The sequence below is a fragment of the Anguilla rostrata genome, chromosome 2 (assembly GCF_018555375.3).
Source record: "Anguilla rostrata isolate EN2019 chromosome 2, ASM1855537v3, whole genome shotgun sequence".
In the NCBI taxonomy this organism is placed as follows: Eukaryota; Metazoa; Chordata; class Actinopteri; order Anguilliformes; family Anguillidae; genus Anguilla; species Anguilla rostrata.
This window is the reverse complement of record NC_057934.1, coordinates 9,951,846-10,092,906: the sequence shown is the minus strand read 5'-3', so window position 1 is coordinate 10,092,906 and position 141,061 is coordinate 9,951,846. Positions and strand designations below refer to the sequence as shown.

At 42.9% G+C, this 141,061-nt stretch overlaps 10 protein-coding genes across 20 annotated transcripts; 7 read left to right on the top strand and 3 right to left on the bottom strand.

Annotated features, from left to right (window-relative positions):
* Positions 1–6,140: 6,140 nt before the first annotated feature.
* Positions 6,141–10,304, bottom strand: fbxl15 (F-box and leucine-rich repeat protein 15). Its single transcript, XM_064319070.1, has 5 exons — positions 10,139–10,304; positions 9,347–9,506; positions 8,584–9,086; positions 7,887–8,126; positions 6,141–7,542 (listed from the first exon to the last, which is right to left on the bottom strand). The coding sequence occupies exons 1-4, from the start codon at positions 10,162–10,164 to the stop codon at positions 7,937–7,939; spliced, it is 879 nt and encodes a 292-aa protein (XP_064175140.1). The 5' UTR covers positions 10,165–10,304; the 3' UTR covers positions 6,141–7,542; positions 7,887–7,936.
* Positions 10,305–10,444: 140 nt separating this feature from the next.
* Positions 10,445–13,747, top strand: gpx9 (glutathione peroxidase 9). Its single transcript, XM_064319082.1, has 5 exons — positions 10,445–11,154; positions 11,423–11,516; positions 12,393–12,523; positions 12,910–13,040; positions 13,142–13,747. The coding sequence occupies exons 1-5, from the start codon at positions 10,930–10,932 to the stop codon at positions 13,197–13,199; spliced, it is 639 nt and encodes a 212-aa protein (XP_064175152.1). The 5' UTR covers positions 10,445–10,929; the 3' UTR covers positions 13,200–13,747.
* Positions 13,748–15,206: 1,459 nt separating this feature from the next.
* Positions 15,207–17,818, top strand: ndufb8 (NADH:ubiquinone oxidoreductase subunit B8). The gene is made up of 5 exons (XM_064319059.1): positions 15,207–15,363; positions 15,853–15,979; positions 16,434–16,533; positions 16,963–17,118; positions 17,667–17,818. Exons 1-5 carry the CDS (start codon positions 15,273–15,275, stop codon positions 17,757–17,759), a joined length of 567 nt encoding a protein of 188 aa, XP_064175129.1. The 5' UTR covers positions 15,207–15,272; the 3' UTR covers positions 17,760–17,818.
* Positions 17,819–19,709: 1,891 nt separating this feature from the next.
* On the top strand, positions 19,710–38,613 carry sec31b (SEC31 homolog B, COPII coat complex component). Of its 4 annotated transcripts, none has more exons than XM_064319040.1 (27): positions 19,710–19,878; positions 21,234–21,336; positions 21,442–21,565; positions 22,033–22,228; positions 22,643–22,738; positions 23,701–23,841; positions 24,194–24,336; positions 24,465–24,564; positions 24,911–25,072; positions 25,483–25,635; positions 25,857–26,090; positions 26,461–26,535; positions 26,664–26,756; positions 27,292–27,382; positions 27,892–28,070; positions 28,653–28,779; positions 29,220–29,365; positions 29,499–29,672; positions 30,443–30,604; positions 31,096–31,282; positions 31,389–31,778; positions 32,681–32,719; positions 34,115–34,176; positions 34,951–35,076; positions 35,480–35,599; positions 36,175–36,246; positions 36,360–38,613. In XM_064319040.1, exons 2-27 carry the CDS (start codon positions 21,258–21,260, stop codon positions 36,537–36,539), a joined length of 3,651 nt encoding a protein of 1,216 aa, XP_064175110.1. In that variant the 5' UTR covers positions 19,710–19,878; positions 21,234–21,257; the 3' UTR covers positions 36,540–38,613. The 4 variants fall into 4 exon arrangements, 3 of the variants coding, with proteins under 3 accessions (XP_064175110.1, XP_064175112.1, XP_064175111.1); XM_064319041.1 differs by lacking the exon at positions 19,710–19,878 and adding an exon at positions 20,383–20,401; XM_064319042.1 differs by lacking the exon at positions 32,681–32,719 and having other exon boundaries at positions 19,711–19,878.
* A 2,457-nt stretch (positions 38,614–41,070) lies between these two features.
* LOC135245737 (acyl-CoA desaturase-like) lies at positions 41,071–52,052 on the top strand. Its single transcript, XM_064319039.1, has 6 exons — positions 41,071–41,236; positions 41,451–41,718; positions 42,905–43,035; positions 45,778–45,983; positions 46,510–46,742; positions 48,331–52,052. Exons 2-6 carry the CDS (start codon positions 41,484–41,486, stop codon positions 48,528–48,530), a joined length of 1,005 nt encoding a protein of 334 aa, XP_064175109.1. The 5' UTR covers positions 41,071–41,236; positions 41,451–41,483; the 3' UTR covers positions 48,531–52,052.
* A 5,153-nt stretch (positions 52,053–57,205) lies between these two features.
* LOC135245719 (dnaJ homolog subfamily B member 12-like) lies at positions 57,206–64,424 on the top strand. Of its 2 annotated transcripts, none has more exons than XM_064319022.1 (8): positions 57,206–57,605; positions 58,038–58,194; positions 59,355–59,500; positions 59,748–59,921; positions 60,965–61,044; positions 61,775–61,860; positions 63,024–63,196; positions 63,869–64,424. In XM_064319022.1, the coding sequence occupies exons 1-8, from the start codon at positions 57,473–57,475 to the stop codon at positions 63,988–63,990; spliced, it is 1,071 nt and encodes a 356-aa protein (XP_064175092.1). In that variant the 5' UTR covers positions 57,206–57,472; the 3' UTR covers positions 63,991–64,424. The 2 variants fall into 2 exon arrangements, with proteins under 2 accessions (XP_064175092.1, XP_064175083.1); XM_064319013.1 differs by having other exon boundaries at positions 61,751–61,860.
* Positions 64,425–66,728: 2,304 nt separating this feature from the next.
* On the bottom strand, positions 66,729–68,853 carry ddit4 (DNA-damage-inducible transcript 4). The gene is made up of 3 exons (XM_064319033.1): positions 68,693–68,853; positions 68,215–68,455; positions 66,729–68,055 (listed from the first exon to the last, which is right to left on the bottom strand). The coding sequence occupies exons 2-3, from the start codon at positions 68,402–68,404 to the stop codon at positions 67,562–67,564; spliced, it is 684 nt and encodes a 227-aa protein (XP_064175103.1). The 5' UTR covers positions 68,405–68,455; positions 68,693–68,853; the 3' UTR covers positions 66,729–67,561.
* Positions 68,854–72,605: 3,752 nt separating this feature from the next.
* Positions 72,606–76,173, bottom strand: anapc16 (anaphase promoting complex subunit 16). Its single transcript, XM_064318997.1, has 3 exons — positions 76,032–76,173; positions 74,462–74,536; positions 72,606–73,804 (listed from the first exon to the last, which is right to left on the bottom strand). The coding sequence occupies exons 1-3, from the start codon at positions 76,171–76,173 to the stop codon at positions 73,695–73,697; spliced, it is 327 nt and encodes a 108-aa protein (XP_064175067.1). The 3' UTR covers positions 72,606–73,694.
* On the top strand, positions 76,120–95,296 carry ascc1 (activating signal cointegrator 1 complex subunit 1). Of its 6 annotated transcripts, none has more exons than XM_064318967.1 (11): positions 76,120–76,241; positions 77,493–77,625; positions 77,924–78,023; positions 78,139–78,236; positions 78,517–78,695; positions 78,948–79,081; positions 79,341–79,460; positions 80,136–80,260; positions 81,524–81,597; positions 83,880–84,025; positions 85,481–85,881. In XM_064318967.1, the coding sequence occupies exons 2-10, from the start codon at positions 77,505–77,507 to the stop codon at positions 83,994–83,996; spliced, it is 1,068 nt and encodes a 355-aa protein (XP_064175037.1). In that variant the 5' UTR covers positions 76,120–76,241; positions 77,493–77,504; the 3' UTR covers positions 83,997–84,025; positions 85,481–85,881. The 6 variants fall into 6 exon arrangements, with proteins under 6 accessions (XP_064175037.1, XP_064175018.1, XP_064175026.1 ...); XM_064318948.1 differs by lacking the exons at positions 76,120–76,241; positions 85,481–85,881 and adding exons at positions 76,971–77,101; positions 93,901–95,296; XM_064318956.1 differs by lacking the exons at positions 76,120–76,241; positions 85,481–85,881 and adding exons at positions 76,971–77,101; positions 85,898–86,184.
* Positions 95,297–97,089: 1,793 nt separating this feature from the next.
* Positions 97,090–137,806, top strand: spock2 (SPARC (osteonectin), cwcv and kazal like domains proteoglycan 2). 2 transcript variants are annotated; one of them, XM_064318906.1, is made up of 10 exons: positions 97,090–97,488; positions 118,603–118,648; positions 125,126–125,240; positions 126,583–126,688; positions 127,682–127,800; positions 129,029–129,144; positions 130,566–130,784; positions 131,844–131,906; positions 133,031–133,168; positions 133,739–137,806. In XM_064318906.1, exons 1-10 carry the CDS (start codon positions 97,300–97,302, stop codon positions 133,885–133,887), a joined length of 1,260 nt encoding a protein of 419 aa, XP_064174976.1. In that variant the 5' UTR covers positions 97,090–97,299; the 3' UTR covers positions 133,888–137,806. The 2 variants fall into 2 exon arrangements, with proteins under 2 accessions (XP_064174976.1, XP_064174971.1); XM_064318901.1 differs by having other exon boundaries at positions 97,091–97,488; positions 127,682–127,796; positions 129,025–129,144.
* Positions 137,807–141,061: the final 3,255 nt, after the last annotated feature.

Here is a 141,061-nt window from a genome sequence, read left to right as displayed (position 1 = left end):
CACAGTTCAGACCAAACTAATAATTCCACTTTTAGCTACAGAGTAATTTCATTTGAGATATTAATTACATAAAGCAATTACATTTTGCTGCAAACCACATATTTGATAGGAAAATACAATAGAGCACAAATGAGAAGCCACTATTCCTGAACCGACAAATCAAACATTAATAAAAACTGTTCCACAGACAGCTCATGATATTACTGTCAAAAAGTTGGGTAAGAGGTAATTAAGGCAGCAATAAATAATTCTCATTGTCAAAAGAGAATTTAACAAGGGAGAGGAAATGAGAAATCAAGTCTCGGTCTCTTCCCATTGTCTCTGTTAAAATAGCTAAATCCTTTCAAAAAGTGAGATGTGTTCGTTCTTCTATGATATGCATGACTTCAACTCAAGGTATAAGAGCTCTAAACATACTCTTGAATTTGAGAAATAAGAGTGCTGATTCTTTTCCCACATGCAATATTCTATATACTCTTGGCCTTTTTGAGATAAATGGAACAATGCTTTTTCATGCCTGTTATATGACTTAACAGTGATTATACTTCAAAAATGTATTTACCTTTGCATTGAACCATCACCAAAGCTTAAATGTGTAATTTATAAAAGACATTTGTATCAACCATGTGGAGCAAATTATGCATTATAAGTGATAGAGGACACTTTCCTATACTATAATTTGCTAATATAATGTTTGTATGACCAATGATGAAAGCAATATAAAACTACACAAAGTATGTCAAAATCTTAGAACTATATCATATACTTTACAAATCAACTTTATCATTGAACTGATCAAACATGCTTTTTTCCCAATACAGTAACGCACACTTTCATACTGTTTACTTTACCCCAATACCCAGTTCCTCAAAATAACAGGAATCCAACTTCAATAAAGTCCCATTAGTGCAAAATGCATATACTACTCCAGATACATAATTGTATTGCTTTAGATCAACAAAAAATAAAATATATATGGTGAAAATATGCACACAAAAAAATTTTTTTTCAATTTGCTGAAATGTAAACAGTGCAATATAAATCAGCAACAAAAATGCCTGGCCCCCGTGATGGAACAGTGTAACGAAAACGAACAGATTGAATAAAGAATTGCGCAGAAAGAGACTGCTCCACATCTAGATCCGGGAAAGGTCCCTGCAGCCCTCTTATGAATATCTCTGTTGGTGCACCTTGAGCCCCTGGTCGCCACCGCGGCAGATGGAGCAGACCGTGCCATGAAGTGGAAAATAGATCTGTGTTTGTAATGGCAAGGAAGAGGACTCGAAGCAAGACTCTACAGGCTGCCGGGCTCGCAGACGTGAGTGAAGCCTTGCCTGCCGGTGACACTGTTTAATGTGGGGGAGAACGGCGTGCCGCTCCTCTGGATATGGTAATGCAGGTGCGCGACGGTAAACCCGATGTAGGGCAACGTAAACATCCGGTACGTGACAACCTGGGGGTTTCAGAAACCTGCCCGTTTGGAAAAATGACACTATGCAATAGCCGAAGAAAGGAACTACCTCCGCAAAAGAAAAGCTACAAAAATGCATTACATTCTATGCCAGGTGTAACTTTCTAATACGATGGCCTTTAGGTGAAGAAAGTTTCTCTTTGAAAGTGAAGAATCCATTACAAATATAAAGTAATTTAATGTGTACTTTGCTTTTAGATGTACTCTGGTAAACACAACTAATTCTTTTTTTTATGTGAAAAGACTTTTGAAAACTATCATCTATCTCATACATATTATGCATTGTGAGGGACCGACCTCCCAAATATTTTTTGCATAAATGACACTATAACTCAAGGCTGCCATCTAGTGTTTAGGTCCAGGTCCACAAACACATCATAATTACATTTCATATGAAGTTACATAGGGCCAGGATCGAACTCCTCCTTCGCAATTTTCTGAGAAAAGTCTAAAGTGCTAAAGTATACCAAATAAAATAATGGCATACTCTTTTAAGAACTGAGGATTTCATCCAAGTAATCAACTCAAGTCAAATTTTTTTACAGAAGTTAATAGCTAACTCATTAATCCTGCAATGTGAAATATCCCTGTGCCTTTTTACGCAAATTCACCATACCTGTTTTTTTAGCTGAACGGTACAACAATTTATTTCAGTCTAAAGCAAAGTCAGATTGTTTGTACTGCACTGTAAAGCTTCCATTTTTTTCTGCTGTTAAAATAATGTGTTCTCTCACAATAGATATTGAAAGTTTATTTAATTTTACACTCTCATTTCACTTTTTGGCTTGACATTTTTTTTTATGACAAACTTTTTGCATGGTATATGTAATAACAATTGAAAACTGTAGTGCTTTGTTGGCCTACATTAAATCAAAATGCACTTTTAGTTTGTAGATGCTAGTGGTCTCCTTCCCTCTGTATTAAGTTTGATTTCTATATAATATGATGCTGATTTTCAGAGCAAGATGTTGCTTTTCATGGAGAAAACATATTCAAATGTCATCACAGTTTTTAAAAAATGTTATCTCTTAATTATACCCTGTAAACCTGCAAACTGTGTCTCAAAGGACTTATTTTTACGATAAAATTATTTAAATGACTAACAGCCGAACAAATTACTGACCTTCCTAAAATTATTTTTTGTTTTCCACTCACAGTATCATTGTTCTTGGGTAGGAATCTGTTCTTGTGCACATGTTCAGTTCTAAAATTGTAGATGTAATTTCTTTATTTTCAATGGAATATTTATGCCCATCTTTTCTAGTCAGATTAGGGTATGTGGTGATACAGGAAAAGTAGACACAGGGTTTTCTTAATGAATCAGAGTTTAAACATGTTTTACTTGTCTTGAAGTTACTATCTGGTGAGTCCACACAGGATATTTAGTATATTAAGGTATTTTTGCACACATTAAAAGCACAGCAATGAACATTAGACCAGGCATACTTAATGGATTACGAAGTCAGAAGGTATATCAAATAATGTGAATATTAAAAATGACAATGATTCTTTTAAAATTAAACCAAAATTCACATCACAAAATTGTTTGCCAAATATGGTTTGAAGCACTTGGGACAAAAGCAGCATTTTTACCAATTTAAAGCAGAATATTTGAACAAGCGACTGCATGAAAGGGTCAGAATGATCTACCGGAGACAGAGGATGTTTCAACAGTTTGATTCCGGAAAAGAGAGAGCAGAGAACAGAACAGCACATTGGCAGGTACCCGGCAAGAAAGAAAAATTACTGGTCTAAAGATTTTTTTTTTTTCACCTGACCTACAAAAGCAGCTCCTCTCTTCCCAGGTCTTAGCGGTATTGAGTGTTCTGTCAATGAGCCTGACTAGATGGAAAATTGTGAAAGCTGCCTGGGCAATTCGAGCACGCGCAAACCGTAAGCAGATAGCTGCTGAGCACTGTTTTTTTCTTATTCTCCCTATTATGCCAGTATCATTAAAGATCCATCTTCCCAGAAAATATATAATGCTCTCCCACCACATGTTACATGTGACTAAAGCAACAGTGTTTCTACAATGTCACAACAAGATTGTAAAAATTTTGCTTATTAATTTTACCTGTGAAATCATGAAGTTATGCAACACATGTTAAAATTATCCAGTTACTCTGCTGTTAGGACACACATATACATTTATTTTTTATTTACCTGTCAAAACATATGATCAGCTTGCTTATGAATATTCAAAACGCCACAAAGTCACTTAAGAAAGAAAAAACATAAGTATTCAAAAGATTTTCCATGTATTATTTATTATGTAAGTGCAGATTTAATTCATCTTTTTTAATTGCGCCCATTGCGATTTGCTCACTGGGGAATGACTGGCTTTATACAGTTGGTGCTGAGATATATACGTTTGCAATGTGTCTATTTCCTCTGAAGGTTTGGTGATGCTTGCTGTGCGTGCTTGCAGGGTAGTCATAAGCCTCTTGAGCCAGTCACTAAATATAGCCTGATAAACAAGTACAACATTTTGATGGCTGCATTTCCCTGGACATACTGTGTGTGCTTTATTTTGATTTTGGAAAATCTATAGCATTTAAGGAAGGAGACATATTTTGTCTACACATTGAAAAAATACACAGTATCTAATATTATAGCTATATTAATATTAAAATACATAGACATGGTGCTATGGGAAAATGTCACCACTGAAAGTGTATTTCAGTGCCTTAACAAAATCTCTCTAAAAATATTTTATTTAAATAAGAATATATGAGTTCACAAAACAGGGCCAACAAGTGCATACATCACCATTTAAATGCTTACTTTTTTGTGTATTACTAGTTTTTTAAAATATACATTTGTATCCATAGGGAAACAGGTTCAAAATAAAACTTCAAATGTATTCTCATATGAACCGAAATGATACTTTGTATTTGAATATTATTTTAATAATAATGATAATAATAATTGAACAATTGAAATTATCGTTCGCGCAGAGTCATGCATTTGTATTGACTGGCCAACAGATGGCGACATCTTACCATATGATTGGTGAAATTCCACGATCATGTGTTGTGACAGGTGAAAACAGAGGTCATCTGATTTTATTGGTGAACATAGATAGGTTACGTCCAGGCATTTTGCATATAATACATTGGCTCCAGCATTTTAACCCGGAGGTCTGGTTGGATTTAAATTATTAAACCCATTTGCAAGTAATAAACATTTTTGGCAAATAATGCGCAGATATGTGCTGCGGAAAATTAGTCCAGGTTTTTTTTTGCATACTAAGCTAATGAAAAACTGACTTGAGTTTGTGCCTGTAATTACCATGAATTTACCTGGATCTACATATCTCCTTGACCTTTGCCCTCATGAAGGCTCACAGAATGTTTCTGTCTAGTATCGGTCTGCAGGGAGTCCAGGATCCAGGCAGTGTAGAACTGCTGAATACATCTGTCTCCAGTTTATCACATTGAGGCACCAAAATGTAAAGGTTAGAATGGTACTGAGTACATCCAATGATTTTTTCTTTCATAAACAATGCTCCTGGGTGGCTCATCTTGTTTAGACATTGTTCTAGTTCATGGATAAGCCTCATGGTATGGCATTGCAACAGCACCCAGCAGCCCAGGGAGGGCAAGGTTTCAGTCAGCTGGGATCAGAGCTTCTCATTGCTCACTGGTGACCCCTGCTGGTCACTGCAAGTAAGCTGGTTGAGCTACATGTGAAGAGTGTTCCTCCAACTCATATCCGTGCAAGCCTTACCGAACTGTGCTGCAACATCACATGCTTCCAAGGAGAAAAATGCTCGTCTGACCTCTCCCAAATCAGTAGCAGAGACTGGCAGTCAGTGCTGGTATGTATACAAAACATTACGAAGAAATCATACTGTAATAGGAGTTGCAGCTGAGTAAATGTTATTCTTTATGATCACCTAAGCTTAAACTGTTTGACCTAAATTGACTGTGCTGGAATGTACAGACTAATCCTTGTCTTAGCATTCATATGCCTCAAAAAATCTAGGCAACACATAACTTCAAGGTTGCAACGATACATGAATGAAATTGGACAGGCAGTGATCACATGTGGAATGGGGGGGGGAGGTGGATATTTGTTTTCAGAAAGGCATTAGTAAATTGGGCTGAAGATGTTGATACTTGATGATTCATGTTGCCCGATAATGGCTGACACCAAACGTAGAGATAAAATGGGGTGATAAAATAATGTTCCGGAATAGATATGACGATTGCAAATACCCAGAATGAGAAACTCCGTTCTATAAAAACATGATAGATCTTGAACATACCTTTTTTGTTCAAATTAGAAGGCACTACATTTGGATGAATGAATTGCTGATTAAAAAGTAAACCTTGAATTTTTAAATGTAAAAATCTAAAATTGACTGAATCTTCTAGCACTCCAGTAGGAGCGCTGGGCTATTCAATTAGTCTGTTTTGTACCTTCAGACAAACGTTTCATTATGTGCCAGGTGTGAGTTTTGTAAGGAGATTATCTCACTAGTACAATTTTCTAATGAGAGGGTTTAACCTATTAACAAAGAACATGGAAACAAAGGAATGCTCTGTTCTCTGATACACAGAAGAATACCGTTGCACTGAATCAATGGTTTCCTAAAAAGCCATTCATACTATTGTTTCTACAATGGCATATAAGTAATTTAGAAAAGACACACAAACACAGCATATCGTGGTCATAAATAAGACAGTTTATAATCTCTCATACAGCTCATTGCATATGAAGTATTGCATACGCCGTTACATTTGCTCTCATTCTTCCAATTCTGAAAACCAAAAACAGCAAACAATGTCATGGTTTAAATTACATCAACTTTGTCAATAAAAAAGACAATTCATATAATGCACATCATAATATTTACAATTTTTCCAAGCAAGTATTTAAACTAAGACATTTATTCTGAAGTATGAAACAGTGAATGTGTACAAGGAAAACCGGGTCCTCGTTCAATAAAAGAGAAATAATTTTTGAATAATTTGCTAATTAAATAATGTCTAAACAGGCCATTATCATTTTGTACCACTTCCATAGTCCTGCAGTGTTAATCCCAACTCTTACTTTAAAAAAATATCCATAAATCTCAGTTGACAATAAATTACACCAACGCATTTTCATTTAGGTCCAACAGGTTAGAGTTTTTTCTGAAATTGAACATCAGACATTTTCTTCCAAAAGGAAAAACTGAATTGTAACACCTTTACAAATAAAGCTAACCTATATCAGTTCCGAAACAATGACTAAGGTGATGCTAACAGTCATAAAGAGGACTACAGGGATATAAAGAAATATTAAACAGGCATCAGTCCTCTTGAAGTTTATATTGGTGTGTCTTTTAGAAACGATCGTTTAAGACTGCACAGAGGGATGCTTTCAAACGAAACAAAGAACACTGCACTTAAAAAATGATATACAATACACCTGTCTGGCTTTACACATTGTTCAAAACTACCTCTTGACCTTCACCTCAAACATAAGTCGAGGTGCCCAGGGTTCGGTTTACTTTTCACTCTCAACATACAAAACCCCTAGGGCACAGTTTGAAGTAAAGCCCAAGTGCATCTAAGAACTTAAACCATGTTTCAAGATGCCTCAATTTACAGACGAAAGACTGCTTTCAATGCTATCGTGCTACAGAATACACTTAAGCAAACTAGCACTACAGCATGCTTCTCTATGACTATACAAAACAAATGGACTGTACTTTGGTTGCATTTGCCCTTTTTTAAAAAAAATGTTTAAATTCCTATTTAAAGCCATGGATAATGGTTTGTGTCAATACTGGTGAAACTATCTTCTGCATTGTAATACACAAACTCACATTGGAGTTATTCTGGGAAAGTGATTCTTCGTCGTTAAGTATTAAGTCTGAAAATATATCTAATATGTATCTGTTAATATTACATATTTGATCTAATGCTGCATTTCTACAACAAGAATAAATAATTGACACATTGTACAGTGTGTTTCCTGCACGTGTATTTCCTTATAACATGTATTATAGCATTCCTCTTCTGGTGTGCCAGCACACAGGATGTCTCTGAAGTAGTACCGTCTGCAGTATAGGAGAAAACCTGCAAGTCAATGAAGCAGCGGGGTCAGGAAAAATGCACTGGGGAGCACAAGTGTGTAACACAGGAGTTAAGTGAGGTCAGGGACACTAGCTGGACTCGTTTGTAAAGGGATAGTCTGAACTCGGTCCAAATGTTTTGAACACATGTCAAGTCTTCCTTGAATCCCATGTTGACGACAGTGTCCAATTTCCTCATGACGTAGATGATCATTTGTGCAAGTGTACTACAAAAAAAACGATCCGGTACTGCCAATTGCTTTCAACTGTGAATGTTTGGAGTTGTTAAGACCACCAAAGCTGGCAGGTCACCCAATCTTAAGATTTCCCCGCTACACCCGGACTTACCTGGTCAGTGTTGCTAGGTCCGGTGGGGCAGAGATTCGGCAGGCCTCTGGCTAGATCTGGAGGTTGATGAAGGGGGCGAAGCCCACCACGTCCTGCAGGAGAACCAGCGCCCTCTGTAGGGGCGGCTCCACGTCTATCTCCACGTTGCGTTTGCGCAGGACGCCCAGGCTGGACTCGGTCACGTTGTGGCAGTGGTTGACCTTCAAGGACTGCAGTTTGGGGCAGTACTCCGCCACCGTCCTAACCGAGACAGCAGGGACAGCAGGGACAGAAAACGTGAGGAGTGTCTGCCAAATACAGCCGGTCACATGCAGCACCCCTCCAAAACGTCTTTATCTTTTGCAAAAATAGCAACAAATCTGCAATTGAGTTTTTAAAACTTTTAACATTTTAAAAACTCAACAACTTCAACATTTTAAAAGGGAATACGTTTAATATCAAATCTTACTTATAAATTTAATGTATCTGAAACAGATTAGCAACACAACTGTTGTGACATTCTTGGCACAGTGTCAGCCAAAATCCTAATCAAAATACCACATTTTAGTGATGTGCCCACTGTCCCGCTACTCGAAATGTGATTTCTGAGCAGAAATGACCCATTTTTGCCCAGCGAGACCGAATGAGATTCGCGGGACTAGGATTGGGGGGGCGGGGCCTGCAGATGCGAGGCAATTAGCCAGAGGCGCCGCCGCACCTGATAGACTCGTTGCGGACCCGCAGGCAGCCCGTCAGGTCCAGCTGCTCCAGCTCCCGGCAGTTCTTGGCCACCTCCTCCACGGACGCGTCGGTGATGTTGGCGTTGACCGCCACCGACAGGGACCGGAGTCGGGGGCACTTCTTAGCCAGGTAGCAGATGGCCTCGTCCTTGAGCTGCCGGCAGGCGGTCAGGTCGATGGACTGCAGCCCCCTGCAGTGGTCGGCCAGGCTGCGCAGGGACAGGCTGTCCACCCACTCGCAGTGCGCCAGGCCCAGGTGCCGGAGGTGGGAGCAGCTCAGCGACACCGCCACCAGGGAGTGGCGGCTCAGGCACACGCAGCCCCTCATGTCGATCCGCAGCAGGTGCTGGTTCTGGCCAATCACCGGCAGCAGCTCTTTGTCCGTCAGCCAGTCGGAGCAGTTCTGGAGCGCCAGGTTCTGGAGAACTTTGTTGTCTCGCAGCATGGAGCAGAAGGCCTCCTTGGGTATGCTGTGACCAATCTGAAAACACCGGGAGGCATGCCATAGCAGCCTTTATTTTAACCTTCTCACCCTTTTTACTAATAAATCCGAATGGTTTCAGTCTAACCATCTGCAATAGGTAAGCTGTTTTCAACAGTATAAAGACTGCAACAAAGACAGAACACTTGCTTCGTGCTATGATAGTGTGAGTAATGTAGCCCATGTGTTGGGCTATGTTAGGACTTCATTGATTTACCTAAGTTACAATATTAGTTATGCCACACGGACGCATCCATTACCTGGGTGAAGTCAAACGTACGACAGTTAGCCAGATAGACCTGGATGAGCGCATGGAACTGCTTGCTCACTCTCTGTAGGCTAATCAGGTGGCGTAGTGGAAGGTAGCAGAATATGTGGGTCACCAGCACATCCTCCCATGGTAGATCCAAGAGCTGGTACCTGGAATAAATTGCCAAATGTTAACAATTCTGACACCCCTGATTTCTTGATGAAGCAGTAATATATTTCTCTGTGTATATAATGCATTATGTATCTAGGAGTCTATATCATAGATAGCTTGATAGCTTTAATTGCCGGCTCTTGTCTATGTGTCTGAGAATGTACCCTGAAATACATTATTCATTCAATCAAATGGAATATCAGTTAATTAGATTAGCCTCAGCTATAATGTACAAAGCAACATTCAATGTACAAAGCTAAATATTTTTGGCTCATAGAGGAGTATTGGCAATGTACAGCTTGCATGCATTTCCATTACAGTAGCTAGCCAGCCCAATAGATGCAAAGCTCAGACAGTTGTTTAATTAATATTTAACGTACAAATGTGATCTGATCTACTTTCCCCTTAGAGCGAGACAGCAAAATAGGTAGTTAGTTTGGCCCTTCTCACTTGCTGGCTAGCTTGTTAGTTGCCAATAAGATCAATAATCATTGACAAGCGTGCACCGACTCAGCCCAATTAATGAAAACACTATAACACGGTAAAACACTAGACTAGCAGGCGAAAAAAGAATGCGTATATCACAACTGATCAGTGATAAGCAATGATAATGTTTAGAAAGGCATCGTACTTGCGCCCCCCTATTCCCTCTTCCATTTTTTAACAATATAATTTTCTAGTCCGCAGGAATAAGCTAGCATGCGATCTGACTTGCTAGCAGCAGCGTTCAGCACCGGTAAGATCTTGCCAGCTTGTACTACTGACTCTCTATTAACACAACAATGAGTCACCAAGCACAAGTTTCCGGGTTCATGTGTACCCTTGTTTTGGTTCCGAACTGTGTGTAAGAAACGCGCCCCCTGTTTCCAGTCGTTCCACTTAACGTAAAACGTAAAACAAAATGTTACTCCAAATCTGTGGCACGTAACGAAAATGCAGCGAAACAAAATTACCTCTTGGGGATGGAAAAGCCACTCTTTTTCGACATTATTGTTTGTATTTTGTTTTCGTCCGTGGTATAGTCGTCATCATCGGCAGTGATTAAACCTACATGTTTTATAAAATGGCTTTAAAACATATTCAACTTACTCAGCCTATTTTTTAAAATATTCTACGTTTATTTATTTATTTTACTTTCCACATCATGTAACGTTAGGTATTGCAATCTTTCTAAATATTAATGTTTTCTGCTGCAGTAACAACTTAATTGTTGAACAGCAAGTCTTCGTCTGGGGAAGAAATATTTTAAAACATTAATATTAAATATATTACCTGTTCATTGAAAAGAAGTGAAAACACGAGACCTGTCAGATTTGCATACCCATGCTAATGCTTGAACAAATGGCCATTCAGTTCCAAGTAGAGACACAAAGGAGTAAATCATGCTGAACATTTGCTGACCGAAGAGCTATGGATATCTGAATGAAGAGAGGTGACAGGGTAGTGACTAGACATGTTCTACTGACTAAAATGGCTCTATCTGCTTGTGCTGGACCCCACTCCCAGTGTCCTATAATGGCGGGCACATCCATCTATGATTTCACTGTTGAGACCCTTGAAGGCCAGCCTGTTTCCCTCAGTAAATTCAGAGGCAAGGCGCTGCTCATTGTCAATCTGGCCACCTTCTGAGGATCTACAATAGAAGAGGTAATCATTCTGTGCTGTTTGAGAGTAGTGATTTCTGTTAGATCTAAATGTAGCTTGTGTCAGTGAACACGCTACTGCCTTTTTAGTTGTATAACCATATTCCATTGTCACTAATGCTTTTTTTGTGTTTTTTTTCTCATGGCTAAATGGATTGGTATAACTGCTATGTCAAGCTATGTCTCTTTCTAAAGTTACATTATTTGTATGTTTGTATTTGTATCTCCACACTTAACTGAAATCTGTCCTGCTTTTTTGGCACATTGTCTAGTATCACCGATTGAATGCACTCATGGACATGTATGGTGATCTCAACTTCACTGTGCTTGGATTCCCCTGCAATCAGTTTGGTCTCCAGGCACCTGGTGAGTGCCCGCTGATGGTGAAGACATTTTCACTGTAACAGTCTGTTTGGCTACCTGGGAGTTGATATTCTATCATTCAGTTTTTATGTATCTGTAAAAGAAGAGTAACTTCATTGAACTGTGATTTATGAAAATAGGCAATATACTAACATGTCACTTACTTAGTAACATATTGCTTTTTATATTTGCACTAGTGTGCGGGATGATTATTAAATGTTTAATTCTTAGTTATAACAGATGATCTAACAGTTGGGATAGCAGTACAAGTGGCATAAACTGTAAGATTGACTTTATTCATCTATGAGTTTCTAATTTGGCTTTAGGGTAAGAATTAAATACATAGACATTCTGGCATTCACCTCCAGATTTATTAGATATAGTTTCTGGTTTTCAAAAAAATCTGAATGCAGTCAGCAGTCCAGAAATCAGAAAATGTAATTTTCAGATGAGTTAAAAGTATTAAACTCAGTGGAACAGATAAATCAGTCTTAATTTTTGGACTGAAAATATTAGCCGATTAAAATAAGGAAACCACAAAAAAATATATTATTTTGATAGATTCCAGTATGTCTTGTTGTTGTAGCCATGATTTGTCTATGTTCAGTATAATTTTCTGTGATATTAATCAAATTACATTTTGTCACTAATATCTGCTTTGGTTCTGTTCTGGTGACCAAGGGTAACAATGATAGTAAACAGTGAACCTATTTTCTCAACAAAAAATGACAAACAAAAAGGCAGTCTAAATATATATGTTTAAAAATATCTTCACTTATCAGTCTGTATTTCTGACCCTAAATATCCATTTTACATGGCTGCATAGCATATTTTATATATTGCAATAATATTATTTGTATATTGCCTCCTTTTCCCCAGAGGGAAATCATGAAACCCTCAATGTTCTGAGGTGTGTAAGGCCAGGTGGAGGATTCATCCCAAATTTCCCCATATTTGGCAAGCTTGAAGTCAACGGACAGAATGAAGACCCTCTCTTTACATATCTCAAGGTATTTATTCCATTGTAATTTCACTGTTCCACTCCATGTTACATGTCCTACACATAGTGTGTGTCTTGGACCATACCACCTACAGTTCGGGGTAAAAATATGTCCTTTCCTTTAATTCCAGGAATTATTAATGAGATACATAAACCATCTTTTTTACTTGTCACTTGTCATGTCTTTGGTATCCAATGGTAATGAATTTAGTTCAATGTGCACATATATGATCTGCTGCTAATTATCCTCAGCAGTCAGTTTTACTGTTATGAGCAACAGTAAATCTCAGTGCTGACAGTAATTGGTTATTAGTTGTTACGTTCAAGGTGAACTCACATAGGGTATTACTTTTGCATTCATTTTATACCACGGCCATTTGCATTCTTTCCCTGCAGGAGTCACTACCTTACGTCAACCCACTGATTGGAGACATAAAGAAATTCTATTGGTCGCCAATAAACGTCAACGACATACGCTGGAACTTTGAGAAATTCCTCATCCATCCTGACGGCATACCGTTCAGGAGGTAAGATACATAAAACTGGACAAATAAATAAATGAATTAACATTTTGTTCGCCCCTTGAAATAATGCTTAACTGACGCTGCGGATCTTCTGTTTCTTGTAGATACGAGCTGCACACCCCAATCACGGAGGTGGAGAAAGACATAGCAGAGCTTCTGTAGGGTCCCGCCCTCGCTGAAGAATGTTCCGAAGGTCACCGTCTTCACCCGGGAGAGGCAGTGTGACGATCCCTCAGCAAATGCAGATGTGCACCTGAGCTGGATCAGATGGGATGAGGAAGAGCGCTCAGAGTTTCAGTGCATTCACTCGGAGCACTTGTCCCGCCAGCCTCTCACAGTGATGGGTCACCTTCACATGCTCTTCCTGCTGTTCTTTGGGCATCCATTTTGGATGACTGATTGACAGATCTGAGTAAACCCTTTCTTAACAGGAAAAAATACTGTATCATTCATGTGATTTATTACAAAATGTGCTGTGTTTTTTTACTCCAACTAACTTCATTCATTCATCTAATCATTTTGGACTGTGGTCTCAATCATTTTAGCATGTAAAGGCACATAGGGATTGTGATAAAATAAAGTTTTTAAAAAACCTGTGTGAATAGTCACTATTTTGACATCAGCCTTGTAAACACCTTTGACTTCTTGTGTTCTACAGTAGAAACATCCAGTGAAACCAGAAAGGTCTATGAGTATGAAATTATACTCAGGCATATTTGTTGAATGATCATGGATTGAACGTTTCCGTGTTTCCTTTTTTCATATGTGTTACATTTTTCAAAGGTCTCTTAGGAGTCCAAATTTAAATGTAAGTTACTTTTTGACAGATCATAATATCTCTTCCCTTACCAGACTCATTCTACTGAAGGGCTTTAAGGACTGAATAGACACAAAGAAAGTAGGATTAATTGTATTTCAAAAAGCATGAACAGTTACAAAAAAATATTAAATTATTTATAATTATTTATATAATTTATTAATTATTATGTGCAAAAATGTTAAATATTAAAAAATTAAATGTTGATGTTTATACATCATTTATGCATTCACACACAAATGCTTATTTGATAAATAGAACTGATTTATTTAATAGTTTAGCCTGTAAGAGCATATGCTACTACAATGCATCATAAATGTAGTCAGATATATCTCTAGCAGAAATGCTCATATAACCACTTGGTACATTTCTTTCTGCTTTCTTACTTGTTTTAAACAGCAGCAGTAATTAAGAGATGTAAATGGTTACTACCCTGAAAACTACTGTATAATTTGCCTGTTCTGATAGAGAACTGATAATGGATCTATACAGGATTTAGCCGCAGAGCTATGAAGTGTCTTTAAAAGACCCTGAATTGCATTCATGGATGTAGAACTACAATGCACAAGAGCTGCAACAAAGCCCTTCTCAGGTCACATCTGAGACAGAGAGAGAGAGAGAGAGAGAGAGAGAGAGAGAGCAAGGGAGAGAAGGAGAGACAGAACGGAAATAATCACATGGGCAGCCACAGGGAACAGGACGAAAAACAGCCTCTCAGTGTGAACTCTGTAATATTAAGCAGTTGGTTGGCACCATTTTCCCTCCTACTTGCAGGAGAAGTCAGGAGTCGGCGGTGTGGAAGAAGAGGCAGTCATGGCTGGATCCCTCTGACAGTCCCACAGCCAGATGCTGGGAGAGGCTGACAGTGGGCATGTCTGGGATGTTGTTCCTCTTACAGAGGCCTGTACGGCTTAAAGGCTAAATAAGGTCTACATATTTTGTATAACCGACTTGGGTCTTACACCACTCTCACAGTGTTACCAAGTACAAAATATTGACAATTTTACTTCGTAATTCAGCAAACATTATGGTGCCCTGAAATGGGGGGCTATTCATAAAAAGTCCTGCCATTTGATTTAATTTTAAAAGCTGTGAATCTTCACTTTAACCACATGTGAATTGTTTGATTATAAATCAAAAATTGTGAAGTACAGGATAAAAAATAAAAAATATGTCTTTGTCCCAAACATTTTCAGGGGTGTTGTATGTGTGTGCGTGCGTGCGTGTATTTTTGTATTATTATTATTATTATTATTATTATTATTATTATTATTATTATTATTATTATTATTATTATTATTATTATTATTATTAACAATCAGCCATTCAAGATTCAACCAGTCTCATCTGCCTTGCTTTCCGTAGTCGCTATTTTTGCGCATGCGTCCTTCAGGCTAGTTCAGAACTGTTGTTTCAATATGGCTTCGCTCGGTGTCCGCCGGTGGGCCCGGGCCCTTACCAAGGGGAACCGGCAAAGTATTACAGCTCTTTTAGCTGGGGCAAGGGCAGGTCTGTCAACTTCTTTATGTTACTTCACAAATTAGTTGGTTTCGTTGTTTCATGATAATTCTTCGCTGAGTAAAAAGTCGGTTTGCGCTAACGACCAGGAAGGTTTAACCTTGGTGTGTACTACTAGCTAATGCTAGCTAGTTTGGTGGCTCAGCTGCGTTGGTTGTTATTCTTTATTACATAGCGTTACCTACAGTTATACAGCTGGCAAATGTTACTACAAGAAAACAGCTACCAAGTAGCAAGATGCTAGCGGGCTCGATAGCAGGGAATTGTGCATTTTAAAGAAAAGTGAGGCTCTGCTGTTCATTGACGTCAGATAGCTTGCTACTGTTATACAAACAAATAACCTGTTTTCCTCCGTTAGCTAGGCAGGTGGTTTCATTCTTGCCTTAGACTACCTCTTAGGTTTCTTGAGATGATAGCTGGCAAGCAGGCTAATGATGATACCGATCTAGGGTGTAATATTTTGTTTTAATATCATTGTAGCCTCTGGAATCTCAAAAGACACGCTGCCTGGCCCATACCCCAAGACCCCTGAAGAGACGGCTGCAGCCGCTAAGAAGTACAATATGACAGTTGAGGATTACGAGCCATATCCAGATGAGGGCATGGGGTAAAATATTAATCCTCTTTCCAGGAGCTAGCTGTGTTGGTCTACTGCTGATAGTTGGTTAGTAGGGTGATTATTAGATATGGGGGTATTTTTGTCTCAAAAATAAATAAATGTAGTAAATTCACAAACAAAAGCAACAGATCCACAAATTAATGTAGCTGATCCACAAATAAATGTAACTGATCCCAGAATAAATGTTGGTGATCCACAAATAAGTGTGGCTGGTTCGTATTTGTGCATTGCCTGTCATTTGCATTTATTTGTGAAAGAAAGGCACGATTTGCAAAAAATTCTGTTTTTTCTTCTAGTCCCGCCAATCAGATTTTAAGACATCCTTTCGCTAACACCCACAGTACTCCAAAATTTATTTATTTATTACAGACTACAGTTTTGTAGTCTATTTCACAGGTTGCCTGTCTACTCAAAATCAAATTTTATTCATATTTTTCTATAGTTTTGGGGATTACCCGAAGTTGCCTGCGAGATCCCAACAAGAGAGAGATCCTTGGTACCAATGGGACCACCCTGACCTCAGGAGGAACTGGGGAGAGCCAGTATGTGTGAAGATTTGAAACCATGATATTGCTTGATTCAAAACGTGGGAAATTCAGAGTTGGGAATTTACTTAGACAACTTACGATATGCATAGAGTGCTTCAATTTGTTTTGTTTTCTGTTGGCTTGTGCATTTGATGGAATGTCCTGTGTTTATTGATGTACTTATCCCATACAGTGAAGTCCAGACTTTCAGTGACCAGGTTTCAGTGACTTCAGTGTGTCACTGACAGCATCCGATTTCACAGTTAACCAGTTAGATTTTAATAGTAGAATTTGTTTTAAGTGTATATCCTGTTAACTGTTTGTGTTATCAACTGCATGATAATAAATTACAGATAAGTCCTTGAAAACATTGAAAATTACCCTTAAAATTGTACTTTCCCAGAGTCATCTTGAAATCAATGAATATGCTTTCATTTTCTACAGATACACTGGGATTTTGACATGTTCATAAGGAACCGTGTGGACACCTCCCCCAGCCCCGTTGACTGGCCAACTATGTGCAAACACCTGTTTGGCTTTATTGGGTTGATGTTGTTTCTGTTCTACCTTGGAGAGAAATTTCCTGCCTACCAACCTGTGGTAAGTGTGAAACATCAGTTATGAGGCATTGTATTTAGGTGCATTTGAGGGATTGGTACTTTGTTGGTGCCAAACAAGGCAGTATACCAAAACACAAAATCCCATGAATTACAAGTTAGCCCCACTTAATGTGTGTCTCAACAGATGAGGGGGACAAAATACAGATGTCTTTGCTTACCTGTCAGTGTATTAAATGATGGGCACTCCATCTTAGTTAACATAAGATAATAGAAATGTAGAATAAAATGCTGAATTGCAGATTATTCAATGTTAAGTAAAGTTTTTTTAATGAATTCAGTAAAGAATTTAAACATGCTCACACACTAGTGAAACTAAAAATATTATTTCTTGCATTACAAATCCAGTGTTGAGTATGAATGGCATGTAGTCATCCATTCTTTTTCTGTATGTGTGTAGATTAGAGAACCACAACTAAATCTTTGGTCCTTGGCTGTTTTAGCCTGTGACACAACTGTATGATTTCTGATTTCTTCTTTTTTTAAAAGCTGGAAAATTCACCAATTTAAAAAGTACTTTCTCTATTTCAGGCTCCTAAACAGTATCCCTACAATAACCTGTACCTGGAGAGAGGAGGGGACCCTGAAAAACAGCCAGAAGAAGTGAAACATTATGAAATCTAACAATTCCCATCCCTTTGACTCTGTATATGTGTTACTTTAATAAACAACTTATGACCAAACAGTACCGTTCATTTTTGCTTTCTGACACTGATTCCGGTGATGCACTGTAACCTACATAAGAACTTTGTCATAAAATCAAAATGTAAACATTTGAGTTTAAGTATTCTAAATATCTGTTATAAAGTCCAAGCAAATTATGATGTGCTGTCAGCATTCATGGGGCAAAGTGCCACCAATGTTACAGCATTCCATATTGTTAGTATGCTGGCTTATTTTACCTGTTTTATGCTAATTTGGTCACATAGTTTTCCTGAGGAAATCCATCATGATGACCACATTTGGGGATGTATGTGCCCCTGATTAGGCACTTGGTGGTGCTATAACACTGAGAATAAATGAAGTGTTTATTTAGGCCAGTGGTTCCCAACTTTGGTCCTGGGGACCCCTTTTTTATGCTGCTTTTTGTTTCAGCCACAATTGCAATCCTAGAATTTTAACAAGCTGTTAGTTTTTTCTTAATTAGGTGTTTAGAGGGAATATTTACCCTCCTAAGACACATTGTCAGAAATAGCTATGCATGCCATGTTCACATTGCGTTAAATAATAATAAAACTGATCAAATTAAAGGCTTAGGTGCATTAATAAGCTTCTAATTAGTGAAAGTATGGACACATCCACTAAAACGAACCTTTTGGTAGATAATGAAGAATATAATGACAAAGCAAATGATAATGAGCCAAACCTTCATTGTGGTAATAAATTCAAGATAAAATAATATGAAAGAACTTAAAATGTGCGTTCAACAACCTAATTAAAATCCTGTTGATTCACCTCAGTCTTTAATTTTATAGTTCAAAATGTTTAGCTCTGTAAGAAAAATCCATTACAATGGCCACCTTTGGTATGCTTATATCATTGATCAGGCACATGGTGGTGCTAAAACTGAAAATAATTAAAGTGGTTCAGTGGTTCCCAGTCCTGTTCTTGGAGATCTACTGTCCTGCAGGTTTTCACACCAAATCCTATAGCATTCAGTGACTAGAGATGTTGTTGGGCTGCTGATTAGTATAATCATGTGTGCCAAACAAGGGTTAAACAGGATTGGGAACCACTGATTTAAGTGTTTCTATAGTGTATTTCCCTGTTAGTCAAATCACGGTCCTTGAGGCTGAAAAATTGCTAGTTTTCCACATTCTCTTTACCTGGGAGTCAGGTGTGAAGACAGTCTGGGAAATAAGAAGCACACATTGTTCTGTTAGTGTATTTGGAGTTTATGGCCAGATTTGAGTATCCATGGTGTATTTATTGCATACATGACAAACTGCCTTGCAGAGGTGGAAAATCCATGTACAGAAAGTAAAAGTCATCCCCTGCATTTTGCTCCAATCACATGGGTTTACTAATTAGCACAATTCTTCAGCCATGAGTTTGAACTAAGTAGTGAAATCACCAGGCCGAGTTCATTGCCGGGAGAAACACATGGCAGGGTTTTCCACCTTAACTGCCTTGTAGTTATTATTACCCACGAGTCAACAAAATAACTTAATATTTTAAAAGTAATTTATTGGTTATACAATGTGACCTCGCACCCAAGTGGTGTAGTGACATTAGCCGAGTATTTAGTTTTTCCTAAAGTGAACGATCCCTTTCAGTTCCCATATGAGGTAGGGACCGTGTATTTAGCTTCAGTATAGATCCACCTGTAAAATTTTTACAATGTTCATATGAAAGCTTTGTAAATAGTTCAAGTTAGACTACTCAGTCATAACACATACATTTAAAGTGCGCACAGTTTCTAACACCTAATTGAGGACAGAATAACGCCAAGATACGAAACAATCCCGTTCGTCACTTTGGTCCATGTTTCCTCATTTTGCCACGTCAAGAGAATGGTGTGCATGTTTTTTTTTTTTTTACATCTGTTTCGTTGAGGTGTAACTGGGTGAAACTGACCGGCTTTTGTACGACAGTGCCGTACTAACCGTGCGGCCACCGTAGCGAAAAAAACAACACATCCTATCGACGTTGACGTAGGAACTGCCGGCGTATGCCTTTTTCTCCAGAATACATAGTGACAACGAGCTAGCCATATAGCTGACTACGATCCCCCACCCCAACTGTGAGTATTAATACATATTTTCAGAAACAACTAGATGGCTCATTTGTATTTACGTATATACGCGTACTAAATGTATCATTACATTAGCTACTTCGGTTGCATTTAGTTTGGGTGCGCAGTTTAGCATAGCTAGCCATCTAGGGTGGAGACAGTATCAGAGATCAGATAGATTTGAAGGCCCATATTATTTCCACACATTACTCAGTATTTCTAAAATTGCCTAAGCGACGGATGTACGGTCATCGTGTATAGCTACCTAACTGAAACTTTCTAATATATTCTCGGTTAGCGATAGAGAAAAGCTTACACCTATACCTACTGTTAACAACGCAACGTTGCATAGTGAGCTCTCGCTAGCATTTCAAGTATTGTATGTGTGTAACGCTAGCTGGTTGGCTAGCTAACTGACTAACTTTTCTTGAACCCATCCTATCTACGGTTGTGAGCTAAACTCCACGTAGTCTAGGTCTGCTTGCCAAGTTACACGTTAAACTATAGCAGCTACAGCGTAGCTATCTCGACAGTAAGTTCAGCTGGTGTTTGTAGGTAGCTATTAACCAGACCAAAGCCTGTCGGTAACTATTATTTTAGTTAAGTTCCTGAAATCCGTTGCCAGGTGGGGATTTGCTAGCCACATGGCTGGCTGCATTATGAAGTTATCAAAGTGTTTGTCTACCTGGCAATCTTGTGATCATCTTCGTGAACAACTTAAAAATAAAATGTTCACTGTCACTTGTTTAAATATGGAAAAGTGTTCGAATATGTATCTTACGTAGTGAGAAGTCATATTGTTCTTCCATGCTTTGGTTTATTGCTTGCTAAAGCTAAAAAGGTTAGCTTAACAGACAGCATAGTATTATATTACGTTATCTAAGTTACCTTGATTTGTTCATTATGGCTATGTTTCATGTCATTGGAATGTCAAGTTGCCATGCGAGAAACTTGGCTAACCGTGTTAGCTAATCTGCATATTCCTCGCTACAAAGGGAAAGCAAGGACAACACTGTAGATATATGTTTGTTTATATCAGACTGAAATAATTTGTGAAAACTATCTGCGGAGCCCTTGCCCATTTTCAGATTGCTTACCTCTTGTTGCAGATTTGTGTCAGTGTTTTGAACATTTAATCGTGGTTCAGAGGAAACGCTTTTTCTATATGCTACTAGCCACGGGCAACGTGTCTGTAAAATAGTTATTCAAATCTCATATCGCTATGATTTGCAAAGCTTTGTGCAAATAGTGCTAGTGCTTTCTGCGTTTTGATTTGAAATCCCATGTTCTGACCTCTTTAATTATTTTTACATTGTGTCATGTTTTCTGAGCACACCTGAGTTGTCTTGTGTGGATTTCGCCAGAGGCTCTTTTGCCGACTGAGGAAGATGAGGCTGAAGGAGATCCAGAGGACTGCTCACCAGGCATGGAGCCCTGCCCTACTCCATCCTACGTACCTGGCTACAGGTAACTGTTCTCAGTTTGTTCAGCACCAGTACAGCGGTCAATTCTAACAGCGGTCTGTTGCTTCGTTTGCAACGTTCCTGAATGCTTGTTTATGTCTACGTACAGGTACTTCAGCCCAACAGCTGGATGCGTCGTTTAGCACCAGTGCCGCACTGGAGATTTTTGAAATGGATTTTGCTGATCCTTCGCAGGAGATGAAGCTAAGAGGAACACTGTCCACCACCAACAGGTGAGAAACTGTGACAACAGGCAGGAAATATGCTAACATAAGTTTCTGGCCAAAATACATTCCCAGCAAACTAGGTTGAAATTGCAAAGGATACTGAAAATTAAATCTAACCAGAGTGTATGTTGTTCTTCTTCTTCATTTTTTTCTGAGGGTTTGTTCCACAAAATCTAGATACCTGGCGCTAGTGATCTCGGGCCGTCTTGTAATGTTCTGTTCAATTTTCAATTCAGTTTGTTCCCATTCTGTAGGTTTACTCTGCCTACTAAGCCTGCAACGTGTTAACAGACTGGAAAAGTTAGAGAGAACTGCAGGGCAAATCGTGCATGTGCATCCACTGTCCTGAATTATCTGTAAAGTGGTCCAGTGGCATCAGAGGTGGCATTGTCTCCCTGTCTGGTTGAATAAGCTTGTCCACTTGATTCGATTGAGAAGCCGACATTGATATGGATGAATATCTCTTCTGTCAGGTTTCACAGCCTCATCTGGGTGAATTTCGGAATGGGAGCAGATGGGTCTGCTGGGAGACTCATTGGAGGAAGTGAAAATGGTGTTTTAACGGTTTACAGTCCAGACGAAATATTAGCGTCTGGAGAAGCGGCGATAATCGGGCAGTCTGAGAAGCACACTGGTCCTGTGCGAGCTCTAGACTTCAACCCCTTTCAGGTAATCCAAATTATTCATCAATTATTAATTATTAATTGTTATGATGATTCAAATTGGGCACCTGGAAATATAATGTTGAGCTGCCTGAAATGGATGGATAACCCTATATTAAAACATACTGAATACTGTACTGTGGAAAATAAGTTCCTGAGGCATTCTATGTCTATATATAGGCATGACTTGAATTCTCTACATGGCTTTCTTGTTTAAAATCCGGTTTTGCATATAGGCAGTCAAGTCAGAAAATTGCATGTGATTTGGTCATGTCGATGTGTCATGCATGTCAAGCAAGTTCACGTGTGTAGTAACTTTTTAAAGAAGTTTCCTCTTGATTTTATTTTCACTTGAAGTGGGTGATGGATACCATGCACCCCCCCCCCCCCCCAAAGTACCATGTTATGCTGTCTATTTCAGAGTAATCTTCTGGCATCAGGAGCAAATGATTCTGAGATATATATCTGGGACTTGAATAATTTCAGCAATCCAATGACACCAGGGGCAAAATCTCAGGTAAATATCTGTGTGCTATACACTGTCTACAGCCTCTTGGAATGGGAAAAGGCTGTCATTTTGTTTAGTTATGATCCTTTATAGCAGTTATTGACTTATAGTTCTCCTGTACTACCAGTACTAACAGTATAGTTACTGGTGTAGTTTTAAAAATTTTGTCTGGACTTTTTTTTCATTTGATGTCATTGTTAGTTTCATTGGCTTTCTGTGGCAAACTATTTTGTTGAGCGATCTTTCTTCTCTTTACCATGTAGCTCTGTGAGGTAAGAACGAAGGCTCTTCGGCGCTATGGAGAGCTGTGTGCTGCGTGTGTGTGGTGCACGGTGCATTGTGGCTGTGTGCTTTAATGGAGGCGGAAGCTGTCTCCTCTTCCAGTCGCCTTGTTTTCAGTTAGCATGTTGAGCACACACAATACAAGCCTATGGATCCTGATTTAATAATAAGGTTATGAAATAAGTATCCGTTTAATAATATTACAATTATTACTGATTTGAAGTTGTTAATTAGATAAATATATTTTGTAAAGACTAACTGAGGTGCATATGAAATCTGAGCCGGTGTTTCTCCATGGCCCACAAGAGCATTGTAGTGTGTTGTACATTCAGGTATCCTCTTTGTAGCATGTGCATTTGAAACGGTGCAATAACGGATGGGCTGCCTAAGAAAAGATTCACTAATCTGGTTAATTAGAGAACTTGAAACAAGAGTGCATTGAGGAGTTATTTTACTGCATACAATATGTGCACTGATATTAAAACTGATTCTTTGCAAAGCAACACTGCCACTGAAAAACATTGTTACATAATTTCTGATATCTCTGAAATGCATTAAGCGATTGAGTAATTGCTTTATAACAAGTTCATGCTAAGTAAAATGTAATGTTAAATCCATTGAGCGTAGATCGTTACTGCAGCTTTTAATAACCTGTTAATTTATTCCTGATTTCCTGCATCTAATTCCAGCCTCTGGAGGACGTCAGCGTTGTTGCCTGGAACAGACAGGTCCAGCACATCCTGGCCTCGGCAAATCCGAGCGGAAAAGCCGTTGTCTGGGACCTGAGGAAGAACGAACCCATCATAAAAATCAGTGACCATAGCAACAGGGTGAGTTCGGGAGCTGAAGCGTCACATTAGCGAGGTCTTAGTAGCCTGCTACCAAATACTGTGTGTTCCGTGTGTCTAATTGACAGTAAAAGGGCAGGCATTGTGATTAGGCCCAGCGGGGGTGTCGGTCATCCTTCAGGGATAATGCAGAGGAGCCTGGGAAGCGGATTATTTGAATGCATTAATGAGCGGAACTTTCTAAAGCACTCATCCTTGACCAATTTTGGGTCACTGTTTTTATTTATTTATTTTTTTTTTTTACACAAAGTTCCAGTAAACCAGAGAAAGCACCGCTGTGCGTGTTGTTTTGGTACTGGTTGTAATGCCTGTTCCGGTGTATTCCGGGCTCTAGATGCACTGCTCCGCCATGCTGTGGCACCCAGAGGTGGCCACACAGCTGGTCCTGGCCTCAGAAGATGACCGCTTGCCGGTCATCCAGATGTGGGATCTGCGGTTCGCCACCTCCCCTCTGAAAGTCCTGGAGAACCACACCAGGTGAGGGGACAGCAGTGCGGCTGGGTCAGCTGGCCCTTGTGGTCATACCATGGCGAAGACGATGCTTGGGCACGGCTTGCGTATTTTTCACATGTGCTTGACGTTCGAACACGGTTTTCTCTCCTCAGGGGAATTCTGTCCATCTCTTGGAGCCAAGCCGACCCTGAGCTGCTCCTGAGCAGCGCTAAAGACAACCGCATTCTGTGCTGGAACCCCGGCACCGGAGAGGTAATTCTGCGGCGGCGGCTTCGTCTTTTAGCCAGGCTAGACGGCAAACAGATGTGACAAGCAGCAAGGTCTCGCTAGGTCTGGGGCTGCGGTGAAATGTTTCAGAGTGATGGAGTGTAAAGGGGTTCAGTCTGCTCTGTCAGCTCACAGACTACAAAGATGACTTTTGAGTTACAGAAAGGCAGAACAGACGAAAAACAGTTACTGTAAAATACGGTGCACAGCATCCTCTGCTGTACCCGATATTAACAAGGAAGTCACTTTTCCTCACTAACAGTAACAAGGTTACTCTGATTGGGTCCATGAGGACGTGATGTTAACCGTGTTCTTATTGGTCCCGTTCCAGGTGATATATGAGCTGCCCACCACCAACCAGTGGTGCTTCGACGTGCAGTGGTGCCCCAGGAACCCGGCCCTGCTCTCGGCGGCCTCGTTCGACGGGCGCATCACCGTGTACTCGGTCATGGGTGGGAGCCTGGAGGCGCAGCAGAAGATGGGCGCCGATAAGGTGGGAGAGCCGCTCCGCGCGCGCCAGCGCCGGCGCTCGGCTCGGCGATAACATCGCTCGCTTCCGTCCCTCTGTAGCAGTTTGGTAGATGAGTGTGCTGCGGTGACGCGCGCGGTGCGAAGACCGGCGCTGCTTTCCTCAGCGTCGGCCCGAATAACCAATCATTAGCCGGAGCAGCTGGAGATTCAGGTTCAGTTCCCATATGGCGCGGTGCCCTTGAAGCCTTGAGCGAGGTGCTGTACCCGTGTTCAGCAAATATTCGGCTGCATTCATATGCAAATATGAGCAAATATGTTAGTTGCCCTGGGCAAATTATTTATGATTAGAAATTTTTTGAAACACATACACTCAAAAAGTTGACGCTGTCAGAAGTTGACTTGTCAAATGCTAATTGTGTCGTTGTGTTCCAGATCTCCTCCTCTTTCGACAGCATGGACCCCTTCGGGACAGGGCAGGTGCTCCCCCCTCTGCAAGTCCCTCAGCCTGCGGCCCAGACCACAGTGGTTGCCCCTCTGAAAAAACCCCCCAAGTGGGTGCGCAGGCCGGTGGGGGCCACTTTCGCTGTGAGTACCCCGCCTCGCCTTCACCTGCTGGTCTCCCAGCTTTGCTGCACTGATCAAAAGCTACCACTAGAGGGCACTCTCCTCAGTACACCAGCACACTGTTTGCTATGCATTGGGAGGGCCATTTACACCCATAGCAAAATATATATTTGTTTTCTGTGTGAGGATCTATCTCAGTGCCTTGGCCTTAATGCATACTGTTTCATTGCTGTGTGCTGCAGTTCGGAGGGAGGCTGATCACCTTTGAGAACCCCAAGCCCCCGCAGCAGCAGCAGGGGCCGCAGCCCCTCCCCAGGCTGGTGTTCGTGAGCCAGGTCGTCACGGAAACGGAGTTCCTGCAGCGCTCGGGCGAGCTGCAGGCGGCCCTGCAGTCGGGGGCCTTCAGCACGTACTGCCAGGGCAAGGTCCAGAACGCGCCCAGCGAAACCGACCAGGACATCTGGAGGTTCCTCAAGGTCTGCACGGGCTGGGCACCCTCTGGAGAGGCCTCTGTGTTCATTAGGAAAAATTACTCAAGTTCTCCATATACAGAAATACTTAGACTGGCGTTTGAAGAAAACATAAACTGCTGTAGAATTTCATAGAATAATTTTATAGGGAATTCAAGAATTTCACTCTTGGCTCTGTGAATGCTACTGGAAAATGGTGAATAAAATAAATCTGTTTTCCATTTGTCAGGGAAGTTTCTCTGGTGGCTGAGAAAAATAGAAATTAATAATACTTACCACTAGGTGTCACTGTTTCCCCCTGAGTTATTTCCAGACACATTTTAGAATCTGACATTGCTTACACTGGTTGGGTAACTGTGGTTATTTGTAAATGCAGGTCAACTTTGAAGATGATGCCCGTGTTAAGTTTCTCCGCCTCTTAGGATTCAGTAAAGAGGAACTTGAGAAAAAGGTAACGGCATAACATTTATTGACCTCATAATGTTGACCCCACAGAAACGCATTTTCTCTGTATGAAGTCCTATTTTTGTGCGAATGCTTGGTGGGTTGCATTAATGGCTCTTAACTGTGCTTGCGCAGATTGCCTCAAACTTGGGGAAGGACTTCTGTGCAAACGGGCACGGAGTGGATGCCAATGACCTGGCTGAGAAGATGCAGCTTCTCTCTGCTCAGGTGAGGCCGCAGTCACGACATCAGAACTTCAGATACTGTGTTCGGCTTTCCTCAGTCCCAACCTTAAGACACAGGGGCTTATATATGCCATTATGATGCCCATTTTGAATTTTTTTATTTAAGTTTAAATGCATCTGTTCATTTGGCTTGTACACTCAATTTGAGATCACTGCTACAGTTGCCAGCATCTGCTTGCAGACAGCGTGTTCTGAGCTGTCAGGCCTTCGACAGATAAATTGAACCTGATGATGTGAGAGCACTCCCTGAATGCACCGTCTCTGCATTAAATTGAAGCAAAAGCTCCGCGACATTGTTTTTGCTGTGCTCGCAAATTTGTTGATTGAAACGACTTGTGCCTCTGCCCTTTTGTCAGTCTGTACATTTAAGTGTTTTTTTTTTTTAATTTGAAAAAATTTTTTTTTTTTAACAAACTAAGAGCATCAGCCGAGTTTATTTTCTCTGCAGAGAACAATAAGAGTGAGTGTGTGGGAGATCTGTCAGTGTGTACAGTAAGCTGTTCTGTGGTTTTGCTCAGCGGGAAGATGAGTCCAGTCCTGTGGCAGACTCGGACTTCTTCAGTAACCTGCCCAAGGACAAGCCCAACTTCCAGATCCCAGTCTCTGCAGGTACCCACCACACACTCTGTTTTTATTACTTACCTGCAGGTGTCACTGTTAGGGGCCTGATGTGTAATATGAGTATGTTATCTACAAATATCCAGACATAACACTTACTGGTGTGTTTGATTGTGTTTGTGTTTTAATTTTAATTCACAATGACCCACTAGTTTAAAAAAATTATTCTGGCTCAAGTAGTATTGAGTTTGTATCTTGTTTTTTGAAATAGTCTTTTTTGCTGTAGTCTAGCGTGCTTGTTAACTGAGATTGTTTGGGTACACGTAAACAACCAGATAATTACCCTGCTGGTAAATGGTAAATGGACTGCATTTATATAGCGCTTTTATCCAAAGCTCTTTACAATTGATGCCTCTCATTCGCCAGAGCAGTTAGGGGTTACCCTACTGAGGTCTAATATTAAACAAATCCATACCCACTAGTAGGGACCGTATGAAATAGGTTTTTATATGTATCGTTGGGCCTCCTGTGATTGTCTTCTTTTTTTTTTTCTCTTGAAGACACCGACGGGCTGATCAGCCAGGCTCTTCTGGTGGGTAACTTCGAGGGGGCCGTGGAGCTGTGCCTGAACGACGGGCGCTTCGCTGAAGCCATACTCCTGTCCATCAGCGGAGGGGCGGAGTTACTGAAGAAGACCCAGCAGAGATACCTGGACAAGCAGAAGAGCAACATCTCAATGGTGAGTAGAGAAACGCCTGCTGTAACGTTGCTTCATATCTCATTTTCTTTTTTAATTGGTTGTTTAGTACACAAATGGTTATGTTAACATTACTCTAATGCTCCTGTGCAGTTTTCCGCTGGGTTGCGAATGGTTCTTCCGGGCAGGGTAATTGGCCCTGTTGACGGGCTTCTCGTCCACTGAATTTGTTTACCTCACGTGTAAATGACACATGCAAACACTTGCACATAGAAATAGCCTGCCAGTGCATGCGGTGTCAAATATCACAATGAGAATGTTTTACTGGCGGTTTAGAGCCTGTAAAGGTTACTCTATTTTGTTTGCCAGCACTGCCCACCGAATGGTATTTAACCCTTCAAGGTGTGAGGTCACAAAAATGTTATTAGAATGTTCTTAACTGAACATTCTAATGCTGATGTAACAATCCCTACTGGTAATTGAAAGTAATTGAGTTCCAGATCACTGACTTTTAGAATGTTGACAAAAACATTCCATGAAACCTACTCTTCAAAGGGTTCATGGGCTGAAAGTTCTCTGTCAGTCCCAGGAAACGCATCACTTACGGCCGCTCCCTTTCCACAGCTCATATCTTCGGTGGTCACCCAGAACTGGCAGGACATCGTGGAGAGCTGCGAGCTGGACAACTGGAAGGAGGCCCTGGCGGCCCTGCTGACCTACGCCCGCCCCGAGGAGTTCGCCCCGCTGTGCGGTAAGGCGCGAGAGGGCCGCGTGGGGGGCAGAGTTCGCCCCGCTCGCTTGGCACGAGTAACTAAACAGCAGCCCAGAGACGTTTCCTCAAGCGCACCTGGGGAATCGCCAGCCCCAGGGCTCTGGGGGAAGCCTCTGTTGTTTATGTTATGAGGCACGTGGGGTGGCTGTGTGGCAGTGTAATGCTTTGGGACCTGGGCTCATAACTCATTGGCTGTGGGCTCCCGTCCCAGCCACTGTTGTGCTACCCTTAGGCAAAATATCGAACACTGAAAATGGACTGTATGTAAAAATGTAATCTCTGTAATTCCCACTGGATAAGAGCGTCTGTGAAAAGCCTAGCGCGTAAGAGTAAAACGTACATGCTGTGAAGGCTTTGAGGGCCTTGGCTGTTTTAACAGCGTTTCTCCTTTTTCTCCTCCCCTCCCTCCCTCCCATCAGACACCCTGGGGGCCCGTTTGGAGCAGCAGGGCAAGGAGAAGTGCTGTCTGCAGGCCTGCCTGTGCTACATCTGCTCCGGAAACATCGAGAAGCTGGTGGAGTGCTGGGCCCAGCAGAAGGACTGCTCGTCCCCCCTGGACTTGGAGGTACGCGGCCGGAGGCCCGCGGAGACTCCGCCCCCCTCAGGGGGGAGGGGCTTGCACATGTCGCAGGCTGCAGTGAGCTGTGGAGCGGCAGTCGGACAGCGCAGGCTAACCGGCGTTTGCGTGTGATTGACAGGACCTGGTGGAGAAGGTGATGATTCTGCGCAAGTCCATCGAGCGCCTGCGCAACGGGGAGGTGGCCATGCAGAGCCCAGTGCTGGCGCACAAGCTGACCCACTACGCCAGCCTGCTGGCCGCCCAGGGGAGCCTGGCCGCCGCCATGAGCTACCTGCCCGCCAACTCTAACCAGGTGAGTCACACACACCCGCCAACTCTAACCAGGTGAGTCACACAGACCCGGCCTGGCCGAGCCATGCTATATTTGTCTTTGGGACAGTCTGCAGTTGAACTAATTTGGCATCTTGTTTTTGAAACTGGGCAGTGAGCTCGCTGGTACTTTGAACAGGTACCTGTGAACCCCACAACTTTTGGTCACTGTTTAAGTTTAGTGTTTGTTCCATTACATAGGGAAAACATTCGCTCTTCTTGCTGAAAGTATCAACCGTTTGAAAGGCAACGTTCTCTTCTGCAGACAGTGCTATTCAGGGACACTTGCTTGGGGCAGTTGCCATGGGTATTTATTACACCCAGTAAAAAAAGGATTAGCTAAAACTGAGCACAGTGATGAATTTAATATTCGTGCTGTAAAATATTTTTGCATTAATTTTCCAGCCGGTGCCAACTAATCTGGTAGGAAATGAAATTGCATGGCCGCACAGCCCATTGCTGGCAGGCCTGTTGTATCCTCCAGTTACAGCACTGTGGTATTCGTGTCGAATGTTCCGGAAGCTGCAGTGACTCTGCGGTTTGTCTTGATCTTATCTTTGTTTCAGAAACTGCTGAATGCGCCATTTTCTACGTCTAATGCCGTTTAAACATTCTCATATTTGCATATTCAAGAGTTCATGTGTGTAGAATGGAGAAGCGGTTGCGGGTTTTTAGATAGCGGTTATGCTACGTTACGGCTAGCACCCCCTGCTGGTGGAGTGGCCTAACGGGTTTCGATACGGTCTCCCGTAGGAGTCGATCCAGATGCTGAGGGACCGGCTCTTCCACGCTCAGGGAGAGGCCATGGAGGGCCAGCCCCCGCCGTTCCCTTACCCCAGAGTCTCCGTAGGGGGCGCTCCAGACACCCCAGCACCCGCCGCAGCGCAGCCGCCTGCGCAGAAGACGCAGAAACAGGTGAGGACAGGTGGTGAAGGGTTGCAGGAAAATTCCGGAATAGCAGATAGATGTTTTGTATTCATGGGCAGAGGCATTCTGCGTTCTCTGCTGTGCTGTTGTTTCCAGCTGGGGTCCTGTTTGCATGTTAAGCTGTGCTCTTCATTTGCATATACGCTCATCTAGTCAGAAAGGACTTGGACCTCTTCATAATATGCGGCAGTTTTTCCCAATTACATTGTACTGTGCAGTCCTGAATTACCCATAGGAGAGTGCTGAATCCATTTTTTTGTAAATTGGTGAGGTGTGCAGATGTAGCCGCATTCCAGGTCTCAGTGCTCTGCCCAGCCTGCAGATGGGATCTGTAGTTAATTTGTCCACATGTAATGACTACAATTTGGTGACTGATTTTAGTTGGATGTTCACACTTGCAGAAGTGCCCTGCTGTGTGCCCTGTTGTGTGCTGACTGGCAGAGACTGTGACGTTAATGGCGGTTGGCTCTGTGTTTCAGGAGCCTTACCAGCCCGTGATGCCCACTCCCTCCCCGATGGGAGACTCGGGGCAGCCTTCCATGCCCAGGGTGTTCACTCCACAGGCTCCTCCCACAGACCCCATGTCCCCGCCTCCTTACTCCAGGATGCCTCCCACCTCTCACGGCCCACGCCCACCGTACCCCCAACACCCGGCCACCGGCCCAGGTACTGCTCCTCCTCCTCCACCTGCATGCTAACGTTGGCGGTCAGTGGCGGTCAGCTGAAGATGTGTCCGTTTGTCGTTTATTTTTTTTCTTCCTCTCCTCCTCAGGATTCCCGTCGTTCCAGCCGTTCAATCCCGCGGCGGCGCCCCTCGGCGGTCAGGGGGGCTTCCCCCCTCGCCCCGCGATGCCGGCGTCCAGCCTGGCGGGGCCCCCGCTGCCCCCGTCCTCCGCCCCCAGCCTTCCCAGCATGCCCGGCTCGGGCCCGCCCCCCGCCGGCTTCATGCCCTCCGCGACCATGCCCACCAGCCCGCCGCCGTCCGGCTCCCAGCCCGGAGCGCCCGTGCCCATGTTCCCGGGAGGGCACCACGCCCAGGGCCCCGCCCCTCCCATGCCCTCTGCCCCCTACAACCCCCTGACGCCGGCGTACCCGCAGGGAGGCCCCGGAGCGCCGGGTGTAAAGCCCTTCTCCGGCCCCGCGTTGCCCCCGCCCCCCACAGGTAACCCCCTCATCGGCCCCCGCCCCCCTCTGCAGGCCTGTGCCTTCTACAGGGAAATATACAGCTGTTTAGTGCAGCTATATAAAATGGCTCCCCTTTAAGAGGTTTTTACTGGGTACATATCTGTAGTATAACTCTTAGATAAGGACTGCACTATGCTTGACATTTAAGGGATTATACCAGTTGCCATGCACTATATTACTTGGCTTTGTATTGCCTGGAGTTCTATTTCTGAGGTTTTAATTCATCAGATAATTGGTTCCCTGTGAATTCATGAAACTGTTGTAAGTGCGGAGATCCACCCACGGATCTGCAGTCGGCCTCGTAATTGGCTGCTCTGTCGCTAGCGGGCGGGCTCCTGAACTGATGGAAGGGAGCGATTCCAAATTGGGATGTAAAAGGGAAAGTAAGGAAATGCATGTACCTTTGGGTTGTTCTTTTCGACATTCCGCGAGAGTGCGGGCCATGAATTGCATCCCACTGCGTAAAAGCATCTGGGCTTCACACTGCCTGGTCTGCCTGTCTGAGCCAGAGTCCAGGTGGCGGCCTGTGATTGGCAGGCTCAAAGGACCGGGGCGGAGTCAGACCAGGGGGAAATTACTGCTTTCCAGCAGCAGCGGCAGCTGTCTGGGTCTTTGAACACTGTGTCTGGTCCCCACCCCACACAGTTCCAAGGCAGACAGATGGTGTGCTGTTTGCTTACAGACCCGCAGTGCATTTTAGTCTGGAGGTAGGAGCAGGAGCTACACTCAGTACAGGTCACATGGGTAAAGGGTGCTAAGCCAATGAACACCTCCGGAACTACAGGAAGTCTTGACCTTTTTAGGAAGTGTAGATGTATGTTCTGAATTCCTGTTGGTCTCTTCTGTACACATGTCCCTGTTGTTTGATTTGATTTGCAGGACACTTTCCGTGGCTGCAGTCCCGTTGTGAGGATGAAGGTGACAGGATTAAGTTAGGACACAGCCGTAGAGTGTGAGGCAAACGCGTTTGTGAAAGAGCTGGCTCCCGCCGCTTTTCGCTAGCATTCAGTTCTGCTGCCATTTTGTTGCATTTTGGCCCAAAAAAAAGGATTAAAAAAAAAAAAAAGGATTAAAAAAAAAAAAGGAAAAAGATTGCAGCATGTACTTATCTGAGGGTGGAGTGGTTTGAGGTGGCTTTGAGCGTTGGTGTAATTTTGGGATGTTTTCAAAATCGCATGAATGCTTGACACTACCAGCAGGGTAATCCACTGCTTTTTCCTGTTATGCTTTATTCCGTCTGTCAGAAAAGACTGAGAGGGTTCATCAGTTATTAAACAAGCAAATCTTTAAGAGCAGTAGTAGCAGGCATCATCTCACTTGTTTTTATGTCAGGATAACTAAATTCAAGATTAATGCTAGCTTATTATTCAGATTATTTTGATGATAGGTCATTATTCAGAAAGCATTGAAAACACCGACACCAGATGCCGTTCATTGACATTTAAGTTTGAAGGCAGTGCGAACAAGACAGCAAAAATCTCCCACTTTATTCCAAGTTGAAGTTCAAAAATAGACGAACCTATTCGTTGACTTATTACACGTGTATAATTACAGGTTAGGCAAGCAACTGCTTATTTTAAACCGGTCAGGCTTTCTCCCCGCACTCTGCCTTCATATCTTCAAACGTTCTTCAAATTCCACGAATTCAGCTTTACGTTTGGGGGCCACAGAGCCTGGTTTGTCGAGTGGGGGCGTATTTAAAGTGCTTCAGGAAACTAACCGAACGAGCCTGGGTTTTCTGCAGTGAAGGTGAACCAATGAACCGTTTACTCACAGTTGGGTTTGGACGTGGCTGTGTGTCATTATGGCGGTAGTGTCATGTCACCGTGCAGCACTAGGGGTGTGTACTGAAACCGTAACCGTGAGCACTGGAATGTGATTATGGTTTGGCTGTGATCTCTTTCCTCTGCATGGAGAGCCTCCTCCCATTGGTTGCCTGCGATTCCTTTTGCGCTCTCTCTGTGGTGATCGCTGGGTCTCAGAGCCACGCTCGTTCACAGATGAACATGCACACACTCACTCACTCACTCACTCACGCTGCACGCACACACTCACTCACTCGCGCCGCACGCACACACTCACTCACCCACACACAAACACGCACGCACGCACGCACCCACACACAAACACACACGCACGCCGTGCACACACGCACGCACGTGCCCACATACACGCACACACACAGACACATATGCACACGCGCACACACACACACTTGGCTTGGCCTGCTGCTGTGTGTGAAAAGCTTTGTGCCCGGTCCCAGGTGCTCGTGGACGCTAACATTCCGTTCCGTTGCCCCCCCTCCAACTACAGGGAGTGCTCAGGAAGGCTGGAACGACCCCCCCGCTGTGCGCGGACGTGCCAGTCAGAAAAAGGTACAGCAGGACGCTCGTTTTCACACGCTCCCTCACGTCTTGTCCGTCCGTGTGGGGTCCAAAGTGCAGTTTCAGAGTTTCAGATTAAGCCATGCCATTTTGAATGGAGGTCGATACAAAACTCAGTTTACTCCCTGACTACGCTTCATGTGTGTCTGTGAAGCTGCCCCAATAAGTCTGAAGGTAGCAGCTAGGGTCTGCCGTGCTATTGCATTGGTTCCACAGGAGTACAGTATCTTTACTCCAGAAACCCCGATCTTTGATCCCGACGCTGTAATTGTATCGAGTGGAACGCACATGGTTTTAATTAGTTAAAATGCTATATAATTAGGTAACACTTTGGCAGTCTGGAGCTGGAAAAGGGCTCGCCAGACCTCAAAAATGCATTTTTTGGAGTGTAATCGGGTGTTTTGTCATCAAACTTGGAGGTAAGGGCAAAACATAAAAATGTGTTTTCTGAAACTTTTAGCAGTTCAATTCCCATGTTTAAGAAATAGAATGTGTCCCAAAACGCATTTTTAAATTGACTTTTGCAATGCCACTTTTGCAAACTACTGTAACAGTGATTACAGTAGGTTGCAAAAGTGGCATTGCAAAAGTCAATTTAAAAATGCGTTTTGGGAGACCCTAAGGTGCTGTCAGTGGGGCCTCTGTCCGTGCTTCTTTTTGGGGGAAAGAAAGAAAAGGGGAAAATCTGGTTTCTGTTTAGAGTTTATTCCAGCTGTTTATGAAGTCCTACTCAGGGCTTGAAGGCTCGACTGTGTTTCTCTACAGCTTCCCGATAACTACACCCCCCCGGCCCCCATCACCGCCCCGGTCATGGGGTACTCCGCCGAGCCGTCCCACCCCCACGAGGGCGTCCAGGCCCCACCGGGCGCCCCCCAGGAGCCAAGCGTCCAGGTGCTGACACACAACCCCCCCATGACTGGAAAAATAACGCCTTAGTTTATACCAATATGCATCGTTGGCTTTAAACTTTACTGCACTTGATTGCATTGAAGTTTTTTAATGGGAGCACAAGCATAATGCCTAGAATGAAATGAAATGAATCATTGGATTTATATAGCACTTTTCAGAACGCTCAAAGTGCTTTAGAGTGATGAGTGGGAACTCACATCACCCACCACCAATGTGTAGCACCCACCTGGTAGATGCACAGCAGCCATTTTGTGCCAGAACTCTCTTTACACATTAGCTTAGGGAAAGCTTGCAGACTTTGTAAGCCCTGGAGGTAGCGTTTGGTTCTCATGTGACCTGGGCCCCATTTTGTAGCACTAGCTGACTCCTCCCTCCCCCTCTCCAGCTCCTCCAGCAGCTCCCCGCAGAGAAGGTGGAGCAGAGGGAGATCCCGGCAGAGCACCTGGTCCTGAAGAGCACCTTCGACGGGCTGGTGCAGCGCTGCCAGCTGGCTGCGGGGGACCCGGTACGCCTCGCCTCCTCGCCCCCTCGCCCCCTAGCCCCCTCGCCCCCCTTGCCTGCTCACACCCTCGCCCACTCGCCCCCTCTCCAGGGCCATACAGGACCTGCATGGGCCCCAATCTGCTTCATTTTCAGTGTGGAGACTTCAAGGCTCTGATGGTGCTTCCCATGTGAAAAAAACAGTATGCTGAAGTATACCTGAAGTATGCTATTTTATACTTAAGAATACTTGAAGTATAATAAAAGTTTATATAAAATATGCTTAGTATACTATTTTTTCATATGGGTTGATATTCACAGATTTATTTTCTGTTTTACCTTTTTAAATGTAGCCATGGCAACAGTAGCTTTGTTATAACAAAATTCTGTTGGGAATCTTCAAAGCACACTGTATCCCTGATGTACTGGATACTGTGTGAGGTGTGAGATTGTCTGAGCTATCTGAGCTATTTTTGATTATGAGATCATTCATTTACAAAGATAACTTGGGAAGTTGTCTTCAAGATCCTTAAAAACTATAATTTTGCGATCGGAAGCTGCATGACTTTCTAGTTATGTCTATGTTTCTCCACCCATCAGCAAACAAAAAGGAAACTGGATGATGCGTCCAAGCGCCTGGAGCACCTGTATGACAAACTGAGAGACCAGTCGGTAAGGGCGAAGCATGCGTTTGTCCGTTACGAAATGAGCTAACCCAGTTCCACATGTCCTGTGCCGCGGGTCAAATGCAAAACTCACGTCTGCCGTTGCCCCCCCCCACCCAGCTGTCTCCCAGCATCCTCGCCGGGCTCCACGAGGTCGGCCGCTGCATCGAGAGCCGCAACTACCAGAACGCCCTGGCCGTCCACACCCAGATCGTCAGCAGCAGCAACTTCAGCGAGATCTCTGCCTTCATGCCCATCCTCAAAGTGGTCGTGACCATCGCCAACAAGCTCAGCATTTGACCACGGGGGGGGGGGGAAAGAAACTGCTAATTTCAGTGTTAAAAGATCCTTATAAGTTATAAATATATATATAGATATTTTTTTGAGCGGTTCAGATGTGCTTTTGGTGCTTTAAATGATAACATGCTGCAGAACCCTGGCTTTCATTTATCTTTTCCCAGGGTTGGTTTTATCACATGATCACTTGCAGGCTGCTAAAGGGCTTTTTAGTTGGGCGACAGTTATATTGTCACAAGCGCAATTACCGTTTAATTTGCTTTAGCTAAAACTGCGTTTCGTGGGGAAAGGACACTAAGTAGGACGAAGAGAAAGTGGGTTGTGTAATGTGGGGGGTTCTGAGTGCAAGCCCGTGCACTCTGGCCCTGGAGGTAATGGAGGTGCTTTTGGCCGCACAGGGTTCTGGAGATAAGGTCACTGCTGGGAGGGGCAGTGAGATGAGGGCACTGAGCTGAGTGCCCAGCACTAACCTTGCTTCTGGCTTGGGAGAAAACAGGGAGTTGGTTATTGCAACACAAACCAAATGAGGGTGAGGGTGTGTGTGTGTGTGCGTGCGTGCGCGCGCGTGTGTCTGTGAGTGCGTGTGTGTGTGTGTTTGTGTGCGCACACATGCATGTGCGCGCGTGTGTGTGCGCGCTTGTGTGTGTGTTTACTAACGGTGGAATGTTAACTGATTATTTTAACCGAACAAAATTATTCTTTAAGAAATTAACCAATACAATACTGTACCATAAATATTTCTCATCTATTGTAAACTTACCTAAAGCATGGTCAACAAGTGTTGCCATCTTCCATCAAGAATTACACAGGAATTTTGGTTACAGCTTTTCCTTAAAATAATGGTTGCCATGATATTTGGTTAGATGTTCAGTCAATTCTTTTTGAGCAGCTATGGGACGTAGAAATGCAAGTTCGTTGAACAGCTATTGTAATAGCAATGGCTGGTTGTGTCCTGAGTTTTTCTTTTTCTTTTTTTTCTCGGAATTGCCGAGAACCTTTGCTTCTAAGCCTGAATTGGCTATTCTTACATTGTGTGATTTTGTTGTACCCCTATGTCTATTGCTGTTCCTTAGTTGCACTAAAATTACATGTGTTATGTTTTGTGCAGACTTGAATATATTATCAGGCATAAGGAAAGTAATATTTATTATCGCTGGGCAACAATTTTGGTGCAATTTACTGAAATCCCAATCATTTGATAATTGGCACTGATTGAAATGTGGTACGTTTGTCAAGTACTGTGTGTGATATTATTCTGCTTACCTTTTACAATGAAATGCAAGGAAAAAAGATCTTTTTTGGTTGGATGATGTGTAACACTCCTAACACCAAATTCAGATACAGGTCTTCTGAACTGAGTATATTAATGATTCGTTTAACGAGAGCAGCTGTATTTGTGACCATTTATTTGTCGAATGACTGTGCGTTGTGTAGGCACTGCCTCTTCCCTTAAACATGCTTATTAAGTCTTTAAACACACCTTTTTAATACAGCCATTTGCCTGGTTAATAGGAAAGTACATGTAAATGCCATGATGAGGACAAAAACGATATATACTGTAGTCTGTGCTTGGATTGATTGAACCACTGACTGAGCCAGGTGTTATAATGGCAGTCCATTATGTTTTACAGCCAGCGTGCTTTACTTTCCTACAGTTTCACTATTTGACTTATTTAATCGTTACCATTCCTGACATTTGCACCCTGTTGTCAAGCTGGCTTCTCAAAACAAGGCTAACATCCACTTTCATTTTTTAAAGCACGTTATGTTGATCTTCAGAATGATGCAAGTGCTCCTTTGAACTGAACGTTTCCCGCGTTTCGTGTGCACGGTGAAGTAACTTACAGTACGTTTGCCGGGATTTCCTGTGTGGCCAGTGAGAGCGGAGCGAGTTTCGGGTTTAGCCGCGCTCTTTAGCGTTGATTGTGTTTTGTCGGTCATTCGGAGTAAGGATCGTCACCATCAACAGAAGGCAGTGCCTCTGATCCCTTTTCTGCACAGGTATTTATACAGTCAGTTTTGCCAATATTGTCTTTCAGTGCTGTATGTTTTTTCATATAAAGCATTGTATTTGGAATTGCTTGTTGTGGTGGGTTTTATTTTTTGCTCCACATTCTTTTCCCTACATGCCGAGTGTACGCCTGACTCCCCCCACCAACTGTCTTGTGACGTGCACCTCAACTCGGGCTCTTTGACCTGGCCTTAGCCTTCTCGCTGCACCAGAATTACAGTCATCTATCAAAAGACTACTTTGATAATTTCGGTTTTAATTTCATCGGACTCATTTCAAATGTGTTTTTAAAATTCATATTAGGCGCATGTTCACTGGTTTCAGTATGAATGATATAGGTGTAGGCCTTCTTACTCCCTGAATGCCAATGTTTCATCAGTCTAATTGCTGTGTATGTACACTAGAGGGCGCGCACACGCTAGGTTTCTAGTATGCTTTTATACAGTCTGCTGTTATGTCATTTTATGAAACGTTTATCCTATCTTTTTGTATTGGCCATTGATTGCATAGCTCGACGTTCTTCACCAGTTGTTTTTTTTTTTTTTTTTTAGTTAAGTAATTTGTCTATAAACTGATGAATTCTGTAAAAGATTTTGAAACTCATGTTCGATACAAAAGCGATGACTTGAATGTTTTCGTGTGTTTATTTGAAACATATTTTCGACCATATTCTCTGTTACATGTTAGTGCATTGCCTTTTGTTTATTTAAATTCGCTTCTACATTTGTAAAGTAACCATCCACAATACTTAAATGGTTTATATAGTGACCAAGCTGGCATGGATTCTTATGGGCAATGTTATATTAATTTCAGAGGACAACATTTCATTTCAGGCATTTGGCAGACGTTCTTATTTACAATCCATTTCCACAGGTGGGTATTTACTAAAGAAATTCAAGTGCCTTGCTGAAGGGACAATGATAGGTGCCCCCAGAACGTACAACCTTGCATTAGCGAGCCCAGTTCCTTAACTATTAGGCTACACCAGTGTATTGGGCTACACAGCAAGGGTCTATCTATAGGCTACTCCCAACAATATAGCATTTGTATAGAACACGAATTTTTTTTTTTTTTTTTTTTTTTTTAAGAAGACGTACGTTTTAAGAGTGTAGTGTAAAAAATAATTAATTTAGGAATATTTTTGAATGGGGTCCCGCTTCTGAGATTCGAACTAATAACTTCCAGATTCAGAATGCAACAGCATTAACGACTACTTTTCACTATCTACGACATGATATTAATAGGATTGTCTGGAATCCCCCATATCAGTCTCTAATCTGTTTATGCTAAGCAGTTGGCTAATCTGCATTTACATTGCGCCCTGTGAGAGTACTGGATGTTAGGCTAATTACTGAAGGCTGAGAAAAGGGTCTTCGATATATTAAAACCGTTGCCATGGATTTTCCTCATGGTTTAACGCCCCTAGACATACTAAATCATACGACTCTGGAATTAGAAATAAATAAAACTTTTAAGTCGATATTCACCAACCTTCTATAGATGTAAATTAAGTGAACACATCTCGCCCCCGAGTTTTCAGTGAAATATGTCGTGATATTCCTAACCATCTTGTAAAATTTATCAGGCATGTGGGAGCATATGTTGCACAGTACAGTTGTAGTTAAGCTGACCGAAGTCTTGCTATATACTTTTCTCGTGTTAATAGATCACATAACTTAAAGGTTCATCGAATTTGTAAATTAAGTGAACACATCTCGCCCCTGAGTTTTCAGTGAAATATGTCGTGATATTCCTAACCATCTTGTAAAATTTATCAGGCATGTGGGAGCATATGTTGCACAGTACAGTTGTAGTTAAGCTGACCGAAGTCTTGCTATCTACTTTTCTCGTGTTAATAGATCACATAACTTAAAGGTTCACCGAATTTGGGTCTAGTCAAATTGCTACTGCACGCTGTTCGTACAAGGTAGTTCCCGGAAATGCAGACGTACGACCTACCAGCCGTTCTGTTTTGTATTGTAATATATGTATCGTAATAGCCTACACATTTTTATTGCCTACTAAATGTGTTTTAATGTTGCTGTTGTACATATTTGTTTAATTTGTTACCAAAACTTGTCAGAATAGTGTGCACAACCTAATAAGGCGTGAATTGTGTGCATTTAAGGTGCATGGCGTCCATAATGTAGCCTATTTGAAAACGCGCGGACCGTATCAATGTTTCATGACCATGAGTTGTGCTTTTGGGAAACGAATCGGACCACTTGGTGAGTGTGAAGTAAAAATGACCTAATTTTTCATGGGTAACTCATTGACATTGACTCTTGGAGACTGACCGAACATAGCCTATCATGTCGGAACAGAATGATTACATTGCTTCATACATTTATTATGCAATTCAGACGACTTCATCGTTTATTTATCTCTTAAAATAAAAAAAAAAGCTGGCTCGAAATGAATAAGATTGTAAAACAGCAGATAGTAGCCGACCAATGAGGTTTTCCGTGTAAGGTGGCATCAAATTCTGTTCGACCAATGGCAGTCTTTATAACATTCTCAACAAAACTAGTCTAGGCTGCATCAGGAGCTTAGGTAAAAGGCACAACGCCGGAGCACTGATAAATACCCGTTATTGTTTCGTCGTGCACATTTCCCAGGTAACCTACGTTCAACTATTTCAGTTGATACATTGTATCAGTCCACATCTATTGCAGCTGCTTCTTACTGGGTAAGTGGAAATGTATATACGACATAAATGTGCGTGGGTTAGGTTACATTTATGCCCACTTTCATTGATAATAATGTTTTACGTATAAAAAAATGGGATGGGTAACAGCTTTTATATAGTTTCAAGTACTTAAATTGAATGCATTTTTAATGTTATACTAATGCAGTTAACGTTTATTTCGGAAGAATGACAAAATGTCTGCTGTCGATTCCAGTTCATAGGCTATAGCAAAATTCCGGTAGAAAAAATGACTGAAGGAGAGGACCATGGCACGAACCCTGCGAGGCACGCAAATGGAGATGTCGTTGCAGAACCTTCGACCGTCGAAGATGTTTTTGACGACACGTACAAAGAGAAAGAAGGCCCAAAACCACCGATACAAATTGTGTGGAAAAACGTTGCCTTGATGAGTTTACTACATATAGGAGCTCTGTATGGGCTGATCATTTTTCCATCCGCTTCTACTTTGACCTTGGCATGGTGTAAGTATAAAACATGTTATATTTACTGATTTATTTACAGTTACATTTCAGCGCGCAATGCTTTTCTCGCATTCAAAATGGCCAGTGCAAATATGATTGCGGAAAAGGTACTTCGAAATGGGATGCTGTATGTACTCGTCTTGCGTAGCTTACTGTACTGATATTGTGCTGCGTAGTAGGTGATCGCCTCTCTGGCTGAACTCGAGTCCTGGTGGTGAATCGTGGATGTACCTTACACTATATGACGACATTCGTTCATCATTTGTAGGTCAATCTTCTGTAATTGAGGAGCCTATATACTTGCTCATATTTTTATTTTTAAAAATGAATGGGAGATTTGGGTCTTTCCGTTATCGAATATTTAATCTGTAACCATGGACGCATGGCCTAGCAGAATTTCGAATTTGTTCCGTTAGTAGGCTATGGATAAAGAATTATGATGCTTTGGACATGTTTCAATCGAGCTATCCAGTGCCATAAAATAATATTTATACATTCTCTAAAAATTTAAGAAATAAAACTAATATACTGACCAGTGTATTATGCTCAGGCTTTGCTTTTAGTTTCCTTTTTTTTTTTTTTTTTGGTTCAGTCCCTTGAAGTCATTAAGTAGCCTACAGCTGACTGCAGTTCCTTTAAAGGAAACTTCTAATTATTGACCTTGATGCACAGAAGATTTGTGCTATTTATCCTGCTGGAACAATTTTATTTTGCATGAGGTCATATCTATATATAATTCTTATTTAATGTTTTTGAATATAAGCATGATATATAGAAGTGAAAATTGGAAATCTGCAATGAATTGCATTGTGGATCTAAACACACTTACTATGATGTTGAATGCACACAAGAAAAGATGTGGTTGTGCCAGACCAGATGTGGTTGTGGGTTCATTTTTTTTCCTGGATGAAGCCGCATCATAATCTGTTAGTAGAACAAAGAACAACATGCAGCTGCAATAGACATTCTATTGTCAGTCGGACCGTCTGACAACAGCGGCCTTCTTAACTAGCATCTGAGCCTGTTTTTTTTTTTTTAATTATTCTGAATTCTCACGTCCAATGGCAAAATAATTTGACACATTCCGAACAGCAGCATTGAACAGAAATACAAAAGCATCTCAGTGACAAGTGTACCGGTAGTCACTAGCTGAACATGTTGTCCTCTCTCTCTTCTCTCTCTGCAGCTGTGTTTTGCTTTTTGGTAAGTGCTTTAGGAGTGACCGCGGGGGCACATCGGCTTTGGAGTCACAGATCCTACAAAGCCTCTCTACCCCTTCGAATCCTCCTTGCCACAGCCAATTCCATGGCCTTTCAGGTAAACGCACCTGACCTCTCTCACAATATGTACTGAAGGGGAGACTCAGTATGACTGCCACTGTTTTTTTCTTTACCCCATTTTTCTCCATCATTATAATCTGTAAGCTTATATACTCCTCCCTAAGTGAAAGGATGACAGGGTACCATGCACAAATTCATACATTTCAACAAATTCAAACTGAATTATAGTTTGCGAACAGCATAACTGCTGTCCCTTGTGGAAATCTGCCCTGTGCTAGGGTTAATGTTGGATGATTATGAGTTTGATTGCACAAATAATGTTGGCTCTGTGACAACAGGAAATATTTTTATGAACTGTTTTTACAACACCAGCAATCTATGGCAGTAAATATTGTACCTTCCAAAAGGCAACAGTAGAGTGAAATTGTTTTTTGTTTTTTTGCCTTGTACTTAAGGCAATGGTAACTAACCCTGTTCCTGGAGATATACCACCCTATAGGTTTTCACTTCAACCCTAATTTGGCACACCTGACTCTATTAATTAGTAGCTCAACAAGATTTCTAGCTGGTGGATGAGGTATGCTTTGTTTGGGTTAGAGTGAAAACCTATGGGATGGTAGATCTCCAGAAACAGGGTTGGTTGCCACTGACTGAAGGGATTTGGATTTGAGCTGAAAAAAAGAATGAGACAGTCAGTTTATTTCGTGGTACTTAGATGCATATGTTTTACCATTTTACAGCTCTATTTGGGTTCAGTCCCACATTTTTAACTGGGCAAAATTAAGTTAACAGGTGAACTTAAAAGTAAATGAAAGCAATAAACTCTAAAACTTAGTTGCATAGCCCTTAAATGTAATTACTGCATCAAGTCTATGACCAAGTGACATCACCAAACAGAAGAGAACAGCGGACAAACTGGTTATATCAAGTGCAGCAGTTTGGAAAGTCTTGGAAAAAGAAAGAAACCACTGGTGGAATGATGAATCTTAAGAGCTGTGAAGAAAAACCCTGAAACAACAGTCAGTGACATCACCAGCAGCCTCCAGGGGGCAGGATTGAAAATATCAAGCCACCGTATGCAGAAGACTTTGAGAGCAGAATTATAGAGGCTACACTACTAGATGCAAACCTTTCATCAGCAGCAAGAATTTAAAGGCCTGATTAGAATTTGACAGAAAATACAGAGGTGAGCCAGAAGAGTTCTGGAATAAGGTTTTATGAGATGAAACAGATGAGACCAAAATAAACCTTCACTAAAGAGATGGAACCACTCATCTTTGTTGATGATTTAATGGAGGATGGCCGCAGTAGGATGAATTGTGAAGTGTACATACAGATATTGTCTAGCTAAATATATACAGGGGAATTCCTCCTACCTCATTTGGCGGCATTTCATCCTGCAGCAAGACAAAGACCCCAAAGACACTGCCTATGCAAAAAAATAAATAAATAAAAAGCATTTTGATTTTTCAATAGGGAAAAAGTGTAAAGTTTTGGACTGGCCAAGTTAGTCACCTGAAGCATGCATTTCAGTTGCTGAAGAGGAGACTGAATACAGAAACCCTCCGAAACAAAAATCAAGTGAAAGCAACTGCAGTGAAGGCCTGAAAAAGCACTTCCAAAGATGATACCAAATGTTCGATGATGTCAATGGGTGGGAAGCTTGATGCAGTTATTGCATTTAAGGGCTGTGCAACCAAATATTAGACTTTTTTTTTTTTGATTTACTTTTAAGTTCATCTGTTAACTTAATATTACACAGCTGAAAATGGGAAGACTCAACACAAAAACAGCTGTTTCCGTAAAATGGTCGCACATGCGCGCACATAAATACCATGAAATAAACTGTCAGTACTTTTGCCTCATATTCATGTTTTTATCTCAAATCCAAATGCCTTAAGTTTATAGCAATGTGTGTGGGGGGGTACGTGCGTGGCGTCTCCTTGGTGCCACCCAGCCACTCCGACATAAACACCGGAAGACAAGAAAGAGCGTTCGCTAATCGCGCTGCTCCGCCAGGCAGCTTTTTATAGCTCTGTAACTAGCCATAGGCGCAGTGGGCATGTGGGTGCTGTTGGCCCTTCACCAACCTGGAATGAGAATTGGAGATTTGCTTCATCCCAGTCATGCCTCCTGCGCACGTTTGAAATATTTGCCATGGTGTTGTTATTCAGGATAGCATAGCGCCCATATAACCAGATGCTTATCTTACCTCCGGAGGAATCTCCTGGGTGGCACCAATCTCTCCAGCCCACTCACTGCCGTTCTTCTGCTGATTGCTGCAATGGAGGGCTTGAGCAACAAGCAGCCATAAACTAATCATATATAGACTAGAAGAGCACTACAGCCTGGAGTCGGTCCACATTTGTCCTGAGCTTTATAACTAACAGTCAAATCCAAGGGTTAGTTTTTTTCTTCGGGAACATAGTTACGCAAACTCAACGATAGCCCAAGTTAACTCACAGAAGTTAACTCTTGCATTTATTTATATTTAAGTCAATGACTGGGGTTTATTAGATCTAGGCCTACCAGAAGTCAGTTTCTGGTCTGTATTTGTTTTGTTTTTTTGTTTTTTTTGTTGCGCTCCTCTTACTGTAGCTTAACATCTGGTGAAGTTATGCCCCCCCACCCAACCCCCATTCTGTTGCCTACAGGGAACTAATGCATATATTTTGAAGTAAAAGCCCCCACTGTTACTTTTGTTTTTTTTTGTCTTGCTGAAACTCCAGTGCTCAGAAGATATCATTTTTACCGTTTTGCTTATTTATCGCCCATGCAGAATGATATATACGAGTGGGCTCGGGACCACAGAGTTCACCACAAATACTCAGAGACCGACGCGGACCCGCACAACGCCGTTCGGGGTTTCTTCTTCTCTCACATCGGCTGGCTGCTGGTCCGCAAGCACCCCGACGTCATCGAAAAGGGGCGCAAGCTGGAGCTGACCGACTTGAAGGCGGACAAAGTCGTCATGTTTCAGAGAAAGTGAGTGCCATTTTCTGCTCACTCGGCCATGCTGTGTCTTGATCCTTATTTTCCCCAGTAAGTTCCTAGGAAGATGTGACTGCCTATTTACAGTAAACCCTTACAGGTAGTCCAGAAATGCTCTCCCTAAATATAGAAGCACTACTGTGTACATTATTGTTGAAGCTTACCATTTCCACAATACTTTGCTAATTAATGCAAATTAATGACCAAATAAATTATAGAATATGTTTATCATTAGAAATAATGTAGCTGGGAAAGCTTATTTTAATCAGAGCAAATCAGATATTACTTATTGAAAGTGAAAATGTGCTGATAGGTCAATGTGTTTACTGGGCTAGTGAGTATGTTAAGTTGATTCTGACACTTCTAGTTATACCCTTGCTGTCTCTTAAGAGTGTCAGCGTTAGCATTTTTGTAGTACAGCTGCACTTTTTAACATATTAGAAAACACATCTGCTAACAGGATGTGATGTAATGCTTGGCTTTATGATGACGTAACACCACCTGACCTGTCCCTCTGCAGGTATTACAAACCCTCCGTGGTGATCATGTGCTTCCTGGTCCCCATGTGGGTGCCGTGGTACTTCTGGGGGGAGAGCCTGTGGGTGGGCTACTTCGTCCCCGGCCTGCTACGCTACACCCTGGTCCTCAACGCCACCTGGCTGGTGAACAGCGCCGCCCACATGTGGGGCAACAGGCCCTACGACCACAACATCAACCCCCGAGAGAACAAGTTTGTCACCTTCAGTGCCATAGGTACTTACATTTATTTACTTCAGTTTTATTATCGTTATTTTGTTGTTTTTTTCTCAGAAGCAGGTGACATTCTCTGTGTAGATGCTGCTCACATGAGAAGTGGTATGGTGGTGAAACGCAGGCTCATGTAACATTTGAATCTCACTGCTGTGGTACCCTTGTTTTAATGCTGCAACTTTGACCTCTGTAAACTGATAGCAGGTCATCTGTTTAAGTCAAATATATAACTTAATTAGCATAACTTATCTTGAGAATAATATAATATGGTAGCTGAATGCAGTTGATCAAATGGTATGGAATCCTTAAAATGGTTTCATATTATGTGGAGTAATACTGGTACTGAATATTCAGGGTGCATTCAGGGCCTTGTGAAATTCCTGTTGCATATACAGATTGAAATTCTCCTGGAACTAACCTTACTGAGGGCAGATCTTGCTTGTTTTGGCCAGTAGTAGGAAGTTGTTACACCACTGTGTGTATTTCCAGAAGCAGGTGTATAGTCCTCTGTGTTTGCTCTTCTTATCTGCTGCTTTTTGCAGAAGGTATACTGACCTCTTAGTGAAGCCAATTTATTCAATGACCTGCAATGGCACTCTTGAACCTCTCTTAGTTGCTTGATTTTAGTTCCATTCATTTTGCATTTTTTGCAAAGGAGCTTACTATGCAAGTCTTTCTTAAACATTATGATTTTGCCATATTGGTTTTTATTTGCAGAGATGTCTTTTCCTATTTACTTAGTATTTATTCCACTTAATGGAAAGTATTACTATTATCATATGGTAAGAAAGAAAATAGAAATTAAATAGTTTACTGTTAACTGTCAGAATTGTGCGCTGGATTCTAGAATCTACATTTAAGGGCCCCACAACCTCCTTAACCTCAGAACTTACAGCAACATGATGAAGTTTTGAATTTTAAGGATGTTTGGTTCTGTTTAATTTTAAACTGAAATTGGTATCCAGGTCAGGCAGCTGGTTTTGGTCATGATAGTGGTATCTCTAGTGAGAAACCCAGGATATATATAGGCCATGAGCAGTGTATCTTCAAGCTGTCCTTTTCTTAAAGAGAAAGGGGCAAAAAAATAATGGGTTCACTGATAACCAGCATAGTGTTCTCCCATAAGAAAGTGCAAGCCAGCATTATTCCTTATCAGGAATTATGCTGAGATTTGGACCTGCTGTTTTAGATTGTGAACCATTGTATTTCACGTAGAGCATCTCAACAAATGAAACCTGACTTTTATTTCTCTGAATTAACTATTGCTGGCTTCACAAAATCTAACAATAATCGGTTAAGACGGGTCTTGTGCATTATGTCAAAAGCTGGGTGATTATATATTCTGCATTTATTGAAAACAGTATTGATGTGTTACACCTTCCATGTACACTGCAAAGATTAGTTGTATTTACTTTTGTATTTTAAATGAAACTACCAAGAACATCCAAAAACTTCCACGCTTATCTATTTCAAATTGTCACTGCGCAGCGTTTTATCTGATTGGACAAATATGAACAGATGTTAATATTAACGAGGGATTGCCTCGCTGAGTGATAAGCTGCTAAACTACTGTTTGCCCCCGTGGTTTCAGGAGAGGGATTTCACAACTACCACCACACGTTCCCCTACGACTATGCAACCAGCGAGTTCGGCTGCAAGCTGAACCTCACCACCTGCTTCATCGACTTGATGTGCTACCTGGGCCTGGCCCAGGAGTGCAAGAAGGTGCCACGAGAACTGGTCATGGCCCGGGCCCAACGCACTGGAGATGGCAGCCACAGAAGTGGTTAAGAGGTTCCCAAATTTACAAAAAAAAATCTAACGACAACCCGACATCCGAAATGAATAAAATGAAAACACACCGCAGTTTCTTGGGGGGGTGGGGGGTGGGTTGGGAGGGTTTACGCTTCTATTGTGCGGCCACAGCTATGGCGTCACGCCCAAACGTGCGACGCTCCTTGGGGTTCATGTTAGCTTTAAGGGGTTCTAGATCCTATGTAATGTTGTAAATTTTAAATTTCTTCTTAACTGCAGCGTTTTAGGACTTGGTGTGGTGTGAGGTGGTTAATGAAATCCGCCGTTAGTCGGACGCTCCCTTGTGCTGTGTTGGGCTAGGGTCTGTTGCTTGTGTGGTCACCGGAAGGGGGATCTCAAAAGCTCTCGCGCTGGACAAGTAAAACTATTACGTGCTCCTTGCTTATAGCACAGGCAGTCAGTCGAGTCTCTGAAGCTGCAGCCAACATTAATGGAGAAATTTATCTCGATAAGTGCAAAGCTATTTATTAATTCATTGTGGCACTTGGAATTTACAACGTGCGGTGAAGCAGTCAGTTGTGTCCATAGCTTTATTTCAACTTGGGTCGCATACAGCTCAGTGTAGAGGTCTTTTTTTCTTTCGTTTTTGAGTGATGATATTAGAATCGCAAACGTCTAACATTTCAATACTTCTCTGCGCCCGAGCCTGTTAAAAGTGGAGTTCTAGAAACAGTGGGAAAATTCATTTCAAATCAATATATTTATTGATAGAACTGCCTTCAGTCTCTTGCTTGCTCTTTCCAGCAGTTTTAAGTTATTGGTATGTTTTACAGCAGTGTTTACCACAGACACCATTATCCGCTCATCCACCAGTATTGTTTTATAGTGGGCTTTAGCAAGGACATAATAATATTAAATAATTAATGAAGGCTAAGCATACGAAGAGGCTAAGTAACAAATAGGGACATAATTTTGATAGAGCAGGGACTGGCTTATAGAAAGCAGGGGCAATCTTCAACCTTGCAGACAGCTTTATGAGATTATGTCAAAGTTGAATGTGCCATGCAAATGACAATTACTCTGGGTTATTTTGAAATTGAGGCCCACATATTTGAACTGTGATTCACATTGAACCCACCGTACTCTACTGTAGTTTGTAAACAGAAACTTTAGTAGTTGTATCTGGGGTCATAAAAGCTCATTGAAACATGTGCAGTAGCCTCAGGTCAAAATGTTTGTTCAGATGGGTATATATATGATTCTTATTTGCCATCATGTAATTACACTAACACAACAAAAAAGGATGTGTAATCTGTCTCATATGCAAGCTTAAATTCATGTAATTGAATTGAATTGTTATCCAGTTTAAAAGGTGTGATTAAAGCATTGAAGCAAAGTCTGAGTTACAAAAGCGATAAGCAAAGTGGTAAGCAAAGCTTTAAAGTATGTAGAAAACATGGCCAGGCTTCCTCCCCAGTTAGCTGAGCAAAAGTAGTGCAGTCTACAGAGTTGTCTGAACTCTTTTTTTGGGATGTTAGTGAAGGCGAGTGGACTGTGAAGGTGGTGATTGAAAATGGCCGAACGTTAACCACCAAAGGCATAATGGTTGAGCAGCAAGAACCGCCTTCTCAGAATCTGGCCAATGGCCTGTTGCTGCTGCAGGGTGTGCTGTTCCCAGATGGCCAATAGCGAGGAGAGCGTGTCTCCAGATATGCCGTCTTTGGCTTCGGAGACTAAAATCAAAAGTGAAAATTTTTAATATGGCTTTAGGTTTGGATAAAACATTAAACCAATCAAATGATGCTTTGAAAATAATGGTAAATTGCATGTGATGTACCTACCTGTCTTGTTTCAGTTGAAAATGGCACCCAGTCCATTGGGACCTTCTGAGATTATGGTTCAGGTGATTGGTTTAAGTTATGCCAATGATGTCTGTTTTGATGAATAGGCCCATGTCACTTACAAATTTAGGAACCAGCCTTCAATTTTGGTCTATTACTGTACACATTATTCAATGTGTTATAAGCATGCCAGGTTTAATGCAAATTAGACCTTCTTTTAATGACTTATGGTGAAGTATGTACTAGCAGCCTTACCCCTTCTCTACTCCTAAATTTAGTCATAACATAACATGGGCATATTTACCAAATTTATGCAATTTCTTGTTCAAAGCAATTGGCAAACCGAAATGAAACACAGCTCTGTGTTGCTGTCCAGTTTAATGAGTCAGGCTCTTAAAACATTGAAAGAGCACTGACGCTAATATTAATAAGAGCACTTAAAATCTGTTATTTATGTGGCCCTCTAACAATCCGTGTTTTAGTTTTTAACATAATTGAACTGTGGCATACAGTACCAGAAAAATGATGAGGTGCTGGTTGAGGAACCTTTTCTTCATAAAACAGTCTGTTCACCTGTTATAATGGAAAAAAATTACCTCTGACTGTGCAGCATGGCAAAGGAGCCTGACCACATTGTTGCACAAAAGTGCCAATCGCACTATATTCAGCTTTTACGAGATTTAAAATCATTTTTTGAAAATTGCTGTACACAAACAATAATTGATATTTATTGTTATTTGTTGTTGTTATTTATTGCGGATGCAGTTGCTAAGAAAGAGAACGGTTCAGGGAAAAACGGTTTTTAAATGTTCTACCACTGGTTCTGCTATCTACTAAAGTTGGTTCTTCGCTAGCATCCGGCCCTTTTAACCATGTTAGCTCTCTACATTGTTGTGATCCAAGGGAATTAGAATGAGGAGTTACCTTTTGTTTTCTTTCTAAATATCTGAACAATATGAGTCAGGAAACAGTGCCCAATGCCTTATGACTTAAATCCATTCCGTGTTCCTGCTTTCAGCTCCCATCCATGTTATGAGACAGTTCCTGTAGTGGAAGCGGAAGCTGAGTATGAGTTCAGTAGCAAAACTGTAGAACTGTATATAGCAGTGTGTCTATTAGTCAAGAGAGGACTGAAATGTGTGATTTCGTACCAGGGCCAATTGTTTCAAATGTAGAGAGATGTGCCAACCTTGGTAATTATTTTTTTTAAAAACACACAGGCTTGACATTTTTGCCCTAAACTTGGAAACAAAAAGGTGCTTTATTTTGTCTGTCTTTAAAAAAACTGCAAGTGAGAGCTACCTTTAGCACTTACTAAATTCCAAAATGGCCACATAACATATGTATTTCCCTCATGATATTCAGTTATTTAAAAGAAATGTTAATTTTCTGTAATGTAGAGGGAACAAAAACGTATAATTCCTAGCATGTTATAATGTGTGTACTGTAGTTCTGAAGTACAATTCAGAAGTATTTTGAACTAAAAAAAACTTTTAATTAAATGAATTACTGTTGCTCTACCTTTTGCAGTGCATTTTTTCCAGTGTTAAATTTTGAATGCCTTAAGAAACCTTATTGGCACATTTTGCAAGGAATGTTTTATGCACTGTAAATTAAGCATATTTTCTATAAAGTGAAACAGGATACTGTGTTTTTTGTTCTTTTGTTATAATGCCACAGTAATTTCTTTTCTTAAACAAATAAAAAAGAAACTCTCTTCTTTGTCTAATCTTTTCAAACAAAAAGTAAATGTAAAATTTGCTTGAATAATTAGAATGAGGCTACACAGTTGAGTATTTTGACCACATCAGCAAAAGGTAATGCAAAAGATCAAACTGTTGCCCCCGAGAGAGTTGCTTGTGAATTGAAATTCAGAAAACATTACTTAAAAACAAACCGAAAATATACCTAAATCTCAAAATATTTCGAATCTGGGCATGGGCAAGCGTAGTCAGATCACATTAACCGGTGGACATTTTGACCTTGGATTTGCTTTTCTGTTTGTAATGTTTCATTGAGGTAGAAATCAGATTAAACTGAGTGATTATTCAGCCAGTTGAGGAGGATTGTCGAAAAATACAGAAACCCACACAACATTCAAGCTTTGAAAATGAACATAAAACACTAAATAAATGTTTTAGTGTAGTTACTATTTCTATTCTGTTTTCTGCTTCTCTGTAATGTAATGGAAACTCAAGTTGTATTTCATGTGTCTTACCATTGTGAAAACTGGGCTGACAAAAGAAATATTTATATCCACCATCAAGAACTGACTTCATTGAGATAACATGGTATGACTCTGTGATGTCTGCATACACGTCTACATGTCTTTTCTTTTCAAATTATGAAGTATAAGAAAGTCTGAATGAATGTATTGGAATATACCATTGTTTTGTCTGCTGTAGGCTGTGTTGGGCTCATTAAGAACACACCTTTCACATTCACCCTAATAGGGAAAATGCGTTTTTTCATGAAACTCAGAACAGATTTACAGCTTTATAGGAATGGCTTTTGTCTCTTGAACTCATACCATTTTAATGGTGATAGGTTACTGCAGTTCAGCCTCCAGTGTTTATTTGTGTGTCATGAGGGAAGCTACTGTATGTTCATTTCAGACATAACACAATCCACAGTCCAGAACCTTTCAAAGGTATTAGCGCTCAGGCCAGAGAGCACTAATACAATATATCACTTAAGATAATATTTGTTTTCCCTAATTGAAGTGTGCATTAAAATCATGAGTAAGCACTTTTATACCATGTAAGCTAGGGAAGTCCAAAATGATTGTTTCCAGTTCAGTTCATGCTCCAGTGCTTCAAGTCATTCTTTCCTCCCAGAATGTTGTAACAAGTAAAAGTTCATTTATATGGCACCTTTCAAGAACAAATTCACAACGTGCTTCACAGAGGCATAAAAATATAAATGAATAAATGTTATATATAAAAACAATAAAGCAGTCATAAAAACAGAGCCACAAAACTAAGACCAAGCATAGACTTCAGCTGAAAGCCGGTCTGTACTGGTGAGTCTTCGACTGCAGCTTAAAGGTGTACACAGTGCCCACAGGTCAGAAGTCTAAAGGAGTATGCACAGTTTGGGAGCCACTGTGGCAAAAGCCTGGTCTCCCATTGTTTTTAATCTAGATCTGGGGATTGCCAGCAGCCTTTGATCTGAGGACCTGAGGGACCTATTGGTGGCATGAGGGCACAGAAGCTCGCTAACGTAGGCCAGCGTCTGCCCATGCAATGTCCTATATGTGATAAGAATTTTAAAACATGTCCTGAATTTGATGGGAAGGCTAAAATGGTTTTAAATGTGTGACCGTCCGTTGGATCTTGTTAATAGGCTGGCAGCAGCGTTCAGGACCACTTGCAGACGGTCCAGAGAGGATTTACTGAAGCATGAAGCAAGGGCATTGCACTAGTCCAGACGTGAGGAGACAAAAGGGGGCATAATCACCTCCAGTGTTATTGTGATTCTAGGCCTGTGCCATGATTACATCTATCACCAGTCCATTTTTTCTCAGAATACTTTTAAGTATATGTGCTTATGTATAATTATATCCTGCCTTTTTAAGTTGATCTACTCTCACTGAAATTAGCTTGAAGTTGATGTGTCCTCTCCGTCTCTCACCCTGAAACTCAAGCTGCATGTAGTGCTGTTCTCCCCTTTCAGTTAATCATATCACATGGGCCATAGTGTAGATGCCAGAATAGAACAGAAGATCATGCAGGAACAGGTATCGAGAGGAGAAAAAATAAGAACCAGAAGATCATGTTTACGCTATGTAACACCATAGAGCAGTGCAGTTCATTTTCAGAGGGAATGTGACATTCGTTTTAAAAATGGTCACGATAGTCAGAATCTAGTTCAGGACGGCCACTGTGCCTGTTGGCTTTCTGTCTTTTAACACCAATGATTCATTTACATTGTGGATTGGCTAAAGAATCCAAAACCCTTGTTCGCAAGGTCTTAATTGGGTGCTTGAAAGGAAACCACAAAAACCTGCATACAACAGGCCTCTAGGGCTTGAGTTGGGCATGCCTGTCCTAGGGGGTCCTCAGTGTCTTGTGAATCTTTTCTGAACTTTCCTACAAGAAATTGGCCTGTTGGTTTGAGACCCCACCACAACCTTCATATTGAAGTCAGACAATGCCATTTATACACATTAAATAATTAGTCCTCTTCTGTGACACACAAGAAATGTTCTACATGTATTTTGCCATGGTGCTACCTCCCCTTATGCCACCAGATATGACGGAAATAGAAAATAAATGTGTGGACACAGCCCCTGGAGAAAATGGGTATTAAAAATCCTGGACAAATACAGACTGCCCAGCCATTTCCTGGAAATCACAGCACTGATGTGGACCCCAGAGGCCAAGGACGGGAGAGGGAGGTATATAAAAACATGGAGGCCGATCAAGGAAGAAAGATGGTCGCCTGCAAGGCTCCCAAGGGCGTTGTGAAGAAAGCTTAGGACTGGGGCATGCTGCTGATATCTAGTGTTCGCCTTCCTGGTGCGTCCTGGCATGAACAGAAGAAACAACATTTGACTGCTAAAAACAAAAGTGGCACATGCATGCATCCAGCTATACACACAGGTGCAGGGTGCGAGTAATTCAAGTAGAGGGTCGAAAAAGAATGTACCTGCGAGCTGTACATTGCATCCTATTTGATCTGCAGAATTTGTGAACGTCACACCCCATGGACTTAATTTCCCAAACAACCTGATTCAGACTGTCGGCTGAAATGAATAAATCACTGTGGTCATTCAGTATGCAGGTAATTTTTCCCCCCTGTGCATTTTCCCAACAAATTGCCAGCTACAATGCACAGCCCAGGTGGATGCTATCTTTCAATGGTAGGTCTTATTACACTTTCACTGGACAGCAATGAGGAAGTTCATGAAGCAACCAAAAGGTGTTAAGAGTACCACTATAATAGATAAGTAATAATAATAATTAAGTGTATTATGATTTATTTTTTGCAATGCTCATAAATACTAGTTTTAAATCTCACTGCCCTTGTGGACCCTGCAAAATCTGTGCTCGACTACATTGTTGGCAACTGCTGTAATTCTAGCTCCCTCGCCACAATGGCAAAAGCAACTGTGGGATAAATGTCTGTCGTATCAGCAATTTAATTGTTTTTGGTCTACTATTCAGTCAACCCTCTTATGAAACGATCCGTGTTCAAGCAGTCACACGGGAGTAATGAATGACAGTGTCGGTTTTATTTACGTTTAGCTGCACCTATTTTATTGTTAAATTGTACAAAATCTTGCTAATAGAAAGAGGTCTCACAGAGTGTTATCTGTATCTCAATAGTTTACAGATAACAACGAGCATTATAAGGCAATGTGTCGTGCTACATAGGCCTATAAAAACCCATAGACAAAACCAGTTGGGAGGCTGAAAAACATAGGCCATCTAATCCGGGGAAAGACACGTGCACAGCCTAGGAGGAATCTTTGAAAACCATACTGCGGCAGCTCTGCCAAATATTTCGCTAACTGAACTGGAACTCAGCCTATTTGAAAGAAAGCCATCGTCCTTCAGGCGCGCCAATTAAATTACATTAAAACTTAACGGGTTTCTCATGCTTATGGACACACCTGCCCGATGAGGAGGTGTTGAGGACATCCTATTGGTTCTGGAGTGGTGGCGCTGTCACTTCTTTCCATCCGCCGTGCAGTCGGTGGAGTTACGTCAGTGAGCTCCGAAAAAAACTGTCAAAAGGTTACTGTAGGTCAAAACTACCTTGGGAAATTCACACGCTGCTTACAACGTCTGATCCAACAGAACCAATCAGGAACGGTCCTAAACTTGTCTGATTCACCCTTGACCAATCCTAATGGTTGTTACCTAAATTTGGATGAAAGTTATTTCGCACTGTGCAAACCGCAGATTCGTGTCTACTGAACAGGACATTCACACTATTGACAGGAATCCAGAGGAATATTAGTAATTTCTCAAGAATCCAGAAATGTAAACCAGATTATGCTTTCTAAGTAAAATTGAAGTTCCTGTTTTCTTTCTTCATTTTATGCAGACCCCACCTTTGCCTATCAAACATTGCTTTCGTTAAAAAGAAACGACTGAAATAAATTGACCGTGTTTACCTCGGCAAATTTTGGTTATTGAACATCAGTGTATAATTAGCTGTAGTAACCCGTTCGTAGCAAATCATAGGTTTTGTAATTAAAACAATAACCAAAGGCAATAATAATTGCCGGAAACCTTTAAACCAGTAGTTTGCATGTAAGTGTTACTAGTGTACACTTGATCAAGGTAATTAATCCAGAATTGTTACAAAAAACAGTCAGATTTTTGAAAATTATGAATCCCCCCACCCTCCTCTTCGACGTATTTGAGATGCATAAAAGAGAGATCAAAATGTAGGATACCTTTGTCACAGAGCAAACGTGAGGGAAACGATGAAAATACACACATTGGACATCACAGAGCTCCATTGCACAACATCATTTTGAATATAACTTTGTCTGAGACATATGCCCGCAATCTGCTAGTTTATGAAGGCTAGACCTACCCATTCAATTTTTAAATGATCTCCTACATGCTAGAAATGATCGACCAAGGGTAACAATATCTGATTCCAAGATTATTTTTAAAAACAATGGTCAGCCAGATATGCATTAATCACTCCTGTAGTGTCTCTGGAACCCAGTATGTATGTTAGCTTTCGAACCCCACATAACCCTCAGGTTATTCTGCAGTTTATGTTTCTAAATTGTGACTCAGTCATCTAACGTTTGCCATAGAAGGTAAAACATGCTAGTTTTGAGTTAGCCTAATTTGCTCAGCTCCATCTACAGTCACATAGAGACAGTGGCCGTCTTAGCTTTGCCATAACATGGTCATGTTCAGAATTCAGTTCAAACTGCAGCGCATACTTGTACGTGTTTCATTTCAATAGTTGTTTTGTGTAGTGTACGCAACGAGAAAGTGTGTTAGTTTAATAATATTTTAGGTTCCTGGTCCTTATTTTATTTTTGGACGGTCATCTCGGACTGTCTGACCAGATTGCAAAATGCTCTACAGCCCTTCGCCGTGATGTCATCAATGAGCGCCGTCCAGTACGAATTATTTAATTATTTTTATTCGTTTCTTCGAGATGGGAGTAAACAAGGATGAAGCGGATCGCTGCATTGAAATTGCAGTGATTGCGCTTAGAAATAACCAACCAGAGAGAGCTCGGAGATTTCTAGAAAAGGCACAACAACTATTTCCAACGGATAAGGCTAAGGGTAAGCATGACACCTGTGTAATGCAAACTGACAGGTCTGATTCACTGTTGGTCAGGGGCCGTCAGATGAATAAACGAGGAGTAACTGAATATATAAAGGTAGTTTATATGTAGTTTAGCTAGCTAATACGTTCAGTACAGCTTTTTTGGGCTAAATGTGATGCACATCAGAATGCTTCCGTTAATATAATAGGTAAATATTATTCTATTGCATATTACGGCGGTCTGCAGTAACATCGCACATTCGACTTTATGGAATGTTCGTCTTAATGTGTTATGTACATTTGTGAATATGATTTTAACAGTGACTTCGATTATCCTGTGTTGAATTTATGTAAATGCACTGCAGTTCAGTTTTCTGACCACGTAAGCTGGCGAGCATCACTGTGTAATGTATGTGACAGTGAATAAATCATTCGGAATGACGTTCCAGCGCTGCTGGAGTCAATAACACAGAATGGGCAACCCTCCAACCAAAGTGAACCACCGAGAACCAGCGATGGTTCCGGCCCCAGGCCCCGGCGACTCAGGGAGGACGTTACTGACACAGCCAAATCTTACACTTCAGACCAACTGGAGTCGGTAAAAAGGTACTTTTTTGATAATTTACTGATTGACTTGACAACATGTTACAGCTTCCTGTGTTAACAAATGTTGCAGCTCCCTGTGCTAAGAAAAATAATTTTAAAAGAAATAAATAAAAACATTTCCCTGTCAGTTCATCTACATATTAACACGTTCCACTTTAACCTTTCCAAAAGGTTGCATGGTAAAAGTCTTGATTGTATATAATCCAATAAAAATGTATTTTGTTTTCAAATTGTACTGTGTGAGTTGATACACAGGGATGCCTTTGCTGTGCTTAACTCCTGCTAGTTGTACTTACTTACATCGAATTTAAATGAACTATAGTGTATGCTTCGTAAGGCTAATTGAAATGTTGGCCCAGTTCGACCAGGGAAAGCAATCCTATCTCAAACTGTCTAATCTTACCATGTAAACTTTGAGCTCATTTAAATTAGTCATTGAAATCTTACACATTTTTTTCTTTGTTTTGTCTAATTATGAGTTTATAATGTAATCTTGTAAAAAAAATAAAATAAAATAAAAAATCTCCAATATTATTGCTAAATTGAGCAACTGTGTGTGTGGAAGTGAAAATGCAATCTTTGTCTGTTCAATCAGAACCTAAACAGATTATGATCTGATTATGTTTATGATAAAATATTAAATAAATATTTAAGCTGTATTTTATTTGTTCTGATTCATTTCAGTTTATATATGTTGGGGGGAGGGGGTCTGATTCTAGTACACATATTTGCTTTCCTCAAATCATATCCTCATATGATTTTAGGGCCAAAATGATGTCTAGAATGTAAATATCTGCATGAATACCTCTGGACCTCTAGAAAGGTAGGTAATTGTGTGAATTTCACTGTATTCCTGTGGATCAAGACAGTAGCTTTTTTATTTTGTTATACATGTTAATTTAGTGGCAAAATATTTCAGGTGGACAGTCTCAAAAAACGTCCCCAGCTTTTGAAAGATGAAAGCACTTGTGGAACATGGAGTCACATGACTGTTGGTGAGCTTGCCCACGTAGGCAGCGTTAGGGTGAAATTCAGAATGATGAGTTAGTTGCTTTTTTTAGGTTGTGCACTTGTGTTTCATTTTAGCATATTTAAGATTTCTGATTTTTTTTTCACAACAGTGTTCCTGTCTTTCTTGTGGTTGTCTTTCGTCCTTGCAGAATAAAGCAGTGTAAAGACTATTATGAAATTCTTGGTGTTGACAAAGATGCCTCTGAAGATGATCTTAAAAGGGCTTATAGGAAACTTGCATTGAAATTCCACCCAGACAAAAACCATGCACCAGGTGCTACAGAGGCATTTAAAGGTAACCATTCAAACTTTCCCTCTCTTTTGCAGCAAAGTACCATGATCTCATCTATGGGTGGCAGTATTGAGTTTTCTGGGTTTTCTTACTCAAAATAGATTCATTGTTTTTGATCATACCCTGCAACACTTATCTCCTTGTGTAGCTTTATTCTGTTTAAAATAGGTTGTGATTTTCCGTTGCTTTTCAGTTTGCCTTTTTTTTTCAGATAACTGTTTCACTCATCACTCTGATGTTTTTGCTGCAGCTATTGGAAATGCATACGCTGTGCTGGGTAACACTGACAAACGGAGACAGTATGACCATGTTGGGGAGAAGAAAGCACACCCATCTGGGGATGACCGTATGAATGACGACTTTGAGGCAGACATCTCACCTGAAGACCTGTTCAACATGTTCTTTGGGGGTGGCTTTCCCTCGAGTGAGTCTCAAGTCTCTCTCTCTCTCTCTCTCTCTCTCTCTCTCTCTCTCTCGGATTTTGTAAAATTTTACATTTCCCAATTAATTGTTATATTTAGTCATTTAGACTGCTTAGTATCTGATCTTCTATCCACTCATGTTTTTCTGCTGGTATCTGGTTGTGTTCAATTATATGGGCAGTCGTGTTCAGTGACCCACACCCGTGTTTTAATAAAATCTCTATTACAGAGTTTTATTACCTTGGCCTGTGTTGGGATACAGTTGCATGAAATGTGGCTTCTCATGTTATAAGATAATATTTTAGAAATTGTTGCTTTTTGAGATCCACAAAGTAATATTCAGTATATAATAGCATTTCACAGAAGCTGACAGTAAAACTTTTTTTTTTTATGACCTTGGTTCTTGAAATTCTTTTGATCTTACCGCCAGTGATTGTAATATAGTGCATACTTAATGTGGTTTTCAGATCCTGGGTGGAGCACTGCTATCCTACCCTCAAGCCATGTACTTTACCTAAATTGCTCCTATGAAAATACGAGTGTATGAGTGACTAAGTGTGCAAGGCAAGAAAGAATAACAATGGGACAATTTTACCACAGCATTTTTAAATGGCTTGTGCCATTGATGTCTGATCAGGACTGCTGTCCTGTCTCCAGCTATCCTTTACATCTCAGACAGCTTTATTCCCCTTGCAACTGCAAAAGGGCACACAGCCCTTGATATGCAAATGAGCCGTTTGATTTTGACGGGCGCTGTTGCCGTCATTCCTTGTAAAAAGCTGTGGGAATTGCAGGGAGTCGCAATGCCAGAGTGACGTAGAAGGCAGAAGGCTGAGAAAGAAGCTTCATTTCCTGTGGGGAGGCATTTGTTTAGAACAAAAAAAAATAAATATTGCTAGCCTTTGATGTCCTTCGTGAAATAATTACCTTCAGTTTTGAGCGAGAACCAGCGGTAAAGGCAGCCAATGTCACTCTTTCTCATTATGTCTCCTGATGCTATAACATGTTACCTCTGTAATGTCACCTCTGTAATGTCTTCCTTAAGGTAATGTTCACATGTACAGTAACAGTCGAATGCAGTACACCTATCGCCAGAGACCAGAGAGAAGACAACAGCAGCGGGATGTAAGTGAAATATTGAATTTTAGTGATACAGAGAAACTTATTTTGCTCAGTTTTTCGCTCAGTCACATCCTCTCTGAGCTCTTGGGTCAAACTAAATAGAGTCGGTTCCATAGTCCATCCTCTTTACATCGCTTGGCTGAAATAATGTGGGAATTGATTTTTGCTTTGACTGACTTTGCCACTTGGTGGCGTTTTATGTCCAGTAGAGACTGAACACAGAGAGACCGTGCATGCTTGGGTTTATAAAGGGGTGGAACTGTAATCCTATTTATCACTTTTGAGCATTAACCATTAGTTTATAGTTCAGCTTTTTTGCCGAGTTCAAAGCAGTGAGCGCGGAGTGGATTTGGCACGCAGAGTTAGGGTGGAGCACATACTTACCGTTGTGAATTTGTATGCCGCTGCCTGATATTTGTTATTGTAAGTAAGTCCAAATGGCTTTGCGCTTTGATAAATCCCCTTTGCCGTGTAGCTGTTTGGGTTCTGAAGCAGTTTTTGCAGATGTTTTTTTTTTCCAGTGGGTTCTTTTTAATGAGGAGAGGTGGGTGTGGGTGGTGTACTGGGCTGTATGTGTGTGTGGGGGTGTTGTACTGGCTTGTATGAGTGAGTGTGTGTGTGGGCGGTGTACTGGACTGGTATGAGTGAGTGAGTGTGTGTGTGTGTGTGTGTGGGCCTGACCGCCTGCTTGTCTGTGGGCTCCATGCAGGGGGGCCTGGCCCTGTTTGTCCAGCTGATGCCCGTCCTCATCCTGGTTATCGTCTCGGCCCTCAGCCAGCTGATGGTGTCCAGCCCCCCCTACAGCCTCAGCCTCAGGCCGTGAGTGCCCCCCCCCCCCTTAAAGAAAGGTTCAATCCAGCCCCCCCTACAGCCTCAGCCTCAGGCTGTGAGTGCCCCCCCCCCCTTAAAGAAAGGTTCAATTCAGCCAGCCACAAAAACAAGTTAATTCAGTTGAACAACCTTGTAACCTTGTGAGTATTGCAAGCCTACTTTAGTTTCGCAAACTATGGTGAGTTTGTCCTCAAACTGGACAGGCTGGAATGTAACTGGGCTCAAACACACCTACAATGAACTAAATGTTAATTATTCTAATTCATCTGATACAATTGAGCATTTTCTATATTTTTTTTCCAAATATATATGCTGATCAATTTTCTAGGATTGGAAATGCTGTTCAGGATTTCTAGGCTTTTTTTTACTCCCTAATCCCCTTCATTGGGATTTCAGAAGATTATAGATTTACTTTTCCAACTTCTGTCCGAATTGATTGGTTCCATCTGCTGTCTGGAAAAGAAACTGACAGTGCACTGATGGAGTATAGTTGACCAATCCTGTAAATAGATGGCCATTGTTTCCTCAGCTCAGGGGCCAGTTAATCAATAGTTAATCTCATCTTCCATTTGAGCAGCTTTTCCCTCCAGTTCAGGAGTGAACTCTTCCCTTGCAGCAGACACAATGGCCACATAGTAACAAAGCTGTTTCATTCCCAGGGGTCTCCTTGATGATGGCAGCATTCAATGCAAACGCACCTTTTCCTGATTTGTTTCTTTAACCCTGTTTCGGATATGGCCTTTAGCCTGAGGAATGTGCATTTGCAGGGACCACCGATATTTACCAGCAAAAAAGTGTCGTTTGGAGTTTTGGAAAACTCTGTGGTAATTGTCTGAGTGGCTGCTTTACTTCCACCAATATCCTCCAAACCAGCTTATTGATCGAGGCCAGCTTTCACCTGCGTTTCCTGTTTCCTGTTTCCTGCTCAGCTCCCTGCTGTGAAAAAATGTCTCTATATAGGTCTTCCCAGCCTGCTACCCACAAATTAGTTAATAATAGGGTAGTTGAGATAAAACAATGCAGATTTTGTCATGCACTCACTCTATTCAGACCGTTCTTTTTTCTTCTCCATTGACATGGCTTTTCTGAACATCTGTATGTCCCGTGTGCTCTACCCACTGAGTCTGAATGTACCCCCCCCCCATTTGCAGGTCCGCAGGCCACACTCATAAGAGGCTCACTGAGACTCTAAGGGTGCCTTACTATGTGGGGGACCAGTTCACCAAGGAATATAACGGAATTAACTTAAAAAATGTGGAGAGGAGCATAGAAGACGATTACATCTCCGTCCTGAGAAACAACTGCTGGAAAGAGAAACAACAGAGTATGTTCATTTAGAAACCAAGTCTACAGATCTCTCCCTGAGATTACATTACTTTCACTTAACATAATTTTTTGAACTGTTAATATATAAAATATGTGTTGAGAACCAATGGAGACATTGGAATGTTTAGATGTCTGATCTGAAGTAATTACTTGCTGTTACGTGCTGTTACTGCACTGTTGCTGTTAAGTTTTTCATGTACATTAATATGCAGATTTAGACTGCAAATCACTGCCCTACCCTTCTATGAGCAATTAGAGGCTTTTGTGCTTCGAGAGCATTTCAGCACGGAGCAAAAGCCAACCGTTTAGCCCCTCTGATTGCGTCATGTGTTGCTTGAGACCCACACGCTCAGTCACTTTGATGCAGTTCAGTGTAACTTGAATGTAATCAGAAATAGAGGGTTTAACCCGGGTGATAAATGTAGTAATATTTTAACCACTCAGAGTATTTAGCATGTCAACATTTTCATGAAATTTAGCTTTAAATGGACTTTAGCTGTTTGAGGTACCATTAATGTCTCAGATAGCCAAGTCCCTATTGGACTTTATGTCCTTGCGCTCTAGTTCCATGTTGCTTATCCGATGCTACAGTAACCTTTGGTATGAGAGTTAATCCAGACTGTGTGTAAATGGTAAAATAATTTACAGTATAATATTTCTTGTCTTGCAGAGGAAGGCTTGCTGTATCGAGCTCGATATTTCGGAGACAGTGATTTGTACCAAAGGGCTCAAAAGATGGGAACTCCGAGCTGTTCCAGGCTATCTGAAATCCATTCTTCCCTACATGGTTAAAGATGTCATTTCCTACGGACATGCGAGCAGATTTAGTCCCAATACAGCCCTCATATAATTTTGAAAATGCCTTTTAGTGCACCATTTGAGATGCTGTATAGTGCAACCCAAAATTATTGAAGTCATACTAATAATGACTTTATCTAGTTCTTCTGATTAACAACTGTGAGCTTATTTAAGACTTTTCAGGATCACCAATGCATTTATATTGGTTTTCATTTTTAAATAAGAATGTTTATATACTATTTTATTTTTAATGGTTAATTTGAATGTTTTTATCCCCAGAAGAGTAATTGTTTCCAATTTTATTCAATCCTTAAATGCATTGCTTTCTGTCATTCTGATTAAGGGTGAGACATGTAATTTTTATTGTAATAGTGAGCTTGGCTCATATCTTTAAGGAAAAAAGCTCAAATAAAATATTTCAGAGCTTTTTTGGGGTAAGAATGAACTTAATGATGACATATTTGTCTGCATCTATGATTACAAGTTTTGGGAATAATGTGAGGAAATATCATTTTTACAGCACATAGCAAGGGCTTTTTCACAGATACACATCCTTTTAGACCAGCAGATCATAGTTGCAGTTTCACTGTAGTCAGGGGAACTGGTTTGTTTCTAGTTGCATTGAGTTCTTCCTGGAGTTGTGGTGCAGTTTTGTGGCAGTTCTTGCTAGACAACACAAGATATTTGTCTTCTGCTTCTTGGTCTTCCTGGTCTTCTCCTGTTAACATTACTGCCCATCAGCTGGAATCGTCTGAGTGTGTACTGAACACTGCACCTTGAAATCTTCTTTGCAATTTTCCAAGTAATCTTCTTGCCTCAATGTTTACTTGGCCCTGCACATCTAACCCTAATTCTTTCTTCTTTGCAATATTTCTTGCAACTTTAGTGCCTATTTTACTTGCACAACAGGCTAAAGGTATTAGGCTACCTGGGGTTTCGAAAAAGGAAGATAAGATTTCACTCAGTTTAATTACTCCTCCAGCCCAACCCCCTCCCTCCACCTCCCACTTAGCAAAATGATTGGATAGACTTCCAATAATTAATTTAAAGCCAAAGGAGGCCATTTCAAGGAAAGTCGTGATTAAGGTTACCTTTATGTAAAACTCATCTTATTGTATCATTGTAGGTAGAAATTGGAAAATAAGAAGTTTGTACTTTGGTTTGCTATTCTAATACATGTCCACATATTAATTGAATTGTTATATAGGCCTACCAAAAAATATTTTTTTTTAGTTACAGGTGGCCTAATACTTGTGGCCTGTACTGTACATACATAGCAGTCTCTGCAGTGATATCAGAATAAAGGCTTTGGGGTTTTTTGATAAACAGCTGTTTTTTGGACAGGATATAACCAAACAATTTTTCTTCAAAATGTTTTTGGAGTGCATAGTATTGTCAGAATTAGTTCTTATTTTTCATGACATTTAAATGATGAACGTTTTGGAAATTTTTACTTATGTCAGAAAAAATGACTTAATTTAGTTTAAAAACCTGAAAGTGTGCGACAGAATATACCATCTATTTAGACTTTGTCTCTTTAAAAAAAACTGCAGTGTGCATATCGGTTGTGAAGGCAGCCAAGAATTGAGAAATAATTTTGGCACCAAAATATTCCATTATTTATTTTGTACTTTATCCAGTACTTTGTTCTAACTGGGGGTGGGGGTGGTAGAAGGAAATTTGGTGAGCTGTCAGCGGGTGATTCATGAATTAGGTCCTGGCGTAAAATGCTAAACTGCGAATGCAGCACGGGACGAGCGCTTCTGCACGTTCACAAAACCAGCCTATTGGGACTTGACTGAGGACTTGGGCAATTCATAGGGAATTTGTAAGAATGTGTAATTCGATTATTCATGTTCTTATAAGCAATCGGTAAGAAGCACAAAACTAAATCTTCAAAAAAAAGAATGTGCAAAACACGAAGACGTTGTTTTTGGGACCGTTCAAATAGTTATTGTCATCTCTGTTATTAAAGAAGACGCAACTTCGCAGAGGCCTAAAAATACATATAATCTAGTCTTTTTAAAAAAAATGTCGGTCGAATGCAAGGTATCGCTATAGTTCCATTTCATTTTAATGAGTACAAGATGGAGCGTTTTGAGTTCCTATAAATTCAAGAATATGTCAAAATGAATCCACATTGGGATGTGCACAATCGATAGTATTTTACTGTGGGAAATTTTCATTCCCACAGATCAAAATGGACTGCATTTTTTTTTTTCCAAAAGTAGGCCTACAGCTGGTATTCCTTTCTAACGAGTAGTTCATTGATTAATGTCACTAGCAGCAGATCCCAATCAGCCCCAGATCTTAATCATTCCCTCATTACTAGGGAAGACTCAAAACAAACAGCAGTACTACGGTTTACCATTTACGACTATGTCTGAAATAAACCATCTAGCCGTATTCCGGCCCAGGGCGACAATTTCTGCATAAATTCAACTTCAGAATACCAGGGATCTCAAATGCTCTACACACTGTATTTTCTAGACCTAAACTGGCAACTGATTGAAGGGAAATTACTTTTATTTTTTAATTATAAAAAAAGAAACCAGGTCGTGTGTGCTTCAAGTTTCTCAATATGTTATGAATATATACAAGCATTGCCCTTTGAACAAACAAAACGGAGAAAGTTTGTGAAATCCGTATGCAACAGATTGTGTTCAATATACTGCTTAATTGGTTCAGGTAGGTCATCCCAAATCTGAACCGTAAAGACAAATCACACAGCATTCTGAAAAAAATAAGTTTATTGCGCATTTTATTACTTTAATGAAAGTACAAAAACAGTGCAATATGAATATTTGAATATCAAATAAATTAAGAGGCACAAGTGAAAAGTTAAACAGAAGAAAAACTAACAGTAACAACTGAGGACCTCTGGTAAAGACCGACTGGCCCATTAACAGGATGCAAGTAACTTTGAACATTATGGTCTCATTCACAAAACATGCCCATTGGAAGCCATAGTATAAACTGTTCCCATACAATATAAAAAGTGTCAAATGGAGTAAATTAAAAATGGAAACTTTCATAATGGTTCAAATACGGCTACATTACCAAGGCTAGCTGCCATAATTGGGTTTCCATGGAAACTGAGGTATCCGATCAAAAGATGAAAAAGCACCATTTACATTGCTCTCAGCCTTTTACAACTGTTTGCAGAAGTGCAGAATCTACTGCAGTACCAAGAGTGCTGCTTATCTGTGAATCTCATTTAATGCTTATCAATAAACATACTTATTTTTCATGAACCTATAAAATCAGAAGTGGAGACAAAAAACAGATACCCTAGGTCTTGGAGCACCTACGGAAACCCATCCAGTGATCATGGACATGGAAATGCAACAGGCCCACTTCACAAACACTTTGATCCAACAAGAACAGAACAGCAGTAAAAAAATTACTCAATAGCCCGCTGGACTATCGTTACAAACAGCACATTGAGCTCATGCCCAGATGAGCAATATTATTCATAAGCTATCCAAGGCAATAAGCATCAGTCATACTAACTCTTCTACTGCCACATGGCTGTGGTTAAGTTCCCTGGCAACAACATTCGGCATCAACATTCTTCAATGAGCAGCTCTTCGGAGCTATAGAGTTTCTTTTTGATCACTCTGAATCCAGTACTAAGTTTCAGGGCATGTTTCACAGTTGGCGCATCGTGCGCCCGCGGGGCAAAGAGGCCCTGGATCTTGGGCCACAGTCCTTCAGATTCCAGCCTAAGTACGAGCGTAAGCTGGAAGGTGGGAACGAGATACGGGTCCACGGCTATTTGCTCTACGCTCCGACAGACGTCATCCTGCTCCACACACAGGTCGATCAGTGCCCCCCGCAGGCCGCACGGCTCACTCGCTGCTAGGTGACGAAGTTCCTGGCCGATGTGCTCCAAGAGCTGGTGCGGGATGAGGAGTTTGGAACATCTTAAGGGCCCGTCCTTTGCTTCGGACAGACTGCGTGAAATGAGCTCCACCACCTCCTCACATAGTGTCTCTTCCATGGGGTCGTAGAACACATCGGAATCGCATGTGGACACATCAGACATCAGGTCGAACCCTGAAAAGAGAAAAAAAAAAAGTTGCGTCATTAAAACCTTTCATCCACAGGCTACTTTAGCTTTTGGCCTACACAATTATTTAACATCAACCATTTAACAGTGCAGGCTATCGACACAAATTATTTTGGAAGTGACCATACAAGGACACAGATGCTTACCAGAATCTGAACAATCACTCCGGCTGCAACTATCACAGTCAGAGTCAACGCTCTGATTGAAGCTCGCCCCGCTGAACTCCGTTAATTTTTGCACCAATTTCCCCCAGGAGAGACGCTTTGAGGTGCCATCATCAGTAGGCGATGGGGGGAAACCGCCGTCGTTGACCAAGCTCGTACAATGAACAGGCATGATTTGTTCAGGTGAAATTATCCAAATATTCAACACACGGTCACCTGTTATCTGCGGGAGACAACAACAGAAAACACGGAGTGTTAAGTGTGAAATGCATTACGGATACAAAGTTAGCTATATAGACACAATCACATTCAAATATTGCTGTATAGATCTGACGATACTATGCAAGCGATAATTTATATAGCAAACTATATATTAGACTACATTGCTGCTAAGCTGCTAAGCGAATTAGAGCTACCGCAAAAGCACATGAAGTGACTAGATAATCATGCGAATACTTACATTACGTTCGTTTAATGTGAGCTGTATTGTGGCGTTTCCAGAATTTTTGCCATGCAACACTAATCTTGGATAACAAAAGACTGCTGTGTGGCTCTTCACCTGCGCAGCCTACCACAAAAGCATCGACGAGCCACTGCAGTCTTTTCAATAACAAAGCTGTTTAAATAGCTTCGATGCAGACTCCACGAAGGACCGCCCCGCATTTACTTTTTAGCCAATCAGGCTCTGCTGCACGTTCCTCGCGTACTATCCTGCCCGGTAACATTGCAGCCTAATGGGGGTTGGGGTGCTAAGAGTGACGCCAGGACGTTTTTGGTGCTAATTCATGAAAGGACAACAAAAAAATTACCGGCTCGTTCAAAGTAACACGTAGGCTCTGAACGTGTAGGGGGGTAATCAAAGTGATCGACTGACTATATTGGCTTTTTTTTTTTTTTTTGCAAGGCTCAATATTTTTGTGATTTTGTTTATTGGAAGTGTGTGGTAGCCTAACTTTTGCATGCCGTTTAAAATATTGATTTGAAGAAATAAAAGTTGCCAGTGGAAAATTGCTCTTTTAATTGAACACATACAATCCATGTACTTTTGAAGTGTAAAAGTGCTGGGTCTACATTTTTGTAGTGTATGTACTTTAGTTGTAACCTACTGGAAGAAAAGTTTAGCCTGTATGCTAGCTATAGCATAAAGATTTAAAATATAAACTCTTGATCTTTGCACAGTTGCTAGTGATCATTTGTGTTTTCATGTAGCCTGTTTCCATGTTTAAAAAATGTCTATTATAGAGCATAGGCCCTACAAAAAATGCATTTGTGATTAATTTAGAGAGGTTCAAAATAGTTGCATTCCTTGACGAGTTTTTATGTCCAATATGATGTGGAGGATTTCAGTGATGATAACTGCATGTTGCAAATTTTACGTTTTTTATTTATAATTTATACAAAATTAACGTAAAGTATCTTAAAAGTAGCAAATGTGAACAATGCCAGCCTACTTCAGCTGTAGGCTCTGTAGTCAGACAAGGCCTCCACAAAGACAGGAATGCACACAGGGTCCTAATGCCTGCCGTGAATCTTTCACCAGAGAGCATATTGCAAGTAGTATGATGCAATATTACATAATGTACTTACACTTTGATAACATCATATGAATAACATAGAAATGAAAATGTGAATTAATAGCATTGTTTGTCATGCATTTAAATTCAGAAAACATTAGCACTTGTTTTAATTGTAACATAACTCTCACTTGCAAGTATTTTAAAAGGCAGTATATATGGATTTTTGAACATCACATATTCAAAGTTCATTTACTTAACTTATTTTGTTATGGTTTGTATTAATACATGTATAAAAGCAGAAGGCCGACTGGGGCCAATAAAAACTCTGTTTTAGGTTATGGGACTACCAGTCCAAGTAGAGTGACCAGTTCCTCAAAAACATTTTGTTTTATACAATGTTTTGTCCTGAATGCTATATCATCTTGATAAGGATTTGGCAGGGAACCTATTGTTTTCTTGTCCGCCAAAAGGCGTGGTGTTCTGTTCTGAAATCCAAATACAATCTGTCGTTTTCCTGTTTATCCTTTTACAGAAATCGTTGGGATAAAATGATATGTGGAGTTCGCATGAATGCATATGTTCATATCTACTTCAAATTTTAACATTGAGATTTTTTATTGAACAATAATAATAATAATAATAATTCTATTTTTATAGAAATTGAATAGGCTCTTGTTAAATTAGAGGTATGTAGATCAAAGTAAAACAATGAATACTATAATAAAATATCTTTCCTTCTTTTTCTCTTTAAAGGTGAAAGATTCATCAGTTGCAGTATGCTACAGACATCAGTGTAAGTTACCAACACCATATCACAGATGGAGGCAGCATACTGAAACGTTGCAATATTTAACCTCATTTCAGTAAGAATACTCCTGTGTGTTGAAAACATTGAATCTTTCTGTTTTTTTTTTTGTTTTTTTTGCCACATCAAATAGTACATCCTGAAGAAGTCAGGATGAACTATTTAGATCTTTGTCACTCCAGGACTGGAGAAAGATTTCTCTGCTCAAAAAGCTGACGGTCCAAATCAAAAAGGAACGCCCTGTCTTTTCAAATAACTGCTCTTAGAACCTGATTGGCAGTCTTTCAAATTTTATTTACATTGGCCGGCTTTCTCTGTCTCTGAAGGAACAAGCTAATTGTTAAGCAAATATTTTCGCCAGAGCTCTAAGGTTTTATCTGAAATTAAGATTTAATCTCTACAAAACTGCACCTTCCTTTTCATTTCATTGCAGAAGAGACTGGTGCATTTTGATACTGTACTCCCTCCCCGTACGCTGTATACACACTTTCATACCATTGAAAGCCCGCCCACAAAAAAATAGAAAGTACTGGAAGGCTGACAACTATCACAGATACACTGTATTCAAAGGTCTTAGTCAGAGGAACTGACTGTACTCGTCTGCTGACGGAAGAACTGTGAAAACAAATGGGTGTGTTTAATTTAATTTCTATCCAGTTACATCCAGTAACATCCAGTTATAATACATAAACCAGTGAATTTACATTTCTGGTTACATCATCTAATAAAGATTGTGAAATGTATTACGAATTGTGCAACCATTTTTTAGGCTTTGGATATTGTAAAAACCCAGGCGATGTGATTATGTGATTTATTAGCACTATTTTAACAATTATGCAGAACTTAAGTTATTTTGAGCCCCTTCATTTTTGAGACAATAGCCAAATGCAAGATCAGAGACGAAAACAGTAAGATGAGGATGGCTTTAGGACCCAGAGGAGTCCTTCGTAGAAGCCGTTTTGTGGAACAGAAGTAGACAATCATTTCAACAGAAGAACAGAACATTCTGTTCATTCTTGCTCGGACCTCAGTACTGTTTTGACTTAATTTGCAGGGCAGAATAAGAAAGCGCTTCTTCCTCAATTAGTCATGTAAACTGGCTCAAGAGCACATGTAATGTAAACAAGGATGGAAATTTGCAGTTTTGCTCACAGAATCGTAAAGCCATAGCATAATGAAGTGCGGTGTTAGACTCACAAACGCGCAATAGCTTACTTAAATATGGCCATGGCATGGTGTCGTCATGGGAACAGGAAAGATGGGTTTGGGGAGAAAACAAAGGCTACCTGACTATATGGCCTTGTGAAAAACAGAATCATCGGGGGGTTGTTTACCACCAACCACCACCCCCTCAGCCTTCTCCTGTTTCCAGCCCCTCTCTGCAGACTAGCAGCTGTAAAGACAGAGCGGAGGGGGGCTGGGGGAGGGCCCCAGACCGCAGTATTAAAATTAATGAGAGACGGCATGGTCATGTGGAAAAACAAAGACATATCCCTGCAGATGCAGAGGGTCGCCCTGGATTTTCATTGCCCTTGCACTTGCAGACTGCGGACGTTGAGCAGTAACAGAAGGTCGCATAATGGAGGGTAACAATACATAAACAGGCAGGCTCTTTTGTCCAGAGGAAGGAACGGATGCTCCTTTTGTGTTTTCTTACGTGTGCTCTCAGTAATAATGAGCATGTAAGAAATAGAATAGCTGCGATTAAAGAACAAAGACTGACCACCCATCCCCACTGCAATGTAGAAACACCATAAAAAATATGCTGGTTTTCTACCAGTCCAGGTCCTTTATGCATAAACAGATCTATATTTCCTGTACAACCAAAATATTTTTCACTGTTCACATTTGTGTTTATAATGGAAGCAGCAGTTTATTAGTGTGACTGCCACTATTGTAGGATTGCATTGCATTACTATCAAATAAAAGACATCGGGTGACAATTCAAAAAGTGAAAACAGGAAAATTAATGTGCTTGAGATTGCAGAATTGTAATAATATTGATAATTGGTCAGATTACAAAGTCTACAAATGTAGAAGAAAAAATTCACTTGTGTTTCATAGTGTTTATTAAATTTATGGATCTAGTTCTACCATTCTCAAATTTAGTTTCATTAAGAAAAGGACACAAGCCTCAATTGATGGCGTGGACTGACACTGTTGACAAAGCTCATTTTTTCAATTAATATGGCCAAATGCATTTAAAAAAATACTTGTGACTTGCACAGAGGGTTAAATATCTGAGTCATCCACGTCCATTTTTGTTGAATGATGTGGAGATGTCTTGAAGGATTTTGGTGAACCAAATTAATAAATAAAACACATACACATGCACAAAAAGATTACATAGGTAATTTTAAAAGCTTGATTATTACTGATACAGTTCAAAAACTAATTCTAAACTTGGGGGGGGGGGGAATAGAACATACAATTGATGCTGCTGAAAATCTCATAATTACATTGTCAGTACTGGAAAAAATAAACAATTCTGTTAATTACACAATCATACCAAATACAAAAAGAAAAAAAAGTTATTGAATTGCATTTACGTATCCAAATAAAATAAAAGTTTCTGAAAAAAGACTGTCCATTGACATACCATGAGACTTTAGTATTTAAACAGGAAACAAGAGTTTCAGGTGTGAAGTAAGAGACATTCTAGATCGAGCTAGAACTTGTGTCTAGTTCTATGTGCTTTCAGAACTGGTCATTAAATGTAGAGGTTTGACAAAGGCAAATCAGAACTGACAATCTGAAGCCACCGAGCAAACAAAGGAGGACAAACATGCCTACGCATGCCCGCTTTCTCCACTGGTCTACTTGCTTCAACCATGGCCATTTTCTTTGAAAGCCACAAGAGCTAAAAATATCTTTGCAAGATGTAAACTTATGAACCGGTGCACATTAAAAAGAGGTCTTTACAATTTGCTAGGGTGTAATGCAACAAATGAACATTAGACGAAAAATAATTTAGAAATTAATCTGATGGTCCTTTTGACTGATTTACGGAGGGAGTGCCAGCCATTTAAACACAAAGGGACGCTGGCTGTGGTTGCTGATGTACGACCTCTTCAAACTGAAGTCTTCAGAAGTTCTAGCTTTCTTGAGCAGTCCATATGTCAGAAGGCCCACATCTTTGCTTATGAAGGTGTGAAACCCAACAGCTGTTCGATTGGTTTATACCGCCATTCGTCTGCTTCGAGCTCCTCAACCAAGCTTGCTAGTTTCTCCATGCGAGACACTTGTTGATCTGGGAATAAAGACAAATATTAACATGCAATTTTAATGTTTTCTACAGATAAAAACTGGTCAAAGGAACCAGCAAGCTATACTTTATACCATCAGTTCACTTAAATTAATTGGAGCCAGTTACAGACATTCTAATAAAATTGCCCCAGGAAAGGCCAAATGGATTTACAATTCAATCCAACCCTATTCTGCACAACAAAACCAATACTATAAAAATCATCTTCAGTTACTGTACCATATCTTCAGTAAATTGCTGTATTGGTGCCTAAAACAGTCAAGATAACCTTTATGGTTTTCATACATACAGGAAAGTATAAAAATGTTACAAGTGGCACAATTTTTCCACTGTTTTACATTAACTGGAGCAGTTAGTGAATTATTCTAGGCATGGACATACAGATTGCAGAAAATTAAATTCTTAAATAAGGCAGACCTGCCATTCTGCATATTCTATCCCATGGGTATTTTTGCCCTCTCTGCCACAAGAATCCTGACAGAGATCCACAGCCCAGAAATGGATCGAAAACTCTATATAACTCCCCTCCTTTGTGTGGAAAATGATAATCATATTGACATTTTATCCATTTATACTTTCAGTTTTTCCAAGTCCTTTTTTGAACAAGGAATGTACGAGTCCTTTGCAAGATTACACTCTTACCATGTTTCACCTGCTTGAGTGTAGACGCAACTTGGTAGCTGAAAACAGACTCGCACAAAAATCTATCAGAGCCATCTGAAACACAAAGAAATGCACAAATGATCCCACCCTGTCCATTTTCACACAGACTTTTCCATACTCTTCTTACCAACTCATGTAGTAGCATGTGGGGGGAAAAAATGAGAAAAAAACCACTGTGCTTGTGTAACAAGAAAGGCACATAACTGAGCATGCAACAAAACTAGGCTAACTCTTCAGCTGGAAAACATGATTAAGGAGAGAAGACAGAAAACACCATTATGCAACTCATTACCATTACAGGCCATGGTAAGCGAATGCGTGCCAGAATCTGACGCTGCAGCAGGGATTACTGACGAAGACAAAAACCCCAACAACGTACACAACAAAACAAAAGGCAGAGGGCTCGTTCAGCCGTGCGAATATCCCCTCTGCCGTTTGCCATCTCTTTGCCCTTTGCTCACCCAACTGCCTCCTGATGCAAATCAAGGCACATACACTGAAGCGAGAGTTCACTTTCCAGGGTTTTTTTAAACATTTTTTTAACAATATCACTTCAGTTTTAATGTATGTTTTTGATTGGTGCAGTGCGTGCAGCAAAGGATATTTTAGATATTTAGACATTTTAGACAACCTGCCAACTTTACAATGGCTGGTACAGGGCACTTGGAAGTTTGCAGTGTTTACACCGAAACAAACTGATGTTCATGCTTCTAATTGCAAGTAAAGACCATAAAATAGATTGTTTTGTGTTAATGGCCTCTTGAAAACATATTGTTGCTGTACAAGCTGCTTTGGATTTTCTTTGGTACACCACAAGCCCTATACCTGTCGGCAGGTCATAAAATTGCCCAAAATATCCTTCATCGCATACACAAGAAAAATTCTGGGCCAACTGAAAACATATACTAAATCAGAAATATTATTTATTTTTTTTAAATACAGAATGGGAACTGTCTCTTTAAATATGGTGTTTGACGCAAGGGAAGTAATTGGGTGGAGGCAGTCTGCCAGACAGCCCAGCGCTGTTCCTTTTGTGTTCTGCTGTGCAGGCACGTATGAAACGCACAAATTTGGGGGATGAATCAGCAACTAAGCCCTAGTCACCCGGGTCTTTGGTGGGAAAGCACATCCTCATGTTAGCAGATGAGGTGTTGACCTACATAGAGGGGAGACCAGTGCATAAATTGATTAAAGTGCAAAAATTGATTCAAGCGACAAGGACAAGCAATTTGCTAAAGTCTTACACCACAATAATCAGGACACGTTCCAGTTGGAATTTGTTTGTCATAAAATTAACATATCCCAAGTTTCACTAGTGCTCAAGAAAAAAAAAAGAAACATTTTTGTGAATTTGAACAAGCTTATTGTAGTAACTTGTAGTAAATTACAGGACTTGCAAAAAAAAATATGCTGAGTGTGTCCACTCCGGATTAGAACTCCTCTCTAACTGTACCCAAATCAATATTTCATTACAGAGACCTATTCCCGACAGAACAGATGTACAGTAGATATAAAGGTTATCAGCAAACAGGGCAGACTTTTGACGGACCTTCCATCATTTCTCCGGCTCCTTTGGGATATGTGTAGAGTACTTTGCGAGGCGGTATGAGTTCTGAAGCACTAAATCCTGATCCAGTGACAGAGCTTCCGCTGACCCCCCCAGCTGAAGAAGAGGAGGAAGATGCTGCCATCCCAATATACTCCACCTATACTGCAAAACAGTAATGAACTCATGGTTATGGTCATTCAAGTAAACAAGGTTGGTAGCTAGCTTGAACGGCAGACACAGCAGGAGGGCTGTTATTTATCCGTTCCAAATCTAGTTAGCTAGCTATGTCACAGACTTGGTATGCAACTGTTATACAAAGTAATGTTGGCTGGCATTAACTAAGTTTAACAAATGCATTTATATGGCTACCATAGTCAGCTGACTACATCAGCTCATATGTATTCTGGCTTCAAGCAAGTGCGCACAGCTGAGTGGTGAAACTGCAGATTCTTACGTTGCTGGCTAATTAGCAAACATAAGCTAATGTCAGGGACATACAGTGGTATAGCTAGCTGGCTGGGTGTCGCTACAGGTACTGTAGTTAGCGTTATCTAATACAGTGGTAGCTAGCCAGTCTACAGACAACTTATTACATAAGCGAGTCAATCGCTGATAAGTTAGCATATGAGGAAGCCTGGCTAGCTAGGTCTAAATAACATCAAAATGTCGCAAAGCGAATGTGTAAAATAATGATTAGGTCTAAGACAATACACGGAAATGGCGAAACATACTATGGATAGCTAGCTTGCCCTAGTTTAAACATTTGTTACCTGTTTTCAACGAATTATGCCGACATCAACCGAGAGACGTACGTTATAGCTGGACTAAGTTACTAGCAATTCAACTAGCACTAGCTGCAATAACACCACGGTCGAAATGCTTTGCGGCTGATGAATACTTTAGACAACCTGATTTACGATAGTCTGCCGTGTGTCAGAAAGTACACGCAAACTGAGTGCTAGCCATCATAGCTACACTACATAGTTTATCTTTTTCACATCCTTTGATGAAGTCCTGAAACAAATTAAGTTACCAGGCCCACCTAGTAACATCAACTGTTTGCTGTATTGGTAAGATTTTCGTAGTTCGCTGACTGACTAGCTATCGAATTGACAATATCACCAAAGGCAATTACTTTAACTATTCAATCTATAGTAGAGCAACTAGAATGCAAGTAAAGGCAAACAAAGGTGACGAATTCAATTGTCGGAGTGCTTGATTAATAGGGCCACGTAAGTTCTGCCAATTTGGTTAATTAGATACAGTGTGCTGACTATAGTTGCTTGCTACTATGGTGAACTAGATGTGTTAATTTGTAACTACAACGTTAGACTACTTGGCTAAATCATTTGAGAATCCCAGTATTATTTTGTACAAATAACATAGACTGTTGTTAAATTGTTACGTTGTATAAATAAAAGCCATGATTATTTTCTGTGGTTATTCTATTCTAACACACAGTAATCCTTTTAAATGGAGGTTTTACGACCGACCCTGATAAACATCAATGGAAGGATTTACAGAAAAAACGTCATCAAAGAACAGGTTTATCAAGACGAAGACGATGAGGACGACTTTTCTTACTCAGACCCGGGTAAATAACGTTAGTAAAAGTGAAATAGCCACCCATCAAGCGTCCTGTTGAACACATTGAACACACGTTTTAAAATGGCCTGTCTAAGCAAGCGTGTTTACAGGACGTTAATTTAAGTTAAAATAATTTAAAATCATAGTCTTCTTTGGGCCATACAGTACTCCAGTTGTGCAAGTGCAATGTTATACAAATTAATTAATATTTAAGACTGTTCCTCCATGCGGGATGACTGCATTCACCTAGTGCTCTCCTTTAAATTAAAGCTTAGATTGTTTGATAAAACTCTTTCTGTTTAAAGTCGCTGCCCAGTGCACGGACGAACCCTGTGACACACTCAACATGGAACAAACTGAGAAAGGCTTCCGTTATGCCATGGATGTCCCCAGTGTCCTTTACAAGTAGGCATGCATGCATCAAAATAATGATACCACACAAAGATATGTTATATATTAACCCTAAAGGAATAACAATGCAATAGAGCTGAATTAAAAATGGAAGGTGTTGTTTTTGCAGATACATTATTGGAAAGAAAGGGGAGACCAGGAAGAGGTTGGAATCTGAAACGCGTACCTCCGTTAGCATTCCCAAGCAAGGAGTGGAGGGACAGATAGGTGAGATCTGGATGGGAATGTGCTGGTTTTTTCTCTTTTTGTCAAGCAGGACAATGGTGACCTTTGTATGCAATCGGTGCTTTACCATCCTACTTTCTACACATTGATTCATATTTAACAAAGTTGTAGTGAAGAGAGTGACGTGAGGCTTCCTTGTATTTTTAGCTTTGTGATTAAGACAATGAGGTTATTGTCATTGACTTGTAGCTATTGTCTTTTGTGTGATAAGATCTGACTTGTCCTGACGTGTGACTGAGTGTGTCTCTCCATCTTGGCTTAGTGATCACCGGTCAGCAGAGAGGAGCTGTGGCGTCAGCCGTCACACGCATCGAGGTGCTGATGGAGAGCTTCCGGAGGAAGCAGCCCTTCACACACTTCCTGTCATTCGCTTTGAACCATCCTCAAATCCAGGAGCGATTCTTGAAGTTTAAAGAAGAGGTCTTGGAACAGTGTTCAGAGGTGGAGAATATTTGTATTGTAGCCAGAGGAGTAATAGAACTGCAGCTTTAAATTTTGCGTACAACTTCAACAAATTAATGTGAGTTTGGTTGTTAACCTTGTCGACCATTAATACTCAAGGCCTGTGCTCACTGAGATAACTGCACTGATTGATAAATGCTTCAAAGCAAGGTGTAATGTTAATGGTGGGACTATAATCTCCTACCACATATGCCTTTAAGTAATGCCAGATTTCTCCCTGTGTTTTTGAAGGATAGCGGAGTTGACAGCAGCATCTTTCAGAACCCAGCAAAGCTCCACCTGACTGTCGGTACCCTGGCATTGCTCAATGACATGGAAGTGAGCAAAGCGTGTGAACTCTTGCAGCAGTGTCAGGAGCAGCTCCAGTGGGTCCCAGTCCGCATGTTTCAGTCTACTCCTGCTCTAATAATGCAGTAGATACTATGGCCAAAGTTGCTACCGCCTAATTTTAATTATTCCATTCCAGCCTGTATAAAAAGTATTATTGGTTGCATGTATGGAAAATATGCTAACTACCATAGACAATGACCTTTGTGAATGACATAAGATCACTGAAGTTTGGTGAAGGCATTGTATGAGTTACTGGAGGTCAACTTGTTCTCTGTGTACGCTTTGATATTTCAGAGACATCACCGGGGGCAAGCCACTTCCCATGGAGGTTGTGGGGCTCGAGTACATGAACGACGACCCAGCCATGGTGGACGTCCTGTATGCCAAAGTCCAAGCGAAGGATGGGTCAGACAGGTGAGAACTTAGCCTGGTGGTCTGGCTCTCTGGGAGCTTGCCTTGCCTTGTGGAGGGGCTGTCTTTAGGCATTGGGGTCTTGCCCAGTTCACCGTGTGGTCTTTAGTCATTTCTGCCAGTTTTCTTTGAATGAAGCTGTGGTAGCAACTCCATGCACCACAGCTGTGAACAAATTTATGAAAAATGTGATAAGTACAACCAATATAGCAGAGGAATATGCTGCTCAACAAATGACACAAACGCACAAAACATATTTTAAACTGTGAGAATCATATAGTGGACCAGGGATTACAGTCTGTAAGAAGTACTGTCATGCTGAGCACAAATGTTCATTGCTGTTGATTGCTTGTTGTCCGTCTGTTTGCCTCAGAAAGCCTCACACAGTATAACAGTCTACAGTCAGCAACCCTTGTTCAGAGGTGTAAAATCCAGGTTCAGAAAGTAGAAGTCCTCCCCAGTATTTTGTTCCAGTCGCCTGGATTTGGTAATTGGCACAATTCTTCAGCCAGATGGTGGAAGTAATTAGTGATATAAGCTGGCTGAGTTGGAAGAAACACATGGCAGGATGGCAGTTTTGTTTTCTGACCCCTGAACTTTCCACCTCTGCCATTTTGTTTCACCAGTGAGTTTGGTAAGGTAGCGCATTGTTTTCTGTCCGCTCTGTTTCCTCTGCAGGCTGCAGGTGATGGCGGACCAGCTGGTGGAGCACTTTGTCGCGGCGGGTCTCATGGTCCGGGAGTGGGACAGAGTGAAGCTCCACGCCACCGTCATGAACACGCTGTTCAGGAAGGACCCCTCAGGTAGAGCCCTCTGACCATCCACCCAAACCCCTGTCAGGTAGAGCCCTCCACCCAAACCCCTGTCAGGTAGAGCCCTCTGACCCTCCACCCAAACCCCTGTCAGGTAGAGCCCTCCAGCTAAATCCCCTGTCAGGTAAAACCCTCCGGCCCTCCACCCAAACCCCCCTCAGGTAGAGCCCTTCGACCCTCTGCCCAAACCCCCCTCAGGTACAGCCCTCAGGCCCTTTGCCCAAACCCCCTTCAGGTTTGTTTTCGCCTTTAATATCAGCAACAAATTCAGACCCAAGAAACCAGGTGGGGTGAGTTAAATTTGTAATCGACTGCTATAATTGAGTGCTGAATAACAACCAAAACCAGCAACCCCTGTGACTCACCAGGATCAGTAACAAAGATCACTGTTATGGAGGATGAGATTACAGAACAAAGGCAAACGCCCTTGGGGGGTATTCTATTTCACAGATAAATGATGAGCCTGGATGGGCTGAATGGCCTGTGCTGCTCATTATACATGATGTTCTTGTGTTGTGATTTTCTCAGAATCGCTTATTCTCCAGCCTGGCCTTGTAGTTCCAGACACACTCAGCAGGGGGCTGCTGCGAGCTGCAGGGAGTCCGCTTTTCAGCTGCAGTCCACAAATAGCCGGCCGTACCTCCGTATCGATCGGCTTGCCGCTGCTTCAGAGCGGCAGCTAGCGCACAGCGCTTGTGGGGAGGCCGGGGAGCTGACCAGCAGCGCAGGTTTTGGATCAGTGAGCTCAAAACAACATCTGCGAGTGACCTCTCCCTGTTTGTGACCGGAGCGGTAGCATGTTTTCAGCGCCGACAATGGGCTCATTCAGTCAGGAATGGATCATGCCCAGATTCTGCTCCTGAACATGAGTTTGCACAGAGCTGGCTGGGCACGGAGCACAAAGGAAGGGCTGGTTCACTGCAAACTGTTTACCGCTGGGGAACAGTGGACGTTTTGATTGAGCCCTGGTTTTTTTTTTTTGCGTGTGTTATTGTGTCTATGTTGACATCAGGGCATCCTTGTAATTATTAGCTTTGCAGTAACGCAGCCCTACCCACTTCCCTACGAATTCTTCCTGATTTGGTAGTCAACATGCTAAAAAAAAAAACAGATCCTGCTTCATTTATAGAATTGTGGTACACCCAATACATATCCTGACTCTTTTGGTGTATTTTATCTGGATCTCATCACACCTCAGTAACATAAGGTCTTTGTTTTGCATTCATTTTAATTCAACTTTTTTCTGTCTTGCAGCTGAAGACAAGGGTGGTTCGGGGAGGCCAAATATGAAGGACAGAGAGGCTTTTGATGCACGGGGTGTATTAAAGGTCAGAGCAAAACAAATCAGCCCCTCCATGTAAGGGAATGTCAAACATGCGGGTGCTAATGATAACTTGTCTGCGCGTTGTGTTGACTGGCGATGTGCAACCTTATTAGCGCTGCCTGCCCTCTAGTGGTTATATACTAGAACTGTCATTTTGTGGATAAACAACAACAGGGTCTTGCCAAGAACAGGGGTGGGCAATTCCAGTCCTGGAGGGCCAGCTTGTATGCAGATTTTTGTCTCTACCAATTACCCGGGCTTCACGAGCTAATTGGCTGTATACACCAACACTGGTTTACTCGTAGATGAGATCACAGCGAACATGAGAACAGTCTTCGGCTATCATTCATGCGCTTATCAAGAAACGTAGCCAGATGGCGTATATGTTATGGCTAATTATGTAATTAAGACCAAAAGTTGGCATGAAAACAGATATAGAAACAGATATGGCTCTCATTTGCCCACCTCTGGCCTGGAAGCATGGCACGAAGAACAGCTTAGCAGCGCATTCTGCGAACTGGGGATAGAAAAAGCGTGAGATTGATTAAACCGTTTCCGCGCACACTTGAAGAAACGGCAACGTGTAAAAATAGCAGTCACTTTGCCAGTTCAGGGTGGCAGCTTTTGCGTACCTGTGAAGCTTCTGCATGCCAGTGAATCTCCTGCATGCTCATGAAGCTCCTGCATGCCTGTGAAGCTTCTGCATGCCAGTGAATCTCCTGCATGCTCATGAAGCTTCTGCGTGCTTGTGAAGCATGTAAGGGGGTGATATTGATGGGGCTTTTTGCACGGAGGCAGAGATCACATGTCCGTTTACCACTCCTGTGGCGAGTCGGGGAATATCGCGTGCCAGTGGAAGTGTGACATTCCTGCGGAGCGAAACGAAAATGCATGTGCCGTGAAACCGGCGAGTTGTTCTTCAGTATGAATATGCTAACAAAAATGCATATTCGTTTCAGTATGGATATGCTAACAAAACGCATATTCGTTTCAGTATGAATATGCTAACAAAAATGCATATTCGTTTCAGTATGGATATGCTAACAAAACGCATATTCGTTTCAGTATGAATATGCTAACAAAACGCATATTCATTTCAGTTTGATTATGCTAACAAAATGCATATTTATTTCAAGAGGTTTGGTGAGTTTACCTCTTATGTGGATTGAATAGTCTTAAAAATTCATTTCTTTTATGGTTGGCAGGGCTGAGTATCTTGTTGTTGTCCCCTGAATTTAATCCGACAGACAGGCTCCAGGTCTGGTTACGCCCACAAAGCCAACCTGTAAAAGGAGATGGACAGACACACATCTCTCCCTCTAAATATATGTGCACCTCCATACCAAGGGTTCTGTGTTTTCAACCATTACAATGCAAAACACAACATGCATGTTTTCTAGTGTCAGTTCATTCAGTTTTTATTTTTTCCTCACTAATAATACCTTTTAAATCCATTTTGTCTTTTAAATTAATTTCAATGGAAGTGACTGTAAATAAAGGAGCTACTTTTATAAAAGATTACCAGCCATTGTTTTTCATTTAAGATGAGGCTAAATATTCAAGCGTTTGGACATACTGAAAGCGTGTCTTGTAGCCAATTAGCCGAACAGAGCATGTGCGGGCCGCCCATGTGCATCATCGCTCTGATTGCTGTGTCTTGTTCTTTCAGCTTCACCGGGGGGCGGGGGGAGGGAGAGAAATCGCAAAAGAGTCCGTTAAGATGACAAACAGAGCGTTTATGATCCTCCTTTACACAGCAGAGAAGTGTCGCTGGAGAGCCCCCGGATTGTGTTCAGTAGGCAGTAACCATAGCAACGGCATGTTTGCGAGAGACGGCCCCCTTCTTGTCATTCTGCGGCTGCTCCTGGAGTGGAATCCGAGAGGTGGCAAGAGCCTAATGTCTGTAACTGGCTCCAAATGGTACAAAAAAAGAAACAAGGCTAATTAGCAATCCAGTAAATAGCCCCAATAGGTTTAAAGGGATACATCTGGGTCGTCATAATCAATGCCTTTCAGACTGCAGTTTCACATGATTGTTTTGCATGTGCCCAGTGTCGGGGGCACCGGTAGTATTGTTTTTCATCGCTTGGCAGCGCTCCAGCGAAAATAAGCGCAGATAAATATCCCACTCTGCACGCACAGGCTGAAGCTGTCGACGGAGAGGGGGATTTGTAACAGTACCTGGCTAACGTGGCTGTCGGACACGGGCGTGTCATCTGAGGCAGCCCGGAGTCGCAGGGTAATAATGCTCCATGCCTTCCTCTCTCCCTGTCCCTGTCCCTGTAGAAGTTCGGCACCTTCCGTTTCGGAGAGTTCCAGCTGAACGCCATCCACCTTTCCCAGAGGTTCTCCACGGACTGTTCCGGCTACTACACCTCGTCCGGCCTCGTCCAGTTGTCATGACGAGCCTCGCCCTTTGGCCTCCAACTGTGGTAAGAAATGGACCGAAAGATTGGTGACTGACTGTCATGGTTGAGCTACTGATCTCCCATGCGGACCTCTGTTGTTCGGGCATAAAGCCCTACCTGCATTTCCTTGGCAGGGTTTCAGCGTGCATTCAAAACCCTTGGATGATTGACTGATACTGACGTTTATTCCGAGCCTGGCTGCAGTGACTTTATTGTGGGTAGTCTAACTGCCCTTCTTCAACGATTTGAGCAGTTGATTTTAATGTGGGCAATGTTCAACATGGCCAGCAGATGGCATGGCCGAGCACAGCCGATATGGCGGTTTCAGTGACAAGAATATTGTAGATACCTCAGAAAAAGCCTCGTAAATAGAGTGCGTGACCGCGTGAGCGCGCTGGAGGGGGAGTAAGTTATAACAGCCGTGGCCAACGCCGGTGTCGGCCTTGAGCCGTGTCCAGTGTCTTATAAATACACTTCCTCTGCCTTCGCGCGAGCCGAGTTTGGCAGTGAATCAAACCGGATTCAATTAAAAGCCGGATTTATTGCCGGGCAAATGCGAGAGCCTTTCTGTTTCCCCCGTAGTTTTCATGCCGGATGAAAAATGTTCAGAGGCAGCATCTGGTAACGCATGCCTTAATTCCTATGCGCATTTAAAAAAAGAGCTGATTTTCTGGGGAAGAAACAGGTGTTGAGGGAGAAATCTGGCAACCCCCTTTATCATGTTGAAATATTTTTACTTTTTTTTTGCGATGATTGATTTTAAAACTAAATAAAAACATATAGGGCCTTAGTCACTAAGAAATTTAGCTGTTGCAAGACCCTTTAAACCTCCAAAAACCAATAACATTACCTGCGATTGGTCATGGTAGTTGTTTCTCATTTGTTTATATACTGTAGTGGCTGCATATGTCCTTATACTGCTATACGTTAAACACACACACTTTATCGTGTGTGTGTTTAACATAAGTGGAATTTCATTGTCCCTCCTGTCTGTGATTCATTTCAGTTCAGTACCATTCTATCAAAACACAGCAAACAAAAGCTTAGTCTAAAAAATGCATATTTAATGCAGGTTTATTTTACAGTCCTAGATGTGAAAGATTCGAGTGCTAAAGAGTACGACCAACTCCCACAAACCGCATATTGGCTTTTTTATGCATTTCTATGGTACCATTATAGAATATGTAACCCACCTATTTCATTTTCAGTCCTGAATTGTTAGCATTAACATTAGACTAGAGCAACTTCCACAGCTTTATTTGAATTTAGTATTATTATTATTAGTAGTAGTAGTAGTAGCAGTAGCAGTAGTAGTAGCAGTAGTGTTCATGTACATGACAGACAGTCCTGAGCTTGTTCTCTTGTCAGAAATTGACTGTAGTGTGGTCGGAGGCGTGACCTGTCCGGAGGCCTGTGTCAGCAGCCAGTGTGAGTGCGTTGGCCTGGAACGGCCTGGCTCAGCCTCTCTCTCTCTCTCAGCAGGTCTCACGCCAGGCTGTTCTGCGGGGCTAGCGTCTGCTTAGCATTCAGGGGAGGGAGGCTGGGTCACCGGCAGCCTGCCTGCGTTCCTGCGAGCAGCCCAGAGCCCGCCCGCTGTCACTGCTCCTCCTCCTGCTGCTCGAATTCAGCAGCTCGGTCACGCACGCGCCACTGCTCTCTCTGTCCTCCCGGCCCAAATTACGGCGCGGGAACGGCCCGCTGATGATCGCGCGGGGCGGGGGGGACGCTGCGGCCGACCCCCGCCTCGTGATTTCGCCCGGTGTTCCGTGTCCAGCCCGTTTCCTCCCGAGCCGTGGAAACGGGCCTTGTTGACGCGGCCCGCCGTTCGGTCCCGTTCTCTAACGGGCTCCGGCGGATCAGCGTGCGGGGGGGTCCGCCCCCGCGTTGTATCCGCAGGGGGCCCGAGCTGACCCACGTTTGCGCCGGGGCTCCAGATTGATGCTCCATCGACTCCGTAACCGCTCGGCGCAGATTGAAACGTCGGCAGCGAAAAGCATTAGTCACCTTTCCCCGGGACAGGAGATGGATTTCGTGACCGAAGGAGGCGTAATCATGGTCTGAACGAGAAGACCTGACATGACTAACAGAAATGGGTTTCTCCCAAAGTGTTGCAGTGGGACCAGCCGGTGAAATCAATTGCCTGTCGATAAGCCTGTCCATTAAAATAATTGCTATTAAATGTTTTCCAGCATTTCGGGGAAATTATTTTCAAAACCTTCAATAATCTGTCTATAAAAAAAAAAAATGTTTTTTCAGTTATTGTGGTGCTGACATCACCACAGTCAGCTCTAGTGTGCCAGCTCTGAGGAGACAAAAGCTCTTCAGACTGCTCTGTTTTTAGAAAGGAGGAGCCTTCATTAGGCCCTGTCTCAGAACTCTTTCACCTTTCTTGCTTTACATTGCATTTCGTTACAGACATTTAGCAGACGTTCTTATTCAGAGAGACTTACACAAGTTTTACATCTGCATTTACACTGCATCCATTTATACAGCAGGATATATACTGATGCTTACGGTTAAGTACCTTGCAGGTTAAGTACCTTGCTCAAGGGCAGTGTCCTACCCGGGAAACGAACCTGTGACCTTTAGGTTATTACCCATTATACTACATTCATTACCCATTATACTACATTGCTGCCCTTCACTTGCTCTCAATGCCTTTATTTTTGGAAATTTCAGTGTAATGCAGCAACTTAGTCTGAGGTTTTAATTGTTCAGATCCGGTCTTTCCTCTTTCAAACCATGAAGAAAAAAATCATCCACCCCTCCCCAACTCAGTCAGCAAGCTCTTTGCTTCCTGGGGTGAGATACAGCAACAAGAACCCTTGAGGTTTTCTGGTACTCTGCTCTTTTCAGTAGACCTTCAAAAATTAGCTGTTGTTAATTTGTGCCATTATTACAGCTGCAAAACTGGTAGTGGTTTTTATTTGATCTTTCTTGCTCAGTATTTTAGCTGCTACTGATTAGGGTCCATCATTTTGATAGAGCGCATGTAAAATTGATGGCTTGGTCTGTGGGGCCTGGCGTTAGATCTCATTTTGATACCCTGTGACGTGGAAAAGAAAAGCTGTGAGTTGAAACATAACATAATATAATATAACAGGCCGTTCAGCCCAACAATGCTCGCCAAAGGAGAGGAACCTCAGGAAAGGGTTGAGAAAGGGTTAATGGCAGCGTGGTCGCAGAGCGAAGCACTGCAGGCTTGTGCCACGCGGTATGGGAGGAGAACAGACCGCAGGTTCTCTCAGACGGGAGAAGGGAATGCCAAACGAGTCGCTGCGCGAGGGGCTCCTCATGCTCTCACCGTTCCCGAGTCACGGCGAAATCCAGCGAGGGAGGCGGGAGCTCCGGGAATCGGCCGCGGTTTCGCCGGCGCATGTGGCGACCAGGCTGCGATTTGCTGACGTGCTGAGAGTGGTGAGAGAAAAAAAAACCCCATCTGCCCCCCCCGCTCATGATGGAGAAATCACCTCCACACATTCACCTTTCCTCTCTCTGCTGAGATGAGCAGAAAGACACAGGCGGCCGTCAGCGCTAGTGTCACTGTGAAAACCGTCTCTGTTCGAGGCCTGCTGTGCGCTCAGCCGCTAGAATGACAATTATTCTCAAACCGAAATTGCACCAAAATAAAAAAAAGTGGGACTTCACAAGGAAGGTGAGAAATCGCCCGAACGGCGAAATTAATTTGGGGACCCATGTCCTCGATGTCCTTGAGAGAAAGGAAGTTACGCTCGTCAGCTTTGAATAATGCATGTGCAGTAAATGGTTAAATAATGCATTTCTGGTTATGACGGCAGCCGTGCTTCACGTACATGCATTGCTGTAAGCCTTCCATGTTAGCAGGACACTGCTGTGTAATAGACACAGGTCAGGGTTCCTCAGAATGTTCTGGCTAATTACAGTATACCTGAATTCAAGTTGCTGCATCCACCCATGTCAAATATGCTGGCAGGATGATGCGTATTCATTATTGCAATATTTATTTTGACGTTTAAAAAAAAAAAAAAACGCCCTTGCTGTATATACGTAGAATGACACAATGATATATGAAGTAATGATTGACACAATCCATACGTTATCAAAATGTGAATGAAAAGATGAGATCTGTGTAAACCAACACACGGTTAAGGAGCTAATTATGGAAATGCATTCCTTGTGCAAGACGTGTACATTTAGGGCTGAAAATAAACCGAAAATAATATCTGTTGATGTGGAAAAATATGGGTTTGTGTAGGAAGCGGTTGTGGCTAATTAGCAGGATGAAAGATCAAAGTGAACTGAAGGCGCTTCATGAGCAATATGTAGGAGAGTCACTAAAGGTTGAGAAATGAAGAGGATTCATTTTAAGTGCTGTGTAATTGGAAGAATTCTGTATTACCTGGAGAGCTGGGAGTGTTGGAAGGTTGGAGAGGTTTACAGCCATCAACATAAAATATGTCCAACTAAAAGACAGAAGTGAATTCGCTGGTGTGCAGTTGCATTGCTGCATGCAGTTGTGGATCGGCATCTGTGTTTATTAGTGGACTCATTCCTCTCTCACACCGTCTTATGTCGATACAGGTTGCTCAACCAGAGCTTGACACGATTTTCTGACAGTACAGACTGTTTCAACCCGCTAAGTTCAAATCAAGCTTAAGTCGTTTGAAAAAGGAATTAATTGTGCTGACAAGTAACCAATAGCACAGTTGCAATAAAGTTTATGCAATTCCACTTTATATACACAAACACCATATAAAAAAAATCTAGACAATGATATTGAATAATGTAAATTTATTATTTAAAAATAAAATTAAGTGATATTCCTCTAAGTGAATATTGAATACGTGTTGAACATGAAAAACATGTCAGTATTGTGTTTCGATACATGTTTATTTAATGTTAATTATTCTAGTTTTGGCATGACCAACAATTAGGCAACTATGATATTGCATTAAACAGGAAGTGAGTGTGAGGTTTATTGTACAGTAGTACTGTTCTTTCTGTGTGTTAATGCCTCCAGTACTATGAAATGTGGCGAGTAACAAGATTACGGATTACCACTTCTTCCAACATGGCTTCAGGTGGATCCATCTTGTACGTGCTAACTGGCAGGTGTAATCGTTTTTATTTTTAATCGGTGAATAGTACCAGTCTGGCCACAAGTTGGCCATATGAATGCTTCTGTGGGGGGAAAAAAACTAGTATCCATTGTACATCTTTGCCGACATCTGTGAATATCGCTGAGAAAGGGCGAGATCATGTCCAAGAGGAAGCATGTCTGGAATACAAGAGGGAAATCTTGAATGAAGTGCTCACTTTCGAACGGAAGGGCAAGGCAGACAGGGTCTAGAAAGGTGAGGTCAACAGAACAGGATGAAAGCACGAAGAGCGGTTAGATTTTGATTTGAAGTGGCGGTAATGCTTCCACAGAGACATGTACAGTACGGCCACTTACATTAAGATCAGAAGGGGAAAGGTTTTAATGATGGATCTTCAGCGTAGTGATAATAGGAAGAGTCAGTCAAGTATGAAGCACCAGAGGACCCGGAGAGGGTGAGCACAGATAAAATGGCAGCTGACCCAACACAGGGCCTCGAGATTCTCTCATTTTCTAGCAGAATATAAATAGACTTGCTTTGACTTCACGTGTGTTCGCAAGAATTTCAATGTGCTATGTGGCGGACTGTGTATTAAAAAGGGCTGTGATTGCAACCCAGATCACAAGATAAGGATGTAAATACCCTCAAATTAAAGCGGACAGTCTGCATTTGAACCTCATGTTCATTGTTTCATTTCCAAATTCAATGTGCTGGAGTACAGAGCCAAAACATTTTTTTTTAAAGTATCACTGTCCAAATACTTATGGACTGCACTGTATTCGAGTAATGGAAACTATTAAATGACATATTAAATGACTTATTTTGAATGGTATAACAGCTCTAAATCAAGATTTCATCTCTTTCATAATACAGTGTGCTTTTCTTGGATGTTCTGTTTTTGAAATCTGGAAAAGAAAACATTTAGAGAACATATGACCTTTAATAACTCCAGAATAAAAGGATTATCAAGCTGTTAATGCTGTTCATCCTACAGAAAATTGATTAATCTGTTCATTACTTTTTAAGGTCAGGATTTATTCTGTGCATTTAGTCTCATCTCTTTAAGGCCTACCCCCCTAGCTGATTTAATCCATCAGTATCAGTTTGGGTAGTGCTTATGCCCTTTACACTGAAAAAGAAAACAAAAAAACAGTCACAGTTTCTTCTGGTTTAAAGACTGATTATTGCGCATCTTCCTAGTTGAAGATTCCTCACATATTGTCAGTCTAGTCGCTCACTAATATTACCAAAAGACTGCTGGCCAGATAGCCTGAAAATGGATTATATGTCATTTGCTAATTTTAGTTTGCTGAAAAGACCGTTGCCCGGCCATCGCTCATGTGTCAGCTGCTATTGTTTCCGACCGATGACACGTCTCGGATTGCCCACTGTCTACTGTTGGCGTGCGTTCCTGATAGTATTTGCCAAAATTGGCCAACACGCTTTTAACCGTCTCCAGATAACAACGATTCCAGGCCCGGCTGGTGTAATATTACATAACAGCTAGATATTTCTGACGGATAATGCGGACATAGCAGGCCTGCGGCTGGTTCGCAGTGGTGGGGCGTTGTGTTTGGGTCCGCACCATAACAACGAGCGAATCACAGTAAGGGACCACACGAAGAGCCACATATGCTAGTGTCGGAACATCTGTGGCGTACGAAAGTAAAAAGTTGGGGAACTGATACGTACCCTTGGCCAACTGGGACCGGGGATGTAGATTTTAGGACACAGTGGATGTTAGTTCTTTATGTTACAGCTGAGGCCCGCTACTGGAAGAGTTTAAAATGAGGACTCAGGCACCTGGGAAAAAATAAATTTGGGTTTACCCCAGATTTCCAGTTCTAAGAAAACCAAGCAGGCTGTGCAGTCACAACACTCCAGCACCACCGCCCCAGATAGATATAAAACCACTCGCTCATGTGCAGTGGAATGGCTGATTGAATAATCTTGCCCCTTGGGAGATTGTCACTGATGACAGAGCAGGAATTTCTCAGGAGGTTGTTTATTGTAGACTAAGATTACTGGTATAGAATAGATTGCACAGGACCATACTGATTCTGATGCTTTCTCAGTTATGTCTGATGATTTCTATAATAACCAATAGCAATGTTGGGGAAGCTTTGTTTTCTCAGCAAGTGCTTCAAGATGTGCTTTTTCCAGAAGCCCTATGTTATTCCTAACCACCATCATTTACTGAAATAAACCAAATCTATGGAAGGAAGATATAAGGGAGCACAACATTGTTGGCTTCATTTTAAACAGTTTGTATTATCTTCTTATGTTCATTTCATATAACATGGGTATTACCCAGTGGATCAACTTTAAAGTATAGATTTAAAACAGCAGAAGTACAATAGCTCAACTCACCATAGTATGACTAATATTACTAAAAGGCTTGCAATCGCAGGCTACCGTTTGTTCATTTGTGTAGCGTTATCTAAGCAATGTAATGTTTCAATGCCTGTATCAATAGACCAAACAAGCTTACACACGTTAAGGTGATTCGAACACTTGGAATTGTTATTGAATTAAACGTGTTGTGAAATGAAATGTTCCAGGCATCGTGTGTACAGAGCAAGCAGAACTCTTGCACATGCGGAGCGGTCTTGCGCAATTCAAAATCTGCATCGTTCCTCAATGCCGCTGAGCTCTTTGTGGACATATGAGTGACATCTCAGCTCCAGTGTTGTCTGTAATGCTTATTGCTGAAACGCCATTTGAGTTAATGGATGTGGCTGCTGGTGACAGCGTTGTACAACCTAAGAGAACCTAGATACCGCTCCATCTAAGAGAAAGCGTAGCATGTGGAGAAGCAGGATTCTGTCATGTTCTGTAAGCGGACAGAACCCAGATTATCTACCACAGAAAATGTCTGATCATCCTGTGAAGTGTATTACCCCTTGTTTTATTTTGCTCTTGTATTATTGCCATCTGATCTTGAAGAGCATCAGAAAGATTGCTGTATTCTGTGGGGTAACTTGAACTTTAAAATGTGTTTGTAGTGTTATATAGCAACTTTCATGGTCATGAGTCAAATGAGTTCCTTTTAGCTGAAGAAATAAGTAAGTCTTCCATAAATAAATCTGTCTGTTTACAGTTTACCTTCATTGCTTTGTCTGTTTATTTTGTTGCATATCATTGCTTGAGTTATAGTACATGGCATATTTCAAATTTGAGTGATCAGCAAGAGATTAAAGGAATGACAGTGTAGCACACAGCCACTGACCTGAATGCTGAAAATAGCTGAGTCCTCAGAGGTGTACAGTTTTTCATATTTTTTTTTCTAATTACATCTCGTTACATTACACAATTACATTTGAGATCCACAAAGCCCATTGTCCTTCTTAGCGATAACACAAGACATCAAACATATGCTGTTTTTCCTGAACCCTTTTGATTGACGCTTCAATAAAGGGGTATTGACAGCTCCCAGCATCCGACAGGCTGTAATTTGAGTGATGAAAAGCAGCAGAACTGCATCACGTCTGACTTTACTGTGAAGGCATTGCATGAATGTTAGAAATGCAGTAGCACTGGGGCCACATAGTGCCTGCTGTTGCCCAGTGATATTTTAAAACACATGAACTACCAAAAAAAAGCAGTACCATTCTGAAATACAGTTTAAATGCTTCGCTGCCTATTCAGTGCAACCTGGGAATAGATGTATGCCGGGCTCTTTCTTGTGCACTCATGCATTGTTCCATGAAATCCCGGGCCTGCAAACTATTTTTTCACTTAAAAGGGAAGCACCACAAGTGCATGTTGTTTACCAGTTCCAGTGGTAGTCAGTCTCTGTACATTCTAGACCAGGAAGGTTGAGGCTTTGATTGTCAGTTGGGGTGCTGTTGTTACAAATTGCTTCAATAAATGTTTGGCTGTTTAAATGTCCTAGTTAGTGTGTCTGCCAAACAAATACAGGAAAATACTACTGCTAGTCCTACCACTACCACTGTTACTGCTAATAATAATGACACAAAGCTACCTTTGATTTGTGTTGTGTGTCATATTTCATACTTCGATTGGACTTCACCACTGATGTTACCAAATTAGGTTTGTAGGTTAGTCTTTGATAAACAGGTTTTATAGGATAATGGAATAGTGAACAGGAAACACCTATTAACAACAAGGGTCCGATCAGGCCCAGAAAATCTTTAATGGTTAGGAACTGATTTTAACAGAATATCTACGTATTTTATGTGCCTCTGAGATCCTTGGCTGCTATAAATGTTGATCTTAAGTTGTACTCAGAATAATGAGCATCCGAGCTGAAGTAGATTTCGGCTTGGTAATGGGGTTCGTTACAATGCTGTTCCCTCTGAGACCATTAAGCATTCAGAATTACGGGATTCAAAATAGTGGTGCTCATTGTACAGTTTAATTGAGTGGGGAGCTGTGCAATAAATGAGAATGTTTGTGGCAGGCATGAGCAAATGAGCTGTATACTTTTTTTTTAACTGGAGAGATCGTTCATTAAAAACTCTACAATTTCTGACACTGTATAATACATTTATAGCTCTGTCTGTATCCTGTATCCTCACACACTACCATAAATCTGTTATGAATATATCCGATTAGGCCTACTGGATAAATGCAGCCGGCCAAATTGTGTACTAAAATATGAATATCTTCACTCATTTACATAATGCTGCACGAGGACTTGACTTGGCCACAGTAATTGCTGTCTGGTGTTTGTGTGGTCCGGCGCTACCCATTACTCGCATGCTGATCCTTTCGATGGCGTTTGCGATGCAATACCCAAGACTAAACAAATCTTGATCCAATTAATTTTTTTTAAATGCTGATTTTCATGTCTTGCAGGAATTGCGTCTACGGGGGCAGACGGTTTCCAGCGCATCCGTGTTTGCTATGCGGCGCGGCTCCTCAGCTTCCTGTCGTCACGTTCTGTGCCGTGCGGCGGGCTGGCGGGCTGGCGGGCTGGCGGCCCGGCGCTGTGCCGGGCTCCGCCGTTCTGCCAGACACGTCTCGGCTACGCATCGCACCGGTGCCCCGCTTCCAAAACGCACATTTCCATTCCGGAAACGGCTTTTCCGCGGCTTAATGGGGAATTCGTTCAGATTCACTGAATCTCAAACACATTCAGGTCTACGGGGGGCAGACGGATTTCACCCGGATATTTTGTATTGTTTATATTCTGAGCTATTTACTTAATCTTTTCAATCTGACTACAAAAACTATAGATTTTCTTTTTTTTCCCCTCCCACAGACATTTGGGAAAATGAATTCAGGCTTATGAGGCTGTGCATAAATAAACAGATGATTATGCAAAATGCTTGAGTTACTAATTAACATCAATCTCTTTAAAATTCAGGAGGCATATGACTGATTAATTGTACACGGATGTGGGCCTGTCTGCAGTGCAATAAGATGAATTGACTTCTGATTGTCTGGTATTTTTCTCCTTATTTAGTCCTATTGGAGCATAACATGTTTGTTGCTTATAACATTTTGTTTGTCTTTGCGAGTCTAAATGATGAGGTGCATAAATACTGGAATTTGCCACTTCATACCTATTTTTGTGCTACATGAATGTTTTAACCATAAGTGGTTTTCCCTATCAAGAATTTACAAGATTGTATAGATACTCATGCATCTATAAATTCAATTTCCCTGTGTGCAATCATGTATATATTTGAGTTGAGATGTTTTTTTATTCTCCTGTCTTTTGTATGTAAACTGATTTTGTATGTAAATCTAATCACCAAATTGATTAGATTGCTTCTTCCATACGCCGCCTTTTGAGGGGAGGACAAAAAGCTTCCGAACGGAGAGAAAAGATGACATCAGTTAATCTGCCGTTTCAGTTGAAGGAGTGAAATAGGTTGGTTAAAATCCCCCATGGGCGCATCGTTGGGAGCAGACCCGCGTTAGAACAGGATAGGTGCGTCTGAGCTATTCCTGGCTGGGTGTCGACTCTCTGGCACGCCCCTTCCTGTGCGCTATCAACAAGAAGGAGAGAAACACAGTGTTCGGGCCCAGCATCCAAACTTAAAGCACCCTCTTTCCTGAAATGTTTCTCCCCAGCAACACCTCTGCTACAGCAGGGTATGAGCGCTTAGTGCAGAGGTTACGAGCCTGTTGTGGGTGGGACGAGAGAGGAAGTAGGATTACTCCAGCGTTGGCTCCTCACACATTAATTCTCCCCGTGCATCAAGATAATCCCCTAAATATGCTGTGACATAAACAGCTCTAAAAATAGGCTGCCTCTGATTCCTAAAGCGGTTTGTCACGGTGGCGTGGAAGGGCTTGCCTCCCTGGTCATGGCGGACCATGGCTCAACACGCGCTACACACTGTGCTGTCAGCTCATTGGCTGCCCGCTGTGGGTAAGAGGTGGATCAGGTCAGTAAATACAGGGCAGTGCTACAGAGAGCAGCAGCATCCCAGGTGCAACGTCAGCACAGCCCAACAGGGTTCCATAACCCCCGCCTCATCCACTAAAACTAACTACGCCAGAAGGAGGGTCTTAACCTTCTAAAGCTTCTTACCAGGGTATCAGTGTTTTTCTGTTTTCGGTCAACTTCAGTATTAATCTGGAAAGTTTCCCCTCATGAAATGTTTTTAAAAAGCTGCATTCAATATTGATGCATGGAATTCAGCCTGACTGTAAAACAGAAAATTTGATTTTTCTGTCCGCTCTGTCGAACCGAATCCCTGGTCCGGCGTGTAGAGCCTCGGTCAGCTCATCGCACTAATTGTGACATGATGGATGATGATCATTAATTACTGAATCTCGTCGATCGCTACATTATGTTGACATTTGCAGCTGGCAATCTCGGCAGGCTCCCCCCCCCTCCAGCAAAGCAGGGATTCTGCCGAGTCAGGCAATCGTATCTAATGACTCAAGTTTGTTTTTCCCCCATCTGCATCGTCACAAGCTTGTTTACACCCAGATCCAGCATGGAAACTGACTGATCAGCTTCAACAGTAGAGAGTGCTGTAAATGTACACGTACAGTAGTCATTTAGCAGACTGCACCACACCACCAATACCCTACAACGCAAACTTCCCAGAGTTAACCATGAAATGAGATCTGCTTAATTGGCACGGAAACATAGCACAAACAGGTGAGCAAGGAGGCTAATGATGAGAGTCACTGGCTTAGAGATACCAGGATTAGGAAACCAAGAGTACAATCAAATGAGGACAACTGTCGTTAACACTTACCATGGTCATTTACAATAGCGTATTTCTTGCCCAGTTGTGCATAGGCCTGGCCTCGGTCATGCTGGAACTGCGCTCCACAGACAGTGGGCATCAAAACATATTATTATATGCCATTATATTCTACTGATATACAACTAGGCCTATAGGTTGTAGTGTTTTGCGATACAGTCGAACATAATCATAAAGACAAAACAGCTAAAAAATATATATTTTAAATTAAGGATAACCTACAAACTGAGAATGAACCAGGCTACCATCCCTCATATACAAAACCTCGATAAAAAGTTAAGTATCCCTTGCCCATCATTATGTCCAATTCTTTTTCTACATTAAGTAATCTGAACCCACGATTAACTCTTCTGTATTTCCATCATACTAAATTGACTAAAACTCAACTCAAAATCTTCAATTGCAGGGTCTGGCATTTAAAAAAAGGCCTAGCCTATATCTTATACGCACACTGGAAATATGATGTAGATCTAGGCCTAAACTTCACACGGAATGTGAACTTTTTAACAAACCGATTTGACTCTGCATTAGGTTATCTCAGGCCACTTTAAATAATGTCTTTCTGCGTGTCGAATTAAAATACTGGCCTTGTAACTGTAAACTGAATGTATGTCACACACAGAATACAGCATCCCATTTACACACTTACATTACGGTATGCAGGTGTATCAGTGGTCCCTGGCACTCAACTTCCTGAGACATTATCTGCAATGGTAGGTTAGGTCTCCATTCCGTTTCATGCACTTCATTTTAAGAGTGTTAAACATTAGGCAGTAACTTGGCGTAATCACATTTGGCTACAGTGCAGTGCGCACCTGCTCGCCACTATTCGTCAACGCGGGATGTGCTATCGGACTTGCGCTGCGTCGCTCTCTCTCTCTCTCCCTCTCTCTTTCTCTCTCTCTAGCAGTGCCTCTGTAAGGAGAATCTTATAATCAGGTCACATTTCACCGTAGATCTCTAACCAAGAAGAAGGGAAGTCAGCCAGCGTGAATCGCATCTACAAAGAGCATCACAAGCAGCCATGGTCGGGATGAGAGATCTGGGGTATTTTCTTGTCCCCGTCCTGGTTCTGGTGGGGTCCTCGATGCAAGCGGACGTGAAATCTGGAAAAGAAGCGCAGAATGCGGGGAATTTCATGGAAGATGAGCAATGGCTGTCCACCATTTCCCAATACAGCCGCAAGATCAAACACTGGAATCGCTTCAGAGACGTGAGTTCGCTATCTTGATTATTTTAAGGCATGAACAGTTAAAAAAAAAAAAAAAAAACGTTTCGTCAGCTAGCCTGCGAGTACATAAAAATTTGTACAACCTCGGTAGCTAGATACATTTTTTACGTAGCCTAAGGATTTCACATGATATTTTATCTATGCGATTAAATAGTGTTAAGCCTATAAAGCAATTCTAAACGTTTCTCATTCGACACGATCTTGGTAGGTTACAAACAGGAACCAAGCATGCTAAGTGGGCATATAAACAATGGTTGGTTAGCAAAACTAACACTGTGAATTAGTAAACAGAATGTGATGCATGCTTGAAATGTTGGGGGAAAAAAACCTTTCATGAATGTCGGCTACACAGGTAGCTACCCAATCACGACATTTTCAAATAGCCACATTAAATGTGTTGTGTCAGTATTTGTTGACGCTTTCAAATATTGTCGCCATGCGTAAAATATGCTATGCAACAAAGTTTTGGGAATTAGCCAGCTATGGGTAGCCTAGCTACTGAAATTCGCTTGGCAAAAGAGGTTAACTAGGGAGTCAATGGTAGTCGCTATGTCAGTAAAAAACTGTTCAGTTGCTATCTGAAATGCATGTCATTCAAAGCAGTTTCTGGATTTATGTCATTTAGGCTACTGTTTTCAAAGCAATTTAATTAGCCGAAGGGAATCGGGATAATGCTACATAATTTGGGGTTCAAAATGGCTAGCATAATTTTTTTTAATTTTTGTCATTTAAAATTTATTGCAGAAAATCGTGAAGCGATCCACTTCATAAGCTTATTTTTGTTGTCGAAGGTGAACTTCGTCTGCTAATGCAAAGTCATGATTTGACCGTAGCTAGCGCGTCATGGATGTTTTGAAGTAGGCTATGCGATGTATAGTTTTTCATAATAAAATGTGCATAATTTCAGTGGTAAATTTGCGGTAAATCATACAAATATACACATTTTCTCTCTGCTTTATTTAATCGATAGCTGATAAAATTTTACTTGTTTATTATTTCATCTATAACGTTTGTAAATTGGCTACATTTAGGCTGAGTCTGTTCCTGGCCCTGCTTACAATACTTGCAGCAACAAGATCCTGGAACAGTGTAACAGTTCATGCTATACAATCGTCGGCTACAAAATGTTATCACAGTACTACATGTATTATAGCCACTACTATTAATTAGGTTTATTTCTGAGGCCCTTAGTCTAGGCGGTTTACAAAATATAGAATTGTAAGCATACTGGAATTGAAATACAGGTCTGCAGTCGGTGTAAGTGGCAATGTGCAAATAATCAACTAGCAACCCCCCCCCCCCCCATGAAGTATGAAATATTATGTGATTCAGAACGCAAGGGCAGGTACCTCAGCCGAATTAGCTTACAGTGACATATAATATAATACCTAGATAATTCAGTTGTGGCCAATAGTGCTATGAATAATTAATTAAACGCTCAGCTTACACTGGTTTGTACTGCTGGTTCAGGCAACACGTTGATGGTATTAATGCTCTCTCGTGCCTAATTTAAGAATGGAACTCGGATTCAATATATATTGCGCATATATACATGCACATATACATACACACACACACACAGGACGATTGACTACATGTTCAAAAGAAAATATAATTTGCCCGTGTTTTGTTTTTAGGCTTGTAACCATAATGTATATTGTTACTGCCTACCATGTTTGAAATCTTAATGCAACAGTGTGCTACCTTATATTTGATTAAATTTGCCATCAAATATTTTGACAAGGGAAGCAACTGTCTGTGTGAATTTAATAAATCAATTCAACTTGCAAAATGGAAACTGAGATTTGGTTTGAAATTACGAGTACATTGTCTAAATTTTGCTACATTTGTGGGAATTAAATTCCCTGAAAATAATTCATGAATTGGAGTGCTCAGTGCAGCATGGATGGCTGCTATTCCCTGGTCTAATATTCCTGTTAATGGGAACATGACCTATATATACAGTCTAGTCTCCACCTCTTGCAATTTGCCAGTTAACTGAGATTCATAGCCACTGTGAAAAACAGCCTTCATTGGTGTTGAAGGTAGAAGTAGCCAGGAAGTGACGCCTTTCTCTTTGTTTAAGGAGAGTACTTCTTAGAAATATCATTGCACTATCAAAAATAAGGACAATCATTTACACATTGACTTTTAATGCTAACAGTTCTAACCCTCAGAGCAGGATCAAGCAAATAATTCCCAAGATGTGATTGAAGATGTACACTCTGCAGAATCGTTCAGGGAATTAGTCAAATTGCGAGTGGGGAAGGATTAAGTATAAATTAGAACAGCGTTATAAGTGGATAGGCTTTGCAGCTCTACATGGGCAACTTTGATATTCAAACCAGGGCCTTCAGCAGCCTCTGTATTCCTGAGATCAATAGTTATTGATTGGCTCACACCGCCCTCCGCATATAAATGTGTTTTACAGCAGCTGAACATTGAGGAAATACACAGGAGCTCCCTGGCAGAATATATTCTCCCCCTCCACTCTTTTTTTTTTCTAAATCAAAATATTTAAAAGAGAACAAGCGCCGCTCTTTGCTCCCGATGGAGTTGCAGTCCGGTTTTGTTATCGGCTGCGAGATGCGATTGATTTGTTTTTCCATTTCAGAGCTGAGAACGTGAGTCACATACGTGCCACTCTGCTCTGTGCAAGTGTTTTTTTTTTTCCCCGGAAGATGTACCTTATCATGCGGCAGGTAAGGGAGAATGTGCTCCCTCTGCGCCCCTCTGCGTGGCACTGGGACTTGGCACCATGCAGCTTTCCTTTGGGGGCGGGGGGGGCGGACTGAAGCAGGCACACTAGTGCTGATGATGGGGAGTATATGAGAGCACACAGTGTGGGGGGTGGGTGTGGGGGGAGGGCTCTCAGGAGGATGGCAATAAAACAGCGGATAGTAACCGCTTTGATTCCTGGCATCGCCTTGACAACTTTGGTCTCCCTGCGTTTTGGGACTCTCAGCTCATTTTATGCACAGTCTGGTGTCTCCATTTTCCTCTGCACCAAAGTACTTCAGATTGGGAAAGGTGATTACTGACATTTAATTGTAAGCCATTTTCAAATCATGAAGCATATTGATGAAAGTAAATCGATGGGAGTTCTCAGTGCCATACATATATATTTAAGTGTTTTGGCAGTTATGCTTGGGCCAAAAAATTAGACCATTTTAACTTCTGTGGCTTCAAGGAAATGCACTTCAATTGCACTGTTTTTAATCTCTTGAATAAACACATAGGCTAGTGTATGAGATTATAAAATAAACCCCTTGAGATTTCTGAACAAATATCAATTTTATCTCTCGGTAGTTTGGTCTCCTCTGATCGCTTCTAATATATTCAGTGCCAAGGTTTCTGACTAAAATTAAATTTAGGCAAACTATTATTTTAACAGAGCACTGCACAGACTTATTTTATCATTTCATTTAGCCACTTAAGCACATCACAAATGATGTTGGTATATAATGCCATTTTTTATTAGGCAAATCACATTGCACAAGTATTCTTTACTTATTAAAACAAATTTATGAATCTGAAGATGAACAGATTTTTTACTTTTGTACATTCTTGTTAAATTTGCACAGTGAATCTCTCTGTATAATGTTTTTTTTTCCATGTATACTTTATGTTCTAAATCTTTCCTACTGTTGGATTACCTGTGCTGGCACACATTGACTGAGTGTGACTGGCAAAATTTTGACACACCAATATCATTAAGAACCAAAAATTTTATCCCAAGAATTATTCAATGCAACCCCATTATTCAAGAGAGCAGAGTTCCTTGGAAGGTTGGACCTGAGCAAACTGAGGGCACAGTACATGTGTCACGAGATCGCCACCCTATTCACACACAGCGCGCGTACGGGCGGATGAAAAAAGTCTGCATATCCCATCGGGCCGGGTCTTACTCCGCGACGGATCGAAAAGCCGCACTGTTCTCGTATATCTATCATCCTGTCACGAGCCGTCCCCCTGCAGAACCACGTGGTGCGCCCGCACTCTCCCACGAGCAAACCGTCAGCACCGAGCCGAAAACAAATGCAAATTTTCCCCGCAAACTTCCTGCCCGGGTGACATAATAGAGACAGAAGACGTCCTCCTGTCATCCAGCTGCCATCCTATAATTCTCGCTGAAAGTGTTTATCCGCGGCAGCTCGTTATCAGAGAGGGCTCAGGGCTGCAACTGAGGTAACTGGCCAGAAAATTGCGATCTGGCCAAGTGTTTGATGTTATCCGTGGATTTGGAGTGTAAACGAGCCTGAAAATTACATTGTTTCTGTAGTAAGGTGAGAGGGAAAAAATGCATATTTTTAAAGAAAAAAGTATAATGATGTTTTTCTGAATTGGTCATTTAAATTCTGGTGTTGAACGTATGGTATTACACAGCTGGTATGGAAATGTAATTGTTCTTTGATGTGTTTGTTTTGGTACCGAACAGCAGACAGAGTTCCAAAATCAAAGGTACTGTTTTTTATAGACTGGAATTCGAGTTAGCTGAACAGTATCTGTGAGGGGAGTTACTCCTGTGGCCTTAAAAAAAACCTTTTTAGTAATTACCATGGAATATGAAAGTGCATTCTGTTAATGTTGTAAAAAAGAAGTTTAGGGCCTTAAGAAAATTTTAGATGAAAACCTCCCATTCTTTCTTTTCAGTTGCAAAATGAGGAAACAAATCCTGACAAAAATCTGTCACGACTAATGTGTTTTTCCTTGTAAATGCGATAAATATTCATTATCTTGTAATTATAAAGATTAAATAGTTTCTATTAAACACACAACCTGTAGGATCAGACTGATGGATTAGTGTGACATGTTTATAATGACCGATGTACGCCTTGTTCAGAGTGTATTTATAAAAAGGCGCTTTGCCTTGTGCTAAATGCTAGATTGGTTTTTTTAATGACAAATTGAAAGCGAGGTGCTTGTGCCGCAGGAGAAGGGGACAGAACGTCAATGTGAAAAATGGCAGGGAGGGGAAATTTCCTAGGTTGCTTCTCTCCCTCAATTTGGGATGCCCGATTATGGCCTCTCCTATCACGCCAGTCCACCGGCTGAGCTGAGAGAGTCACTGCACCAGAGGGCTGCACAGCTCACTCAGAGAGAACGCATGTGCTTGATGGATGAGTGGAGTCGCAGTTACGAGTGAGGTGGGGATTATCCTGCTGATTGGATCTCTCCCTCCCTGGGCAATGCTATGGCCACTTCGCTGACTGAAAATTTTTTAAAAAGCGTGGCAGTATTAATCTTTAGGGTTGGGTGGTAAAATCCTGTTCATTGTCCAAGTCATTTAAAACCTGTTGTCTTGACGATGGCAGTGTATGGTATAAAGCAAATCATACTGGAATGTGTTTTAGAAGGCGATATAGTTATAGTTGTTATATACAGTAGTTGCTACTATTCTTCTATATGAAGAAAATATAGAAAGGGTATTCTGAAAATTGACATCACATAATAAAAAACACAAATTGTTTTGTAATTTGAATGACATTTTCGCTGTTGATTAAAAAAAAAAAAACATTTTTTTTTTTTTTTAGTTTGAAGTACCACTATACATCCATTCATTTCCAGTGGAGTGGATTAATGAACAGTGATATCTGTAAAGCCAAAGGCATCACAAAGCCCCTGGGTTGTCTGTCCAGCTGAGGCGCTTGTGAAACGATGGGTCTCGTGGTCTGGATCGATCTCAAATGTGCCGGTGCCAACTGCGACCAGCTGCGCCGCAGGGCAGCGCATAATTGCCCGCGCCGTCGCCCGGGGAGGGGTGTCATTTGGCACGGTGTGCCCCGACTTGCCATTTTCTGTTTGCGAGGGATGAAATTTGGACTGTATGTTCACGATCAGTGTTGACTTCATTTTGTGTCAGTTTGCTACCTCTGCGTGGTCTGTATTTGCAGAGGTCTGCGTCTGAAGCAAAAAAATGTCATTTAGAAATGAGACAAAACCATTTTTTAGCACGGCTTGAAATGTTAGCATTGGAAAGAAAAAAGAAAGAGAGATGTTGTTTTTATACATGTAAAAGGCTCACAGGGATATCAATCTGCCTCAGTAATATCTTCTCACTGGCGTTTTTCTCATGCATCCCCATTTTCAGGAATGAAACCTAGCCTCTTACCAGCTACACTATAATGTATTGTGGGTGCACCCAGAAACTGGATCTGAAGTGCAGCTGAAAAAGATACAACATGCTGTGTGTTTGATATCTAACCTCCGAAATGGCCATTTATTTCTCAGGGTCCTTATAAAAAGAACAGCTGAATTAAAATGAATACACTGATGTAACCCTCCAGAAACTCTGAGTGCTTTTTCAGTCCTGCCTCTTCAGAATGCCATTAGATATAGCCTGTCAGCATCCACTGGGGTTCATCCCTATATACTGAGCCAATAGGATGCCTCCTACAAAATGAAAGCCCACTGTCTCTCCACTGATTGGCTAAAAGATGTAGTCTATCCATTAGGGCTGCTGCCTTACAAAAAATTTGAGACGGATATATCAAGTTTACAGCCTTTTTATGACATCGGAACAATGTAAATACTTTTTTTTTTGTTCTCTTGCATGGTTCCAAACCCAGCTGAATTAGGATTTTGTTCTGCTGTAAAAGGACTTGTGTTATGCTTCATTTAACTTTCTTCCATCCCATCTCAGAAAGATATTTGTCTTTATTTATGAACAGTTATTGGCGGAACCTTTGAATTTGTAGTGACCCTGCAGGTTTTTTCTAACATGTACAGATTGGCAATAGCCAAACACCTCCGCTCCTCTCTCTGCCTCTTTCTCTTTCACAAAGAAAATGGCGATTTGCTTTACAGCGCACAGATTTTGCCTTTGATGAGACCCAACCAAGAGCATGCAGTGCCTGGAGTAATGGGCCATTTTCAGCCTGTAATTAATTGATAGCGTCGGAAAGGTAGCGCTCTCATTACTTCCAAAAACCCACTGTGATCACCTCGAGAAAACAGCGTTATCCCCCCCCCCCCCGCACGCAGTCACAAGGACGCCTTATCCCACTCCCGATTCCGTCGTAGTCCCTGTTCAAAAACGAACGAGGCCGCTGGAGCAAAGCCGCCTCCGGTCGACGAACTTCCCCTTCCGCCCACGGCCGCGCGCTGAAAGAGCTCATTAACGAGCGCCGCGATGCCCCTGGTCCGCGCGGGGCTGCTCGACACTGCACCTGGTATGCCGCTGCTGAATTTTTAATGAATAGAAATTGCTACATCCTTCCTTCCCAGCAAAATGGCTTCTCAGTTCCTCGGCCTTTTATCATTAGCTTAAGAGCAGTGTGTGTTTGTGTGTGTGTGTGTGTGTTGTGGGGGTGGGGGGTGGGGGGGGGGGCTTGATGCCTGGGAGAATCTAAATAGCATGTCAGACTGTGTCCCCTTTATCAGTGGGATCTGATGCCGGGTTCTTGTCTTTTTGTTTTGCACGTATGATTGGTAAAAGGACAGCCTGAGGGGCTTGTCGTGACTAATGCCTACATGTACGATTTAAAAAATTTGAATTGAGTTGTCAACAAAAAAACAGCATGATTTAATTAATAATTTATTATACTTCAGGCACTAAATGATAAGGATATAAAAATTTGGCAATGCAGGAACATAGGATCTTTGTACAAGTAAATAAAGGAACACTGTTGGGTCTCTAATGACCCTCCAATACTATGGTGCGGAGCATTTATCAGTCATAAGGCATTTTCGGCACATTCACTCCCACACAAAAATACTCACCGCGTGAGAGAGTACAGATTGCTAAGGGACCACGATCTGCCAGCAGGAATAATTTGATTCATTTTGCCGAAATTCAGGATGCGTCACGCCACACATTTCATTCATTGGAAAGTCAACATTCGGCACACAGTAAACACCGCATTTAGGCCCGAGGTCCAACAGCCACTCGTTTTACTCCGCCGCACCACGGTTGGTTATGTTTCGTCTGCGGCGATTCCCAGGTGAAGGCGGTTCCTCCACACAGATGCTCGTGCCAGCGTCTGTTTCCTCGTGACATACTCGACGAAGAAATGCAAATGATCGTGATGGAGAGATTGCTCCAAAATATAATTGCATTAGCATAATGTCATTTATCACAAGTGATAAACGAGACAGATTATGAAGCATGTTATGCTGTGGTCTGGTGTTCTTTCAGCAAGATGTGTGAAACAGGAATTATCGAGTGCAGGAAGTTGAGTGCTGCTGAAAGATATTCGTATTGTTGTGTCGCTTTTTTGGTGTGAAATATGACAGTAAATGTTTGCATGACTCGTTGAACTTATTAACACCTGTATAATTCCAGACCACATTTATGGTATTGATGGAAATGCTTTCTAATTGATGTTTTTTTTTTTTCACTTCTTGGTGGTCACAACAAAGGCATTTTAAAAAGAAGAGCTCTGCCGATAGCTAAAATTATTGTCTAAATCCAAATAATGAAGTAAACAGAGCCTTATTATGTGTCTACAGAATACATTGGTAAATTAAAATATTTGTAAATGAAGTCTGCTGCTGTTCCCGGCTCTATCTAAATAACCCTGTGACTCTGTTGAAAAATGAATGAGGCTTAATGATGTTTTAGAAGTAAATAGCCAGGCCGCATCCTGTGCTGTGAGGCGCAGTTGAATAAAGCAAGGCTTGTACGAGCATATCTTTCTCAATACACCACACCTTTTTCTCAACATTTTTGCCTACATTCAGAAGGTAAGACTTCCATGTTTGCCAGAGATAGTGCGTGCGGTACCTGCAGCAGTGCCGGAACCTCACCTGTGACCACCTACTGACCTCTGTACAGTAAAACGTCCAGTGTTAAATCAACTCTGAGAGTGTACATGGTCGATCTCTACCGGACTCACATGTGCTCTGTAGGAGTTTAATTAACGCTGGACATTTTGCTGTTCGCTGCCTGCCAGAATAGGGCTGTGTGCAGTGCAGCTGACCTTCCTTTTATCCCCATACTGAGATTTCAGCTCCCTGTCAACATCTGTGCGTGTGGCCAGAGACAGGAAAATGAATTGATATTTAACGGAGGATAATGTCATCTGAGCTAATCGAATAGAACGCTAGGTTCCAATTAATAGCGCGTTAGTTTAAAAAAAAAAAAAAGGCAAAGGGAGTGGAGGAAAAAAACGACAGAAACCAAATGAGCTCTGATTACTATGTACAAGACACTGGCCGGGGTCAGAATAACAATGCAGCCATCTGTGATTTTCTGCGGCGTGCAGCGGCTAATGAGGTTCACCAGGCAAATGAGACGGTGGAAGATTTGTTGTGATTTTGTTGTGGGCACACACGTGCCGAATTTGCGAAAATAAATAAAAATGTCGAAAACGAGCTTCTAATTGGGACGATCGTGCGATTTGGTGGGCTGCGGAGACTCGATCAGATAAGATCTTTTTGCGAGGTGGTGAGAGAGAGAGAGAGAGAGAGAGAGAGGGGGGGATTGAGTGAGAGTGAGGGGTAGAGAGAGAGAGAAATACTGCAGTGATCCTCGGCTACCTTTGCGCAAGCGTAGGTGAGCCTTAATTGAGCGGTGCAAACCGTTTCTCTTACTCTGCAACCGGAGGAAGAGCTTCCCTGCTGAAGAGGGATTTATGTCCTTAGACAACGGGGGGAGTGGAGCATGGCTGCACTGGTTGACGTGGATGTTCCGGCCCCGTGACCGCTGCTGCCCCCACCTCCCTCCCCCTCCTGCCCCGCCCCCCACACACAGCCCTCCCCCACCAGCTGCAGAGGCGGAGCTTAAAGCGCTTCCCGCTGTCCTTCCTTTTTCACAAAAATTGTTCAAAAAATCATCGCGTCGGCCATCGCTGACGTCCCCCTCCCTCTCCCTCAGATCCCTCGTGCGCTTTGTCAGAGCTCGTGCACGTGCCTGTATTTCACGCTAACGCACGACTGCGTTGTGACCAGAGTATCTGGCCAGCGAGCAGCGTTGAAACGCCAGGCTGAATAATTAGCCGATCCGACGTTCCGTTCTCATCCCCTGTGCGTTATTCCACTCTGGAAGCAGTCGATGAGTCGTCTTCGTTCCAGGTGATGAAGATGAGTCTGTTCTGCACAGCGGTCCTCGGAGATGAGCGATGAACTGGCTCCGTCTCCATGACGGCAGCGGTACGGCGGTCGTAGGCGCGAGCGCATCGACGGGGCTCGAACCTGACGAGCAAACAGCCCTTTCTGCAGGCGGCAATTAGGAGGCCTTTGTGTCGTCTAATGTGGAAACTACAGATCCCTGCTTCCCCTGTGACAGACCCGGGCTCACTGTAAACACTGGGGTTTTTACAATGGAAGTTGAGGTTGGCTGAAGATGCAAGAGTTTGAGCTAAATCTGTTTGTATGAAAAAGAAATGTGAAAGACACGCCTTGACCACCCACTCCCCCTCCTACCCACTCACACACACGCGCACACACACACACACACACCACCCACTCACACACACACACACACACTCACACACACTCACATACGCGCACACACACACACACACACACACACACCCACACACACGCACACGCACACACACACACACACACACACACACACAGTCTGCAGTCTCTCTGGTGGTGACAGAGTGATTGTTTTTCTCTTGCTCCTGCTGGGTTAATGGACTTGGTCTTCAGGGTCATGTTGCACTGGCGTGTTCCCACTGTTCTCCTCTCCTCACCAGCAGTGCTGGCAGCACAGGCAGTCCCCATCCATGTACTGTACAGTGCTGAAAGCATGTTGCCAATGGAAACTAACCTGGCACAATGCATTTACTGCGTCACAAGCACCCCCCTCCACCACACACACGCTCACACGCACACTCGCACACTCGCACAGACACACAGGTTTTTTGTCTATCACTGGAGGTGAACCAGGCCCTCCAAACCGAACAGGACAGCTGTGGCCGCATGACCGGGTCTGTGTGAAATGGGGACTGGGGAGGAGCGCGTTCGGGTGTCCCAGTCCCAGCCTAGCGTTGACGTAGCATCGCCCGAAAGCCGTAGCCCGAGGGCTGGGCTGCTTTCTGATGCGGGATGCATCCCCGGGGGGGCTCTTGCGGCTGTTATCTGTTAATGATTTCATCTGCTCACAGCACCTGGCCCCCTTACTGCACCTAAACCCCCTGTCACAAACCCCCCCACAACCCCCCCCCCCCCTTCCTTTTCCCTGGCTCAATGGTGCTGCTGCTCTTTGATATTGCTGGAATGCAGAGCAGCATTCACAGGCATGATTAATAAAAGGAGTCTTTCTGCTGGAAGCCACGAATGTCCTCTGCGCGGTTTAAAATGGCGGGAACGGGCGCAGCGAGCGGCCCGCGGTCTGTCGAACTCCCCCGGGGACGGGGACGCCCCACCTTGGGCCGACCTCCTCCGTTATCATCGCCGCCGCCCGGGACTCCGCCCTGCCGCCATTGGCCCGTTTCGCACGGCACCGCCCAGCCCCCCGGCTACACCAGCGGTGCAGCAAACAGCTTCTCTCCCGTGCCAGGGCGGCGTAATGGGCATACTGAAGAGTCATTTTGAGATGACCCTAATCAGGAAAATCGTACAGCAGGAATGGGCAACAGAGCAGAATCGCTAATGGGGTTTTTCTTCCCTCTCAGCTGAGGGAGTGCATCTGAATCTCGTTTTCTGTTGATGTGCCCCACCTCCCCACCCCAAACAGCCAAACGGAGCGGCCTGATCGCGGCTCGACATGAGAGTATCCGCGAGCCACGATGGAATTTCGCGGTGAACAAAACGCCGGATCAACAGTGCCAAGAGCCGCGGCGAAGCAATTTGTGTTCCTTCCCCAAACGGATAGGAGTGAAATTAAATTCTGTACGACCGCATGCAGAACTGAATCCCTGTGATTAACTCCCCTGAATCTGTCTGCCGCCGCGAACAGTGATTAGCTCTGCCCACTCTCACGCGCATTTTGTTCCCTGACTGCACGGGTGGTTCTGTGCACCGCAGGACGGTAACCTTGATGCGCTGCAAAATAAGACCTACGTTGTGATCGTGGTCGGCCATCTAATAAAGATGCGCATATAAAGATGCGTTGAAAATGCACCGTGTCTGTTATGCTGGCTTGGTTGCACAGAGATGGGAAATGGAATGTTTGTTTGCGGAATGTCTGCACGTCAGCGTTCCTGTTCTTTCCCCCGTAGCTGCCGCCTCTTGTTTCTCTCAGATTGTGATTATTGTGTTTATCGTGTACCTACTGAATGTTACTTCACACACTACACCGAAAGGTCAGGTGTAATGATGTGGAGCAGGTAGATCAGAGGGAACCGTGAGCTGTAGCTCGCTGTCTTTCAGAAGGTCCGCCTGACAGATAGTTTACATCTAAGAACAGATTGTGCCTTGTACCTCAGGGAAAGGAAAATGCGATTTGACACTGTGCTGTCTGAGCGAGAACTACATAAATACATTATGATCAGGTGAGTTAAGCACAATTCACTGATTATGCCCTTTGATATCTCGCTAATAAATTAAATCACAAAAATAGCAGTTGGTGTTGTTGGGTGGGGTGTCCTATTAAACCTAAGGCAGTGACTTGCCCCATGGACTGTAATTGGGATCCTGACCATGCCAGTGCCACCTACGGTCTGTTAGCCCCACCTCATTGGCCGGTTTTCCTCTGGCTCATCACACAAGAGCAGCTCCTCCTGCCAATCGAGAGCCTGCAGTCTGCCTACATCAGCTGCGCATGATGCGCAGTCGTCCAGCGCTGCGACTGCGCCGCTAAACGGCAGTGAGAAGAGAGCTGCCACGGGGCTGATGGGATATTTTGGGGCGAGGCGAATGCTCACGCGCTCACTCTGTTATAAAGGGGCTGTGGTAGAGATGGGATTGGCCCACAGATACAGTATACTCAGGTCATTTCGGATGACAAAAAAAATAGGGGGATAAAGTTTCATTGAAAAAAGAGAAGACAGAAGATGCCGGTAGCTAACCGCATCGATGCAGTGCTCCGCCTGACCTTCAGGTCACTGAGACCTGCGATGACATCACAGAACTGTGACACAGAAAGGGATGTTTACCAGTATCTGCAGTCCCTTTGACACGGAAATTTCCATCGCCATCGCATTTCTCTGACAACTTTCTGAATCTTTATTATTGTGACCAGCAGTTCCCTACAGGCATTGACTGCTATTAGTGACTCATTTTATTTGCAGTTCTTTTTAAACAGAGCTTATGGTGCATTCATTGACAAAAAGCAATTATAGGCTGTCCATTCTATGCACGGATGCTCAGGGTGTATGTGTCTATGTGTTGTATTGTAAAGCCGGAGTCAAGGTGGAATTCAGTGATTGCTGTTTGTGTAAATGGATGAAAGCACAGCGCTTTGGCGTGGGGCTGTGATTGACAGTTACCTTTGAAGCAGCTCGATGTGAAGCATCAGCCATTCTGTGAGATGCCAGCGGAGGGTCTGACGGACTGCAGTCCGGCCTTTCTGAAGAGAACGCTCCCGCTGCAGGCCGGTGTGTGGTCGGCCTCTGATTGGTTTACTCACAGCGTGCATCAGCAGACATGCCGGGCTGAAGAGGTGTATGAAGACGTTGGGTGGGCGAGGGGTGGAAGCTGAGCCTGGGGGTGGGGGGGGGCAGACTCCGCCCCCTGCTTCTCTCGAGGTCTCTCGACCTCACCGGGGTGGAGCGCCGAGTGTTCTTTTTTTTTTTTTGGAGAAGCGAAACCCTGCCCCCTTTCTCCCGGTCCACCCGGCCAAGCCGCGAGTTCTGTCAGAACGACCACATCGAGCGTCGGTTCGTCTGGTTCCTTCCCGGCCTTGCCCTTGCCTCCCAATCCCCCCTCCACCTCCCATGCCCCCCGTTCCTCCACGTCGAGAGGCGCTCCGTCTGCGCAGTCGAAGAGGAGAGCGGCGTGCGGCGCTTTCGATGCCGTCGCTGAGCTGGTAATTAGAAAAGCCCGGTCGGAGGAGACCCTGCTCAAAGCACAGCGCTCTGGGAGTCACACCTGTAGTGCAACGTCTTGCAGCGTGAGAAGCCAAAATAAAAATAAGGTGTACTGGAACATTCTGGATGTTCGCTGGAAGTCGCGATGGAAACTGGTCTGTGTGTCAGCGTCATCGCAAGGGACGTGCCCGTAGTAGTCTGCAGTGTTTATTCTCCTGAACAAGAGAAAAGGGAACCGAATGGGTAGCACTGTTCTTCAGAAACCGTCATCCCTCTCCTGCATTGATCACTCAGGGAAAACAGGCAGTGAGAGGCAAGGTGGGAAATTCGACAGGCTAAAGAAATGAAGGCTGTCCAAAGCCCTAAGAACCATATTGCACCTTACTGATTGCTATGAAGCGAAATGGGATAGGCGAGAAACCTGTATTTTTGTTTAAAAATAAGGAATGCTGTCCAGTGGCTGTTATCCGTTGAAAGGCCCATGATACAGAATGAGCTGGTATCGCTCTGAACAGATGGAAAGGGAACAATCCATTTCTGTAAGTACTTGCAGTCAGTGCAGTTTGCAATAATGCTTTTCAACAATCCAGTCTTCGAAAGGTCAGAGGGGATTGCTTAATGTGCTGCTACTCTCCTCCTTGTGTTCAATTGCCCATGACCACTGGTTGTTTGTTCTGTGTCCGTTTGATTGGAGTGCCTATACGTGCGTTCCTAGTGCATGCGAACAATTAAAGGTATTCGTGCCTGTCTCCTTTCTGTGTGTTCTGCGCCTTTGTGCCGTCTGTCAAGCAATGCATGCCTCCGCCATTTACGTTCGGTTCGAAAGCGCTGTCAATCTGAATGGAAGTGGCCTGCGTTCACGGCGGTATCATTCCGGAATCGCCGGGCCAGTTTGCGCTACATCGGGTGGAGAATAGGACACGACAGAGAAAAAAACCGGTGTCACATTTGAAGAGGTTCGGAAAGAAAAAAGAAAGCAAGGAGTCTTCTGCTGCGAAGGACATTGTTGTTGCGCAGAATATAGCCCTCCGCAGTGTATTACCGACACCGAGCCCCCCGGGGCAAAACAAGCCTGCAGATTTCAGCTCAGATGATCACTTTAATTAAACACTGTCGACTGCCTGGTCTGCTATTCCCACTGGCCTTCTTTAAATGGATATGCTCGCCGAAAGAGAGTCTTCGACAGGGAACGCTGTTAGTCATTTTCACTGATTGACACGCTTGCTACCGTGTGCTTCTGCTGTCTGAACACTTACCACTAGTGAATTTTTGGGTGTGCGCCAACAGATATCGGTCTGTTTGACACCCCCCTGTGTATCGTGAATTAGTGGTGCCTCTCTGTTGATGTGTCTTAGATCTGAAATTTTGGAGAAACTGGAAGGAGATGGCTCCTGTCCCTCAGACCCGAGAGTGGTGTGTCACAGAGCCACAAAACGGATCAGGAGAAAAGATGTCTAATAATAAGAGGAAGTACACCTGCAAAAATTATCCGGCGTGAGCGGCGCGGGTAAATCTGCAACGGCATTAGCTCCTTGGCAACCACCAAAGGGCATCATGGGAAATATGCCATTGCTTCCAATTATATCCGACTCCAGGCAGGAGACTGAATGCGCCGCAGCAGGCGACTCGTGCCCCTGGGTATTGAGGGCTTGAATGTTGTAAACATTATCGCTGTGTCCAGACTGCAGCAGGACAATGCGAATTTGGGGAGATAATGTCTGTTTAGAATGGGGCTAAACCTTAGGGACAGGGGCAGGGCAGGGCATCCCAAATATCCCAAGCTCATGAAGAGCTGTGGTGCACGCTGTGTAAATGTAACAAGTGCAGTGTGTAATTCGACTGGTATGAATGCGTATTGAATGTTGCTTTTTGGCAACAACTGAGTTAGGGATCTCAGCCCTTTGGGTAGGGTTATCGGATTTAGAATTAGTCAAAACCAGATAACATGCACAGCTGGCACAGCTGGTTCACGTAATCGTGAATGACGAGGGGGGGGGGCTGTCATAACCTTTGGCTGGCCCAGGGTGGGCCCTGTGGTGGACTGGCGTTTGGGGGGGTGACTATTGGAATGGATTATGGACTGGGGGGTGGTTCAGATGCACATACGTTACAAACTAAGGGTAAATCCTTTCAAACAACTGCTCAGACCGGACAGTATATTGTCCGGTCTGGACCACAAACAGGACGTGTACAGATAATTTGGAAAATGGACATTCCGGTTGAAAACGCTACCTGCGGGTTGAGGCCTGTGGTATGGGCTGTGGCGCGATTTACTGCAAACTCCTCGGCAGCTATAAGCTTGTGGGCGGAGCGAAACTCCACCTCCGCGAAAGCTGCGTCCAGCAGGGGGCGCAAATCACGGTGGCGGCGATGCGCTCACAAAGTCCCTGTCGCAGGAATGACTCTTTCTGCACGCCTCCCGAAAGGCTGACGCGGCTTCCTCAGGGCCCCGGCGTGTCTGATTGGCTCTCTCTCATTACGGAAACGCTCGTGAGCGTGGGCTCATCGATCAGCCGGCGTTTATCCAATCTCTCAGGGAGAAAAAAAAGGAACGCTCCGCAGGGAGAGGTGCAGAAATTAAGCAGCGTGATGTGCCAAGTGCGAACTGGAGGACAGATTTCATTTAGCATAAGGCGTAAGGTGTCACCGGTTATATCGCGAAACACTTTGCTTTCCACGAGTGATTAATTTCTTTTTTTTTCTCCGTTGCAAAGGACAAAAAATTCATTTCTTCATTGCTCTTTATCTGAAGTCCATTACAGTTTGTTCCAGATGAAGACGTTGTGTATGGGTGGAACAGTTTCTAATAACCTGACCAAACAGACAGCTAATAGACAATGAAACGCATGTAGGTAAGGGCACATTACAAAAAAATGTCCTACATATTTGTTTCTTGATTTAAATTAAGACTAGTTGTTATCATTTAGTGGAAGCAAACTGGAGTTTTTGATTGAGTGTCCTTACATTGTGGCCCACTGCTACTCATACGAGCTCATGTGAGATACAGAAGCTTAGCTGTGGGCATGTTTGAGCCGTGGCGTATGATGGATCGTTGCGGTGAGGGGATGAAGATTTCACGGCTGCATTTCTGTGTCGTTGCGGGTTTTTCCCCCTGGCTGGGGCTGTCCATGCTTCGGTGCGATCACGCTCCGCGCATTCGAGCCAAGATGGCCGCCGCCCGCAAGACGGTCACCCTCTGCAGTGTGACAGAACCCAGCCCGGCGGCCGTTAGTGGGTGGCCCGTGGGAGTTCCGCGGCTTGCCCAATCAGCGACGGCTTCGAGGGTCGCTTTCACGCGGCTAATTGGCAGAACGTGGCCCGTGACCGCGGCGAAGGCCGGGGCGGTTCGGGGGGGCTAATCGCGCGGACATGTTGTTCTGCGCTGAGCAGACCGAAACATATTGTGTCAGGTGCGGTCGGCGATGTCCCGGGGCCCTCCGCTGAATGCGTTAGCAGAAGGTTCCGGGGCAGCCTGCCCGCTCCTGTTCATCCCGCTGTCCCTGGCGGGCACCGCGGTCAGTGCTGACCTAAGTTTTGCAACTTGCCGTGCAGCGCATCATTAGCGGAGTGGGTACACAAACAACACGTCTACCTGAATGAAAGGCAGTTGACCTTCTGTTTTTTGGCCCCTCTCGCCTGCGGGGCACTGGAGACGGAGATGTCGGAGGAGGGCGCGGTATTTCCGTCAGTTACCGTCCGGGACAGGTAGTCGGAGGCGTGAGACGCGCGGGCTCCGGATCGGGGGGGGGGGCGGCTCGGCCCGGGCTCCCTGCCAAACCCTGTCAGGCTAAAACCTGGAGTGGCCCCTGGAGGACAGACACCGCATCTGGGGTCCTGCTGATAGTCAGGCTCCATTAGGCAGAGATCTGTAGGACACACCGGCTGCGTTAGAGCTCTCCACGCAAAAAAGGCGGGAAAAGGTGGGCTCTCCGATATGAATCCCGCTGCTCGAGGGATCCTGCAAGCGTGACCTCTGAACCCCTCGCCCGCTTCTTCCTTCCCCAGTTTCCTACTGCGACTGTAGATTACACCATTGACCCTATTGCTCCTTCCGATGATGTAATCAAAAGCGCCCATGCCGAATACACATTTAACAGTGTGCATATGACACAATAGTGTTTATGATGAAGAGGTCACAATTTGCACCTTGTAGAATTTCATTTGATCGAAATATTGTTAACTTTCCCCGTTTCGATGGCTGGAACCTAGAGCGAAGCTATTTTTTGTCACTCGGCTATATGGGAACAAACACATTTTAATTTGTTTTTGTTCCTTACCATGCCTGATGGAAGGTGGTAAAAAGAGAGGAGACAGGCTGTCTCCATAGACCTTAAAAATAGCTAAATGACAATGGAACGGGGTAATAGAAGACATTTCCGTGGAAACATAGCCATTAATCAGAGGTGCTGTACTGTACTGGCTGTTATAATTTTGGAACACACAGAACAACCTGCAGTTATGTGCGTTTAATAACAGGGATCTGTACAGCCTCTACCAAAAAAGATTGATTGCTTTGCTCATTTTTGTAATGACGGGTCCGTAATACTCAGGAGTCAGGATGTATTCGGTACTTATTGTTATTATTATGTGGATTAATGCAGAATCAGCTACTCGGACCAGGGTACTGTGGTGTGCAGAGGCTGCAGTGCTGTGCATTTACTGCTAATGCGGCACTCCAGGCCAGCCCAGCTGGACAAGGTTATTCTCCATTAGGAGCCGTGCGCCGCTCGCCCAAAACAGAATGGAGGGAGCTCGCCTTCTGACAGGTACGGCGCACGGCATTACTCATCCAGAATCAAAAGGGGGACCATTCACCATGGGCCATTTACCACGCGAGGAGCACTGGCATCGCGCAACGCCGATGTAAGGGCGGGCCAAATTATACTGCCGACCAAGAGAACATTTCCTTCCGTGGAATGGCCTCCGATGTGAAATCCCAAGGCTTCGGTTATGATCAATACTTATTTCAGGTGTCACACTTTACAACCTTCCTGCGCCCTTTTTTTTGGCGCGCCCTGTATATGCCGTAAATTTTTATGGTGATATATTTTACATTGGGCAACAGCAAAGCTAAATGGACTGATATTCATTTCTGAGGGGGACTTCACATTTACTAGCACGAGGCAAAGAAATACGTCAAAGGGAGGTATATTTCTTCCGAGTTTACTAGGCAGTTAAACTGCGAAACAAATATGGGACCTCGGAAGTATATACGCGTCTGACTCTCATACGCATTCGAAGAGAAGTGTTCTTTTATGAATGCTCATGACAAAAATGTTTATGCGTCGCTAGCATATTTGTTTATTTGGTAAGAGCAGAATCCTTCTTCTTAATTCTTGCTGCAATGGTATTTGTAATATGCCACGTGCGCGTGGAGCTTGTTCTTGCATGGGCGCAGCCGCGTGGCACGTTTGTGTCGTAAAATGATTATTGAGCGAATAAAATGGTAATTACTGTAATTTTGTGATTATTTGTTCATGCGACTCCTTACCAATGCTTGTGAGGCTTCCATTGGGCTGTTTGAGCACACGTGTGGCAATCAGCTACTGTCTGCAGAAGACAGTGCTTGGAGGACATGCATAATCACGGCCCTTTGGGGTGGAGGGGAGGGGTCCTATGGACAGGACCCACACCAGCTCACAGAACCGGTGGCTCATCATCCTTTGTTAATAGAGCCTCATAATCTGCTCTGGAATTCTCCTGCGTTTTCTCCAGGGGGGATGCCAGAGCAGGCTTATATTTGTAATCAGCACGCATCAAAAAGATGACAGTTTAACTGCTGCCAGGCTGGCTGTAAAACAAAAGACTCGCCCTTGGTTTGTGCGCTGCATGAAAAGCAGGGAATTTCTATTGTGAAGGGAGTCAAGTGTTTTTTTCCCCTAACTGTCTCTCTCTCTCTTCTCCCTCTCTTTTTTCTCTCGCTTCTCAATACCCCAGGAAGTGGAGGTTAGTAACAGTTTCTAATCCTGTGCTGTGTCTGTGTCACTCTCCCCCGATATCTCTTTTAACCTGAGGTGTGGGAAGATCTCCAAGACTCTCCAGACTGCAGATGTTACCTGCCCAGTTCAATCAGAGCAGTTAATGTCTCCATTAGGTCGCAAAAAAAAAAAAAAAAAACGGCGCATTGGATTCTAGGGGTGACACTTGAATCAAAAGCCGCTCTGACATTATTCTCAGAGTCCGTATGTACATAGTTCTCAAGCAATTCTGAGGATTACTAGTGGAATTTACACACGTTTGGTAAGGGTCACGGTTTCTAAACTTAAGCCCCTATGAAATCAGATTGACTGGGAGTTAATCGTTCAGATTAAGCACATCTTCGCAGTCGCACGCGAGAGATAAGACAGAGATCAGACGCTAAGGTGCTAGTCACCTGGGTCCGTCTGAAAAAAGGCCTTCTGCGTGCAGCCGTTCTCGGTTTCCATGGCTATGCACGGAAACAGGACCCAGGTATTTTCTGAAATTCTGCAGCGGCGTGTGATGCGTGTAGCAATTCTGCACCGCATATCGCTGGGGACGAAATCGAAAAAAGCCGAAGTTGGATTTCAGTGAAGCGTGCCGAATTCCCTGGGAACGGCAGACGCCCTCTGCGAGGGAGAATTACTGCTCAAAGAAAGACGTTTCTGCTCGAGACGCCACGGCCGCCGTCGGCTGCAGAAATCCCGAGGCCCGTGGACTGTCTGGTCCGAGCTGATTGGCGATCGCAACATCTGTTGTGAGATTTCTGGTGCCAAGCGCTCGCGCCACGCAACCGGTGTTTCGCGTAGTCTGTGTCCTCCGTAAATACTGCTCGCTTCTTGGAATATTTCCCTGGTCCTCCTGAACGTCTTCCAAAATGACTTGCAGGTGTGAATTTGTTTTTAGAAGTGTGTATCTGGTTTTGTTTCCTTTGTTGTCACAGTAATATTTTGATGCCAAGCCCTGTCCATGTGATTCTGAAGTCCCGTTGTCCACCCACTAACTGTATTTGCATGGAATACTATTTTAAAGAATTTTCCATTCTAAAACATTACTGTGCAAAGGCAAAATATACAGCTTGCATAAAAAGGCATGGAAAAATGACATCATAAATATTTTTAATTGCATGGGATTGTGTTGCATGATTGCATTGTGGTGTAACATTATTGTTGATGGGACCGATGTGCTATTCCTCTTTTCTTAAGTCTCTGCAAATGCACTGTAAACTGAACTTTAAGGGAACATTAACATTTAAACATTTCACCTTGCTTCTCAGGACGATTACATCCGAACATTGGAAGAAAACCCAGGCTCTGATGAAAGTAAGTAAGATCTGGAGGTTATCGTTGCTCAGCATACAATACACTTTGTTGAGGAAATTAGCTGTTGGGGTAGAAATGCAGCATATGTGCTATTGAAGAGATTGTAATTGAACGGAAGAAAGTATGCTGTGCTATCTAATCTGTTATCTTCTGATACCCTTTTCAAAAACATTTCAGGTTCTGCTAGATTGCCAAAACCATACTTAGAGTATCTATCTGTTCCATCAGTTTTAATGATGTATTGGTTTGGTTCACAGGCTTATCAGTTGTTGTATGTTAAAATGTTGCTGCTGGACATCAGATGGGGCCTGGGTTGTTTCTCTGCGAGTTCAATGAAGGTCAGGAAATTGTTTACTCCTTCCACGGAAATCGCTTGTTAATCAGAAGATGAAACAGTTCAGATTTGGAAGGCAGGAGCACATTCTGAGACACTCTATAAAACTTTATTTTCATAAAGGTCTGGCCTATGCTGTTTGTCCTCAATCACCTTTGCTGTCATTTGCATTCACGAGTAAAACACACTCTCCGCACTTTCTATTAATGGCTGTAAGAGGGCGGATAAGCTTTTAAAGTGATGTAGGTCATCTTTCTCTCATCTTTCTAATGAAGAGCCCTTTCTTTGGATGCTCACCAATGTGGCTGCTGACTAAGTGACTTCGTTCTTCGCACATATGCAAATGGGATTAATAACGAAAACTATGTTCCATTTATTTCTAAGCGTTAGCTTCGTGTAATTGCGGAAGCATTGGATGAGGTCATGGGCTTTAAAAGCTGCCCCTAGATGCGCAAATCTTGTTGGATAAAATGTCATTTTTGGAATTTGGGCAAAAATAAAGTCTTTGGATTGGAGGAGTCCATTAGCAAGAGACATACATTAATGCGTGCGTAATTACTACACTGACTGGATTCCAGTAAAAGCCCTAGCGCTTGATTTAGCGCCACGTAGCCCGGGCTGTATTTCTACTGAACGCGAATCCGCTACGTGTCCTGGCTCTAACCCAACAGGACATACGCAGAGGCTGTGAACCGGGTCGCTAGGATTTCCTGCTTAAAATTTTACCCCTCGTTTCTTTGTGTGTTCCGTTTCCCTGCATATCTTTACATGTAAATCTTTACAGGAATATTCCTGCTTTTTGGATTTAAGCAGCTGCATTATCAAATCATCAAGTATATAATTCATAAATCTTTTCAAGATTTAACCCACAGGCTTTAACTGCAGTGAATGCATATATGCACATGAGCTTTAGTTGTTATCTATTCTTGGAGGTTTTGAAAAATACTCTTGAGTGCACATATGGACTAGCGGTGGCATTTACTGTAAACCATCGTTGCTGTAGGACTGCACAGTTGGTTGTTGAATACCACAAGCTGTACTGTCAACATGTCATCTGTACACAATGCTTCTGTGCCACATGGTGGTGTCAACACTTGGTTATAATATGCCAGAGACAGTATGTAAGACTACGCCGGAAAGCAAGCATTTGTATATTCCTAATATTTCAAATGTGAATGAAATGGGGGTTCAACTGGGAGGGGTTCCTAGCCTGCGATTGGCTCGACTGACCACTTAATGGGCGGAGCCGTCCATCGCTGATCGATCGATCGATACTCGCTTTGATTTATTTAGCGAGCTGCTGGCAGCCCGCCCCTTCGCGTGGCCGGCGGAGCCTCGATCGCCCTGCTGCCGGGTCCAGCCGGTGAGGGGCGGTCATGGGAGTTGTCGAGCTCAACCCCGCCCGCTCCGGCGCATTTTAAAGCGGGGGGGCGGGGGGGCGGGGAAGGAAGACTGGTGCTTCCAGCAGCGGCCCTCTTATCCTCTCGTCTGCCCAGTTTACATTGGGAATACTTAATGTTCCTCCGAAACGCCTTCGCTTATGGGTGCGCGGGGCGGCTCATTTTAATAACATTGATCCGCCTCCCGAAGGGACCAATTCCACAGACCTGATTGATCTTAATGATTTAGTCAGGCAGCGGAACGGAGGACGTCTGACAGATTTGTTACCCGGCCATTACCAAATCAGCACCATGCCTCCCCTTTAAACGCGGATGATAGAGACGTCAGCCTTGTGACACGAACCGAAGTAGCTTCGAGGGTTGGCGCTGCGGTTTTGAGAGGGTGGGCTAACCGCCAATTAGAATCTGACGAAATTGTTTCAAAGGAGAGGACTTATTCATGAGCTCCGCCACATGATTCCTGTTATCGTTGACATTTTAGTCAAAAGAAATCACGATTTCTCCCTTGCCACTTGATGATATTTCAGCAAACTGCTTAATCTAGGTGCTAGATAATCAGGAGAGCATTTTAGCATTGTTTAAAAATAGTATCCGTGTGGGGGCTGTTGGGTGGCTCATTCGGTTAAGGCACCGTGCTGTGCGGCATGGATGAGCTCTGTGGTCTCGGATCAAATCTGGACCATGCCAGTGTCCACTGTGGCTGTGTGCATGGTGACATGTAATTCGTGATTGCATGGATTGCATCATATGGTAGGATTCAGATAATTATGGGTCCACTTCATTTCATTGCTCTCTAGCGACCCCCACTGGCTGTGCGGGTGCCCAGGGACTGCATGCCAAAGCCTCATATGAGATGTCTTCCTCCGACTCAACTCTATAAGCGCTTGACTGTGGTGTGAAAGGAAGTAGGCTGAAACCAAGTGTTTTGGAGGAGAACCGCAGCCGTCCTCACTCCCCTGCATTGGCAGGGATAATAACGCATGAGAGTGGCTGCAATCAGTGAATGGACATTCCAAATTAGGGTGGAAATTGGATGTACTCAGCCCAATGTTGGGCGCCAAATTCATTTTTAAAAATAAACAAAAACACGATGCCTGCTTTGGTGATAATATATTGGTTAAAGGCTCGTACAAAACAGCTGGCTTTGTTTGCCTTAATTTTGGAGAACTCAATTCGTACTTGGCCGTTTTTTTCTGCCCGGTCGTTTTAATGGATATCATCATTAAAGTGCATTGTAAATGAAGCTCCAGATGGAATGTTCTACAGCGGTGCCTAATCTCAGTGAAATGTTCTCAGATGCTCTTATTGATTTAGCCAGAGACCACCAATTATGCATTACGATATGAAATAGCCCTCTAATGTGACACTAATTGCAGCTCCCGAATCAAACTGGTTCATTTTCGTCTGTCATATAAAATATTAATTGTTCGCTTTCCTGGTCTTTGCAATGAGAGCTGTCAGATTAAAGTAAGGATTACATTAATTGAGTCACAAGTCCTTTGCAGAGTCAAAGAGGCTTAGTAGTGTGCTGTCAGTTTTAACTGATTATTTGCACACATTGGAATGTTGTTGCTCTCCCTGTCCAATAAAACTGTTCCTCGCCGCTGAACCAGAAATAGATCGGTGTTGAAGCTTTTTGAAATCATTTTGGGGGGGATGGTGGGCAAAGCAAATGATTGAGGGTTACGGTTGAATGGGTGAACACAGCTCTTGGCTGAAGGAAACCCGTTTTTGAAAAGGGTACTTATACATGGTCCACAGCAAAATCAGGCTGGACTCAGTATTGCCTTCCTGTTGACAAATTAGCTCAGGATTTAGAATTATAGCAAGTCCTGGATGTCCTGTTCTAGCAGAGAGATTGAGTGCTGCTGAGTGTAAACAAATGATAGAGGAGATGGCTGGGTAAAATGGCACTAGCCCTTAATGCTGGTTAAATCTACCCTGTCTGGCGTTATTTCTCGCTAAGCGGAATTGGGGTGAATTACACATTTGGGGGACTCACTCGCTCGTGTTTTACATTGCGAGCCGAGAGCTCTTGGCCCTAGACAAGCTCTGAAGAGACCAGGGCTTTGCAGGAGCACACCTCAAACCACAGTCCAGAAATTCTACTGTCAACACAGTGTGCCTGTTTCTATGGAAACGCCATATTTTTCCTGATTAGCTTTAAGCTGTGGAAACCTGTTAAGAGAAGTGAAATATCCTGAAATACTGTCTGTTATTCTGTGTGTAATGTTGTCAAGTCTTTCAAGGTTGAGGTGAGTAGGTGGACCATTTTTATTTCTAAATATCTTTAAGAGTAAAGAAGGATTATTCCCTCTGTAATGCAGTCTCCCGCTGGATTGAGTGATTGCTTTAAAGCCAGCGGTGTCATTGTCTCGCCATGCTCTTGCCTCATGAATTTTTTTCTTGGGTGGGTGGAAATCTCAAATTCTGCTTTTCCCATCTCGCCGATTTCCTTTTGAAATGAGACAGAAGGCTGTTCTGATCTCGTCGAATGGAGAATAGGTGCTCCAAGCTCCAGCTCCCTCCCTCCTGTGAGAGGGATTAGGGCTTTTTTTTTTTCTCCCGGAGATGGGCTCATGCTCCAGTCTGGCCTGTGTATACAGAACCCTCCGGAAGGTTCCAGAAAGGAGTGAGTGACACACACACACACAACATGGATCGCCGCCATCTTGGCAGTGTGGTGCCCCTAGTGTCACCCGCTGATGTGCGGGGTCGGCGGAAACCGCTCGTCCGCCGATCCTCGTCAGCGCCGCGATTAAAATGGCTGCTGCGTGAATGGCACCAAAAATGCCAATAAATGGCCCCCCTCACAGAAGACGACGCCCGTCTCTCACTGCTTTGTGCCCTTCGGAGGGGCCTGGCGAGACCGGGGCGGAAGCGTGGAGCTCTCTCGCCCGGACAGGAGTCCGCAGACTGAACCATCCGGCCCGCCGTCGCGGGGAGACCGAGAGCGAGACGTCACGGAAGATCAGAGAGACGCCATCAGTCTTGTCGGAGGAGCTGGCTATCAAACGGAGGCCCGCGGAGACCGCGGCTGCTGCTGATGACTGTGCAGATAATGATGCGTTTCCTGCCTCTCTCATGACGAGGCCTTTGGATTCGCCTTTAATGTCTGATTGACGTAGGCAAGTCCACTAATGACCTCCGTGTTCGTAATCCTTGCAGTAGTATAATGCAGTAGATCCAAGGCCACCAGATCAAATAAAATCATCAAATCAATTTGATTTTGATGGCCCTTTTTGCAGAAAACTGTCACAAAGATACGAGAGGCAGAAACGAGCAAAAACAGAGCAAGAACCAGGCCTGAACCTCCAAATAGCAAGCGTGTGTGCTAAAAAAAAAACTCCCTGCGGGGAGAAAAACCCTTAAACGGAGGTGAGAAAAACTCCCTGATGGGAAGAAATCTCAAGAGGAACCCGGCTATAGAGGGAAAGCCCATCGTTTGCTGGCCAGCCCTGTGTTAAGCAGCAGTAGAATGGGTGTAACAGAAATGTAGTAAGGGATCAATCACAGCAGAACAAATTAATGTATCACAGTTTTTGCAGGTGCTTCATTGTCTTTCTGTCTGAGAGAGAGAGTTTTTTGCACCTAGCAGATCATTTCTCTCTGTCTGAACGATGCTCTGTTTCTCTTAGATCGGAGTTAAAGGGGATGGGCCGCAGTCTTTGCCGATCGAGGGTGAAGCGCAAGCTTGCCGTCGTTTGCTTCGCAGCTGTTTTTTCAGGGCTCGGCGTCTCGCATCGGCGGATTTGAAAAATAGATCTGCGCGACGGTGTCCCAGCGAGCGGAGCAGTGACACAGCAGCCTCTCCCACGGAAGGCTTCTGCGTCCCCAGCGTTTCCTCCCTGCAGTGCAGACCAAGGACTCCTTTTCGTTTGAACCTCGCGTCGGTTTAAGATGTGCGCAGCGAGAATTCTTCGGCACTTCGGAATGAAAGCTGCCTTTGAGGCGGAGGCGCAAAGTCTGTTATACCTGGTTAAATATTTTCAGAAATATATTTTGGAAACGATGAAGAATTCCATTTGCTGTGTGCGACCTACCTATTGGTTCTACCACATGACACAGTACCTAATCAAATTTCACCCCAAAACAGTTCCCCTTGTGTTAAATCATTTTTCAAATGTCAGGAAGGCTTTGTGTGGGTATAAGCCAATGGTAATCTCTGCTAAACAAACTGTATTTAATAATATATTAACTAGATGCATAAGTTATATATGTATATATTTCGTAATAGGATATAGTAGGAATACTGGCATATTGGTTTTATATTGATGGTCACTAAATGACAGGATCATATTGCACATATGTTGACATATGTTGCACATACTGTATGTTGCACATATCCACCACACATCTTGTCATGTAATACATATTTATACTTGTCTCTGATATGTAAATGATACATTGTGTCCATCATCTTGGGTTTTTAACGGTCAGAAGACACGTCGTCCTCAGATGTCTGCCTGACATTTTGCCTCTGCAGCTATGCTTTGCAGCGAGCGTCTCGGCTTGTTAAGGGCTAATCCTGCTGCGGCAGACGGGTCGATTGACCGATCTGTTTATCAATCGCGGGAGAGCGATGCGTTTCGCCGGGGCGGACAGTTTTCCCCCGTCCCCTCCCTCGTTCCGCACGGACGAACGGGCGAGCGACGGCGGTGACGGATCGGCGTCCGGGGGCCGGACGGTGCCGCCTGGCCGCTGCCTAATTCCTCCTGTCCCCCCCCCCCCCCTCCCCGGCAGACGTGGACACCACCAAGGACCCCTGCCAGAAGGTGAAATGCAGCCGGCACAAGGTGTGCATCGCCCAGGGCTACCAGAGAGCCATGTGCGTCAACCGCAAGAAGCTGGAGCACAGGTGGGTGGCGTTCTGGGGGGGGGGGGCGGCATGGGGGGGGGGGGATGTACGAGCAGAGACCAGACGGGCGTGGGAGTTCTACGGTTGTAGAAGTTTACGTTTCTCTGCGTGTGGGAGACGGTGTAGTTGACAAGCGGAGTAGAAGGTGTCGTTGTCATGGTGTAGGAATGTCAGTTTCATAGTTTGTAGGACCAAGCTACAAGAAAAGGAATAGACGCAATGGTGTTTACATGTCATTGGGCGTGGGAGGGCATGTTGGCGTTACAGTGTTTGTGACATCACAAATGTTTTGACACTATTTGTGTAATTTTCCTCTGCTGGCACCAGGATATTATTCTTGCGTGCTGCTTGTTGAGAGCCCCTGTCAACATGTCTTGGTGCTAGGGCTTATGACAGTGTGAGTAAGCCTGATGAGAGATGAGTCATTTCAGCACGAGGATGTTTGCCGCGCTCTAATTGCATTTGACTGAAGCGTAGTCATGTGCTGTCAGTGCAGGGCCACCGGACTCCAATGGACAGCTGTCATAGCGTGACCCTCGCACACAGTCCCCGTCATAATCCTCACACCATATCTCCTGATGTTTTATACGTCTTCCATGAAGTGGGAGATTCTAGCCCGAGCATAATCAGAAAAATTAATGGAGCGAAACGTTATTACCTGCAAAGTATATCTGTGGTGACGGACATTTATCTTTTTCAATAAAAGAACTTCATCTGGGAAATCACCCTTGAGATCTGAGAGTCCCATTTTCTCTCTCCGACTGCGGGAAAATGGGACGTGGGTACTGAGAATGATCACACCTTGCCATTCCACTCTCATTAAGTACACTCTCAGTAAGAGCACTAATGCCTTTTAAAGCACCCGTAGTGGTGTGTATGCGAGGCTTTTTGCGAAGCGTGACGATCTTAAGAATTAATTCCCGATGAAGCGGCGAAAAATTTCCTAACGGAGATGTGTGTCGGACTGCCGGTGGAAAAGGACAGATGCGCTGTCTAATCTCCTGTTTGTCTTTCTTCGTGACTGTCAGCCATGGCCGTCTTGATTGACAGCAACAAAAAGAAAAAAAAAACATTAACACAAACCGTCAGGCAGTAAATAAATGTAACATCTGCTGTGATACTGGATGTATAAGTGTTTTCCCCATACTAGGAATTGTTTACCATAGATGTGTTTTTAATCCATTCCAGGGGTCGTTTACCATAGATGTGTTTTCCCCATACTAGGACGCATTTACCATAGATGTGTTTTCCCCATGCTAGGAGGCGTTTATCACAGATAGACTTGGTTGAAATGGTTCCGCGCCAATGTGTTTGCTTTGGTTTCTTGTTTTATTTCCTGTAGGATCAGACAGCCAGCCCTTAAGCCTCATGAAAGTGGCTGTAAGCCATGCCCTGTGTCTGCCTCCACGCCAGTGTGTGGCTCCGATGGACACAACTACGCCTCCCAGGTAAATCACGGCCTGTGTGTGACAGCAGTCCCGTGTACAACCGTTAAATCCAATTGCTCGGAACAGTTTACTTTTCTGCATAATTTTCTGCAAGCCTTTCGAATATCGGATTGCCCGTCATTACGTACGGCAGTCTTTTGCTGTGAAGCAATGAAAAATGACCCCCCCCTCCTTCTTTCCTTCTTGCTTGTCTCTCATTTCTTCATTACTTGCACGGCTCTGCATTAATGTACGAATTAGCGGCTAGAGGTTCTCAGTTTGTCACCGGAAGCGGAGGGGACAGGCTCGCCAGATTTATGCGGGGGAATGATTAATCGCTTGAGAGCATTTGAATGGCGGCGGGAGCGTGGCGGCTAGCGCTCGGCCGCTTTATTGATTTATGTATTGTTTTTAATTTGACCTTGTTGAAGAGGCAGAGGGAAACGGCTGCTCGCGTCAGCCTCCTCCACGGCTCCGTGTCTCATTTGAATGAGCGGTTCCCTTCGCCGCGGTCACCTCTGTAAATATTTTATCTGGATCTCGGCTGGGCTTTGTGTCTCTTGTCCCGAGCAGCGTAAGCTAAAATGGTGCCACTGCAGCGCGTCAAAGCTGGGCGTGGATTTTCTGTGTGTGTGTGTGTGTGTGTGTGTGTGTGTGTGTGTCCTGTGCCTGCATGTATGTGTGTGGGAGTGCATTCCATACGCGTATGCGCGTTTGTGTTTGTGTTTGCACATATCAGCGTGGATGCACGCGTACGTGCGTGTGTACTTCAGTGTGTTTGCGAGTGTAGCCCCGTGTGTTTGTTCAAATGTACTATAGCTCTGAGATTAGGCTCCCCCCTGAGTCTGTGTGTTTGTTTGTGTGTTTGTCTGCGCTTTCGTGATTGCATTGAGATCGATGCGTGTGTTTGCGCATGTGGGCGGAATCCGCCCGCGTGCATTTTTCCGTGCGCCTGAGCTGTAGATTAATGCCTCTGTCTGTGTGTGTGTGTGTGTGTGTGTGTGTCTGTTACAGTGCAAGCTGGAGCAGCAGGGATGCCTCACAGGGAAAGAATTGACTGTGAAGTGCGCTGGCCTTTGCCCCTGCACCACTGATGCGATTCCCACCTCCGACACGCAGGGCAAACATGGCAAGTATCTGCGATGCGCCTCGAACCTCCACCTCCCTCTCCCTCCTGCGGCACACTCTTTTAACCTCGAAGTCATTATCCGGCTTATTTCAAATTCTCCACCGTTCCCCCGGCCTCGCAGTCCAATTGAAGCTTTTGTGTTTACTGTGGATCAAAAGCTCATTCGGAGCAAGATGGTTCCTTGAAGCCAAAGTTAGCAGAGCAGATTTAAAGCAAAGCTTTTGAAGATTCACTTACAACTTTTCGCTGAAATATGAGGAGGTTGGAAGGCTCCCATTCCTCGGAGTAACATTCCGCCATAATCTTTGCTCATTTGGGTCCGTAATGAGCAATTACGGAGATTACTCCACGGTTTTGTTTGCAGGTAGCTTCGGCTTAATTAGAAAAGCCATTTGTGATTGAAATATTGATTCCGTCGTCAGGGAATTAATAATTTAGCATGAGCATTCATCATGGCTAAACCCTACCCAATTCATTGGCTATGCATATTGACGGAGGGGGTTTCTGGGGGCTGTCGATACTTTGGAAGGGATTTTATTATGATTTATGCGTTGTATCTATAACCGGATATGTGGGGATTCGTTTCAAATGGGAAGCAGCTTCCAAATTGGAAATGGCAGGTTCTGGCTGGTTATTTTCAGCACTTTTCCTTCATCTCGATTCCATTGGGGGCTCTCTTGATTTACACTAACCTAGTGGGGATAAATTACACTCTGTGGCTTGGCAATGCACAGTTTTCTACGTTTATTTTATTGCCAAACTTCCGCAGGGCAATGTGTTTCTGCTGTTTATATGTATACTTTGCTGTCGAATTGATCTGATTTCATATGTTCCATTTTCAATAGCCTTTGAAGAACCCCCCAATAAATTATATTGTACATCTCAAGGGCTTTTATTATTGAAAAATAATTTGATAATGTAGTATGTATCAGGTAAAAATGCGAAAGGAAGTCTAAATGTGGAAATGGACCCAGGGTCCAGCTAGGACAAAACGTCCTCAAAATGTTGCTGCCATGTAGTGGCAATGTTATAACTCTGACAGAACATTCCAGTAGCATTGTGAGGACCTCTTGTGCTAGCCGGGGAGCCATCTTGTTTTTTTGCGGGCCCAGTGTTACCCCAGTGCGAGCTCTGAGCAGAACCGCAGGGCGTGCCCTAGGGAAGGCCGGTGCCTGTGCAGATGCAGATATCTGAGCCCAGCCTCTCTCCCCACTCCCCCCCCCACCAGAGAGCTGCACTGGGCAGGACCTCGCAGACCTAGGCGATCGCCTGCGAGACTGGTTCCAGCTTCTCCACGGCAACGCCAAGCAGAACAACTCGGGCAAGCCCGGCGCCGGCACAGCCTCGGGTGAGGACAGGGCCGCTCTCGCCCAGCGTTGACCTTTGAACCCTATTCAGCGCTTGTTACTCGAAATAAGTGTGAGGACAGCTCTCCGATCTCTCGGGATAGACCGACTGTGTTTGCCAGGTGTAAAATGTGATATGATCTACGAGCTAATGCAGAACTCTCGAGATAAGCCAAATCGCATTCTTTTGAAGGGAACTGTTCAAGAATGTACATCTGATATATTTCACGATGTTTATGAAGTAACTAAATTCCGACCCAAACATTCTGATATGTGTACAATGAGCCTATATTAACATTGAGTTATATAATACTGTAACTCTAATTTATAGTCATTATAAAGGGACAAATGGTGTCAAATATAAGGTACTTCCAGAGGCTGAAACCCCTTTTGTCTACCATTGATACCTTAGACAGAGGTTTTCTCTGCAGTGAATTGAGCTATACTAAAACCTGTCCAAAGAAAAATGCGGGTTTTTCCTTGGATAGTTCACTGCGCACATAAAGGCATTGTTCACCACTGGCATGCTTAGTATGCGAATCCCAGAAGGAGCCAGCAGATTTCATCACCCACAATGCTTTCCTGGACACTAACGTCAAGTTATGCGCTCGGTATATAAACTATTAAACTGAAACAATGGACACAAATAAGAAAGTTTAAATTAACTGCTTTGGCAATTAAAGCTGATTGGCGCTTAGCTGTGTGGAAATGAAAGACTGATTATTTTTAGGCATTTCTGTTGAATTAAAAATGAAATTGAATTCAGGTTTAAATGTTTCCACACCAAATAGGGTAATTGTGCCATTTTTACTCATTAAATATCAAGTTAGAAATAGCGTGTTATATTTTATATTAAAAAAGGTTTATATATGCATGAGATTGAATTTGTGTTGTATTGTTGGCTTATCTACAGTTGAAAATCCAATTAATGTAGTGGTTGTCATTAACCAGATTGTAGTGGCTGTCAATAACTGTGTGTGCCAACTTCCGTGGCTGTTTGGAGAGCAATGTGAAGGTAACAAGATAGATAAACAGTAACATAGCCTAGCCAATGTTTATCTGGTCCTGTTTATTCCTTATTTAACAAATGAGAAATCTGCTTCAATAGTCTTCAATCGTAAAAGTTAAAAGCTTCTAAGGTTAATTTCTGTTAATGTACTCATCCATAATTCATATTTATGCTTCTGGCACAAAATACGGAAGGCGACCTTTCTGACCACTGGGCCACAGAGAAGTGCTCGTATATCAAACATGCCGGTGGCTGGAAATAAATCAGTTCCTGTTTGTGGAAAAGGGTCAGTTCAGTTCAATTTATCAAAAGAACTGATATTGTTCCCCGTCAGCTGATGCTGTACTTCTGTTATTGCTTTAACGTGGGATTTACGGCTAAGAGGTGACATCATTCATTTTTTTGCGTCGGCAGTTCTGGACAAGAGCTTGGTGGCGAGCTGCAAGGACTCTATCGGCTGGATGTTCTCCAAGCTGGACACCAACGGCGACCTGTACCTGGACCAGGCCGAGCTGGCCGCCATCAACCTGGACAAGTACGAGGTCTGCATCCGGCCCTTCTTCAACTCCTGCGACAGCTACAAGGACGGGAAGGTGTCCACCGCCGAGTGGTGCCTCTGCTTCTGGAGGGAAAGTGAGTCCGGGGGGGGGGGTCTGCTTAAACATACATTCGCGCCACTGAGCTTCTCCCATGCAAATGTTTCTCCCCGGATTCACAGCAGGGCGGGTTTTTCAATTGGTCAGTTACATATAAACCCAAGCTGATTGCCTTGGGGAGAGGCCAATGTATGAGAGGGGTTTGCCAACAGCACAGTGACCTACAGAACATGTCTGGTGACTGGCTCCCAAGTCTTTTGGATGAATTTGATGCGTGCACTCTGAGAAACAGCCTTTTCTGGCAGTTACTGTGGGGGTGAGTGTAGCCTCCTCACGATCGTTCCTGCTGCGTGGAAAAACTGATCGCATGCGTCGCTCGGCAGAAATAAAGAAAGCGAAACCCTCTCCCACGCACTCTGACTTGTAGTCCGCGTTAATGGGTTCGCGCATTTCGATTGGAGAAAGTCAGCCCGCGCCTTTGTGAGTCACTCCTCTGTTCCTGGACCTCTGACACAGTGATGTCACAGGCCTCCCTCCGCAGCCACGTGGCAGCGGTCTTTGGGAGCGTGCTCCGTCACGCCAGGTCCCTGGCGCCCCCTCGCTGAGGGGGGTGGGGGGTGGGGGGGTGTATCCCCTGGTTGTTGACAGCCTGGCTCCCAGCTCACTGGAGTTCAGGCCTTCCCTAGGGCACACCCTGTAGCTCTGCCTGGGCACCGGGGGTGTCATTAAGACCAGGACTGCCACGGCCAACAGCCTGCCTGGGCAGCTCTAACTGCCCCCACGCTCATCCTCATTAAACACAACAGGGCTGTTTCACCTCTGACTTTGGAGTGCCCTCATTTACCACAGAGCGCTCACCCAAAACTGTAGATCGGACAGTCGCACAAGATGAATATATTAGGGGGAAAACTAAGTGTATCTGATCCGTGTTCCTGAAAATGAGCGCAAAGGATGTGTTTCACTCTCTGTATATGATTTGTGTAAAAAATGTGTTGGAATCTCTCAGAAGCTCGGTATAAGAGGTAGTGTAGGTCTGGCTGTGTTGCAGAATGGCTTGATTTTGGTGCTGAAGCACAATGACCCCTTTCTTCCTCAGAACCCCCCTGCCTGGCAGAGCTTGAGAGGATCCAAGTGCAGGAAGTGGCCAAAAAGAAGCCCGGTACGTGTCTTCAGTCATGCACGCGTGTGTGTGTGTGTCTTTGCATATGTGTTTGTATATTTGTATACGGATGTGCATATTTGCAGTATCTGTGTGTATGGGTCCAGGTCTGTGTATTTTTTGTGTGTTTGTGTGTGTGTGTGTGTGTGTGTGTGTGTGTACACGTGTGGATATATATTTGGATATGTATGTATGTATATATGTTTGTGTATTTGTATATGGCGGTGCATATGGGCTCATTTGTGTGTATGTGTGCATATATGTTGACTGAGGTTTGTGTTGATTCGTGTTGTGTGTGTGTATATGCGTGTGGGTAGGTGTATCTTTGTATAAGGGTATGTTTGTTTGTAAATTGTCGTGTTTGTTCATCTATCTGTGTGCGTGTATATGTAACGCTGCCTCCGGCAGCAGTCCGTGGCTGAGGAGGTTCATTAAACAGATCACAAGCACGAGGCTGGGATTACCTCCTAATCAGGCTGGGGATTAGGGAGCTGTGCTAGCAGCCGGCCTCCCCCTGGCTCCGCACAGGTGCATTGTGGGTGCTGCAGACAAGGAAACAAAGCGCACTGCCGCTTATCCGCGCCGTGCTCCTTCGTAAAAAAAGCAAATGTGCCTTCTCTGAAGGAGACTTGGACATGCTTCCAGAATATTCTATGCCCCGGCATTTGCTTTCAGTTCACACCTCCCCTTGTCTTGCCGTTTTTTTTTGTACTCTGAAATATGTTTTTGGAAACCCTGTGAAGTGAAAGTCAGGTTTGACAGGCACTGAGGAGAGTCTGTAGAGAGGGGCTAACAACAGTAAGAATCTGCCATAATCCTAGAGCTGTATCCCGATGACAGCCTAACTGCAGACATCCCACAAACCCTCTCCTCCTCTGGCTTTTCATTGTTCAATCCCGCCAGTTCAAGCCCACATCCGTGTATAGGTATTTTTTGAGCCTGTAGTCTACCCTCCCTAAATTGATTTCAGTCCCACTGCCGGGACTGAAGACGTGCGCCGCTTCTCAAAATGAGTGCCGTTTAAAAAAGAAAAAAAGAAAAAAGAATGGCAGTCCAGAATGGCAGATGAGGTACATGGGGGAATGAATATTTAAAGCGGTGTTTTTTCTCGTGCCGTTTGCCAGGGATGTACATCCCCAGCTGCGACGAGGACGGGTACTACAGGAAGCTGCAGTGCGACCAGGGCAAGGGGGAGTGCTGGTGCGCGGATCAGCACGGCTCCGAGCTGGCGGGCTCCCGGATCCATGGCAACCCCGACTGCGGTAAGGCAGGCGACCCGGGGGGTGGGGGGACCCGGGCGTCGTACCGCGCACGCACAGACACAAGGCCCCCCATTCTGCACAGAGAGCCCTGGCGCTCTTTATTATAGCGGGGAGCCCGCGTCTCACGGATGCGCCTCATTTGCATTCCAAAGGGCCAGGTTGCCTCTCTGAATAAGGCCTTTAAAGATAAGGTTAGCTTCATCAGACATGTTGTTTACCAGAGATATTCTTTGTTTGGCGTTTCACTTAATGTGATTGCGCCTGTTCATTTCACTGATGGACTTTAACGATAACAGCCTCTCCTTAATGGTTGCAGATATTAATTCCCTTACTCTGGGATGTCACCTTTATTAATATTCAAAATTCAAAAGTAAGTGACTATGAAAAGAGTGAGTATAATATACAGGACATGCAGTATTCGCAACTCTATATATATATATATATATATATATATATATATATATATATATAAAATCAAGGATTATAAGGCTGAGAAATAAGAAAAAAACATTCAGAGACATAGGCCAAACCTTAGGCTAACGAAAGTCAATGGTTTTGTCCCTCCTCCAGATGAACTGGTGGGCTATTCGGGGGACTTTGGCAGTGGGGTCGGATGGGAGGATGAAGAGGAGAAGGAGGCAGAAGAGAATGCAGAGGAGGTGGAGGAGGAAGAGGAGGGGGAGGCGGGAGAGGCCGATGACGGAGGATACATCTGGTAGAATACGACACGAGGAGACGTTGGCTGACGCTAACCGGCTCTCCCGTTTATGGAATTAAAAAAGGATTGTGGGAACTAAAGGGGCAGACATCTTTGAACCAAGCTGAATGACTCTTGGGGTGGGGGGGGGAGGGGGCAGGAGGGTGGGGGGGTACCTACTTGACCAGGTTTGGTCTTAAATATGTGTGACACTTCATTATTTTTCTGTTTCTTGTGCAAGAGAGGAGTTTCCATTGAGCAGTCTTAGCACCTGGAGTCACAAGCTCTTCAGGCCGTGGGATGGGCCACAGTAAACAGCGCTCAGGCTAGCGATGAACAGATTCCTGTGCCGTATGCTTGTGCCGTGCAAGTACAATATACTACCAGCAAGCAGAACAGCCCAATCTGCAGGACAAATTTGTGAGCGTTTCACGGCAAATGATTTATAATGAAACCTGAGATGTAGCGAACAAGCCGTTTCGCTGCCTTTCCAGATCCGCCAATATTTCTCGTTTAGGAGGCAGATTGACGTTTATGTCCCGGTTTCCGGAGGATGCGGAGGGGGAGGCGTTTGGCGAGGGCCTCGGTAGATTGATCCCGTCCTGTGTCGCGTCGCGCTCGTCCCCGCGGACGGCGGAAAACCGTCGGCGAGAGAGATGGGCGGGCCCCCGCGGCCACGCCCCTGGCCCGGTGCTGCCGTCACGGCGACGCGGCCGTCCGCAGCTCGGGAAGAGGGGTTTGTTCGCTCGCTTGTCACCGGCTGACAGGTCTGGAAGCAGCCCGGGCTGTCTGGGTCCAGGCAGCTGTCCCTTATTAACAGGACACAGTCAAGCCTGTACGCCAAATGCGTTGTGGCAGGGGGCGGAGCTGGCTGGTTCCCGGGTTTATAGATTAGATTAGATTAGATTCAACTTTATTGTCATTGCACAGAGTACACGTACTGAGACAACAAAATGCAGAAGTGCAAAAGAAGCAGTAAAGTGCAGTAAGGTATATGTACATGAGTGAATAAATATGAATACAATATTGATAAATATGAATACAATACAATGTGATATAAACAGTATAGACAGTTATAAACAATATAGACAGTGGATCGGTATAAATATGATAAATATATTATTAGCAAGGTGCGGCAGTGCAAGGTTGGGTGTGGGTGACATGGAGGCCCGTGGGTGACATGGACAAAGGAGAGCTAGCTGTGTGACAGTGCCGGGGTGGTAAAATCAGTCCGCAGCGGTTGGCCTGAAAATCCTTCATGCTGCCGAGGTCCTTCCGGGTGGTTCTATTGTTTTGTAATTACGTCTGTGAAAGGGTGACCTGCTGGAAGGAGACTGGTTGTGTTCCTGATGTTTCATAAATTCTGCGTTTGTGATGAAAGGAATTGAGAATTCATGAATTGCTCATAGCATTCCCTCCTTGGGGACTGTCTTAGTAGCATCTTTACAGTGTTTCCTTTGAGTCTCAATAACCATTGAAAGTGGGGCATGTTGGAGCATTATTAAATGTGCCTCTTTGGCTTTACCCAACTCTCTGAAGTACAGAGTTCTGTGAAATGCACTGGAACCAATCCGATCCTGCGTGACAATGAAAGGATTTCAACGTTAATGGAGTCAAATCCAAGGCCATTACAATGGTTAATCGGTTGGACTGGCTTGTCTTAGAGGTGTGATGGTTTTTTTTGGTGGAAAAGCTAGGAGCTAGATACTGAGAACAGTCCTGTGTTGCCTGAGGGCGACCGGTCAATCTTTGAAGATCCCGTCTACCCTGATTTGATTGCCACCATTAAGCCAGTCATTTGTGATGTCATAAGTGCACATCACTACTGCAAGGACTGGAACCAACTTAAGCAACCACAACCCTGGGCACTAGTATCAAGCTGCTGAATACAATTCGGACATACGTACACACACACACACACACACACACACACAAACACTTCATCAAATGAGATTGGTTTCAGATTGTTGTGATGGCTTTTGTTGAAGTGTTGCAAATAACAAATATATCCAATGATGATTCAAAATGAATATTTGCAAATTTGCTATGATGCTGTTGTGATGACTTGTTACAGAAAATACTGCTTCTTAAAATCTAATATCCGTATTGAGGTAAATTAGACAATATATTTTAAAAAATGTTGAACATTGGGCTTCAATTTGACCACCTTTTTACCTTTTCCCACAAGCATACGGCTCAGTTATGAAAGCCTGTTGCAGAGATATCTTTCTTAGTAGTGCAAGGAACACGGTTTGTTCCATTGTAGTGCTTTACATGAATAATAAATATCTGCGTTTGTTACCTACGGTGGTAATAGAGGGAAACAGTAATGTGTTTCAGGCACACTGCTTAGGTTATGAGAAACAGGGTCATTTAGTTAGGTTTCGTGCTACTGCTAAGCTGAAAAATGTACACATATTCACATGTACATAACTATAAAATGTGGTATGAATAAACATGACACAATCGTTTTTGATTATCGTTCTATTATGGCTTTTTGGTATACGTTGAACCGTCATCTTAAAAGGCTTTTTTTGTTTGTGTTGCTTTGAGAAAAATTGCCTCAGAACCTTTGGCTGAAACGTGTCGGATCCATCTTCTGTTTCGGGTTTTGTGATGAAGGTGGTATCTGCCTCTCAACCAGTCAGTTTAGCATATGGTCACCTCAGAAATCCTCTCTCCTGTTTGCTTTGGAGTACATAGAAAAACACCAATGACAGCCCTTTAAACGAAAGACAGTTTTAACTGCTACTAAATCTCACTTTTAAGAATGTGCCACTTAATGCTCTATTTTCATCATGCTACTTGAATTTTTTTGTTATAAAAATGTGTATGTTACTTGAAGTTCTGTGTGTATACTTGAATACTCACAATTAGCTATTCTTTTAATGGTGAGTAAATTGTAACCATGTTCTTGCCTGCCATTGGTAAGGTATATACATTAGAGTGTTTCTAGTATTGCATGTTAGTGAACAAGAATGTACTTTTCATTGGCTGAGCACTTTACCATTAAATGAAATTGGTCTGAGATTTATCCTATTTCTATGTTATTTTACACATGCAGCCAAACTTAGATTTCAAACTCTTCTGAAATTCTGATTAAAGTTTGAAAAGTACATATTTGTAAATTAAATGGATTTGCTGAAGAAAACGTTTGTGTTACTTGTGGTTTAAAAGTAAACTTTTCACATTTTCCTTGTATGCATACTCTGTTCAACTGATTTTAAATGACTAGCATTTTGAAATATGTATTACTGATAACATGCATTTAGTAGAATGTGTATTCGTTTTAAGGCTACACACCATGATAATATTTTATGTGTGTATGTGTGTGTGTGTGTGTGTGTATATATATATATATATATATATAAACGCACATATGTACACAAAGATGTTGTTTATCACATTTGAATGCGTATGTGAAAATAGAAAAGAAATAATATAATTTACTGTTGTCATGACTTTAATATAAAACTTCTCCAAAAATCCAATTTTTTCCAATTTGACTTTAGTGCATTGGGATTTAATGAATGATTTTGCTCTCTGCTGGCTGTACGCCAATGTTGGCCACTGATGGAGTTTCTTGGGTTGGCAGTAACATCTTGCATGTTTATATTATGGAGATAAACAAGTGTCGTAAATATTTGCCTTTCAAAAGATGGCAAACGCATACTCACATTGACAATGCTCAAGAGGAATTATTTGGATACAAAATAAATTATGATTAAATGTGTATTTTTGTGTTCACATCTAAAAAAAACCCTAAATGTTAATGTCACAGATTTTTTTTTTCAATTGCGAATTACATAGGTTCCATTTTTGGGTGTGTTTGCAAAAACCCCCCTGCCCTTTTTACAGTAAAGGCACAGGCAATCGGATTCTGTGAACAAGCTGTTTTAATTCCAGTTTCAGTTTTATCATCTGGCAAAGCTCACCTTTTTCCATAAGGGACCATAAGTTTAGAGCTCTGGTTCTTTCTGTGATTGTGTCCGGATATAATCATGTTTAACACACTGGCCTCCAGCACACCAAAACATGAACACTAAGTACTGTAAAAGCAAAAACATCCACTGGATTCTGCTCAGATGTGTAGTCTTACTGGCCACAATGTGTGCAGTGAAAACACACACTAACCTGGCCTTTCAGTGATGGAAAGGTATTGCAGTACATTCTACTGTAGCCATTAGTGAAACATATTCAGTGATGGATTTAATTGACTTTAATGAAAGGGAAAGGACTGGAATTACATGACAGTGACAAAGGACTGTATTGGACAGCACATCACACAGGCCTGGTGGTCTTCACAAACAGTAGACATTTTTAACGCACAGCCCTGAAAGAGAAATTGTTAGTAAGCTGTTTTAGATTTTACAGTACCAATCTGCTTAATGACATCATCTTCAGTCAATAGTGCGCATAGAATGTAAAATGAAATGCTGTGTACTTAATGTGACTTAAACATAATTCGGTATATTATACACTTAATACACTCTATTTGATAATAAAATAGTACCATAACCATGCCTCGTTCTAATGAATCTTTTCTGTTGAACTCTGGAGTGTTTACCATATTACACTTTTTAAAATTCTTACTATTGCCACTTCTGGGACAGTGGAAAACATACAGTGCTCAATGTTCAATGTGATATTGCAAATTGTCATAAATCTGAGTAGTGTGACTTTTTTATTTCAAGTTTAAAGAAAACTATGGGACAAAGTCTTCTATTGCATTTAATTACTGCGTAACAAGTTCTTCAGTTCACATGGGGGGGAAATCACAAATTATACATATTTTATTAAAGAGCAGGAAGCTCATACACCCATATTAGATCAAGAAGAATATTAATTAGATTATGAGACACTTGAGAATAAAAATACAGTATCAAAAAAACATGTTCACATGCATGCCTGTCGAGCTGAGTAGACTAAAATAGTTAAATGATTTAAATGTTTCAAAGGGATTGGTCCAGTGGGTGAGTTTAGCCCTTGGGTAAATAGGAGGAGCTCCATTTTAGGGTCAGTTCACACACAATAGTGGTGACTGAAAGCTGTATTTAATGCTGTGCTCTAGAGGGCAGTAGTGATCATTACATTAGCCGAGAATCTGCATGGAATGCCCTGGAGTTGCAATGGATATCACGCTGGACTCCTTCAGGCAGGAACTTTGCTGTTTTGAGCCAGTAATGTATCCCAAGAGTCCACTTTAGCTTTTATAACTGTCAAAGGGAGCACAATTAACATTTGCCGAGGGGACTGAATTGGATCCTGGCAGGTCAACCTAATCCCTTTCTGAAATTTGTCGAAAGAAAACAAAAATAACCCCCTTGGGGCAGCTTCTGCAATAACTAATTATATTATATATTTTGCGTGAAGCAGAAATATTAAGTATAGCATTGGTACATAAAAGAAACTGGAGAAATTGTATCGTTCTATAATTTCTCTTTTCCGTTCCCACTAACTGTAGAAAGTACGTCTTCCTCTCTGTTGCCTGGGGAACGGTGTGCCGCACTTCCCCTGCACTTGACCCACTGCTGACAAATGTTAAAGGAGAGGTGGGCGTCAGCTGAACACAGCCTATGGAGACGCTCTGTTCGTCGTGTTCTCTGCCTCAGACAACACAGGGTGTGGCTGAGTCATGACAGAGGAGACGGAAACAAAGCTCTCTGAGACAGGGCTGTCACCGCGGTGAGACTGAGGAGCCACAAGGTACAATCAGATACTGAATACACCAGGACACTGAACTGCATTAATCAGTCAGAGAGGCCAGTAAAGTTTCTGCAAATCAGGCCAAGTATGTTATTAACAATTTAACACAGCCTTGATGATGTGACTGACTCCCAATGCCCTGCAAATTGTATTCTGTGGAGGTGTATTCATGCCGGGTTCTTGGATGGCAATCGCCGAAACCACAGTGCAACAGGAAGGACAAACGGACTCCAGACCTGACACTGTTTACCAAAGGGCTCCAAGCTTCTTCACACTGACTGCCACAGCAATGAATTCATTGCCACAGGAACACAGCTTGTGTTTACCAAGACCGTGAGCCATGTTTATCATGGAAATGCTCTTAACATGAATCACGTTGATGCTTTCCCTCGTGTGTGTGTGTGTACACTGTAGGCTTAATGGTGAAACAAGGTGCTTACTTATTCTGACTTTAAAAAACTGCGTTTTGGGGAGGCTGTACATTAATGGCTCCCGACCTTCCTGTTTCCAGCGCCTCTTACCATATAGAAATGTCTTTCCCAACAGAGCTCCATAACAAGGCAAATTGAAAATGAGGACGGCGATGCAGAGGACTGCGACTTCAGTAAATAGCCATGAGAGGCATAATTGTGTAATGCGCTGGGCGTGAGTTATGAAGTTGCCCTGGCTCTGCGAGCGATGCTAACGAACGATAAATAATGTATTAGCATAATGAAAACTCCAAAGCAGCTTTTAAATCCAGAGTGGAGCCAAGCGGCTGCAAATCTGACTGCATGCCAGCGGCCCCAGAGGATTCACACAAAAAACAATGCGTGACATGCAGAACGAGGCCCAACCAAATTTCGTCGGGGTAACAGCGGGGACGTTACACGGGAGAATGTGGATATCCTCCAAAAGGGCTGGGCATTTCTACCCTCAGCCCTGGACCTGGCAGTACTGAGAGAGGAGACCTGGCAAGTACTGTGCCATCCTGTCACAGTATGGCAGTAGAGAATTCACACCAGCACTACAAAATTAGACTCTCACAGCATCACAGCAGTTATGCAGCAGAAATCCTTCCAGTGATGTTCTATAGGACAGCGCCAATTTTCAAAGTGATTAAGCTAAATTTGCCACACATTAGGATTTGTCAGAACAGAACAGAACAGAACATTCCAAAAGGAGTCAAAGATGCATCAAACGAAAGCGATTGATCTTGCAGATTGAAAGATGCTGCAATGCCCACAGGTAAACAAAGCTAAAGAGCGGCACCAAGCAGCCTCATCATAGGACTAACTTAAAACTATGATGAGGACTCATGTTTGTCATTATTTGGTCAGGGATAGTGATGGATTATGATATTCCCTGGGACAACATATTCAGGGACTATTGCTTCACTTACACAGGAAATTGACTGTCTAAAGCAGTGAGAGACTCAAGGTGTATTTAGTAAATCCGTAGCACCTGATTCTGGTTCAGACTGAAACCCTTGATGCAAAGACCATGTAAAA

Coding starts and splice junctions, on each gene's coding strand:
- ndufb8 (XM_064319059.1), top strand. CDS start 15,273: ATGGCTTCGCTCGGTGTCCGCCGGTGGGCCCGGGCCCTTACCAAGGGG. Junction 15,364..15,852: donor TTTAGCTGGGGCAAGGGCAG/GTCTGTCAACTT, acceptor ATATCATTGTAG/CCTCTGGAATCTCAAAAGAC. Junction 16,534..16,962: donor GGAGGAACTGGGGAGAGCCA/GTATGTGTGAAG, acceptor CATTTTCTACAG/ATACACTGGGATTTTGACAT.
- sec31b (XM_064319040.1), top strand. CDS start 21,258: ATGAGGCTGAAGGAGATCCAGAGGACTGCTCACCAGGCATGGAGCCCT. Junction 28,071..28,652: donor AGAAGAGCAACATCTCAATG/GTGAGTAGAGAA, acceptor CCCTTTCCACAG/CTCATATCTTCGGTGGTCAC. Junction 28,780..29,219: donor GGAGTTCGCCCCGCTGTGCG/GTAAGGCGCGAG, acceptor CCCTCCCATCAG/ACACCCTGGGGGCCCGTTTG.
- LOC135245737 (XM_064319039.1), top strand. CDS start 41,484: ATGACTGAAGGAGAGGACCATGGCACGAACCCTGCGAGGCACGCAAAT. Junction 41,719..42,904: donor TACTTTGACCTTGGCATGGT/GTAAGTATAAAA, acceptor CTCTCTCTGCAG/CTGTGTTTTGCTTTTTGGTA. Junction 46,743..48,330: donor TGTCACCTTCAGTGCCATAG/GTACTTACATTT, acceptor CCGTGGTTTCAG/GAGAGGGATTTCACAACTAC.
- ddit4 (XM_064319033.1), bottom strand. CDS start 68,404: ATGCCTGTTCATTGTACGAGCTTGGTCAACGACGGCGGTTTCCCCCCA. Junction 68,056..68,214: donor GAGTGATTGTTCAGATTCTG/GTAAGCATCTGT, acceptor TTCTCTTTTCAG/GGTTCGACCTGATGTCTGAT.
- fbxl15 (XM_064319070.1), bottom strand. CDS start 10,164: ATGGAAGAGGGAATAGGGGGGCGCAA. Junction 9,087..9,346: donor GTACGTTTGACTTCACCCAG/GTAATGGATGCG, acceptor CGGTGTTTTCAG/ATTGGTCACAGCATACCCAA. Junction 8,127..8,583: donor GTCCGCAACGAGTCTATCAG/GTGCGGCGGCGC, acceptor TGTCTCGGTTAG/GACGGTGGCGGAGTACTGCC.
- ascc1 (XM_064318948.1), top strand. CDS start 77,505: ATGGAGGTTTTACGACCGACCCTGATAAACATCAATGGAAGGATTTAC. Junction 79,082..79,340: donor CAGTGTCAGGAGCAGCTCCA/GTGGGTCCCAGT, acceptor TTGATATTTCAG/AGACATCACCGGGGGCAAGC. Junction 81,598..83,879: donor ATGCACGGGGTGTATTAAAG/GTCAGAGCAAAA, acceptor CTGTCCCTGTAG/AAGTTCGGCACCTTCCGTTT.
- LOC135245719 (XM_064319013.1), top strand. CDS start 57,473: ATGGGAGTAAACAAGGATGAAGCGGATCGCTGCATTGAAATTGCAGTG. Junction 58,195..59,354: donor CAACTGGAGTCGGTAAAAAG/GTACTTTTTTGA, acceptor TCGTCCTTGCAG/AATAAAGCAGTGTAAAGACT. Junction 63,197..63,868: donor CTGGAAAGAGAAACAACAGA/GTATGTTCATTT, acceptor CTTGTCTTGCAG/AGGAAGGCTTGCTGTATCGA.
- spock2 (XM_064318906.1), top strand. CDS start 97,300: ATGGTCGGGATGAGAGATCTGGGGTATTTTCTTGTCCCCGTCCTGGTT. Junction 126,689..127,681: donor GACACAACTACGCCTCCCAG/GTAAATCACGGC, acceptor TGTCTGTTACAG/TGCAAGCTGGAGCAGCAGGG. Junction 127,801..129,028: donor ACGCAGGGCAAACATGGCAA/GTATCTGCGATG, acceptor CCCACCAGAGAG/CTGCACTGGGCAGGACCTCG.
- anapc16 (XM_064318997.1), bottom strand. CDS start 76,173: ATGGCAGCATCTTCCTCCTCTTCTTCAGCTGGGGGGGTCAGCGGAAGC. Junction 74,537..76,031: donor AGCCGGAGAAATGATGGAAG/GTCCGTCAAAAG, acceptor TTTGTGTTTCAG/ATGGCTCTGATAGATTTTTG. Junction 73,805..74,461: donor ACTCAAGCAGGTGAAACATG/GTAAGAGTGTAA, acceptor CTTTATTCCCAG/ATCAACAAGTGTCTCGCATG.